Source organism: Oncorhynchus kisutch, unplaced genomic scaffold (assembly GCF_002021735.2).
Source record: "Oncorhynchus kisutch isolate 150728-3 unplaced genomic scaffold, Okis_V2 scaffold3749, whole genome shotgun sequence".
Taxonomy (NCBI): Eukaryota; Metazoa; Chordata; class Actinopteri; order Salmoniformes; family Salmonidae; genus Oncorhynchus; species Oncorhynchus kisutch.
Window position 1 is genome coordinate 504,208 of NW_022265694.1, and position 143,783 is coordinate 647,990.

Sequence of the window (143,783 nt, forward strand, 5' to 3'; positions counted from 1 at the left end):
AATCCCTTTACAGAACTACAGCTTAGAATCCCTTTACAGAACTACAGTTTAGAATCCCTTTACAGAACTACAGCTTAGAATCCCTTTACAGAACTACAATCCCTTTACAGAACTACAGCTTAGAATCCCTTTACAGAACTACAGCTTAGAATCCCTTTACAGAACTACAGCTTAGAATCCCTTTACAGAACTACAATCCCTTTACAGAACTACAGCTTAGAATCCCTTTACAGAACTACAGCTTAGAATCCCTTTACAGAACTACAGTTTAGAATCCCTTTACAGAACTACAGCTTAGAATCCCTTTACAGAACTACAGTTTAGAATCCCTTTACAGAACTACAGTTTAGAATCCCTTTACAGAACTTCATTGAGGAATATAGTTTAAATTCAACTCAGTGAACATGGACTCTCTGTCTGTCTGTCTGTCTGTCTGTCTGTCTGTCTGTCTGTCTGTCTGTCTGTCTGTCTGTCTGTCTGTCTGTCTGTCTGTCTGTCTGTCTGTCTGTCTGTCTGTCTGTCTGTCTGTCTGTCTGTCTGTCTGTCTGTCTGTCTGTCTGTCTGTCTGTCTGTCTGTCTGTCTGTCTGTCTGTCTGTCTGTCCTGTCTGTCTGTCTGTCTGTCTGTTCTGTCTGTCTGTCTGTCTGTCTGTCTGTTCTGTCCTGTCTGTCTGTCTGTCTGTCTTCGTCTGTCTGTCTGTCTGTCTGTCTGTCTTCGTCTGTCTGTCTGTCTGTCTGTCTGTCTGTCTGTCTGTCTGTCTGTCTGTCTGTCTGTCTGTCTGTCTGTCTGTCTGTCTGTCTGTCTGTCTGTCTGTCTGTCTGTCTGTCTGTCTGTCTGTCTGTCTGTCCTGTCTGTCTGTCTGTCTGTCTGTCTGTCTGTCTGTCTGTCTGTCTGTCTGTCTGTCTGTCTGTCTGTCTGTCTGTCTGTCTGTCTGTCTGTCTGTCTGTCTGTCTGTCTGTCTGTCTGTCTGTCTGTCTGTCTGTCTGTCTGTCTGTCTGTCTGTCTGTCTGTCTGTCTGTCTGTCTGTCTGTCTGTCTGTCTGTCTGTCTGTCTGTCTGTCTGTCTGTCTGTCTGTCTGTCTGTCTGTCTGTCTGTCTGTCTGTCTGTCTGTCTGTCTGTCTGTCTGTCTGTCTGTCTGTCTGTCTGTCTGTCTGTCTGTCTGTCTGTCTGTCTGTCTGTCTGTCTGTCTGTCTGTCTGTCTGTCTGTCTGTCTGTCTGTCTGTCTGTCTGTCTGTCTGTCTGTCTGTCTGTCTGTCTGTCTGTCTGTCCCTGTCTGTCTGTCTGTCTGTCCTGTCCTGTCTGTCTGTTCTGTCTGTCTGTCTGTTCTGTCTGTCTGTCTGTTGTCTGTCTGTCTGTCTGTCTGTCTGTCTGTCTGTCTGTCTGGTTGTCTGTCTGTCTGTCTGTCTGTCTGTCTGTCTGTCCTGTCTGTCTGTTCTGTCTGTCTGTCTGTTGTCTGTCTGTCTGTCTGTCTGTCTGTCTGTCTGTCGTCTGTCTGTCTGTCTGTCTGTCTGCTGTCTGTCTGGTCTGTCTGTCTGTCTGTCTGTTCTGTCTGTCTGTCTGTCTGTCTGTCTGTCTGTCTGTCTGTCTGTCTGTCTGTCTGTCTGTCTGTCTGTCTGTCTGTCTGTCTGTCTGTCTGTCTGTCTGTCTGTCTGTCTGTCTGTCTGTCTGTCCTGTCTGTCTGTCTGTCTGTCTGTCTGTCTGTCTGTCTTCTGTCTGTCTGTCTGTCTGTCTGTCTGTCTGTCTGTCTGTCTGTCTGTCTGTCTGTCTGTCTGTCTGTCTGTCTGTCTGTCTGTCCTCTCACAGTAATTTTCTCATTGGGCCATTAGCACAGAGAATGACACTGTGTGTTCCCTGGATATTACAGTCTCCATCCCAGCTGGCTTTTTCACTCTGCCCCTGCGCCTGAGGAATGAAAAGCTGTCCTGTCTAAGACCCTTGACTTTGTCTGAGCCCTCCTCTGCTATTCAAGATGAGATGGAACACTGGTTTCTAACCTTTAACTATTAGTCTGCCATTATGTGTTGTTTTAAACCCTTCGGTAAATCAGCACAGACGAGATCACTTTCTTCTCTCTCTCTTTGCTAGACAGACCATTTCACCTAACGTTTAGCTTGGCCAATGACTGGCCCCTGTATGCAGAAGGTGAAGAGAAACTGAAACCATTTGACATGTAAAGTCCTCATGTAGCCACCAGGGGGAGCTCACTCCCTGTGCTAGATTTGTTGTTCTGACTGGGTCGTGGCCTTGTCGTTCACCATACAGGTACAGCATATGGCAGGCCGTGATAGAGAATCAATCATTTGATTGATTCAATTGATTGATTGATTGATTGACTGATCCTGCAGGTTACAGGTGGCAGAAGGGAGAACAGAAAACTAAATTAACACATTTAAAAACTTCTTCTTTTTTTACTAACATTGGAAACCATTCTGGATCTATGACAGACAGCGTCCCGTGATAAGAAGTTAACTTATAATTATTATTAATTAAATATAATTAGATTATTATATATTTTTAGGCTTCATGCTTTCTGGATATCAATGACCCTGCGATGTTACTGATTCCGTGCATCGGAGGATGACTGAGGAGTAGCTCAGGTCTTGACGTGAACGTCAAACGTGGTCTGAATATTTTGTCATAGTATTCTGACAGACACAGGAAAGATCCACAGTTTCCTCGTCGATGAGAAGAAAACAAAAACCACCAAAGGATTGTGAGATGTATCTTTGTTTGTGATGGACCCCTATGATGAGATCTCCTTGTCGCTTGTTCACACTCTGAAGAGCTCATCTCATAGTCAGAGCAGCGTATATCATAGTAACATTGGACTAAGGCAAGCCCGGGTGTGTAACCTGTAGAGGACAGCAGAGGCCCTCTGTCCACTGAACCTCCTTCCCTCTCAGCCCAGCTCAAACCCAAGAGGCCCTCTGTCCTCTGAACCTCCTTCCCTCTCTCAGCCCAGCTCAAACCCAAGAGGCCCTCTGTCCTCTGAACCTCCTTCCCTCTCAGCCCAGCTCAAACCCAAGAGGCCCTCTGTCCTCTGAACCTCCTTCCCTCTCTCAGCCCAGCTCAAACCCAAGAGGCCCTCTGTCCTCTGAACCTCCTTCCCTCTCTCAGCCCAGCTCAAACCCAAGAGGCCCTCTGTCCTCTGAACCTCCTTCCCTCTCAGCCCAGCTCAAACCCAAGAGGCCCTCTGTCCTCTGAACCTCCTTCCCTCTCTCAGCCCAGCTCAAACCCAAGAGGCCCTCTGTCCTCTGAACCTCCTTCCCTCTCTCAGCCCAGCTCAAACCCAAGAGGCCCTCTGTCCTCTGAACCTCCTTCCCTCTCTCAGCCCAGCTCAAACCCAAGAGGCCCTCTGTCCTCTGAACCTCCTTCCCTCTCTCAGCCCAGCTCAAACCCAAGAGGCCCTCTGTCCTCTGAACCTCCTTCCCTCTCTCAGCCCAGCTCAAACCCAAGAGGCCCTCTGTCCTCTGAACCTCCTTCCCTCTCAGCCCAGCTCAAACCCAAGAGGCCCTCTGTCCTCTGAACCTCCTTCCCTCTCTCAGCCCAGCTCAAACCCAAGAGGCCCTCTGTCCTCTGAACCTCCTTCCCTCTCTCAGCCCAGCTCAAACCCAAGAGGCCCTCTGTCCTCTGAACCTCCTTCCCTCTCTCAGCCCAGCTCAAACCCAAGAGGCCCTCTGTCCTCTGAACCTCCTTCCCTCTCTCAGCCCAGCTCAAACCCAAGAGGCCCTCTGTCCACTGAACCTCCTTCCCTCTCAGCCCAGCTCAAACCCAAGAGGCCCTCTGTCCTCTGAACCTCCTTCCCTCTCTCAGCCCAGCTCAAACCCAAGAGGCCCTCTGTCCACTGAACCTCCTTCCCTCTCTCAGCCCAGCTCAAACCCAAGAGGCCCTCTGTCCTCTGAACCTCCTTCCCTCTCTCAGCCCAGCTCAAACCCAAGAGGCCCTCTGTCCTCTGAACCTCCTTCCCTCTCTCAGCCCAGCTCAAACCCAAGAGGCCCTCTGTCCTCTGAACCTCCTTCCCTCTCTCAGCCCAGCTCAAACCCAAGAGGCCCTCTGTCCTCTGAACCTCCTTCCCTCTCTCAGCCCAGCTCAAACCCAAGAGGCCCTCTGTCCTCTGAACCTCCTTCCCTCTCTCAGCCCAGCTCAAACCCAAGAGGCCCTCTGTCCTCTGAACCTCCTTCCCTCTCTCAGCCCAGCTCAAACCCAAGAGGCCCTCTGTCCTCTGAACCTCCTTCCCTCTCAGCCCAGCTCAAACCCAAGAGTCCCTCTGTCCTCTGAACCTCCTTCCCTCTCTCAGCCCAGCTCAAACCCAAGAGGCCCTCTGTCCTCTGAACCTCCTTCCCTCTCTCAGCCCAGCTCAAACCCAAGAGGCCCTCTGTCCTCTGAACCTCCTTCCCTCTCTCAGCCCAGCTCAAACCCAAGAGGCCCTCTGTCCTCTGAACCTCCTTCCCTCTCTCAGCCCAGCTCAAACCCAAGAGGCCCTCTGTCCTCTGAACCTCCTTCCCTCTCTCAGCCCAGCTCAAACCCAAGAGGCCCTCTGTCCTCTGAACCTCCTTCCCTCTCTCAGCCCAGCTCAAACCCAAGAGGCCCTCTGTCCTCTGAACCTCCTTCCCTCTCAGCCCAGCTCAAACCCAAGAGGCCCTCTGTCCTCTGAACCTCCTTCCCTCTCAGCCCAGCTCAAACCCAAGAGGCCCTCTGTCCTCTGAACCTCCTTCCCTCTCTCAGCCCAGCTCAAACCCAAGAGGCCCTCTGTCCTCTGAACCTCCTTCCCTCTCTCAGCCCAGCTCAAACCCAAGAGGCCCTCTGTCCTCTGAACCTCCTTCCCTCTCTCAGCCCAGCTCAAACCCAAGAGGCCCTCTGTCCTCTGAACCTCCTTCCCTCTCTCAGCCCAGCTCAAACCCAAGAGGCCCTCTGTCCTCTGAACCTCCTTCCCTCTCTCAGCCCAGCTCAAACCCAAGAGGCCCTCTGTCCTCTGAACCTCCTTCCCTCTCTCAGCCCAGCTCAAACCCAAGAGGCCCTCTGTCCTCTGAACCTCCTTCCCTCTCAGCCCAGCTCAAACCCAAGAGGCCCTCTGTCCTCTGAACCTCCTTCCCTCTCTCAGCCCAGCTCAAACCCAAGAGGCCCTCTGTCCTCTGAACCTCCTTCCCTCTCTCAGCCCAGCTCAAACCCAAGAGGCCCTCTGTCCTCTGAACCTCCTTCCCTCTCTCAGCCCAGCTCAAACCCAAGAGGCCCTCTGTCCTCTGAACCTCCTTCCCTCTCTCAGCCCAGCTCAAACCCAAGAGGCCCTCTGTCCTCTGAACCTCCTTCCCTCTCTCAGCCCAGCTCAAACCCAAGAGGCCCTCTGTCCTCTGAACCTCCTTCCCTCTCTCAGCCCAGCTCAAACCCAAGAGGCCCTCTGTCCTCTGAACCTCCTTCCCTCTCAGCCCAGCTCAAACCCAAGACTCCCCTCTTAAAGAGAGTCACTTGCAATCAGAAAGCTTCCATTTAATTACAACACACAGGAAATGAGCTGGTGAATGGACTAGGTGCTGATAAGGGGGGCTGAGCTCGGGGGGGACAGACAGAGTACCCTCTAGAATCCCTATGAGAGAGAGAGAGAGAGAGAGAAATAGATTGAGAGGGAGTGAGAGACAGAGAGAGATCAAGGGAGAGAGGAGAGAGATCAAGGGAGAGAGAGAGAGACAGAGAGAGAGAGAGAAATAGATTGAGAGACAGAGAGACAGAGAGAGATCAAGGCAGAGAGAGAGACAGAGAGAGAGAGAGAGAGAGAGAGAGAACCAGCATTACAATCTGATTGTACTGTCAACTTCGATTCATAATTAATGTATTCATCAAATTAATCACAGGAAAAAAATATCCCTTTTGCCAACAGTGGCTAAAATTCCTACATCCGTTGGCTCCCCTTACGGCTAATAACGTTGCCCTCAGTGTAAAAGCCCCGGAGCGGCCCGCTACTCACAGGTCTCATGACAGACAAATTGCTCCTTTGTGTAGAAATGATATGGGGAATTTAGAGGGGGGGGGGGGGGGACTCTGTCATTGCTTAGGGATAACAACAATTCCCCCCTTGTCTCCACAAACTCTGTCAATGTCCCTAATGGCACCACTGATCTAAAGTAGTGCACTACTACCCTATAGGCCCTGGTCTAAAGTAGTGCACTACTACCCTATAGGCACTGATCTAAAGTAGTGCACTACTACCCTATAGGCCCTGGTCTAAAGTAGTGCACTACTACCCTATAGGCACTGGTCTAAAGTAGTGCACTACTACCCTATAGGCCCTGGTCTAAAGTAGTGCACTACTACCCTATAGGCCCTGGTCTAAAGTAGTGCACTACTACCCTATAGGCACTGGTCTAAAGTAGTGCACTACTACCCTATAGACCCTGGTCTAAAGTAGTGCACTACTACCCTATAGGTCCTGGTCTAAAGTAGTGCACTACTACCCTATGGGCCCTGGTCTAAAGTAGTGCACTACTACCCTATAGATCCTGGTCTAAAGTAGTGCACTACTACCCTATGGGCCCTGGTCTAAAGTAGGGCCTCTTGGTATTGAGCTGGACAAACATGAACAGATCCTGTGTTGGCAGGCTGATCCTGTGTTGTCAGCAGCAGGAGGAGGGGGGACAGGCTGATCCTGTGTTGTCAGCAGCAGCAGGAGGAGGAGGGGGCAGGCTGATCCTGTGTTGTCAGCAGCAGGAGGAGGAGGGGGGGCAGGCTGATCCTGTGTTGTCAGCAGCAGGAGGAGGGGGGCAGGCTGATCCTGTGTTGTCAGCAGCAGGAGGAGGAGGGGGGGCAGGCTGATCCTGTGTTGTCAGCAGCAGGAGGAGGAGGGGGGGCAGGCTGATCCTGTGTTGTCAGCAGGAGGAGGAGGGGGGGTCAGGCTGATCCTGTGTTGTCAGCAGCAGGAGGAGGAGGGGGTCAGGCTGATCCTGTGTTGTCAGCAGCAGGAGGAGGAGGAGGGGTAGGCTGATCCTGTGTTGTCAGCAGCAGGAGGAGGAGGGCGCAGGCTGATCCTGTGTTATCAGGAGCAGCAGGAGGAGGAGGGCGCAGGCTGATCCTGTGTTATCAGGAGCAGCAGGAGGAGGAGGGCGCAGGCTGATCCTGTGTTATCAGGAGCAGCAGCAGGAGGAGGGGAGGGAAGGCTGATCCTGTGTCAAGAGCAGCAGCAGGAGGAGGAGGGGGCAGGCTGATCCTGTGTTGTCAGCAGCAGGAGGAGGGGGGGCAGGCTGATCCTGTGTTGTCAGCAGGAGGAGGGGGGCAGGCTGATCCTGTGTTGTCAGCAGCAGGAGGGGGGCAGGCTGATCCTGTGTTGTCAGCAGCAGGAGGAGGGGGGGGCAGGCTGATCCTGTGTCAAGAGCAGCAGCAGGAGGAGGAGGGGGCAGGCTGATCCTGTGTTGTCAGCAGGAGGAGGGGGGCAGGCTGATCCTGTGTTGTCAGCAGCAGGAGGGGGGGCAGGCTGATCCTGTGTTGTCAGCAGCAGCAGGAGGAGGGGGCAGGCTGATCCTGTGTTGACAGCAGCAGGAGGAGGGGGGCAGGTTGATCCTGTGGTGTCAAGAGCAGCAGGAGGAGGAGGAGGGGGCAGGCTGATACTGTGTTGTCAAGAGCAGCAGGAGGAGCAGGAGGGGGCAGGCTACTTGTTGATCATTCTTTCAGGCGTATCCACAAGTCTGTCATGAATTTTTTTTTTTTAAGATTTCAATAATAATCTGAAATACTCGGCCTCATTGAGGTGTCCTCTTCCTCCTGTCATTCTGAACTATCAGTCTGGCCTCATTGAGGTGTCCTCTTCCTCCTGTCATTCTGAACTATCAGTCTGGCCTCATTGAGGAGTCCTCTTCCTCCTGTCATTCTGAACTATCAGTCTGGCCTCATTGAGGAGTCCTCTTCCTCCTGTCATTCTGAACTATCAGTCTGGCCTCATTGAGGAGTCCTCTTCCTCCTGTCATTCTGAACTATCAGTCTGGCCTCATTGAGGAGTCCTCTTCCTCCTGTCATTCTGAACTGTCAGTCTGGCCTCATTGAGGTGTCCTCTTCCTCCTGTCATTCTGAACTATCAGTCTGGCCTCATTGAGGAGTCCTCTTCCTCCTGTCATTCTGAACTATCAGTCTGGCCTCATTGAGGAGTCCTCTTCCTCTTGTCATTCTGAACTGTCAGTCTGGCCTCATTGAGGTGTCCTCTTCCTCTTGTCATTCTGAACTGTCAGTCTGGCCTCATTGAGGAGTCCTCTTCCTCTTGCCATTCTGAACTGTCAGTCTGGCCTCATTGAGGAGTCCTCTTCCTCTTGTCATTCTGAACTGTCAGTCTGGCCTCATTGAGGAGTCCTCTTCCTCTTGCCATTCTGAACTGTCAGTCTGGCCTCATTGAGGAGTCTTCTTCCTCTTGCCATTCTGAACTGTCAGTCTGGCCTCATTGAGGAGTCCTCTTGCCATTCTGAACTGTCAGTCTGGCCTCATTGAGGAGTCCTCCTCTTGCCATTCTGAACTGTCAGTCTGGCCTCATTGAGGAGTCCTCTTCCTCTTGCCATTCTGAACTGTCAGTCTGGCCTCATTGAGGTGTCCTCTTCCTCTTGCCATTCTGAACTGTCAGTCTGGCCTCATTAAGGTGGCCTCTTCCTCTTGCCATTCTGAACTGTCAGTCTGGCCTCATTGAGGAGTCCTCTTCCTCTTGCCATTCTGAACTGTCAGTCTGGACTCATTGAGGAGTCCTCTTCCTCTTGCCATTCTGAACTGTCAGTCTGGCCTCATTGAGGAGTCCTCTTCCTCTTGCCTTTCTGAACTGTCAGTCTGGCCTCATTGAGGTGTCCTCTTCCTCTTGCCATTCTGAACTGTCAGTCTGGCCTCATTGAGGTGTCCTCTTCCTCTTGTCATTCTGAACTGTCAGTCTGGTCTCATTGAGGAGTCCTCTTGTCATTCTGAACTGTCAGTCTGGCCTCATTGAGGTGTCCTCTTCCTCTTGCCTTTCTGAACTGTCAGTCTGGCCTCATTGAGGTGTCCTCTTCCTCTTGTCATTCTGAACTGTCAGTCTGGCCTCATTGAGGAGTCCTCTTCCTCTTGTCATTCTAAACTGTCAGTCTGGCCTCATTGAGGAGTCCTCTTCCTCTTGCCATTCTGAACTGTCAGTCTGGCCTCATTGAGGTGTCTTCCCTGTCCTGACCAAAGCCCTATTCCCTATATAGTGCACTACTTTATACTACAGCCCTTTTCCCTATATAGTACACTACTTTATACTACAGCCCTATTCCCTATATAGTGCACTACTTTATACTACAGTCCTATTCCCTATATAGTGCACTACTTTATACTACAGCCCTTTTCCCTATATAGTACACTACTTTATACTACAGCCCTATTCCCTATATAGTACACTACTTTATACTACAGCCCTATTCCCTACATAGTGCACTACTCTATACTACAGCCCTATTCCCTATATAGTACACTACTTTATACTACAGCCCTATTCCCTATATAGTGCACTACTGGTATAAACATCAGGGTAGAGACCAGCTGGTGAACAGGCTCCTACTGTAACACCTGTGGTATAAACATCAGGGTAGAGACCAGCTGGTGAACAGGCTCCTACTGTAACACCTGTGGTATAAACATCAGGGTAGAGACCAGCTGGTGAACAGGCTCCTACTGTAACACCTGTGGTATAAACATCAGGGTAGAGACCAGCTGGTGAACAGGCTCCTACTGTAACACCTGTGGTATAAACATCAGGGTAGAGACCAGCTGGTGAACAGGCTCCTACTGTAACCCCTGTGGTATAAACATCAGGGTAGAGACCAGCTGGTGAACAGGCTCCTACTATAACGCCTGTGGTATAAACATCAGGGTAGAGACCAGCTGGTGAACAGGCTCCTACTGTAACGCCTGTGGTATAAACATCAGGGTAGAGACCAGCTGGTGAACAGGCTCCTACTGTAACACCTGTGGTATAAACATCAGGGTAGAGACCAGCAGGTGAACAGGCTCCTACTGTAATGCCTGTGGTATAAACATCAGGGTAGAGACCAGCTGGTGAACAGGCTCCTACTGTAACGCCTGTGGTATAAACATCAGGGTAGAGACCAGCTGGTGAACAGGCTCCTACTGTAACGCCTGTGGTATAAACATCAGGGTAGAGACCAGCTGGTGAACAGGCTCCTACTGTAACACCTGTGGTATAAACATCAGGGTAGAGACCAGCTGGTGAACAGGCTCCTACTGTAACACCTGTGGTATAAACATCAGGGTAGAGACCAGCTGGTGAACAGGCTCCTACTGTAACACCTGTGGTATAAACATCAGGGTAGAGACCAGCTGGTGAACAGGCTCCTACTGTAACACCTGTGGTATAAACATCAGGGTAGAGACCAGCTGGTGAACAGGCTCCTACTGTAACACCTGTGGTATAAACATCAGGGTAGAGACCAGCTGGTGAACAGGCTCCTACTGTAACACCTGTGGTATAAACATCAGGGTAGAGACCAGCTGGTGAACAGGCTCCTACTGTAACACCTGTGGTATAAACATCAGGGTAGAGACCAGCTGGTGAACAGGCTCCTACTGTAACACCTGTGGTATAAACATCAGGGTAGAGACCAGCTGGTGAACAGGCTCCTACTGTAACACCTGTGGTATAAACATCAGGGTAGAGACCAGCTGGTGAACAGGCTCCTACTGTAACACCTGTGGTATAAACATCAGGGTAGAGACCAGCTGGTGAACAGGCTCCTACTGTAACACCTGTGGTATAAACATCAGGGTAGAGACCAGCTGGTGAACAGGCTCCTACTGTAACGCCTGTGGTATAAACATCAGGGTAGAGACCAGCTGGTGAACAGGCTCCTACTGTAACGCCTGTGGTATAAACATCAGGGTAGAGACCAGCTGGTGAACAGGCTCCTACTGTAACACCTGTGGTATAAACATCAGGGTAGAGACCAGCTGGTGAACAGGCTCCTACTGTAACACCTGTGGTATAAACATCAGGGTAGAGACCAGCTGGTGAACAGGCTCCTACTGTAACACCTGTGGTATAAACATCAGGGTAGAGACCAGCTGGGGAACAGGCTCCTACTGTAACACCTGTGGTATAAACATCAGGGTAGAGACCAGCTGGTGAACAGGCTCCTACTGTAACACCTGTGGTATAAACATCAGGGTAGAGACCAGCTGGTGAACAGGCTCCTACTGTAACACCTGTGGTATAAACATCAGGGTAGAGACCAGCTGGTGAACAGGCTCCTACTGTAACACCTGTGGTATAAACATCAGGGTAGAGACCAGCTGGTGAACAGGCTCCTACTGTAACACCTGTGGTATAAACATCAGGGTAGAGACCAGCTGGTGAACAGGCTCCTACTGTAACACCTGTGGTATAAACATCAGGGTAGAGACCAGCTGGTGAACAGGCTCCTACTGTAACACCTGTGGTATAAACATCAGGGTAGAGACCAGCTGGTGAACAGGCTCCTACTGTAACACCTGTGGTATAAACATCAGGGTAGAGACCAGCTGGTGAACAGGCTCCTACTGTAACACCTGTGGTATAAACATCAGGGTAGAGACCAGCTGGGGAACAGGCTCCTACTGTAACACCTGTGGTATAAACATCAGGGTAGAGACCAGCTGGTGAACAGGCTCCTACTGTAACACCTGTGGTATAAACATCAGGGTAGAGACCAGCTGGTGAACAGGCTCCTACTGTAACACCTGTGGTATAAACATCAGGGTAGAGACCAGCTGGTGAACAGGCTCCTACTGTAACACCTGTGGTATAAACATCAGGGTAGAGACCAGCAGGTTTAGGGGGAGTTTGTGACCTCACCTTGACCTGCAGGTTTAGGGGGAGTTTGTGACCCCACCTTGACCTGCTGGTTTAGGGTGAGTTTGTGACCCCACCATGACCTGCTGGTTTATAGGGAGTTTGTGACCCCACCTTGACCTGCTGGTTTAGGGTGAGTTTGTGACCCCACCATGACCTGCTGGTTTATAGGGAGTTTGTGACCCCACCTTGACCTGCAGGTTTATGTGAAGTCAGTTAGTGGGGAGAGAGAGAGGTGGATAACCAGACATCAGCTACAGCCCAGCAGGCTTTCGTGTTGTATTCTAGATGGTATTGTAGTCTAGGTCACATAAAACACTGAGATGTGGCTGGACCTGAGAGCTGGAACACAGTAGCTGGAATCCAGTAGCTGGAACACAGTAGCTGGAACACAGTAGCTAGAACACAGTAGCTAGAACACAGTAGCTAGAACACAGTAGCTGGAACACAGTAGCTAGAACACAGTAGCTAGAACACAGTAGCTAGAACACAGTAGCTGGAATCCAGTAGCTGGAACACAGTAGCTAGAACACAGTAGCTAGAACACAGTAGCTAGAACACAGTAGCTAGAACACAGTAGCTGGAATCCATTGACACAAATAATGGGATTCTAATTGTATGGCTGCAAGCCCATCTCAACCGTTTGAAAGCTCACTAGCCTTCTTCTAATCAGTGGCCAGTGTGTTTCCATGTGTGTGCCAACTACAGGGGTTTTGGTGGCCCAATGTTCTCTTGCCAAAAATAGACAATCGGTCTCTGGAAACGTACGGTTTAATATAGGACAGTAATGAGCATAGTGAAGGGGACTGAGGGATGTTCCCTTTGTGCCTGGGAACGAACCCCACCTGGGTTGTTGAAAGGAGTGAAACAGACCATTATCATTTATCAGCCATCATGCCGGGGTCATCACAAACTGATCCTGGAGCTGTAATTACATGATAAATGTCTGTATAAAACATCTCCTGTCTCCACAGCACCCGGGAGAGAGGGGGAGAGGGAGAGGGAGAGAGAGGGGGAGAGGGGGAGAGAGGGAGGGAGGGAGGGAGGGAGGGAGGGAGGGAGGGAGGGAGGGAGGGAGGGAGGGAGAACCCCCTGAGGTCCCAGTGTCTCTATAATGTCCCTCCATGACAGAACCCCTTGAGGTCCCAGTGTCTCTATAATGTCCCTCCTTGACAGAACCCCCTGAGGTCCCAGTGTCTCTATAATGTCCCTCCATGACAGAACCCCCTGAGGTCCCAGTGTCTCTATAATGTCCCTCCATGACAGAACCCCTTGAGGTCCCAGTGTCTCTATAATGTCCCTCCATGACAGAACCCCCTGAGGTCCCAGTGTCTCTATAATGTCCCTCCATGACAGAACCCCTTGAGGTCCCAGTGTCTCTATAATGTCCCTCCATGACAGAACCCCCTGAGGTCCCAGTGTCTCTATAATGTCCCTCCATGACAGAACCCCCTGAGGTCCCAGCGTGTCTCTATAATGTCCCTCCATGACAGAACCCCCTGAGGTCCCAGTGTCTCTATAATGTCCCTCCATGACAGAACCCCCTGAGGTCCCAGTGTCTCTATAATGTCCCTCCATGACAGAACCCCCTGAGGTCCCAGTGTCTCTATAATGTCCCTCCTTGACAGAACCCCCTGAGGTCCCAGCGTGTCTCTATAATGTCCCCCCATAACAGAACCCCCTAAGGTCCCAGCGTGTCTCTATAATGTCCCTCCATGACAGAACCCCCTGAGGTCCCACACACACACAAGCACACACGCACACACAAACGCACACATACCACACACACACATACCACAGGAGGTTGTTGTCACCTTAATTTGGGAGGAAGGGCTGGTGGTAATGGCTGGAGCAGGAATCAGTGGAATGGTATCAGACACACACACCACAGGAGGTTGGAAGGGCTGGTGGTAATGGCTGGAGCAGGAATCAGTGGAATGGTATCAGACACACAGTTTCCATGTATTTCCATGTGATACCCTTCCATTATCTCCGTTCCAGCCGTTATTATGACTCCATCCTCCCATCAGCAGCCTCCACTGACGCACACACACACACACACACACACACACACACACACACTAAGCCGCCCTGCACCAGACCAGGAACAGCTTAGTGTGAGGGCCCTCTCTCTAATTGCGGACCATAATGCCTGTGTGGCAGGCCGGAACAGGAGAGGTTCAACATTGTTTTCCAACACTGTGAAACGGCATCGAGGCCTCCTCTCACACACCCAATGATAATTGAACAATTCAACTTTAGCATGCTAATGACCACTTCAGCGTTGCATACCAGATAACTAATTACCGTGGCAGGCCTCTCTAATGAAACAGCATCCACGCTAACATACAATCACAAAATGATGAGGCTGTGTACGCTATCGGACAAGCTATCGTACAGTTTTTATAATCTTTTTGTGATTGTACGATAGCATACACAACCTCATTTTGTGATTGTATGTTAGCATACACAACCTCATTTTGTGATTGTATGTTAGCATACACAACCTCATTTTGTGATTGTATGTTAGCATACACAACCTCATTTTGTGATTGTACGATAGCATACACAACCTCATTTTGTGATTGTACACAACCTCATTTTGTGATTGTACGATAGCATACACAACCTCATTTTGTGATTGTACGATAGCATACACAACCTCATTTTGTGATTGTACACAACCTCATTTTGTGATTGTACGATAGCATACACAACCTCATTTTGTGATTGTACGATAGCATACACAACCTCATTTTGTGATTGTACACAACCTCATTTTGTGATTGTACGATAGCATACACAACCTCATTTTGTGATTGTACACAACCTCATTTTGTGATTGTACGATAGCATACACAACCTCATTTTGTGATTGTACGATAGCATACACAACCTCATTTTGTGATTGTACACAACCTCATTTTGTGATTGTACGATAGCATACACAACCTCATTTTGTGATTGTACACAACCTCATTTTGTGATTGTACGATAGCATACACAACCTCATTTTGTGATTGTACGATAGCATACACAACCTCATTTTGTGATTGTACACAACCTCATTTTGTGCCACTTTTCTAAAGCTTGTCTTAGCAAACTCTGCGTACTGTAATCGTGTGTAAATCAGATGCTATTCCATTTAGCCTGGAACAGGAGAGGACAAAGCATTTAGTCTGGAACAGGAGAGGACAAAGCATTTAGCCTGGAACAGGAGAGGGCAAAGCATTTCGTCTGGAACAGGAGAGGACAAAGCATTTAGTCTGGAACAGGAGAGGACAAAGCATTTAGTCTGGAACAGGAGAGGACAAAGCATTTAGCCTGGAACAGGAGAGGACAAAGCATTTAGTCTGGAACCAGAGAGGACAAAGCATTTCGTCTGGAACAGGAGAGGACAAAGCATTTAGTCTGGAACCAGAGAGGACAAAGCATTTAGTCTGGAACAGGAGAGGACAACGCATTTAGTCTGGAACCAGAGAGGACAAAGCATTTAGTCTGGAACCAGAGAGGACAAAGCATTTAGTCTGGAACAGGAGAGGACAACGCATTTAGTCTGGAACCAGAGAGGACAAAGCGTTTAGTCTGGAACAGGAGAGGACAAAGCATTTAGCCTGGAACCGGAGAGGACAAAGCATTTAGTCTGGAACAGGAGAGGACGAAGCATTTAGCCTGGAACAGGAGAGGACGAAGCCTTTAGCCTGGAACAGGAGAGGACAAAGCATTTAGTCTGGAACCGGAGAGTACAAAGCATTTAGCCTGGAACAGGAGAGGACGAAGCCTTTAGCCTGGAACAGGAGAGGAGAAAGCATTTAGTCTGGAACCAGAGAGGACAAAGCATTTCGTCTGGAACAGGAGAGGACAAAGCATTTAGTCTGGAACCAGAGAGGTCAAAGCATTTAGTCTGGAACAGGAGAGGACAACGCATTTAGTCTGGAACCAGAGAGGACAAAGCATTTAGTCTGGAACCAGAGAGGACAAAGCATTTAGTCTGGAACAGGAGAGGACAACGCATTTAGTCTGGAACCAGAGAGGACAAAGCGTTTAGTCTGGAACAGGAGAGGACAAAGCATTTAGCCTGGAACCGGAGAGGACAAAGCATTTAGTCTGGAACAGGAGAGGACGAAGCATTTAGTCTGGAACCGGAGACTACAAAGCATTTAGCCTGGAACAGGAGAGGACGAAGCCTTTAGCCTGGAACAGGAGAGGACAAAGCATTTAGTCTGGAACAGGAGAGGACAAAGCATTTAGTCTGGAACAGGAGAGGATGAAGCATTTAGTTTTTTTTTTTTTTTTTTTTTTTCACCTTTATTTAACCAGGTAGGCTAGTTGAGAACAAGTTCTCATTTGCAACTGCGACCTGGCCAAGATAAAGCATAGCAGTGTGAGCATACAACAAAGAGTTACACATGGAGTAAACAATTAACAAGTCAATAACACAGTAGAAAACGAAGGGGGGGTCTATATACAATGTGTGCAAAAGGCATGAGGTAGGCAAATAATTACAATTTTGCAGATTAACACTGGAGTGATAAAAGATCAGATGGTCATGTACAGGTAGAGATATTGGTGTGCAGAAGAGCAGAAAAGTAAATAAATAGAAACAGTACGGGGATGAGGTAGGTGAAAAGGGTGGGCTATTTACCAATAGACTATGTACAGCTGCAGCGATCGGTTAGCTGCTCAGATAGCTGATGTTTGAAGTTGGTGAGGGAGATAAAAGTCTCCAACTTCAGCGATTTTTGCAATTCGTTCCAGTCACAGGCAGCAGAGTACTGGAACGAAAGGCGGCCAAATGAGGTGTTGTCTTTAGGGATGATCAGTGAGATACACCTGCTGGAGCGCGTGCTACGGATGGGTGTTGCCATCGTGACCAGTGAGCTGAGATAAGGCGGAGCTTTACCTAGCATAGACTTGTAGATGACCTGGAGCCAGTGGGTCTGGCGACGAATATGTAGCGAGGGCCAGCCGACTAGAGCATACAAGTCGCAGTGGTGGGTAGTATAAGGTGCTTTAGTGACAAAACGGATGGCACTGTGATAGACTGCATCCAGTTTGCTGAGTAGAGTGTTGGAAGCCATTTTGTAGATGACATCGCCGAAGTCGAGGATCGGTAGGATAGTCAGTTTTACTAGGGTAAGCTTGGCGGCTTGAGTGAAGGAGGCTTTGTTGCGGAATAGAAAGCCGACTCTTGATTTGATTTTCGATTGGAGATGTTTGATATGAGTCTGGAAGGAGAGTTTGCGGTCTAGCCAGACACCTAGGTACTTATAGACGTCCACATATTCTAGGTCGGAACCATCCAGGGTGGTGATGCTAGTCGGGCATGCAGGTGCAGGCAGCGACCGGTTGAAAAGCATGCATTTGGTCTTACTAGCGTTTAAGAGCAGTTGGAGGCCACGGAAGGAGTGTTGTATGGCATTGAAGCTTGTTTGGAGGTTAGATAGCACAGTGTCCAGAGACGGGCCGAAAGTATATAGAATGGTGTCGTCTGCGTAGAGGTGGATCAGGGAATCGCCCGCAGCAAGAGCAACATCATTGATATACACAGAGAAAAGAGTCGGCCCGAGAATTGAACCCTGTGGCACCCCCATAGAGACTGCCAGAGGACCGGACAGCATGCCCTCCGATTTGACACACTGAACTCTGTCTGCAAAGTAATTGGTGAACCAGGCAAGGCAGTCATCCGAAAAACCGAGGCTACTGAGTCTGCCAATAAGAATATGGTGATTGACAGAGTCGAAAGCCTTGGCGAGGTCGATGAAGACGGCTGCACAGTACTGTCTTTTATCGATGGCGGTTATGATGTCGTTTAGTACCTTGAGTGTGGCTGAGGTGCACCCATGACCGGCTCGGAAACCAGATTGCACAGCGGAGAAGGTACGGTGGGATTCGAGATGGTCAGTGACCTGTTTGTTGACTTGGCTTTCGAAGACCTTAGATAGGCAGGGCAGGATGGATATAGGTCTGTAACAGTTTGGGTCCAGGGTGTCTCCCCCTTTGAAGAGGGGGATGACTGCGGCAGCTTTCCAATCCTTGGGGATCTCAGAGGAGATGAAAGAGAGGTTGAACAGGCTGGTAATAGGGGTTGCGACAATGGTGGCAGATAGTTTCAGAAATAGAGGGTCCAGATTGTCAAGCCCAGCTGATTTGTACGGGTCCAGGTTTTGCAGCTCTTTCAGAACATCTGCTATCTGGATTTGGGTAAAGGAGAACCTGGAGAGGCTTGGGCGAGGAGCTGCGGGGGGGGCGGAGCTGTTGGCCGAGGTTGAAGTAGCCAGGCGGAAGGCATGGCCAGCCGTTGAGAAATGCTTATTGAAGTTTTCGATAATCATGGATTTATCAGTGGTGACCGTGTTACCTAGCCTCAGTGCAGTGGGCAGCTGGGAGGAGGTGCTCTTGTTCTCCATGGACTTCACAGTGTCCCAGAACTTTTTGGAGTTGGAGCTACAGGATGCAAACTTCTGCCTGAAGAAGCTGGCCTTAGCTTTCCTGACTGACTGCGTGTATTGGTTCCGGACTTCCCTGAACAGTTGCATATCACGGGGACTATTCGATGCTATTGCAGTCCGCCACAGGATGTTTTTGTGCTGGTCGAGGGCAGTCAGGTCTGGGGTGAACCAAGGGCTGTATCTGTTCTTAGTTCTGCATTTTTTGAACGGAGCATGCTTATCTAAAATGGTGAGGAAGTTACTTTTAAAGAATGACCAGGCATCCTCAACTGACGGGATGAGGTCAATGGAACAGGAGAGGACGAAGCATTTAGCCTGGAACAGGAGAGGACGAAGCATTTAGTCTGGAACAGGAGAGGACGACGCATTTAGTCTGGAACAGGAGAGGACGAAGCATTTAGTCTGGAACAGGAGAGGACGAAGCATTTAGTCTGGAACAGGAGAGGACGAAGCATTTAGTCTGGAACAGGAGAGGACAAAGCAGTTATTCTGGAACAGGAGAGGACGTAGCATTTAGTCTGGAACAGGAGAGGACGAAGCATTTAGTGTGGAACAGGAGAGGACAAAGCATTTAGTCTGGAACAGGAGAGGACAAAGCATTTAGCCTGGAACAGGAGAGGACGTAGCATTTAGTCTGGAACAGGAGAGGACGAAGCATTTAGTCTGGAACAAGAGAGGGCAAAGCATTTAGTCTGGAACAGGAGAGGACAAAGCATTTAGTCAGGAACAGGAGAGGACAAAGAATTTAGTCTGGAACAGGAGAGGACAATGCATTTAGTCTGGAACAGGATAGGATGAAACATTTAGTCTGGAACAGGAGAGGACAACGCATTTAGTCTGGAACAGGAGAGGACAAAGCATTTAGTCTGGAACAGGAGAGGACAAAGCATTTAGTCGGGAACAGGAGAGGACAAAGCATTTAGTCTGGAACAGGAGAGGACAATGCATTTAGTCTGGAACAGGAGAGGACAAAGCATTTAGTCTGGAACAGGAGAGGACAATGCATTTAGTCTGGAACAGGATAGGACAAAGCATTTAGTCTGGAACAGGAGAGGACAACGCATTTAGTCTGGAACAGGAGAGGACAAAGCATTTAGTCTGGAACAGGAGAGGACAAAGCATTTAGTCTGGAACAGGAGAGGACAATGCATTTAGTCGGGAACAGGAGAGGACAAAGCATTTAGTCTGGAACAGGGGAGGACAATGCATTTAGTCTGGAACAGGATAGGACGAAGCATTTAGTCTGGAACAGGAGAGGACAACGCATTTAGTCTGGAACAGGAGAGGACAAAGCATTTAGTCTGGAACAGGAGAGGACAAAGCATTTAGCCTGGAACAGGAGAGGACAAAGCATTCAGTCTGGAACAGGAGAGGACAAAGCATTTAGTCTGGAACAGGAGAGGACAAAGCATTTAGTCTGGAACAGGAGAGGACAAAGCATTTAGTCTGGAACAGGAGAGGACAAAGCATTTAGTCTGGAACAGGAGAGGACAAAGCATTTAGTCTGGAACAGGAGAGGACAAAGCATTTAGCCACCACTTAATGATGTCATCTGTTGACAGGTGGTGGGATTATCTTAATGATGTCATCCGTTGACAGGAGGTGGGATTATCTTAATGATGTCATCCGTTGACAGGAGGTGGGATTATCTTAATGATGTCATCCGTTGACAGGAGGTGGGATTATCTTAATGATGTCATCCGTTGACAGGAGGTGGGATTACCTTAATGATGTCATCCGTTGACAGGAGGTGGGATTACCTTAATGATGTCATCCGTTGACAGGAGGTGGGATTACCTTAATGATGTCATCCGTTGACAGGAGGTGGGATTACCTTAATGATGTCATCCGTTGACAGGAGGTGGGATTACCTTAATGATGTCATCCGTTGACAGGAAATGGGATTATTTTATTATGGTATTGATCATCTCTAGGTCTAATGGTGTGATTGATTAAGGTTAGGTGTAATGGTATGATTGATTTTATTTATTTATTTTATTTTACCTTTATTTAACCAGGTAGGCAAGTTGAGAACAAGTTCTCATTTACAATTGCGACCTGGCCAAGATAAAGCAAAGCAGTTCGACAGATAAAACGACACAGAGTTACACATGGAGTAAAAACAAACATACAGTCAATAATGCAGTATAAACAAGTCTATATACAATGTGAGCAAATGAGGTGAGAAGGGAGGTAAAGGCAAAAAAAGGCCATGATGGCAAAGTAAATACAATATAGCAAGTAAAATACTGGAATGGTAGTTTTGCAATGGAAGAATGTGCAAAGTAGAAATTAAGGTTAGGTCTAATGGTGTGACTGATTAAGGTTAGGTGTAATGGTGTGATTGATTAAGGTTAGGTCTAATGGTGTGATTGATTAAGGTTAGGTCTAATGGTGTGATTGATTAAGGTTAGGTCTAATGGTGTGATTGATTAAGGTTAGGTCTAATGGTGTGATTGATTAAGGTTAGGTCTAATGATGTGATTGATTAAGGTTAGGTCTAATGGTATTGATCATCTCTAGGTGTAATGGTGTGATTGATTAAGGTTAGGTCTAATGGTGTGATTGATTAAGGTTAGGTCTAATGGTATGATTGATTAAGGTTAGGTCTAATTGTGTGATTGATTAAGGTTAGGTCTAATGGTGTGATTGATTAAGGTTAGGTGTAATGGTATGATTGATTAAGGTTAAGAATAATGGTATGATTGATTAAGGTTAGATGTAATGGTATGATTGATTAAGGTTAGGTGTAATGGTATTGATCATCTCTAGGTGTAATGGTATGATTGATTATGGTTAGGAATCACGGTATGATTGATTAAGGTTTGGTGTAATGGTGTGATTGATTAAGGTTAGGTCTAATGGTATTGATAATCTCTAGGTGTAATGGTATGATTTAGTAAGGTTAGGTATAATGGTATGAATGATTAAGGTTGGGAATAATGGTATGATTGATTAAGGTTAGGAATAATGGTATGATTGATTAAGGTAGGAATAATGGTATGATTGATTAAGGTTAGGCGTAATGGTATGATTGATTAAGGTTAGGTCTAATGGTATTGATAATCTCTAGGTGTAATGGTATGATTGATTAAGGTTAGGCATAATGGTATGATTGATTAAGGTTAGATGTAATGGTATGATTGATTAAGGTTAGGAATAATGGTATGATTGATTAAGGTTAGATATAATGGTATGATTGATTATGGTTAGGAATAATGGTATGATTGATAACGTTAGGTGTAATGGTATGATTGATTAAGGTTAGGTGTAATGGTATGATTGATTAAGGTTAGGAATAATGGTATGATTGATTAAGGTTAGGTCTGATGGTATTGATCATCTCTAGGTTGCCGTAAAGAGAGGTGATGTTTCAGTGGACCAGCCTCTACAACAGCCTCCACCTACAACAGACTCCACCTACAACAGCCTCCACCTACAACAGTCTCCACCTACAACAGCCTCCACCTAAAAACAGGCTCCACCTACAACAGCCTCCACCTAAAAACAGCCTCCACCTAAAAACAGCCTCCACCTAAAAACAGCCTCCACCTACAACAGCCTCCACCTACAACAGCCTCCACCTACAACAGCCTCCACCTACAACAGCCTCCACCTACAACAGCCTCCACCTACAACAGCCTCCACCTAAAAACAGCCTCCACCTACAACAGCCTCCACCTACAACAGCCTCCACCTACAACAGCCTCCACCTACAACAGCCTCCACCTACAACAGCCTCCACCTACACAGCAGCTTCTTCATATCCTCAAGTCATAACTGATTGTAATGAAGCACGAGGAACCACATTGGAAAGGCATGAAAGATGGCCGTGATTCAGAATCCAACTGAAAATGGAAAGCTGAAGCCTATTTTTTATTTTTTTTTGTTAAATGAATGTGGCTCTTCAAAACGCCAAGTCATTTCATTTGCAAGTTGTAATACAAAGGGGACTGATAAGCGTGAGCGAGAGATGACGGATATGATCGGGTACGTATTATGAGGTGATTGGAGACAATATTAAACGACACAAAGAAAGCTTTCTGTTGGAGAATTCCTGTTGCATTTCAGCCCATATCGCCTCTCTGCTTTAATTACATTTTTTATTTATTTGTTACCCTCCCATTGTTGGTCTTTTTTATGTTATTTTATTGAGGTTGTGCCTGGCTACGTTTAGTTATCAGGCCCATCTCTACTCCAAGTGAAGGTCACCAGAGACCAGGACGGGCAGAGTGCCTCAGTTTATTGGCTTTTCATTGAGCCCCTTTATATGAAGCTGATTTGCCTATCTGCCGTTAAGATACTGAGCTCTGTTCGTAGCGTTTGGTGGCGTCGCCATCCGGATATTGTTTATCGCTGTTTTCAGATATTCCAGGGTGTATTTACACTTGTGGTTGAATTAAATATTCCTCATCACTTTTGTAATATCCTCTTTTATATGTGTGGCCTCTCTCTCTCTCTCTGTGTGTGTGTGTGTGTGTGTGTGTGTGTGTGTGTGTGTGTGTGTGTGTGTGTGTGTGTGTGTGTGTGTGTGTGTGTGTGTGCGTGTGTGTGTGTGTGTGCGTGTGTGTGTGTGTGTGTGTGTGTGTGTGTGTGTGTGTGTGTATCAGTGTGTGTGTGTGTTTGTATCAGTGTGTCAGTGTGTGTGTATCAGTGTGTCAGTGTGTGTGTATGTGGTGTGTGTATCAGTGTCTCAGTGTGTGTATCAGTGTGTGTGTGTATATCAGTGTGTGTGTGTGTGTGTGTGTGTGTGTGTGTGTGTGTGTGTGTGTGTGTGTGTGTGTGTGTGTGTGTGTGTGTGTGTGTGTGTGTGTGTGTATCAGTGTGTCAGTGTGTGTGTATGTGGTGTGTGTATCAGTGTCTCAGTGTGTGTGTATCAGTGTGTATATCAGTGTGTGTATCAGTCTCGGTGTGTGTGTATCAGTGTGTCAGTGTGTGTATCAGTGTGTTAGTGTGTGTGTCAGGGGGTGGTTGCGTGTGTCAGTGTGTGTACGTGGTGTGTATCAGTGTGTCAGTGTGTATCAGTGTGTGTATCAGTGTGTGTGTGTCAGTGTGTATCAGTGTGTGTATCAGTGTGTGTATCAGGGTGTATCAGTGTGTGTATCAGTGTGTGTATCAGTGTGTGTATCAGTGTGTGTGTCAGTGTGTATCAGTGTGTGTCAGTGTGTGTCAGTGTGTGTGTCAGTGTGTGTATCAGTGTGTGTGTCAGTGTGTATCAGTGTGTGTGTCAGTGTGTGTGTCAGTGTGTATCAGTGTGTGTGTCAGTGTGTATCAGTGTGTGTGTCAGTGTGTATCAGTGTGTGTATCAGTGTGTGTGTCAGTGTGTATCAGTGTGTGTGTCAGTGTGTGTGTCAGTGTGTATCAGTGTGTGTGTATCAGTGTGTGTCAGTGTGTATCAGTGTGTGTGTCAGTGTGTATCAGTGTGTGTATCAGTGTGTGTGTCAGTGTGTATCAGTGTGTGTGTCAGTGTGTGTGTCAGTGTGTATCAGTGTGTGTGTCAGTGTGTGTCAGTGTGTATCAGTGTGTGTGTCAGTGTGTGTATCAGTGTGTGTGTCAGTGTGTATCAGTGTGTGTGTCAGTGTGTGTGTCAGTGTGTGTATCAGTGTGTGTCAGTGTGTATCAGTGTGTGTGTCAGTGTGTGTATCAGTGTGTGTGTGTCAGTGTGTGTATCAGTGTGTGTGTCAGTGTGTGTCAGTGTGTATCAGTGTGTGTGTCAGTGTGTGTGTCAGTGTGTATCAGTGTGTGTGTCAGTGTGTGTGTCAGTGTGTATCAGTGTGTGTCTCAGTGTGTGTATCAGTGTGTGTGTGTCAGTGTGTGTATCAGTGTGTGTGTCAGTGTGTGTCAGTGTGTATCAGTGTGTGTGTCAGTGTGTGTGTCAGTGTGTATCAGTGTGTGTGTCAGTGTGTGTGTCAGTGTGTATCAGTGTGTGTCTCAGTGTGTGTGTCAGTGTGTGTGTCAGTGTGTGTCAGTGTGTATCAGTGTGTGTGTCAGTGTGTTTGTCAGTGGGTGTGTCAGTGTGTGTATCAGTGTGTGTCAGTGTATATCAGTGTGTGTGTCAGTGTGCAGCTGTAGCTCTTTGTGTATCTTATGTCCCGCCACCAAAAGTATTGCCCCCCCAAAAGCATCCCCCCCCCCAAAAAAACATTGCCCCCTCCAAAAAAGCATTGCCCCCCCAAAAAGCATTGCCCCCCCCCCCAAAAAAAGCTTTGGCCCCCCCCAAAAAAGCATTAACCCCCCCCACCAAAGCATCGCCCCCCCCCAAAAGCATTGCCCCCCCAAAATAAGCATTGCCCCCCCCAAAAAAACATTGCCTCCCCCCAAAAAAGCATTGCCCCCCCCAAAAAAGCATTGCCCCCCCAAAAAAACATTGCCCCCCCCCTAAAAAAGCATTGCCCCCCCCAAAAAAAGCATTGTCCCCCCCAAAAAAGCATTGACCCCCCCTCAAAAACATTGAGTCGTCTTGTATCTGATAGCTTGTGAATCATTTAGTGATCTACGGTACTTTAAAGAACCCTAGAAATACCCATAACATTATGCAATAACACCCTAGTATGAGACATTAAATAACACACAGGGGGGGGGGGGGTTTGTCCACAGGGGGGGGGGGGTATCCACAGGGGGGGGGGTTTATCCACAGGGGGGGTGGGGTTTATCCACTTGAAACTGGGCAGCTCATTAAACCACACAATGCTGAGCCATTTGTACAAAAGGTCCTCTTCCCTCACCTTCTCTCTACTTTAGGTGAAATTACCCTCGGCTATCCTTCCTCCTGCTCTCTGAGGACCACTTCACACATTCTGCCTCGCTGACAAAGGCAGAGGCTGAACATCCTAACGTTTATAGAGAAAACACAGGCTTTCGGATCTTCATTTCACTGTTGTGCTTCTATACGACAGTCTTCTCTTTGACAGTCTTCTCTATGACAGTCTTCTATATGACAGACAGTCTTCTCTATGACAGTCTTCTATATGACAGTCTTCTATATGACAGTCTTCTATATGACAGACAGTCTTCTCTATGACAGTCTTCTGTATGACAGTCTTCCATATGACAGTCTTCCATATGACAGTCTTCTATATGACAGTCTTCTCTATGACAGTCTTCCATATGACAGTCTTCCATATGACAGTCTTCTGTATGACAGTCTTCTATATGACAGTCTTCTGTACGACAGTCTTCTATACGAGAGTCTTCTCTATGGCAGTCTTCCATATGACAGTATTCTCTATGACAGTATTCTATATGACAGTATTCTCTATGACAGTCTTCTCTATGACAGTCTTCTCTATGACAGTCTATGACAGACCCTGCTAGGTAAAGTCCCCCCTTATCTCAGCTCGCTGGTCACCATAGCATCTCCCACCTGTAGCACACGCTCCAGCAGGTATATCTCTCTAGTCACCCCCAAAACCAATTCTTTCTTTGGCCGCCTCTCCTTCCAGTTCTCTGCTGCCAATGACTGGAACGAACTACAAAAATCTCTGAAACTGGAAACACTTATCTCCCTCACTAGCTTTAAGCACCAACTGTCAGAGCAGCTCACAGATTACTGCACCTGTACATAGCCCACCTATAATTTAGCCCAAACAACTACCTCTTTCCCAACTGTATTTAATTTTAATTAATTTATTTATTTTGCTCCTTTGCACCCCATTATTTTTTATTTCTACTTTGCACATTCTTCCATTGCAAAACTACCATTCCAGTATTTTACTTGCTATATTGTATTTACTTTGCCATCATGTCCTTTTTTGCCTTTACCTCCCTTCTCACCTCATTTGCTCACATTGTATATAGACTTGTTTATACTGCATTATTGACTGTATGTTTGTTTTTACTCCATGTGTAACTCTGTGTCGTTTTATCTGTCGAACTGCTTTGCTTTATCTTGGCCAGGTCGCAATTGTAAATGAGAACTTGTTCTCAACTTGCCTACCCGGTTAAATAAAGGTAAAATAAATAAATAAATAAATATGACAGACAGTCTTCTATATGACAGTCTTCTGTATGACAGTCTTCTGTATGACAGTCTTCTCTATGACAGTCTTCTATATGACAGTCTTCCATATGACAGTCTTCTCTATGACAGTCTTCTATATGACAGACAGTCTTCTATATGACAGTCTTCTGTATGACAGTCTTCTGTATGACAGTCTTCTCTATGACAGTCTTCTATATGACAGTCTTCCATATGACAGTCTTCTGTACGACAGTCTTCCATATGACAGTCTTCTGTATGACAGTCTTCTATATGACAGTCTTCTATATGACAGTCTTCCATATGACAGTCTTCTGTACGACAGTCTTCCATATGACAGTCTTCTGTATGACAGTCTTCTGTATGACAGTCTTCTTCTCTATGACAGTATTCCATATGACAGTCTTCTCTATGACAGTCTTCCATATGACAGTCTTCTGTACGACAGTCTTCCATATGACAGTCTTCTGTATGACAGTCTTCTGTATGACAGTCTTCTTCTCTATGACAGTCTTCTCTATGACAGTCTTCTGTATGACAGTCTTCTTCTCTATGACAGTCTTCTCTATGACAGTCTTCTGTACGACAGTATTCCATATGACAGTCTTCTGTACGGCAGTCTTCCATATGACAGTCTTCCGTATGACAGTCTTCTGGGTTTCATTGGGTCTGTCTTTGACTCTGCATTTCAATGTTACCCTGTCCACTACCTTTCAATAACAATACATTTTAAAAGAGCAAGCATTTGAAACAATGCTCAGTTGCACGGTCTTGTCCTGTGCCCCCTGGTTAGAGAGCTGGATCCATAATTAGAGGTATTGTCCTGTGCCCCCTGGTTAGAGAGGTGGCTCCATAATTAGATAGGTCTTGTCCTGTACCCCCTGGTTAGAGAGGTGGCTCCATAATTAGAGAGATCTTGTCCTGTGCCCCCTGGTTAGAGAGCTGGATCCATAATTAGAGGTCTTGTCCTGTGCCCCCTGGTTAGAGAGGTAGCTCTGTAATTAGAGAGGTCTTGTCCTGTGCCCCCTGGTTAGAGAGCTGGATCCATAATTAGAGGTCTTGTCCTGTGCCCCCTGGTTAGAGAGGTAGCTCTGTAATTAGAGAGGTCTTGTCCTGTGCCCCCTGGTTAGAGAGGTGGCTCCATAATTAGAGGTATTGTCCTGTGCCCCCCTGGTTAGAGAGGTGGCTGCATAATTGGAGGTCTTGTCCTGTGCCCCCTGGTTAGAGAGTTGGCTCCATAATTAGAGGTCTTGTCCTGTGCCCCCTGGTTGGAGAGGTGGCTCCATAATTAGAGATCTTGTCCTGTGCCCCCTGGTTAGAGAGGTGGCTCCATAATTAGATAGGTCTTGTCCTGTGCCCCCTGGTTAGAGAGATGGCTCCATAATTAGAGATCTTGTCCTGTGCCCCCTGGTTAGAGAGGTGGCTCCATAATTAGAGGTCTTGTCCTGTGCCCCCTGGTTAGAGAGGTGGCTCCATAATTAGAGAGATCTTGTCCTGTGCCCCCTGGTTAGAGAGGTAGCTCCATAATTAGAGATCTTGTCCTGTGCCCCCTGGTTAGAGAGGTGGCTCCATAATTAGAGATCTTGTCCTGTGCCCCCTGGTTAGAGAGGTGGCTCCATAATTAGAGAGATCTTGTCCTGTGCCCCCTGGTTGGAGAGGTGGCTCCATAATTAGAGAGGTCTTGTCCTGTGCCCCCTGGTTAGAGAGGTGGCTCCATAATTAGATAGGTCTTGTCCTGTGCCCCCTGGTTGGAGAGTTGGCTCCATAATTAGAGGTATTGTCCTGTGCCCCCTGGTTGGAGAGGTGGCTCCATAATTAGAGGTCTTGTCCTGTGCCCCCTGGTTGGAGAGGTGGCTCCATAATTAGAGGTATTGTCCTGTGCCCCCCTGGTTAGAGAGGTGGCTCCATAATTAGAGGTATTGTCCTGTGCCCCCTGGTTAGAGAGGTGGCTCCATAATTAGAGGGAAGGATGTGGAGGGGGAGACAACATGTTTCTCCTGTAATTTACTTAAGCACACACACACACACCATAAGATCATATGACTTGTTTGTGCTCGCCTTATGTCTATGTTCTACTGGTACAGACCGTAGTGCATCTCCCCACAGTCAATGACCACGGCAATGTGAACTGAATCAACTCTGTGAGAGATTGATTTCCATAGCCTACTGCGCTCTCATAACCCGACGCCCCATACTTTTTATTTTATTTATTTTAAATTGAATGACTTGTTAGTTTGTGTTTTCTCCAGTTGAATGAGAAGACGAAAATGGCCAAAATATATGTATTTTTTTGCTCCCAGATAGCGTGTATACTGCGGTGAGGTTTTCCTGGTGGAAACCCGACCTCCACGTGGTTGGTTGTTTACGTCTTCCAGGAACGGGCCGCAGCGGAACAGCGCTGATTGGGAAACTTCATTCCTGGATACAATTTCATTGCAGCAAGTTTGGACGGCTGGAAAATATATCGGCTGCCTCATCCACAAAGAGGTGCTGGAAAAAAGCACTGACTCCTGTTTTCAACCTTCTCTGTATTTATTAATGTAAGTGCTCGACCTATGTCTCCGTCTTTTGTTCTAACGCTAGTATTAGTCTCCGTCTTTTGTTCTAACGCTAGTATTAGTCTCCGTCTTTTGTTCTAACGCTAGTATTAGTCTCCGTCTTTTGTTCTAACGCTAGTATTAGTCTCCGTCTTTTGTTCTAACGCTAGTATTAGTCTCCGTCTTTTGTTCTAACGCTAGTATTAGTCTCCGTCTTTTGTTCTAACGCTAGTATTAGTCTCCGTCTTTTGTTCTAACGCTAGTATTAGTCTCCGTCTTTTGTTCTAACGCTAGTATTAGTCTCCGTCTTTTGTTCTAACGCTAGTATTAGTCTCCGTCTTTTGTTCTAACGCTAGTATTAGTCTCCGTCTTTTGTTCTAACGCTAGTATTAGTCTCCGTCTTTTGTTCTAACGCTAGTATTAGTCTCCGTCTTTTGTTTTCACTTCTAAGCCACGTTCATTTTCGAGTGTTTTTGTCGTGAACAAACACTGACTTTGGCAATCTAGAAGTTGTAGCTAAATACAGCGAGAAAATGTAACGTAAATGATGTGTTGTCCAAATATAGTTTAATTATCTAGGACATGCTGTGCCTGCTCCCCTCCAAGTCGCACAGTCAAAAACGGCTGGGAATAATGTGGAACAGGAATCTATTCAATAACAAGGTTTCCAACATACAACAGAGTTGTTTATCGGCAGAATAAGATACCAGGTAGGGAAGTGGGCTACGTGGTGAGTTGATGCCTATTCGACAGCTAGTTAACTAGGTGAATTGATCATGCTACTTTGTATACGTAGTTTTTTCGGCATACTTGTTATTTACGAAGTTTTTGGAAACAGATTCCGGTTGGAACGTAACACAAATTATACCCAGCCGTCAAAAACACGTTTTCTAAATGTTTTTTTGTTTGTTACTTAGCTATATAGTCTTGTTGTTTTAAGATGTTGCTGTCTAAATGAGCTTTTACTTTCCTGTAGTGTGATGCGGTTTGATGTCAACATATAGCTACACCTCTCCGCTTCTATAGTTACATACACAAACCATTAGCAACACCTTGCTGATATTGAGTCGCTGCATCCCCCCCGTTCTGCCCTCAGAACAGACTCGTCGGGTCATGGACTCGACAAGGTGTCTTAAAGAGTGACACACGGATGCTGGGCCATGTTGACTCCAATGCTTTCCCAACAGTTGTGTCAAGTTGGCTGGATATTCTTTGGGTGGTGGACCGTTCTTGATACACTCGGGGAAACTGTTGAGTGTGGAAAAACCCTGCAGCGTTGCAGTTCTTGACACACACAAACCGGTGCGATTGGCACCTAATTACTACCATACCCCCCCCCCCCCCCCCCCTTCAAAGGCAATTAAATATTTTGTCCTTCCCCATTCACCTTCTGAATGAGACACATACACAATACACGGCTCGAGGCTTATAAATCCTTAATTAACCCGTCTCCTCCCCTTCATTTACACTGATTGAAGTGGATTTAACAGGTGACATCAATTAGGGATCATAGCTTTCACCTGGCCAGTCCCATGTTCCGAATGTTTTATACACTCAGTGTTGTTCCACTTATTTTCAAGTTTGGTTCTGGTTGTTTCAGATCCACAAGAAGAATGTTTCAGCTTGGAAGCCAGCTGGCCCAGTTTCACTTCTCCACAGGACCCAGTACTGCTATTGCAGGTGCCGAAGGAGACAGTAGACAGCCTACCCTAACAGTACAGGACTTTATCCAACATGTCAGGTAGGCCTAAATGATTGATTTAACAGGGCAGGGACTTATACAAGTGTGTTCTGTACGTATGGTGAGGTTGTTAGTTTGATGTTCTTGTTTATCCTCGACAGTGGTAGCTAGACTACGTTGTGGGGACAGGGGGGGGGGGGTCAGGTTGTGTTATGGGGACGGGGGGAGTCAGGTTGTACATAGCTAGCTAGACTACATTATAGAGACCGGGGGGGGCAGGTTGTACGTAGCTAGCTAGACTACATTATAGAGACCGGGGGGTCAGGTTGTACGTAGCTATCTAGACTACATTATGGAGGGGGGGGCAGGCTGTACCTAGCTAGCTAGTCTACATTATGGAGATGGGGGGGGGGGGGGGGGGGGGTCAGGCTGTACCTAGCTAGTCTACATTATGGAGACGGGGGGTCAGGTTGTACGTAGCTAGACTACATTATGGAGACGGGGGGTCAGGTTGTACGTAGCTAGACTACATTATGGAGACGGGGGGTCAGGTTGTACGTAGTTAGTCTACATTATGGGGACGGGGGTCAGGCTGTACGTAGCTAGTCTACATTATGGAGATGGGGGGGGGTCAGGCTGTACGTAGCTAGACTACATGACCAGGGGGGGGGTCAGGTTGTATGTAGCTAGCTAGTCTACATTATGGAGACGGGGGGGGGTCAGGCTGTACGTAGCTAGACTACATGACCAGGGGGGGGGTCAGGTTGTACGTAGCTAGCTAGTCTACATTATGGAGACGGGGGGGGGTCAGGCTGTACGTAGCTAGACTACATGACCGGGGGGGGGGGGCAGGTTGTACGTACCTAGCTAGTCTACATTATGGAGACGGGGGGTCAGGCTGTACGTAGCTAGACTACATGACCAGGGGGGGAGGGGGGTCAGGTTGTACGTAGCTAGCTAGACTACATGACCGGGGGGGGGGGGGGGGGGTCAGGCTGTACGTAGCTAGACTACATGACCGGGGGGGGGGGGTCAGGTTGTACGTAGCTAGCTAGTCTACATTATGGGGGGGGGGGGTCAGGCTGTACCTAGCTAGCTAGTCTACATTATGGAGACGGGGGGGTCAGGCTGTACGTAGCTAGCTAGTCTACATTATGGAGACGGGGGGTCAGGTTGTACGTAGCTAGACTACATGACCGGGGGGGGGTCAGGTTGTACGTAGCTAGCTAGACTACATGACCGGGGGGGGGGGGGTCAGGCTGTACGTAGCTAGACTACATGACCGGGGGGGGGTCAGGCTGTACGTAGCTAGCTAGTCTACATGACCGGGGGGGGGTCAGGCTGTACGTAGCTAGACTACATGACCGGGGGGGGGTCAGGCTGTACGTAGCTAGCTAGTCTACATGACCGGGGGGGGGGTCAGGCTGTACGTAGCTAGACTACATGACCGGGGGGGGGGTCAGGCTGTACGTAGCTAGACTACATGACCGGGGGGGGGTCAGGCTGTACGTAGTAAAAAGCATAAGGACCTTGGATTATATCCCTCTTTATTGTCTTTAGGAAACTTGGCGGACTGAAAAAAGAGAACATTTTCTGCGACCTACGAGTTCCGACCCAGTTTCAAACCACCAAGGCAGACGACATCGACCTCGTCATCCTCACAGGTGCTCAGTCGAGTATTAAACTAACTAGTCCTATGTACTGTCCAGTATTAAACTAACTAGGCCTATGTACTGTCCAGTATTAAACTAACTAGGCCTATGTACTGTGTGGTATTAAACTAACTAGTCCTATGTACTGTGTGGTATTAAACTAACTAGTCCTATGTACTGTCCAGTATTAAACTAACTAGTCCTATGTACTGTGTGGTATTAAACTAACTAGTCCTATGTACTGTCCAATATTAAACTAACTAGTCCTATGTACTGTCCAGTATTAAACTAACTAGTCCTATGTACTGTGTGGTATTAAACTAACTAGTCCTATGTACTGTGTGGTATTACACTAACTAGTCCTATGTACTGTCCAGTATTAAACTAACTAGTCCTATGTACTGTGTGGTATTAAACTAACTAGTCCTATGTACTGTGCGGTATTAAACTAACTAGTCCTATGTACTGTGTGGTATTAAACTAACTAGTCCTATGTACTGTCCGGTATTAAACTAACTAGTCCTATGTACTGTCCAGTATTAAACTAACTAGTCCTATGTACTGTCCAGTATTAAACTAACTAGTCCTATGTACTGTCCAGTATTAAACTAACCAGTCCTATGTACTGTGTGGTATTAAACTAACTAGTCCTATGTACTGTGTGGTTGACTTGACTCCTAACCAATGTTCCTTCTTTCTTTTGAGCACTGAGCAAATGTCACTTCTGCTGAGCGCAAACTTGAAAATTCTGTGCAGCTTCCAGCTCTCGTTTACTGTGAACACTGAGGCTGCACCTGCTTTAAGTTACAGTTTTACTGTGAACACTGAGGCTGTACCCACTAAGTTACAGTTTTACTGTGAACACTGAGGCTGTACCCACTAAGTTACAGTTTTACTGTGAACACTGAGGCTGTACACACTAAGTTACAGTTTTACTGTGAACACTGAGGCTGTACCCACTAAGTTACAGTTTTACTGTGAACACTGAGGCTGTACCCACTAAGTTACAGTTTTACTGTGAACACTGAGGCTGTACCCACTAAGTTACAGTTTTACTGTGAACACTGAGGCTGTACCCACTAAGTTACAGTTTTACTGTGAACACTGAGGCTGTACCCACTAAGTTACAGTTTTACTGTGAACACTGAGGCTGTACCCACTAAGTTACAGTTTTACTGTGAACACTGAGGCTGTACCCACTAAGTTACAGTTTTACTGTGAACACTGAGGCTGTACCCACTAAGTTACAGTTTTACTGTGAACACTGAGGCTGTACCCACTAAGTTACAGTTTTACTGTGAACACTGAGGCTGTACCCACTAAGTTACAGTTTTACTGTGAACACTGAGGCTGTACCCACTAAGTTACAGTTTTACTGTGAACACTGAGGCTGTACCCACTAAGTTACAGTTTTACTGTGAACACTGAGGCTGTACCCACTAAGTTACAGTTTTACTGTGAACACTGAGGCTGTACCCACTAAGTTACAGTTTTACTGTGAACACTGAGGCTGTACCCACTAAGTTACAGTTTTACTGTGAACACTGAGGCTGTACCCACTAAGTTACAGTTTTACTGTGAACACTGAGGCTGTACCCACTAAGTTACAGTTTTACTGTGAACACTGAGGCTGTACCTGCTTTCAGTTAGTTTTAACAGTGACCAAGTAGGCTACTGTGGCTATGTGATCATAATGTAAGCCTACCAGAGTGGCCTGCCATCAACAACAATGGAGAAAAACCTGTAGGTGTTCTCTCCAGGAACAGGGTTGGAGTGCTACTGTCCTCTAGGTGTTCACTCCAACACTAATTAACTGGTAGATGAGCTGAATCAAGTTAGTTACAACTGGGGAGACTCTCCATGAACAGGGTTGGAGTGAACACATAGAAGACAGTAGCTCTCCATGAACAGGGTTGGAGTGAACACATAGAGGACAGTAGCTCTCCATGAACAGGGTTGGAGTGAACACCTAGAGGACAGTAGCTCTCCATGAACAGGGTTGGAGTGAACACCTAGAGGACAGTAGCTCTCCATGAACAGGGTTGGAGTGAACACATAGAAGACAGTAGCTCTCCATGAACAGGGTTGGAGTGAACACATAGAAGACAGTAGCTCTCCATGAACAGGGTTGGAGTGAACACATAGAAGACAGTAGCTCTCCATGAACAGGGTTGGAGTGAACACCTAGAGGACGGTAGCTCTCCAGAAACAGGGTTGGAGTGCCTAGTTCTACTCAACCCTCTTCTCACAACTCAACCCTCTTCTATCTGTCTTCTAAGGTCACGGGGTGTTCTGCATCGACGTGAAGCCCTGGAGAGGAACGGTGTCTTCCCAGCGGCAGCAATGGCACGTCCAGTTCAAAGAACAGCACCACAACTTTACCAACACCTCCATAGAACAGGTGGCTGACCCCCTTGAGGCCGTCATGGTAAATATGTCATAACATATTTTAGTTAATTAAATAAATGCATATCAAATGTAGCCAAGTCTTTCACATGGACTAGTGGTCCAAAAGACTACAGTATGACGTCTAGATCAGGGGGTTATCACTTCATGGGTGGGGCCCCCCCAATAACTTGATTGAGATAATAAATGGCCTATAGTTTTACTATGACTGTGGCAGGGCATGGTCGGACAAGTCTCAGGCCTTGGGAAGGAAACATTTTTAAGGCCTACCTCTTTGGCATAGGAAAGCAAATTTCCTGCAATTCAAAAAAAATATGTTTTTGTCATTGGTCAAAGCAATGTTATTTAATGGGGGGCAAAGCAATGTTATTTAATGGGGGGCAAAGCAATGTTATTTAATGGGGGGGCAAAGCAATGTTATTTAATGGGGGGGCAAAGCAATGTTATTTAATGGGGGGGCAAAGCAATGTTATTTAATGGGGGGGCAAAGCAATGTTATTTAATGGGGGGGCAAAGCAATGTTATTTAATGGGGGGGCAAAGCAATGTTATTTAATGGGGGGGCAAAGCAATGTTATTTAATGGGGGGGCAAAGCAATGTTATTTAATGGGGGGGGGCAAAGCAATGTTATTTAATGGGGGGGGGGGCAAAGCAATGTTATTTAATGGGGGGGGGGGGCAAAGCAATGTTATTTAATGGGGGGGGGGGGGGCAAAGCAATGTTATTTAATGGGGGGGGGGGGGCAAAGCAATGTTATTTAATGGGGGGGGGGGAAAGCAATGTTATTTAATGGGGGGGGGGGGAAAGCAATGTTATTTAATGGGGGGGGGGAAAGCAATGTTATTTAATGGGGGGGGGGAAAGCAATGTTATTTAATGGGGGGGGGGGGGCAAAGCAATGTTATTTAATGGGGGGCAAAGAAATGTTATTTAATGGGGGGGCAAATAAATGTTATTTAATGGGGGGCAAAGCAATGTTATTTAATGGGGGGGGGGCAAAGCAATGTTGTTTAATGGGGGGGGGGGGGGGCAAAGCAATGTTGTTTAATGGGGGGGGGCAAAGCAATGTTTAATGGGGGGGCAAAGCAATGTTGTTTAATGGGGGGGGCAAAGCAATGTTGTTTAATGGGGGGGGGGGCAAAGCAATGTTGTTTAATGGGGGGGGGCAAAGCAATGTTGTTTAATGGGGGGGGGGGCAAAGCAATGTTTAATGGGGGGGGGGGGGGGGCAAAGCAATGTTGTTTAATGGGGGGGGGGGGCAAAGCAATGTTGTTTAATGGGGGGGGGGCAAAGCAATGTTATTTAATGGGGGGGGGCAAAGCAATGTTATTTAATTGGGGGGGGGGGCAAAGCAATGTTGTTTAATGGGGGGGGGGGCAAAGCAATGTTGTTTAATGGGGGGGGGGGCAAAGCAATGTTATTTAATGGGGGGGGGGGAAAGCAATTTCGTTACATCTTTAAAGCTAATATCCTGTAACTCTACACATTTTGCCATGAGACCGAGACCTTTGCAGTTTAAAATCTTAAATTACAGTGCATTTTTATGTAAAAATTTGAAGTCATTATAATTCAAGTATTTGCCCAAGGTTTAAGAACATACATTGTGTATTAATATTATAACATTGTATTACACCCTCAACTTATTCCAGAGATCCTTTGAAATTAGTTAAATCTGTTAAATTAGTTGTTTTTTAATTTAAAAGGGTATATACTTAAAAAAAAAATGTTATGCCTGGCCACGGACCCCACTTTGAGAACCCCCTCGCCTAGATAGCCTAAACTGACAGGAACTGATGCCAAGTGTGGCCTAGTTGTCAGTTTAGGCTAAGTGGTGGCCTAGTTGTCAGTTTAGGCTAAGTGGTGGCCTAGTTGTCAGTTTAGGCTAAGTGGTGGCCTAGTTGTCAGTTTAGGCTAAGTGGTGGCCTAGTTGTCAGTTTAGGCTAAGTGGTGGCCTAGTTGTCAGTTTAGGCTAAGTGGTGGCCTAGTTGTCAGTTTAGGCTAAGTGGTGGCCTAGTTGTCAGTTTAGGCTAAGTGGTGGCCTAGTTGTCAGTTTAGGCTAAGTGGTGGCCTAGTTGTCAGTTTAGGCTAAGTGGTGGCCTAGTTGTCAGTTTAGGCTAAGTGGTGGCCTAGTTGTTGTAAGCCTTTGCAGTCTGGTACTTCCATTCTGCCAGCCAAGCTCCCTCTTATCCAACCTCTGCCCCAACATAGCATCTACAGCAGGGTTGTTCATTTTGCCCCCGCGGCCCGCCCTACGGTCTTCACCGAGGTCCAGAGGGCCGCACTTAAAATTGATTATTATTTACTCTATCCATAGCTTCTGGAATCTGCTATGCTCCCTGACTGTCTCCCTTTTGTTTAGATGACTGTTAGTAAGCTGGACAGTGAAGACTATAAATGTAGGTCCTTTATTTCTACAGAGATTTATTTTGGTAATCTCAATGTTGATTGAGATTGTCCCCCCCCCCCCCCCCCCCCAGGCCAGATCTGGCCCATATGTTTGACATCCCTGAGGCTCTTGCTCTCTACAGTGAATGTAAATGAGTGACTCCTGTCCTGCCCTGGTAGACAGGGTGACAGCTGTGTTGAGGCACCTGTTTTTTCCCCTCTATAAACATAATTACAGCCGTTACAAATCAAGAGGCCCTACTTTGTGGAAGGGAATTTACCGAACCCTGTTCCCGCTGTAGTGTTCATCAACTCATTTACATATAAATGTACTACTCTGACTCAGTCAAGATCCAGGACAAAGCAGACAGTTTGGATTAGAATCCAAAACTACAGAGTGGTTTAGAAAAATATTTTATCATCTAATCCTTCCAATGGGGATTTTCTTGGGGGGTAACACAATTTTTCCTAAACTGTGCTTTTCATTTCCATAGTGTGTCAGAAGAACATTACCCCACCAAAAACATACATTATGAGTTATTATTTGTGGTTGTTAAAATGATGCTTGATGAATAATGATATACTATACTTGACAGACCTGCTAATGATTAGGTCTCTGATTATTAGCTAATTTATACACTTAGATTTTACATTCACTCTTTAGTTATTTGGAGGCAGGGGGGTAGTTGAGTGTCATCCGCATAGCAACAATAGGTGAGACCATGTGAGGATATGACAGAGCTGAGGGACTTGGTCTGTAGAGGAGAGGAGAGGTCCATCCTCATAGCAGTGTTAGGAGAGACCATGTGAGGACACGACGGAGCTGAGGGACTTGGTGTAATGGGAGAAGAGGGCCTAGAACCGAGCCCTGTGGGACACCAGTAGTGAGAGTACGTGGTGCAGATACAGATCATCTCCATGTGACCTGGTAAGAGCGGCCAGCCGGGTAGAATGCAACCAAGAGTGTGCAGAGCCTGAGACGCCCAGCCCTGAGAGGGTGGAGAGGAGGATCTGATAGAGCCTGAGACACCCAGCCCTGAGAGGGTGGAGAGGAGGATCTGATAGAGCCTGAGACGCCCAGCCCTGAGAGGGTGGAGAGGAGGATCTGATAGAGCCTGAGACGCCCAGCCCTGAGAGGGTGGAGAGGAGGATCTGATAGAGCCTGAGACGCCCAGCCCTGAGAGGGTGGAGAGGAGGATCTGATAGAGCCTGAGACGCCCAGCCCTGAGAGGGTGGAGAGGAGGATCTGATAGAGCCTGAGACACCCAGCCCTGAGAGGGTGGAGAGGAGGATCTGATAGAGCCTGAGACACCCAGCCCTGAGAGGGTGGAGAAGAGGATCTGATAGAGCCTGAGAGGGTGGTGAGGGGGATCTGAAGGTTCACGGTGTTGAAAGCAGAGGATAGATCTAGGAGGATGAGAACAGAAGAGTCAGCTTTGGCAGTGTGACGAGCCTCTGACACAGAGAGAGGAGCAGTCTCAGTTGAGTAACCCATCTTGGTTAGGGTCCAGGAAATCATTCCTAGAGAGTTGGTCAGAGATGGCACGCTCAAGTATTTTTGGAAAGAAAACGGGGATACAGGTCTGTAGTTTCTGACGTCAGAGGGTTTCAGGACGAGGGGTGCAACTCTGGACATTTTGAGGTTAAAGGGTCAGCCAAGGGTCAGGGATGAGTTGCTGGGGGAAGTGAAGGTCTCCAGTGATGGTCTGGGGGGAAGGGAATGGGGTCGGACAGGCAGGTTGTCGGGGTGGCCGGACCTCACTAGTTGCTGGATGTCATCTGGGGAGAGAGAGAGGGGAGAAAGAGGTCAAGGCGACAGGTAGTTCTGGGTGAGTGAGACCAGTGGACTCAATAGGCTAGAGTGGATGTTGTCAAACTTCTTGGAGGGGAAGGTGGAAAAGTGTTTCCTAGGTATAGAGGCAGAACCTTGACATTATAGATTGATAAAGTGGACCTATACTAGCATACTGTGTACTCATTGTCGCGTACTATCTAACATATCCCGTTTAGTAGAAATTATGCAGTATGCCTCGGCCGCAATGCAAGAGTGGATCCTGAGTAGGTGGGGTGGGGGTGCATTTTTTTTTTCTCTCCCAAATTCAACAGACAGTGCATCACATTAACCAGCCTGATAATAGCTCATTTCCAATACGATCAATTTGTCTAAACTCTGAATATAAAATGAATCGGGTTATAGGCCTACTCAGGCTTGGTTATAACCAAGCCTATCACATTCAACTTATACTACAGCCCATCTATCCTATTTTAGAAAGGACTGAAGACAGAAACGGATCATTTGGTCCCATTTCAACATGTTTATTAGTGAAGCCAAAGTGTACACACACCTTCTCATGTTCCAATCAAAAGGCTATTTCACAGGACAACGTGGCCGGCCGGGCGCATCGCGAGTTCTGAACCGTTGCATAGCAACATAAACTATATCACTGATCATTGGGAACGAGATCAGAATGACTACGAAGGCTTGATCCATCAATTCAGTTATTAAATAGGTAGGCCAGCCTACAGAACCGGTTAACATGACCTCAATAACAGCCCAGTCCATCAATTCAGTTATTAAATAGGTAGGCCAGCCTACAGAACCGGTTAACATGACCTCAATAACAGCCCAGTCCATCAATTCAGTTATTAAATAGGTAGGCCAGCCTACAGAACCGGTTAACATGACCTCAATAACAGCCCAGTCCATCAATTCAGTTATTAAATAGGTAGGCCAGCCTACAGAACCGGTTAACATGACCTCAATAACAGCCCAGTCCATCAATTCAGTTATTAAATAGGTAGGCCAGCCTTCAGAACCGGTTAACATGACCTCAATAACAGCCCAGTCCCCGGTGCCGACACAGTCAGAAATCAAAAGATGGTTTGGCATTTTAGTTTAAATACTTTGACGAAGGCCACGAGAACAGGAAACGTTTTTCAATGAGAACAGAAATCCTCTTTGGTCCAATTTTTTATTTTACCTTTATTTAACCAGGCAAGTCAGTTAAGAACAAATTCTTATTTTCAATGACGGCCTAGGAACAGTGGGTTAACTGCCTTGTTCAGGGACAGAACGACAGATTTGTACCTTGTCAGCTCGTGGATTTGAACTTGCAACCTACTAGTCAAACGCTCTAACCACTAGGCTACCCTGCCGCCCCATTTAATGTGATCGATTTTCAAAATGTTGCATACTATAAAAAATAAATAAATGTGCTCAAACGGACCACTATTTAGGACGCTGGGTATTTGGTCGTTGGCTTTAACAGCAGATACAGAGGAAGAGGATGATAGGTCCTCCGGAAGTTTGGTTTTCCCTCATTTTCACTCAGCTGCCCACCGCCCTGTTCTGTAAGCTATACCCCCTCTAGACCAAGACGGGTAACCTGCGATATCTATATATCCTCTAGACCAAGACGGGTAACCTGCGATCTATATATCCTCTAGACCAAGACAACTAACCTGTGATCTCTATATATATCCTCCAGACCAAGACAACTAACCTGTGATCTCTATATATATCCTCTAGACCAAGACAACTAACCTGTGATCTCTATATATATCCTCCAGACCAAGACAACTAACCTGTGGCAGTACCTGAGGAGGAGCGGCCTGTCGGTGCGTCAGGAGCTCTTCCTTCCCAGGCTAGTCTTCCTCGCCCCAGACTGCCAGCTGGATGAAGAGTTGAGGAAGAGGAGGGAGCTGGTCTCCCACAGTCAAATAGATGAGTTCCTCCACTCCTTCAGAGAGGGCTATGTAGCCTGGATATCAGACGCCCTGACTCCTGCCTGGCTGTCTGGTGAGTGGAGGAGGCGTTGTGGGTTTTTGGGTCACAAATACTTTTTTTTTTTAAACAAAAATGGATGTGTTGGATAAGAAAATACTTAACTGTCATATTTCCCCAAAATATAGTGAAATAAGGGAGCTTTTCAATATTTCTAAGCTAATCAATATTTACTACTGTTAGCCTAGTCTGCCCTTCATTGCTTGCTGTACTGCTGAAGGTAGACAGAGAGACACATTTGCATGTGTTTTAAGCGCTGTGTAAATCCTGTGGGTTTTGGTTTCCTCCGTGTCCTGCAGGTCACCTGTCATACCGTCAGATAGGGGAGCTGAAACAAGTGGTGAGGAAAATGGGGACCTGGGACCTGGTCAGACTACAGGGAGGAGAGCAGCTCAAGGTGGCTTTTACAACATGATGGATATTAATATCTGACATTTTGCAGATGCTTTTGTCCTAAACCACTAACAGTCGTGTGTGTGTGTGTGTACATTATTAATATGGGTGGCCCCGGGAATCGAACCCACAATCCGCGAGGTACCTCAGGACTCCCATAGCCTAGTATTTCTAAATTGTATTAATAATAATAATAATAATAATAATAATAATAATAATAATAATATTAATAATAATAATAATAATAATAATAATAATAATAATAATAATAATTAATAATAATAATAATAATAATAATAATAATAAATATATAATAATAATAATAATAATAATAATTAATAATAATAATAATAATAATAATAATAATAGTAATTAATAATAATTGTAATTATTATAGTTTTAATACTGTTAATCTGTAATAATAATAATAATTGTAATGAATAATAATTGTAATTATTATAGTTTTAATACTGTTAATCTGTAATAATAATAATAATTGTAATTAATAATAATTGTAATTATTATAGTTTTAATACTGTTAATCTGTAATAATAATAATAATAATAATTGTAATTAATAATAATTGTAATTATTATAGTTTTAATACTGTTAATCTGTAATAATAATAATAATTGTAATGAATAATAATTGTAATTATTATAGTTTTAATACTGTTAATCTGTAATAATAATAATAATTGTAATTAATAATAATTGTAATTATTATAGTTTTAATACTGTTAATCTGTAATAATAATAATAATAATAATAATAATAATAATAATAATAATTGTAATTAATAATAATTGTAATTATTATAGTTTTAATACTGTTAATCTGTAATAATAATAATAATAATAATAATAATAATAATAATAATAATAATAATAATAATAATAATAATAATTGTAATTAATAATAATTGTAATTATTATAGTTTTAATACTGTTAATCTGTAATAATAATAATAATTGTAATTAATAATAATTGTAATTATTATAGTTTTAATACTGTTAATCTGTAATAATAAAGTGTAGGCTACTTTCTAGTGCTGTACTGAAACCAAAAGACACTTGACTGTTTTGTTTTACTGTGAGTTGTGTGTCAGGAATTTTTTTACATTAAAGTTTGTCTGTACTTGGTTTGAAGGGAGACTTCCGGAGCTGTCCTTACATCGCTCTGAACCGCCAGGAGACTGACACCATGGAGTTCTTTAAGATCAAAACCCTGTCTGCTAATTCGCTGTGGGCTCTGCTGGGACACGCCCCTCAGGTTAGTGCACCCCGCCCCGCCACCGTCGTCGTGACAACCAGCGCATCATTATTGAGCTGTGATTGGTTGATGCTGTTGTGATTTTGCTCACTGACTGAAAGACTCAACACAAGGGCTTAGAAAGAGGAGTGGCTTGCCTCTACAACTCCTTGGCCAGAGGAGGATCTGAAATCGGGGGCAGAGAAGACTGAAAAGCATGTGTTAGGAATTGGGGTTTTAGGGTTCCCGAGTGGCTCAGCGGTCTAAGGCACTGCATCTCAGCGCTAGAGGCTTCACCACAGACCCTAGTTCGATCCCGGGTTGTATCACAACCGGCCATGATCAGGAATCCCATAGGGCGGCGCACAATTGGCTCAGCGTCGTCCGTGTATTTTCCGCTGCTCCAGTTGGCCTTTGTCCAAACCTGATAGTCACTCTGACCGAGTGCTTAGGAACCCTTACTGCTGTACTGAGATGGAACAGGAATTCAGCTACATTTCAATTATGGAATTCAGCTACATTTCAATTATGGAACTCAGTTACATTTCAACTATGGAACTCAGTTACATTTCAACTGTGGAACTCAGTTACATTTCAACTGTGGAATTCAGTTACATTTCAACTGTGGAATTCAGTTACATTTCAACTGTGGAATTCAGCTACATTTCAACTGTGGAATTCAGCTACATTTCAACTGTGGAATTCAGCTACATTTCAACTGTGGAATTCAGCTACATTTCAACTGTGGAATTCAGCTACATTTCAACTGTGGAATTCAGCTACATTTCAACTGTGGAATTCAGTTACATTTCAACTGTGGAATTCAGCTACATTTCAACTGTGGAATTCACACATCTTGCAGTGGTTACTTCATTCTTTTATTTTAAATGATATTTGCTCAGTTGGTAATATTATGTTGAATATTTCTGCTTCTTGATTCAGATTTCCGACTTACACAATACAATACAAACCAACTTTTTTGTCCATGTTACAACGAACAACAGAAATGTATTTTATAGCTGATATAGCTGTTTTGGGGGGAAGAGTAGGGTTGTGGCGGTCACCAAATTTCGTCGAACGGTGATTGACCCGTTAATTAACATAAACCCATTTAACATCTCCTGGCTTCCACACACAGCCCACAAGCCACTGATGCAGACCTTTGGAACATCTACATTTTAAAAAGTTTAATAAATCCATGTAATATAGTCTACCTACACCTTCACAATAAATCCATGTAATATAGTCTACCTACACCATCACAATAAATCCATGTAATATAGTCTACCTACACCTTCACAATAAATCCATGTAATATAGTCTACCTACACCATCACAATAAATCCATGTAATATAGTCTGTCTACACCATCACAATAAATCCATGTAATATAGTCTGTCTACACCATCACAATAAATCCATGTAATATAGTCTGTCTACACCATCACAATAAATCCATGTAATATAGTCTGTCTACACCATCACAATAAATCCATGTAATATAGTCTACACCATCACAATAAATCCATGTAATATAGTCTACACCATCACAATAAATCCATGTAATATAGTCTGTCTACACCATCACAATAAATCCATGTAATATAGTCTACACCATCACAATAAATCCATGTAATATAGTCTACACCATCACAATAAATCCATTATTTATTTTAGACAAGTCTAAAGAAAATGTAGTTTATTTCAGAAGAACAGAATAGCATACTCTGAGTTGTCCTTACGTTAGGGTCCTGATCTGGCTATGCCATGCGGCTGTGGGCTTCACCTAGTTCATTTAGCAGACAATATTTGCTTAGAATTCCGTGGCATTATTTTATGTTATAGTGTGAAGAAAACAATTGAACGTAGCTGAATAAAATGGAAAGGATATTTTCTCCAAACCATTTGAGGAAGGCGCACGTAGCAGAAGGCTTACGAGCGTGCATGTTTCATTAGCGGGATAACGCCATTTATCAGAAGGGACCGCAAATGTGATTATGCATCTAATGCTTTGTTATAAAGGTGCATTTTAATGGTGAAAATGACCTTCCCCCAAACTGGAAACTCACGCGCTGCAAATGTATCCCAGTTAGGCTCTACACCCCCTTGTAAAGCGGATTAATGTATGCCAGTTAGGCTCCACACCCCCAGTTAGGCTCTACACCCCCTTGTAAAGCGGATTAATGTATCCCAGTTAGGCTCTACACCCCCTTGTTAGGCTCTACACCCCCAGTTAGGCTCTACACCCCCTTGTAAAGCGGATTCATGTATCCCAGTTAGGCTCTACACCCCCAGTTAGGCTCTACACCCCCAGTTAGGCTCTACACCCCCATGTAAAGTGGATTCATGTATCCCAGTTAGGCTCTACACCCCCTTGTTAGGCTCTACACCCCCAGTTAGGCTCTACACCCCCTTGTAAAGCGGATTAATGTATGCCAGTTAGGCTCTACACCCCCAGTTAGGCTCTACACCCCCAGTTAGGCTCTACACCCCCTTGTAAAGCGGATTATTGTATGGAAGTTAGGCTCTACACCCCCTTGTAAAGCGGATTAATGTATGGAAGTTAGGCTCTACACCCCCTTGTAAAGTGGATTAATATATGGAAGTTAGGCTCTACACCCCCTTGTAAAGCGGATTAATGTATGGAAGTTAGGCTCTACACCCCCTTGTAAAGCGGATTAATGTATGGAAGTTAGGCTCTACACCCCCTTGTAAAGCGGATTAATGTATGGAAGTTAGGCTCTACACCCCCTTGTAAAGTGGATTAATATATGGAAGTTAGGCTCTACACCCCCTTGTAAAGCGGATTAATGTATGGAAGTTAGGCTCTACACCCCCTTGTAAAGCGGATTAATGTATGGAAGTTAGGCTCTACACCCCCTTGTAAAGTGGATTAATGTATGGAAGTTAGGCTCTACACCCCCTTGTAAAGCGGATTAATGTATGGAAGTTAGGCTCTACACCCCCTTGTAAAGTGGATTAATATATGGAAGTTAGGCTCTACACCCCCTTGTAAAGTGGATTAATGTATGGAAGTTAGGCTCTACACCCCCTTGTAAAGTGGATTAATATATGGAAGTTAGGCTCTACACCCCCTTGTAAAGCGGATTAATATATGGAAGTTAGGCTCTACACCCCCTTGTAAAGCGGATTAATGTATGCCAGTTAGGCTCTACACCCCCAGTTAGGCTCTACACCCCCAGTTAGGCTCTACACCCCCTTGTAAAGCGGATTAATGTATGCCAGTTAGGCTCTACACCCCCAGTTAGGCTCTACACCCCCTTGTAAAGCGGATTAATGTATCCCAGTTAGGCTCTACACCCCAGTTAGGCTCTACACCCCCAGTTAGGCTCTACACCCCCTTGTAAAGCGGATTAATGTATGGAAGTTAGGCTCTACACCCCCTTGTAAAGCGGATTAATGTATGGAAGTTAGGCTCTACACCCCCTTGTAAAGCGGATTAATGTATGGAAGTTAGGCTCTACACCCCCTTGTAAAGTGGATTAATATATGGAAGTTAGGCTCTACACCCCCTTGTAAAGTGGATTAATATATGGAAGTTAGGCTCTACACCCCCTTGTAAAGTGGATTAATGTATGGAAGTTAGGCTCTACACCCCCTTGTAAAGTGGATTAATATATGGAAGTTAGGCTCTACACCCCCTTGTAAAGCGGATTAATGTATGCCATGAGGTGTGATACCTCCTCTTTAATAGAGGCCATCACTCTGTTTTCTCACTCAGTTGCATCGCCTATAGAAATGTTGCGCAACATTTGATCACGTCTTTTCATTATGTTTTACACAACATTTTGCACTGATGTCAGAGTGATTAGAGGGACAATAGAGTGCTGAGTACCAGGCAGTTATCAAGTTGGGTAGGCTATTAATGACCAGCAGTAGCATCAGAGCTTGGAGAAGCCTAATTACCGTGACTAAACGGTCACGGGAAATTTGAATGCCTTCATGACTCGTGACCGCCGGTAATACGGTCACCGCAACAGTCCTAGTCAAGGGTACACATTGTTCTGAGGTCCCACCATACTGGGTCCAGTGACACAACATTGATCATAGGTCCCACCCTTCTGGGTCCAGTGACATGACATTGATCCGAGGTTCCACCATACTGGGTCATGACCTTAAGGCTTCCATTACAGATGTAGCCTACACCCATCTCTAGAGCCGCTGACCCGGACTGACCCAGACACACACGCTGTACGAGGCCCTACCAGCCCTTCCACTCGATCCAGTCATCAGTCTCCAGCGGACCCTAGCCCAGGACCCTAGCCCATAGCCCAGGACCCTAGCCCCTAGCCCAGGACCCTAGCCCAGGACCCTAGCCCAGGACCCTAGCCCAGGACCCTAGCCCAGGACCCTAGCCCAGAGCCCAGGACCCAGAGCCCAGGACCCAGAGCCCAGGACCCAGAGCCCTAGCCCTGCCCAGGGGGACTCGCTGTGTTACAACATATTATATTCTTAAATGGAGGCTGAATGGCTCTCCATAAGGCAAACCACCTTACACACACGCCGTTATCTCACTGTGGCCGTTATCTCACTGTGGCCGTTATCTCACTGTGGCCGTTATCTCACTGGCCGTTATCTCACTGTGGCCGTTATCTCACTGAGGCCGTTACCTCAGGTCCTGGAGATTACAGCTGTCCTCACTGTGGCCGTTACCTCACTGTGGCCGTTACCTCACTGTGGCCGTTACCTCACTGTGGCCGTTACCTCACTGTGGCCGTTACCTCACTGTGGCCGTTACCTCACTGTGGCCGTTACTTCAGGTCCTGGAGATTACAGCTGTCCTCACTGTGGCCGTTGGCTCACTGTGGCCGTTGGCTCACTGTGGCCGTTGGCTCAGGTCCTGGAGATTACAGCTGTCCTCGCTGTGGCCGTTACCTCAGGTCCTGGAGATTACAGCTCTCCTAGCTGTGGCCGCTACCTCGCTGTGGCCACTACCTCAGGTCCTGGAGATCACAGCTTTCCTCACTGTGGCCGTTATCTCACTGTGGCCGTTATCTCACTGTGACCGTTACCTCGGGTCCTGGAGATTACAGCTGTCCTCACTGTGGCCGTTACCTCACTCTGGCCGTTACCTCAGGTCCTGGAGATTACAGCTGTCCTCGCTGTGGCCATTACCTTGCTGTGGCCGTTACCTCGCTGTGGCCGCTACCTCAGGTCCTGGAGATTACAGCTGTCCTCACTGTGGCTGTTACCTCAGGTCCTGGAGATTACAGCTGTCCTCACTGTGGCTGTTACCTCAGGTCCTGGAGATTACAGCTGTCCTCACTGTGGCTGTTACCTCAGGTCCTGGAGATTACAGCTGTCCTCACTGTGGCTGTTACCTCAGGTCCTGGAGATTACAGCTGTCCTCACTGTGGCCGTTACCTCACTGTGGCCGTTACCTCACTGTGGCCGTTACCTCACTGTGGCCGTTACCTCACTGTGGCCGTTACCTCACTGTGGCCGTTACCTCACTGTGGCCGTTACCTCACTGTGGCCGTTACCTCACTGTGGCCGTTACCTCACTGTGGCCGTTACCTCACTGTGGCTGTTACCTCAGGTTGTCTTCTGTATTAAGTTTGATAGCAGCCCAATTTTTTGCACTTTCCTCATTTGGAAAAGTTTTCTGAAGAATGTGTTTGGTCCAGTAATAAAACACAAAGCATTTTTTATTTTTTTCAACAGATGAAAATTGTGGTAGAAATTACCATCGTTTTCAGATTTATTTTCTCCATAATTGGAAAAAAGCTCTTCAAAGAAAAGCCAGTGATTGTTGAAATAATTATCTCCAGTGTGTCTAGAAACCCCTTGCCGCAGAGTGTGTAGGAGTCCTCTGAGCTTGGGCAATTACACAAAGACAAGTGCTGCGGAGTCCCAGGTGTCTGTTCTTCGCTATAGCAGTGTAGCACAACGGCACTGTACCCACTCACAGAGCACCAGACCGGTGATGAACGCTACCCTTTTTAATGTAACGGTGGCTAATTAAACTCCGTCGTTCTATTATCTCTGTCGTTCTATTATCTCTGCTGAGCGCCGAGCCACGGTGAAGAGTACGGCGGAGAGATCCCATGTCCGTCTGTATTGAAGATAACTCAATAGGCCTGGTGGATGTTATTCATCTGTCTACTGTGTATTCAGTCCATCCACCCCCTCCTCCTCCTTGTAGGACGATGCCATCATTCTCAAGCCCTCTTTTTGTTCATTGGGTGAAACAGTAACATGTGGAAATCCATGTTTTAGATGTAACACAATGGTTAGAAGATGAAGACGTCTGCAGTTGTAGTCAGAATTGACTATTAATATATTTGAATACGTTTACATCTTTTTTTAACCTTTTTATTTAACTAGGCAAGTCAGTTAAGAACACATTCTTAGTTACAATGACGGCCTACCGGGGAACAGTGGGTTAACTGCCTTGTTCAGGTGCAGAAACCACTAGGCTACCTCCTACCCACTGTCTAGGGGCCACAGGTCTGTATTGTATCATATCCTACCCACTGTCTAGGGGCCACAGGTCTGTATCATATCCTACCCACTGTCCAGGGGCCACAGGTCTGTATCATATCCTACCCACTGTCCAGGGGCCACTGGTCTGTATCATATTCTACCCACTGTCCAGGGGCCACAGGTCTATATCATACTCTACCCACTGTCCAGGGGCCACGGGTCTGTATCATATCCTACCCACTGTCCAGGGGCCACGGGTCTGTATCATATCCTACCCACTGTCCAGGGGCCACGGGTCTGTATCATATCCTACCCACTGTCCAGGGGCCACAGGTCTGTATCATATCCTACCCACTGTCCAGGGGCCACGGGTCTGTATCATATCCTACCCACTGTCCAGGGGCCACGGGTCTGTATCATGTCCTACCCACTGTCCAGGGGCCACAGGTCTGTATCACATCCTACCCACTGTCTAGGTACCACAGGTCTGTATCTACCTGCCCCCCCCTAACCACTAGGCTACCTGCCCCCCCCCCCCCCTAACCACTAGGTCTGTATCATATCCTACCCACTGTCCAGGGGCCACAGGTCTGTATCATATCCTACCCACTGTCCAGGGGCCACAGGTCTGTATCATATCCTACCCACTGTCCAGGGGCCACAGGTCTGTATCATATCCTACCCACTGTCCAGGGGCCACAGGTCTGTATCATATCCTACCCACTGTCTAGGGGCCACAGGTCTGTATCATATCCTACCCACTGTCCAGGGGCCACAGGTCTGTATCATATCCTACCCACTGTCCAGGGGCCACAGGTCTGTATCGTATCCTACCCACTGTCCAGGGGCCCCAGGTCTGTATCGTATCCTAACCACTGTCCAGGGGCCCCGGTAACATGCATACTAAAACACTCGTTGTATTGTAACGTTCTGTTATTGCTCTGAGTTGATGATGTCATCCCCGCAGTTGATTTCTCCATTGTCTGTCTATGCGATCTAGTCATCCTAGGTTACGACTGGCTCCCAAAATGCCACCCTAATACCTAATGGGTCCTGGTCAGAAGTAGTGCACTGAATAGGGTGCGGTGTGGGACACACAGCGTAGATTCTAATTCCGAACCCTGTTCCCATCTGTTATGTTGAATCCCACATAAACCAGTTAACAGACACTTTGGCCCATTTCTTTTTCTGTGTGTGTCTGTTGTCTTGATAATCAGCCGTTAATAATGCTCAGCATCAATATGCTCTTTTTAAACCCCATTTTGCTTTAGTTAATGGAGTCACAGAGAGGCGGTCAGTGAATGCTCTGGGGGTTAATGACATTAAGACATGTTTGTAAAGGGCTAAATTAAATCAGTCGTAGATTGTAGCTCCGTCAAGTCATGCCAGACAACCAGACAACCCCATTGAAGAAAGAGAGCGGGGGAGAGGCAGAGAGGGGGGGAGATTCCTACTCTAACCTCCTCGCAGCAAATGCACTTTATGTTGTAGGGACATAAAGTAAGTGGGTCTGGGATGTGAATGGAGCTAAATGGTTATTGGTGCTAGCTGGGTCTCTACTGGCTTCCGGTTGGTCCTGTTATCCCTGTTGCTTCATCGGTTTACGCTGCTGCTGCTACTCTATCGTATATCCTGATGCCTAGTCACCTTACATATCCATCACTACAGTATCCCTGTACATTGTTAATATGGTACTGACCCTGTATATAGTCTCCTTCCCCCTATACATATCTACCTCCATCACTACAGTATCCCTGTCCCCTTACCCCTATACATATCTACCTCCATCACTACAGTATCCCTGTACATTGTTAATATGGTACTGACCCTGTATATAGTCACCTTCCCCCTATACATATCTACCTCCATCACTACAGTATCCCTGTACATTGTTAATATGGTACTGACCCTGTATATAGTCACCTTCCCCCTATACATATCTACCTCCATCACTACAGTATCCCTGTACATTGTTAATATGGTACTGACCCTGTATATAGTCACCTTCCCCCTATACATATCTACCTCCATCACTACAGTATCCCTGTACATTGTTAATATGGTACTGACCCTGTATATAGTCACCTTCCCCCTATACATATCTACCTCCATCACTACACTATCCCTGTCCCCTTACCCCTATACATATCTACCTCCATCACTACACTATCCCTGTCCCCTTACCCCTATACATATCTACCTCCATCACTCCAGTATCCCTGTACATTGTTGATAGAAACTGGGGTTCAGGCTGGGAGATGGACGGCGCAGATAGACACTGGGGTTCAGGCTGGGAGACGGACGGCGCAGATAGACACTGGGGTTCAGGCTGGGAGACGGACGGTGCAGATAGACACTGGGGTTCAGGACTGACCTCCAGTCTTCATTGAGGAGATTACGGAGTAGTTTGGTTCATCAGGCTGACCTCCAGGCTACATGGAGATTACTGACTAGTTTGGTTCATCAGACTGACCACCAGTCTACATGGATCACCAGACTGACCCCCAGTCTTCATGGAGGAGATTACTGAGTAGTTTGGTTCATCAGGCTGACTTCCAGGCTAAATGGAGATTACTGACTAGTTTGGGTCATCAGGCTGACCTCCAGGCTTCATGGAGGAGATTACTGAGTAGTTTGGGTCATTAGGTTTACCCCCGGTCCTGAAGTTATTGAGGGATGATGTTTTGGCAATGTGGAGATGATAGTTCTAGTGTATGGTACCTCCTGTATCTGATAGAGAATTGACTGTGAGGTGTGTCAGTGGGGAGGGTGAAGGTTATCAGTGTCTTGTTTTATATAGATGGATTTCAGAATTAACCTGGTAGAATCCATTGAAGGGTTTAAGGTAAACTGTCTGGGACCTGGTAGAATCCATTGAAGGGTTTAAGGTAAACTGTCTGGGACCTGGTAGAATCCATTGAAGGGTTTAAGGTAAACTGTCTGGGACCTGGTAGAATCCATTGAAGGGTTTAAGGTAAACTGTCTGGGACCTGGTAGAATCCATTGAAGGGTTTAAGGTAAACTGTCTGGGACCTGGTAGAATCCATTGAAGGGTTTAGGTAAACTGTCTGGGACCTGGTAGAATCCATTGAAGGGTTTAAGGTAAACTGTCTGGGACCTGGTAGAATCCATTGAAGGGTTTAAGGTAAACTGTCTGGGACCTGGTAGAATCCATTGAAGGGTTTAAGGTAAACTGTCTGGGACCTGGTAGAATCCATTGAAGGGTTTAGGGTAAACTGTCTGGGACCTGGTAGAATCCATTGAAGGGTTTAGGTAAACTGTCTGGGACCTGGTAGAATCCATTGAAGGGTTTAGGTAAACTGTCTGGGACCTGGTAGAATCCATTGAAGGGTTTAGGTGAACTGTCTGGGACCTGGTAGAATCCATTGAAGGGTTTAGGTAAACTGTCTGGGACCTGGTAGAATCCATTGAAGGGTTTAAGGTAAACTGTCTGGGACCTGGTAGAATCCATTGAAGGGTTTAAGGTAAACTGTCTGGGACCTGGTAGAATCCATTGAAGGGTTTAAGGTAAACTGTCTGGGACCTGGTAGAATCCATTGAAGGGTTTAGGTAAACTGTCTGGGACCTGGTAGAATCCATTGAAGGGTTTAAGGTAAACTGTCTGGGACCTGGTAGAATCCATTGAAGGGTTTAGGTAAACTGTCTGGGACCTGGTAGAATCCATTGAAGGGTTTAAGGTGAACTGTCTGGGACCTGGTAGAATCCATTGAAGGGTTTAAGGTAAACTGTCTGGGACCTGGTAGAATCCATTGAAGGGTTTAAGGTAAACTGTCTGGGACCTGGTAGAATCCATTGAAGGGTTTAAGGTAAACTGTCTGGGACCTGGTAGAATCCATTGAAGGGTTTAAGGTAAACTGTCTGGGACCTGGTAGAATCCATTGAAGGGTTTAAGGTAAACTGTCTGGGACCTGGTAGAATCCATTGAAGGGTTTAAGGTAAACTGTCTGGGACCTGGTAGAATCCATTGAAGGGTTTAGGTAAACTGTCTGGGACCTGGTAGAATCCATTGAAGGGTGTAGGTAAACTGTCTGGGACCTGGTAGAATCCATTGAAGGGTTTAAGGTAAACTGTCTGGGACCTGGTAGAATCCATTGAAGGGTTTAGGTAAACTGTCTGGGACCTGGTAGAATCCATTGAAGGGTTTAGGTAAACTGTCTGGGACCTGGTAGAATCCATTGAAGGGTTCAGGTAAACTGTCTGGGACCTGGTAGAATCCATTGAAGGGTTTAAGGTAAACTGTCTGGGACCTGGTAGAATCCATTGAAGGGTTTAAGGTAAACTGTCTGGGACCTGGTAGAATCCATTGAAGGGTTTAAGGTAAACTGTCTGGGACCTGGTAGAATCCATTGAAGGGTTCAGGTAAACTGTCTGGGACCTGGTAGAATCCATTGAAGGGTTTAGGTAAACTGTCTGGGACCTGGTAGAATCCATTGAAGGGTTTAAGGTAAACTGTCTGGGACCTGGTAGAATCCATTGAAGGGTTTAAGGTAAACTGTCTGGGACCTGGTAGAATCCATTGAAGGGTTTAAGGTAAACTGTCTGGGACCTGGTAGAATCCATTGAAGGGTTTAAGGTAAACTGTCTGGGACCTGGTAGAATCCATTGAAGGGTTTAAGGTAAACTGTCTGGGACCTGGTAGAATCCATTGAAGGGTTTAAGGTAAACTGTCTGGGACCTGGTAGAATCCATTGAAGGGTTTAAGGTAAACTGTCTGGGACCTGGTAGAATCCATTGAAGGGTTTAAGGTAAACTGTCTGGGACCTGGTAGAATCCATTGAAGGGTTTAAGGTAAACTGTCTGGGACCTGGTAGAATCCATTGAAGGGTTTAAGGTAAACTGTCTGGGACCTGGTAGAATCCATTGAAGGGTTTAAGGTAAACTGTCTGGGACCTGGTAGAATCCATTGAAGGGTTTAAGGTAAACTGTCTGGGACCTGGTAGAATCCATTGAAGGGTTTAAGGTAAACTGTCTGGGACCTGGTAGAATCCATTGAAGGGTTTAAGGTAAACTGTCTGGGACCTGGTAGAATCCATTGAAGGGTTTAAGGTAAACTGTCTGGGACCTGGTAGAATCCATTGAAGGGTTTAAGGTAAACTGTCTGGGACCTGGTAGAATCCATTGAAGGGTTTAAGGTAAACTGTCTGGGACCTGGTAGAATCCATTGAAGGGTTTAAGGTAAACTGTCTGGGACCTGGTAGAATCCATTGAAGGGTTTAAGGTAAACTGTCTGGGACCTGGTAGAATCCATTGAAGGGTTTAAGGTAAACTGTCTGGGACCTGGTAGAATCCATTGAAGGGTTTAAGGTAAACTGTCTGGGACCTGGTAGAATCCATTGAAGGGTTTAAGGTAAACTGTCTGGGACCTGGTAGAATCCATTGAAGGGTTTAGGTAAACTGTCTGGGACCTGGTAGAATCCATTGAAGGGTTTAGGTAAACTGTCTGGGACCTGGTAGAATCCATTGAAGGGTTTAAGGTAAACTGTCTGGGACCTGGTAGAATCCATTGAAGGGTTTAAGGTAAACTGTCTGGGACCTGGTAGAATCCATTGAAGGGTTTAGGTAAACTGTCTGGGACCTGGTAGAATCCATTGAAGGGTTCAGGTAAACTGTCTGGGACCTGGTAGAATCCATTGAAGGGTTTAAGGTAAACTGTCTGGGAGGTATGAGTATTGATGAAAGTACATAATTGGTGCACATTAATGTTGTAAATAAACAAGATATTGAGTTTCTTAAACATATTATATATATTCCAACAGGAGACATGATAAATTACATCGTTTTTTCTCGCTACATGCTTCAACCCTCAGTGGTTCTGTGAGCTTTTGTGACCTACCACTTTGTGACCTACCACTTTGTGACCTACCACTTTGTGACCTACCACTTTGTGGCTGAGCTGTTGCTCCTAGACGTTTCCACTTCACAATAACAGCGTTGACCGGGGAAGCTTTAGCAGGGCAGGAAAAAATGTGTGTATACATGTATAGTTCCCAACTACATATAGGCTGATGGCTACACTGTTCCCCCAACTACATATAGGCTGATGGCTACACTGTTCCCCCAACTACATATAGGCTGATGGCTACACTGTTCCCCCAACTACATATAGGCTGATGGCTACACTGTTCCCCCAACTACATATAGGCTGATGGCTACACTGTTCCCCCAACTACATATAGGCTGATGGCTACGCTGTTCCCCCAACTACATATAGGCTGATGGCTACACTGTTCCCCCAACTACATATAGGCTGATGGCTACACTGTTCCCCCAACTACATATAGGCTGATGGCTACACTGTTCCCCCAACTACATATAGGCTGATGGCTACACTGTTCCCCCAACTACATATAGGCTGATGGCTACACTGTTCCCCCAACTACATATAGGCTGATGGCTATACTGTTCCCCCAACTACATATAGGCTGATGGCTACACTGTTCCCCCAACTACATATAGGCTGATGGCTACACTGTTCCCCCAACTACATATAGGCTGATGGCTACACTGTTCCCCCAACTACATATAGGCTGATGGCTACACTGTTCCCCCAACTACATATAGGCTGATGGCTACACTGTTCCCCCAACTACATATAGGCTGATGGCTACACTGTTCCCCCAACTACATATAGGCTGATGGCTACACTGTTCCCCCAACTACATATAGGCTGATGGCTACACTGTTCCCCCAACTACATATAGGCTGATGGCTACACTGTTCCCCCAACTACATATAGGCTGATGGCTACACTGTTCCCCCAACTACATATAGGCTGATGGCTACACTGTTCCCCCAACTACATATAGGCTGATGGCTACGCTGTTCCCCCAACTACATATAGGCTGATGGCTACGCTGTTCCCCCAACTACATATAGGCTGATGGCTACGCTGTTCCCCCAACTACATATAGGCTGATGGCTACGCTGTTCCCCCAACTACATATAGGCTGATGGCTACGCTGTTCCCCCAACTACATATAGGCTGATGGCTACGCTGTTCCCCCAACTACATATAGGCTGATGGCTACGCTGTTCCCCCAGCTACATATAGGCTGATGGCTACGCTGTTCCCCCAGCTACATATAGGCTGATGGCTACGCTGTTCCCCCAGCTACATATAGGCTGATGGCTACGCTGTTCCCCCAGCTACATATAGGCTGATAGAGAAACGTAGCTTTTCTTCACTGACGAAAGAGGGAGTCCGTCACAATGGCTGCATGGCGTTCTATTATTCAACAGAATTAGGTTGCCTGGTTGGAAACCTGTCTCTTTGGAAGCTGTTCTCTCCCTGGCAGCTCCACCTGATCTACTGGGGTCAGAGGGAACGGACTGCAATACAACAGGGCTTTGATTCAATCTGATAGCGGGATATAGGCCTTGGGTCATTTTCTGATTGAGCTGATATATGCAGCGTTTAGTGCGTGAATGATCTCCTCCACCAAGGCCTTTTGAAGCCATAATGTCAATCTACCATCTGAGTCCCGGACCAGTGATTTTGTTTCATCCTCCTTTTCTCTGCTTCTGCCCCCCCCCCCCAGACAGGAAGCAACAGCTTGTCAATATAGCTAGTGGGCAGAGGTGTATGTAGAGGTATAGACCCGAGGTCACAGTCCCCCACTGACCCCTGAGAGAGGTTACAAACGGTCAGAGACATGTCCAATCCAGACTGACCACCATAACTGTAAAACAAACATCACTTTTTGGGGGGGGGGGGGGAGGAGGGAATGTTTTAGTTTGTGAAATTTGATGGGGAGATTTACACGTGGAGGACCACTGTTTTTGTATGTAAATAAAAAAATACAACAAATAAGATTTCTCTCCTAAACGAACGGTGACTACTTATCTCACATCTCCTCTGTCCTCCCCTGTAGGTGACAGTGAAGATGTATAAACGTGGAGCTCCAGGCTGGCTGGGGAAGCCCCTGACGTCCACCAGCACCATCCCCCACAACACACAGGTCATCTTCCGGATCAACGGAGAGGAAACGGACGCCAGGATCCCCGCTAACACCATCCAAAGCATCACACTCAGCATATGACTCTTTTTACCCATGGTTACGGCCCAAATGTCACCCTATATAGGACACTACTTTTAGTGTCACCCTATATAGTACACTACTTTTAGTGCGCTGGTATATGGACTAGGGTGCCACTTTGGGATCCATCACAGACAGTGGATCTGTATGAGAAACTAGCCTGTTCTCCACGGTCTGCAGGTTTTAGGTGTGTGTGCAGTTTTCTAAACTACCAGGTTAGGTATCTGTTGAATCAGACTCTATTTAAACTAGTTTTTTGGCCCTTAAGACCAGAAGGGCAAAGGGATTGTTGGTAACTGAAGGACCCTGTAGTCCGGCTTCAGGGACCTCCTCCTATACTAGTTATCTCACAACAATAACAATATATACCTGCTGTTTTTAATTATGTATATGAGTACCTTTTTATCACATGGATCACTTAGTTGTGGTCCACAGCCTCCTGCAGGCCACCAAACATCCCTTACCCACAGCCTCCTGCAGGCCACCAAACATCCCTTACCCACAGCCTCCTGCAGGCCACCAAACATCCCTTACCTGCAGGCCACCAAACATCCCTTACCCACAGCCTCCTGCAGGCCACCAAACATCCCTCAACCACAGCTACACAGCCTCCTGCAGGCCACCAAACATCCCTCCACCACAGCCTCCTGCAGGCCACCAAACATCCCTTATCCACAGCATCCTGCAGGCCACCAAACATCCCTCAACCACAGCTCCACTTGTCACCCTGTAGTCAAACCATTGTTATGCTGAAAATCTGTTTCATAATCAGCACTTAGCCTAATGTAAACTTCCCCTGTTCACAGACCGACTCGCCTTGTTCCATCCGCGGTGGCCTGTCATACTCAACGACAATATTATGTTAATGGAGATGGTTCAGAACAATTAGCCTGATTAAACTTACTCTTGTTTTGAATGATAATTCTAGTGTCTGGCCCCTGCCATGAACGTAGACGTTAACTAGCCGTTATGTCAGTTGGTTTAATTGTGTCACCCACTACATGGTTCAGCTGCGGAGTGTGTACCTGACGTGCTAATTGTTACAGTTTAAAAACCGCTGTCCCTTTTAGTGTTAATGAGGGCTGGGGAAGGTACCTGTATTACTGACTGGCCCCTTAGTGTTAATGAGGGCTGGGGAAGGTGCCTGTATTACTGACTGGCCCCTTAGTGTTAATGCGGGCTGGGGAAGGTGCCTGTATTACTGACTGGCCCCTTGGTGTTAATGAGGGCTGGGGAGGGTACCTGTATTACTGACTGGCCCCTTGGTGTTAATGAGGGCTGGGGAGGGTACCTGTATTACTGACTGGCCCCTTAGTGTTAATGAGGGCTGGGGAAGGTACCTGTGTTACTGACTGGCCCCTTAGTGTTAATGAGGGCTGGGGAAGGTACCTGTATTACTGACTGGCCCCTTAGTGTTACCTGTATTACTGACTGGCCCCTTAGTGTTAATGAGGGCTGGGGAAGGTACCTGTATTACTGACTGGCCCCTTAGTGTTACCTGTATTACTGACTGGCCCCTTAGTGTTAATGAGGGCTGGGGAAGGTACCTGTATTACTGACTGGCCCCTTAGTGTTAATGAGGGCTGGGGAAGGTACCTGTGTTACTGACTGGCCCCTCAGTGTTAATGAGGGCTGGGGAAGGTACCTGTATTACTGACTGGCCCCTTAGTGTTAATGAGGGCTGACGTTTTTTTGGGGGGGAGGGGCTAATATGCTCTTCTCTCAAGAGGATCTTCAAGAGCTCACGTGTTCAGACCCAAACCTGTGTTCAAATACTATTTTTTTTAAATAATTTTCAGCACTTTAGCTGTGCTTGATTTGAGCTTGCCTGTTTCAATAGAAAAGTCCCACAAGTACAAACCTGGCACCCCAGGCAGGCTTAAGCAAACGCTTGAAGTATTTGAAAGATTTTCAAATACTATTTGAACCCAGTTCTGGCTCAACCAGGCTTGCCCAGTACCATTTTAATTCCTAGCTTTTAGTGGCACGACCTGTCACTCCACTGCTTTGCTAACAGCTAGCAATTGTATTTACTGTGTCTGGTGTTGGGCCTAAATAATGTTATTTCTACCAGGATATCAGTGCCTTGAGCTAATTCAGGAGGGAAATCTCTGTGGCATCTCGCTGACTAGCATCTCTCTCTACCTGAAACGACACCATACTCCACTCCAGCTCCTCACTTTCCCAAAGGTCTGTTTTTCTACATGTGCCTGGGGGTTAGGATGTTTGTTGGGTGTGGGAGCACTGAGCAGCACTACCCCCATATATATAATACCTACTCTCTATTCTCAGTGAAACCGTGGTTGCCTTGGGGGAGCCATTTTTCCAAGACGTTTTTCATGGTTTGTGTGTTGTTTTATACCTATCGGGTGTGCATTCAGAATGGATGTGTTTTAATATGTAACTATACCTACGTCGTACTTTCTGAATGTGTCGTTGGGCTTTGATATATGTTCTCCTACTCGGCCGACTCAATGGCGCGTTCTCAGGAAAATGTATCTTTTTGAGACCCTATCCTCCAACTAGTTTTACAAAGACAGTAGACCTGCTGTGGGACTCTAAAAGGAGATCTACTGTAGACCTGCTGTGGGACTCTAAAAGGAGATCTACAGTAGACCTGCTGTGGGACTCTAAAAGGAGCTCTACAGTAGACCTGCTGTGGGACTCTAAAAGGAGATCTACTGTAGGTTTGCTGTGGGACTCTAAAAGGAGATCTACAGTAGGTTTGCTGTGGGACTCTAAAAGGAGATCTACAGTAGGTTTGCTGTGGGACTCTAAAAGGAGATCTACAGTAGACCTGCTGTGGGACTCTAAAAGGAGATCTACAGTAGACCTGCTGTGGGACTCTAAAAGGAGATCTACAGTAGACCTGCTGTGGGACTCTAAAAGGAGATCTACAGTAGACCTGCTGTGGGACTCTAAAAGGAGATCTACAGTAGGTTTGCTGTGGGACTCTAAAAGGAGATCTACAGTAGGTTTGCTGTGGGACTCTAAAAGGAGATCTACAGTAGACCTGCTGTGGGACTCTAAAAGGAGATCTACAGTAGACCTGCTGTGGGACTCTAAAAGGAGATCTACAGTAGACCTGCTGTGGGACTCTAAAAGGAGATCTACAGTAGACCTGCTGTGGGACTCTAAAAGGAGATCTACAGTAGACCTGCTGTGGGACTCTAAAAGGAGATCTACAGTAGACCTGCTGTGGGACTCTAAAAGGAGATCTACTGTAGACCTGCTGTGGGACTCTAAAAGGAGATCTACTGTAGACCTGCTGTGGGACTCTAAAAGGAGATCTACAGTAGACCTGCTGTGGGACTCTAAAAGGAGATCTACAGTAGACCTGCTGTGGGACTCTAAAAGGAGATCTACAGTAGACCTGCTGTGGGACTCTAAAAGGAGATCTACAGTAGACCTGCTGTGGGACTCTAAAAGGAGATCTACAGTAGACCTGCTGTGGGACTCTAAAAGGAGATCTACAGTAGACCTGCTGTGGGACTCTAAAAGGAGATCTACAGTAGACCTGCTGTGGGACTCTAAAAGGAGATCTACAGTAGACCTGCTGTGGGACTCTAAAAGGAGATCTACAGTAGACCTGCTGTGGGACTCTAAAAGGAGATCTACAGTAGACCTGCTGTGGGACTCTAAAAGGAGATCTACAGTAGACCTGCTGTGGGACTCTAAAAGGAGATCTACAGTAGACCTGCTGTGGGACTCTAAAAGGAGATCTACAGTAGACCTGCTGTGGGACTCTAAAAGGAGATCTACAGTAGACCTGCTGTGGGACTCTAAAAGGAGATCTACAGTAGACCTGCTGTGGGACTCTAAAAGGAGATCTACAGTAGACCTGCTGTGGGACTCTAAAAGGAGATCTACAGTAGGTTTGCAGATTATACTGAACATTTTTAAAAACAGTCTTGACAATACTACAAGCACCTATACCATTTTGTATTCAAAGGCATAATTAAGCCATACACTGCATGCTTATTTTACCATTTAGATATTATTTTTTATAGAAATCTTTAGTGATTTTATTAAATGATCTATTCAAATGTTTGTACTATGAATTTTTAAAAATAAAATGGTGTGAGAAATGTAATCTTGGTAGTGTATCCTGAAGTCTCTCTCTCAGTACTTGCACATCTCTGCACTCATCACTACACTGAGCAAACATATCAAATGCAACATGTGAAGTGTTGGTTCCGTGTTTCAGCAACATGTGAAGTGTTGGTCCCGTGTTTCAGCAACATGTGAAGTGTTGGTCCCGTGTGTCAGCAACATGTGAAGTGTTGGTCCCGCGGTTCAGCAACATGTGAAGTGTTGGTTCCGCGGTTCAGCAACATGTGAAGTGTTGGTCCCGCGGTTCAGCAACATGTGAAGTGTTGGTCCCGCGGTTCAGCAACATGTGAAGTGTTGGTCCCGCGGTTCAGCAACATGTGAAGTGTTGGTTCCGCGGTTCAGCAACATGTGAAGTGTTGGTTCCGTGTTTCAGCAACATGTGAAGTGTTGGTCCCACGGTTCAGCAACATGTGAAGTGTTGGTTCCATGTTTCAGCAACATGTGAAGTGTTGGTTCCATGTTTCAGCAACATGTGAAGTGTTGGTTCCATGTTTCAGCAACATGTGAAGTGTTGGTTCCATGTTTCAGCAACATGTGAAGTGTTGGTTCCATGTTTCAGCAACATGTGAAGTGTTGGTTCCGCGTTTCAGCAACATGTGAAGTGTTGGTTCCATGTTTCAGCAACATGTGAAGTGTTGGTTCCATGTTTCAGCAACATGTGAAGTGTTGGTTCCATGTTTCAGCAACATGTGAAGTGTTGGTTCCGCGTTTCAGCAACATGTGAAGTGTTGGTTCCATGTTTCAGCAACATGTGAAGTGTTGGTTCCATGTTTCAGCAACATGTGAAGTGTTGGTTCCATGTTTCATGCGCTGAAATAAAAAAGATCGCAGAACTTTGTGGACAGGTGTGGCGTATCAAGAAGCTGATTAAACAGCAGGATCATTACACAGGTGCACCTTGTGCTGGGGACAATAAAAGGCCACTCTAAAATGTGCAGTTATGTCACAACACAATGCCACAGACCCAAGGTGAGGGAGCGTTGCAACTGGCATGCTGACTGCAGGAATGTCCAGAGTTGTTGCCAGAGAATTGAATGTTAATTTCTCTACTACATGCTGCCTCCAATGTCATTTTAGAGAATTTGACCTCACAACCACAGATCATGTCAGCCCGGGACCTCCACCAGCCCGGGACCTCCACCAGCCCGGGGACCTCCACCAGCCCAGGACGTCCACATCCGGCATCTTCACCTGCGAGATCGTCTGAGACCAGCTACCCGGACAACTGGTGAAACTGTGGGTTCGCAGAACCGAAGAATTTCTGCACAAACTGTCAGAAACCATCTCAGAGAAGCTTGTGTGATGCTAGTCTTCCCTCACCAGGGTCTTGAACTGACTGCAGTCTGGCGCCGTAACCAACGTTTTTGTGGGTAAATGCTGGAGAAGTGTGCTCTTCATGGATGAATCCCGTTTTCAGCTGTGCCGGGCAGATGGCAGTCGTGTGGGCGAGCGGTTTGCTGATGTCAACGTTGTGAACACAGTGCCCCATGGTGGCAGTGGGGTTATGATGTGGGCAGGCATAAACTACAGACAACGAACACAATTGCATTTTATTGATGGCAATTTGAATGCACAGGGATACTGTGGCGAGATCCTGAGGCCCATCACTACTTTCTATGACTTCGTCGATCGCTACTTTCTATGACATCGTCGATCGCTACTTTCTATGACATCGTCGATCGCTACTTTCTATGACATCGTCGATCGCTACTTTCTATGACATCGTCGATCGCTACTTTGCCACACGGTTTCATCAAAGTATTTTGGGGGAGATAGTGGATATTTATCCATCAGCAGCAGTCCTTTATTCCCTAGCCTTCAACAGTCTGATGTCTGAACCATGGTGGATCCTAGCCTTCAACAGCCTGATGTCTGAACCATGGTGGATCCTAGCCTTCAACAGCCTGATGTCAGAACCATGGTGGATCCTAGCCTTCAACAACCTGTATGATGTCTGAACCATGGTGGATCCTAGCCTTCAACAACCTGTATGATGTCTGAACCATGGTGGATCCTAGCCTTCAACAACCTGTATGATGTCTGAACCATGGTGGATCCTAGCCTTCAACAGCCTGATGTCTGAACCATGGTGGATCCTAGCCTTCAACAACCTGTATGATGTCTGAACCATGGTGGATCCTAGCCTTCAACAACCTGTATGATGTCTGAACCATGGTGGATCCTAGCCTTCAACAACCTGTATGATGTCTGAACCATGGTGGATCCTAGCCTTCAACAGCCTGAGTGATGTCTGAACCATGGTGGATCCTAGACTTCAACAGCCTGATTTCTGAACCATGGTGGATCCTAGCCTTCAACAGCCTGAGTGATGTCTGAACCATGGTGGATCCTAGCCTTCAACAGCCTGATGTCTGAACCATGGTGGATCCTAGCCTTCAACAGCCTGCGTGATGTCTGAACCATGGCGGATGGGCAGGGATTAGGATCGGATGAATGGAAGGCTGGCCACAGGTAGACAATGGGGGCTCTGTCGGGCACTAGTAGTGTGGTAGCCCGTTGGGAGGAGACGTTCCACACACACAGTTGGGAGGGGAAAGGGGATGTGGTGCAGAACTCTAGGTGGAGACCAGAACACAGAACACGGTGCAACCTACAAGGTAACAAGGTAACCTGATCCAGGCTGGAATTCCATAGGAACGACAGCAGATCAATGAGGGTTCTGTTTAAAGGGGAAATCACACAGGATATTGAGCTGAGTGCAGTGAACCCATCAAATTATACATGCGTCCTGTTGTGACTGTCTCTTTGTAATGGATGTTTAAATGAGCTGAAGATTTAACCGGATTTACAACTATACCTATCCCTGTTTCATTGTATTTATTTAACCAGGATAGTAGACTCAGTAACTATGTATTTAACCAGGATAGTCGACTCAGTAAACTATATGTATTTAACCAGGATAGTCGACTCAGTAACTATGTATGTATTTAACCGGGATAGTCGACTCAGTAACTATGTATGTATTTAACCGGGATAGTCGACTCAGTAACTATGTATGTATTTAACCGGGATAGTCGACTCAGTAACTATGTATGTATTTAACCAGGATAGTCGACTCAGTAACTATGTATGTATTTAACCGGGATAGTCGACTCAGTAACTATATATGTATTTAACCAGGATAGTCGACTCAGTAAACTATATGTATTTAACCGGGATAGTCGACTCAGTAACTATGTATGTATTTAACCAGGATAGTCGACTCAGTAAACTATGTATGTATTTAACGAGTAATCGGCCACTCAACCAGCTGTGTAAGGCCACTCAACCAGCTGTGTAAGGCCACTCAACCAGCTGTGTAAGGCCACTCAACCAGCTGTGTAAGGCCACTCAACCAGCTGTGTAAGGCCACTCAACCAGCTGTGTAAGGCCACTCAACCAGCTGTGTAAGGCCACTCAACCAGCTGTGTAAGGCCACTCAACCAGCTGTGTAAGGCCACTCAACCAGCTGTGTAAGGCCACTCAACCAGCTGTATGAGGCCATAAGCAAACAGGAAAATGCTCAGCCAGAAGTGGCGTTAATGCAGGCAACCTTAAATCCATTTGACCTAATTTCTACCAGCTGGTCACATGTGCAACCAGAGCAAGAAAACTCTAGACCACCTTTACTCCACACACAGAGATGCGTACCAAGCTGACCATAATTCTATCCTCCTGATTCCTGCTTACAAGCAAAAAATATAGCAGGAGGTACCAGTGACTCGCTCAATACGGAAGTAGTCAGATGATGCGGATTCAGGACTGTTTTGATAGCACAGACTGGGATATGTTCCGGGATTCATCCAATGGCATTGAGGAGTCATCGGCTTTATCAATAAATGCATCGACGACGTCGTCCCCACAGTGACCATACGTACATATCCCAACCAGAAGCCATGGATTACAGGCAACATCCGCATCAAGCTAAAGGCTGGAGCTGCCGCTTTCAAGGAGCGGGACACTAATCTGGACGCTTATAAGAAATCCTGCTATGCCATCAGACAAACCATCAAACAAGCAAAGCGTCAATACAGGATTAAGATTGAATCCTACTACACCGGCTCTGACGCTCGTCGGATGTGGCAGGGCTTGAAAACTATGTCGGACTACAAAGGGAAACCCAGACGGATTACCAGAGCTACCGAGTGACGCGAGCCTACCAGATGAACTAAATGCCTTTTATGCTTGCTTCAAGGCAAGCAACACTGAAGCATGCACGAGAGCACCAGCTGTTCTGGACGACTGTGTGATAACGCTCTCGGTAGCCGATGTGAATGCGAACACAGAAACATTGCCTTTAAAAGGTGCATAGCCGAAAAGAGGCAATGAGATTGAATCTAGCCCTTAGTTTGGACAAGATGATTCGGTAATGCTGAGTTTTACTGCTGTCTGAATTCAATTGTTACAAAAGTAATCTAGACAGGAAGAGTGGTTTGACCTTTGACCCCATCCAGCTCAGCCAGCTCCTGTAGATGTACCGCTGTAGTTATGACAGGATAACACCAGAGAGAGGTCAACACACTCTTTTAACTAGAATATTTTCTGAGCAGCAGGCCTGTTTGGCCCGGTAAGGGCCCTAGACAGTGAATTGTATTGTTTCTGAGAGTCTAACCTCACAGTGAACCTTCTGTTTACTCTAACTGGTGAAGCAGTCAGAGCTTCAGGAAGAGCCTCGGAAGGACTTCTACTGTGATTACTGAGCATGTGTACACACACACACACCATTACGGGGCACTGAAGTTTCTGGTATTTCTGGTATTTGACACTACTGTGAAATAGCTGTGACTCATTGGGACTGTAGTGAAATAGCTGTGACTCACTGGGACTGTAGTGAAATAGCTGTGACTCATTAGGACTGTAGTGAAATAGCTGTGACTCATTAGGACTGTAGTGAAATAGCTGTGACTCATTAGGACTGTAGTGAAATAGCTGTGACTCATTAGGACTGTAGTGAAATAGCTGTGACTCATTAGGACTGTAGTGAAATAGCTGTGACTCATTAGGACTGTAGGGTTTGTCGGATGCCAGGGGAACACTACTTGCCCCAATGCAATATTTTACAATCCAGATGTACACAGCTCTTAGACACTTACCTAGAAAGACACAGCTGTAATTGCTGCCAAAGGTGATTCTAACATGTATTGAGTCAGGGGTGTGAATACTAATATAAATTAGATATTTCTGTATTTCATTTTCAATAAATGCTCTAAAAACATGTTTTTACTTTTCCATTATGAGGTATAGTGTGTAGATGGGTGAGAGGGAAAAACATATTTAATCCATTTTGAATTCAGGCTGTAACACAACATGTTGTCAAAGGGGTAGGAATACTTTCTGAAGGCACGGATTGATTGTTTGAAATGATTAGATAATTAAAAGTAGTAAACTGCATCATCTGGGGAAAACATGACTTTAAAAAATTATCCAGGATAAAAACACAAGGCCTGAAGGCTCCGTGTTCCGTGTTAGAACATGGAACTCTCCACTACAATGAGCTGAAGGCTCTGTGTTCCGTGTTAGAACATGGAACTCTCCACTACAATGAGCTGAAGGCTCTGTGTTCCGTGTTAGAACATAGAACTCTCCACTACAATGACACTCGCTTTTCTTACCTGCACTATTCTGTTCATCCAAAATGTGGGTTTTCAAGAGGTTGAGAGTACTTATGGGCAAAGCAGTAATGCATTACTGTAATGCTTTTCTTTGTCAAAGCCAAGCATCTTTTGATATATTTTTCAATGGTGGTGATAAAGGAGTCATTATAGTTGGAAAAATGTAATAATGTGCAGTCCCATTTCACAGGCTTTTACACGATGCCTGCCTTCCTTAGATGATAAAAGGCCACGTACGGTCCAATTTCACAGGCTTTTACACGATGCCTGCCCCTTCCCTTTTCTCAGACACCCAGAGCTCTCTCTGGTCCATGACTGTGGCATTATAAGGCAACAAAGCATTTCAAGGTTGTTGTTTTGATCCAAAAGCCACTATATATTTTTCTCTCTTCTTTTGTTGTGTATATATGTTGTTTATCGAGTCATTGAATGTGTGGAATAGATTGGATAGTGGACTACTCTGAGACCTTATCTAGAAGATATTTAATGGGTACTTTGTATAGAGACTAGTGTGTAGATGACAAAAAGACAGTCTCTTTCTGAAATGGCACCCTATTCCCTACATGGTGCACTACTTTTGACCAGAGAAAAACATATCCATAATGTTGCATTAAGGGGTTAACAAGGACAAGAGCTGGGAGGACTGACTCAGTGACTCAGACAATGACCAGTACCCCAACCTCTAGTAAAATCATCAGGGACAAGAGCTGGGAGGACTGACTCAGTGACTCAGACAATGACCAGTACCCCAACCTCTAGTAAAATCATCAGGGACAAGTGACAGTTATTAATGTATGTGGGTATAACTGACAGTGACAGTTATTAATGTATGTGGGTATAACTGACAGTTATTAATGTATGTGGGTATAACTGACAGTTATTAATGTATGTGGGTATAACTGACAGTTATTAATGTATGTGGGTATAACTGACAGTTATTAATGTATGTGGGTATAACTGACAGTTATTAATGTATGTGGGTATAACTGACAGTTATTAATGTATGTGGGTATAACTGACAGTTATTAATGTATGTGGGTATAACTGACAGTTATTAATGTATGTGGGTATAACTGACAGTTATTAATGTATGTGGGTATAACTGACAGTTATTAATGTATGTGGGTATAACTGACAGTTATTAATGTATGTGGGTATAACTGACAGTTATTAATGTATGTGGGTATAACTGACAGTTATTAATGTATGTGGGTATAACTGACAGTTATTAATGTATGTGGGTATAACTGACAGTTATTAATGTATGTGGGTATAACTGACAGTAAAGAGACAGTTATTAATGTATGTGGGTATAACTGACAGTAAAGTGACAGTTATTAATGTATGTGGGTATAACTGACAGTAAAGAGACAGTTATTAATGTATGTGGGTATAACTGACAGTTATTAATGTATGTGGGTATAACTGACAGTAAAGTGACAGTTATAAATGTATGTGGGTATAACTGACAGTTATTAATGTATGTGGGTATAACTGACAGTTATTAATGTATGTGGGTATAACTGACAGTAAAGTGACAGTTATTAATGTATGTGGGTATAACTGACAGTTATTAATGTATGTGGGTATAACTGACAGTAAAGAGACAGTTATTAATGTATGTGGGTATAACTGACAGTTATTAATGTATGTGGGTATAACTGACAGTTATTAATGTATGTGGGTATAACTGACAGTTATTAATGTATGTGGGTATAACTGACAGTAAAGTGACAGTTATTAATGTCTGTGGGTATAACTGACAGTAAAGTGACAGTTATTAATGTCTGTGGGTATAACTGACAGTTATTAATGTATGTGGGTATAACTGACAGTTATTAATGTATGTGGGTATAACTGACAGTAAAGTGACAGTTATTAATGTATGTGGGTATAACTGACAGTAAAGTGACAGTTATTAATGTATGTGGGTATAACTGACAGTTATTAATGTATGTGGGTATAACTGACAGTAAAGTGACAGTTATTAATGTATGTGGGTATAACTGACAGTAAAGAGACAGTTATTAATGTATGTGGGTATAACTGACGGTGGCTACCGATAGTGGCTAATATTTAACACGATATAAATTATACTAAAATACAGTGAAAAGTCCGGACATATAATGAGAACATTCTAGAAATCTCAAATCAACTCGGTAGGTTTGGTGCTGTACTGTCATTTGGGCATGGCTACAGAAGCCTACAGCTTGGCTCTCCACATTTCATCCTTACAGGTTACACTGAGTGTACAGAATATTAAGAACACCTTCCTAATATTGAGTTACTCCCCCCCCTTTTGCACTCAGAACAGCCTCAATTCGTCAGGGCATTGACTCTAAAATGTGTCAAAAGCGTTCCACAGGGGATGCTGACCCATGTTGACTCCAATGCTTCCCACACTTGTGTCATGTTGGCTGGATGTCCTGGTTGTTGATTGTTGATACACACGGGGAAACTGTTGAGAGTGGAAAAACCCATCAGCTTTGCAGTTCTTGACACAAACCGGTGAGCCTGGACCCTACTACCATACCTCGTTCAAAGGCACTTAAATCTTTTGTCTTGTCCATTCACCCTCTGAATAGCACACGTACACAATCCATTTCTCAATTGTTTTAAGGCTTAAAAATCCTTATTTAACCTGTCTCCTACATCTACACTGATTGAAATGGATTTAACAAGTGACATCAATAAGGGTTCATAGCTTTCACCTGGATTCATCTGGTCAGTCTATGTCATTGAAAGAGCAGGTGTTCTTAATGTTTTGTCCACTCGGTATAGAATTGATGGAACTAGAACGCTGCTGGCGTGGTTCTAGAATGTCAAACCAACCTTCCATCCATTCCACTATGCTACTGTGGTCTGGTCTGTCATCACACATCAGCTAATAAATGGACTGGCTAGACTGGCCCAAGGCCAGGCTCCATCAATAACACACTAATAACATAACGTGTGGATAATGACGAATTAGGTCCTGGCTAAGGCTTTTAAATGGACCAGAATGCATTGCTGCTCTAAAACACCAAGCCACTGTGACTAGGATAAACACACTACCACTGTAGTTCACATTAGTTTAATATATCTGCATCTAGATCGATGGGACAACCTTTTAATGAACGGATCACTACTGCTATATGTCTGTCTGTGTGAACTCTAAATAGGCTGTTACTACTATATGTCTGTCTGGGTTCCTGTGTGACCTCTAAACAGGCTGTTACTACTATATGTCTGTTTCCTGTGTGACCTCTAAACAGGCTGTTACTACTATATGTCTGTTTCCTGTGTGACCTCTAAACAGGCTGTTACTACTATATGTCTGTCTGGGTTCCTGTGTGTCTAAACAGGCTGTTACTACTATATGTCTGTTTCCTGTGTGACCTCTAAACAGGCTGTTACTACTATATGTCTGTCTGGGTTCCTGTGTGACCTCTAAACAGGCTGTTACTACTATACGTCTGTTTCCTGTGTGACCTCTAAACAGGCTGTTACTACTATATGTCTGTTTCCTGTGTGACCTCTAAACAGGCTGTTACTACTATATGTCTGTCTGGGTTCCTGTGTGACCTCTAAACAGGCTGTTACTACTATACGTCTGTTTCCTGTGTGACCTCTAAACAGGCTGTTACTACTATATGTCTGTTTCCTGTGTGACCTCTAAACAGGCTGTTACTACTATATGTCTGTTTCCTGTGTGACCTCTAAACAGGCTGTTACTACTATATGTCTGTCTGGGTTCCTGTGTGACCTCTAAACAGGCTGTTACTACTATATGTCTGTTTCCTGTGCGACCTCTAAACAGGCTGTTACTACTATATGTCTGTCTGTTTCCTGTGTGACCTCTAAACAGGCTGTTACTACTATATGTCTGTTTCCTGTGTGACCTCTAAACAGGCTGTTACTACTATATGTCTGTTTCCTGTGTGACCTCTAAACAGGCTGTTACTACTATATGTCTGTCTGGGTTCCTGTGTGTCTAAACAGGCTGTTACTACTATATGTCTGTTTCCTGTGTGACCTCTAAACAGGCTGTTACTACTATATGTCTGTTTCCTGTGTGACCTCTAAACAGGCTGTTACTACTATATGTCTGTTTCCTGTGTGACCTCTAAACAGGCTGTTACTACTATATGTCTGTTTCCTGTGTGACCTCTAAACAGGCTGTTACTACTATATGTCTGTCTGGGTTCCTGTGTGACCTCTAAACAGGCTGTTACTACTATATGTCTGTCTGGGTTCCTGTGTGACCTCTAAACAGGCTGTTACTACTATATGTCTGTCTGTATCCTGTGTGTCCTCTAAACAGGCTGTCCCTGCTATATGTCTGTCTGGGTTCCTGTGTGACCTCTAAACAGGCTGTTACTACTATATGTCTGTTTCCTGTGTGACCTCTAAACAGGCTGTTACTACTATATGTCTGTTTCCTGTGTGACCTCTAAACAGGCTGTTACTACTATATGTCTGTCTGTTTCCTGTGTGACCTCTAAACAGGCTGTCCCTGCTATATGTCTGTTTCCTGTGTGACCTCTAAACAGGCTGTTACTACTATATGTCTGTTTCCTGTGTGACCTCTAAACAGGCTGTTACTACTATATGTCTGTTTCCTGTGTGACCTCTAAACAGGCTGTTACTACTATATGTCTGTCTGGGTTCCTGTGACCTCTAAACAGGCTGTTACTACTATATGTCTGTCTGTTTCCTGTGTGACCTCTAAACAGGCTGTTACTACTATATGTCTGTTTCCTGTGTGACCTCTAAACAGGCTGTTACTACTATATGTCTGTTTCCTGTGTGACCTCTAAACAGGCTGTTACTACTATATGTCTGTTTCCTGTGCGACCTCTAAACAGGCTGTTACTGACAGAGGAAAGAGGTAGAGGACATCTGTTCCTCCTCGTTGTCTTGGTACGGTAATGTTAATCATGCCCAATAATCCAACGTACTGTTTATGCAGTTCCTCTTGAATCGGTCATGGGTTTGTATCTCTAAACCCAGCCATAGTAATACACTCAACAGTTTGAGTAATTATTCAGGACATAATGCACTTTGTCAACAACCCAAAAAAACTACCCTGGATTTCATGAGACAGTAATTCATATTTCCAGACCTATATAGTTGCTCAACAGCTCGTGTTGATTAAAGGTAGTTGTCGAGTAAAAAAAAAAAAAACAGTATGGAAGAAACATCAAACGCCTTCAACCTTAGATCTCCCGGCTCGGGCCGGCTGTGACACAGCCCCGGGGGATCGAACCCAGGTCTGTAGTGCGACGCAGTGCCTTAGACCGGTGCGTCACTCGGGAGGCTGCTTTCTGAAAGGATGTCATACTGCCTTGACCCAAACGCCACAAGAGTGCGCTGGAGACGAGATTCACAGAAATAAAAACTACAAAAATGAAAAAAAAACTCTCTGAGAAAAACCAGAACACATTTTCCATTACTTTAACTTCTTTATGTAACAGCATTGAGGGGAATGAAAAGCACACTGACATTGCCTGAAAGACGGACGGAAATGCCCGTCGTATTCACATTGATCTGTGGTTTTAGTAGTAATGTAATGGTGGGCAGTGCCACAGGGCTATGTTGTAGGGCCTGATGCCATTCGTTGACTGTTCATTCTCATGCGCCAATATTTGAGTGGCCTCAAACTCAACTCTGGACGTCGAAGACAGTTCCACTGCTTTTCCCCCCATTGTTCCCCTCTGATCAGGGCCTGATTTAGACCTGGGACACCAGGTGGGGTGATATTAATGATCAGGGCCTGATTTAGACCTGGGACACCAGGTGGGGTGATATTAATGAACAGGGCCTGATTTAGACCTGGGACACCAGGTGGGGTGATATTAATGACCAGGGCCTGATTTAGACCTGGGACACCAGGTGGGGTGATATTAATGACCAGGGCCTGATTTAGACCTGGGACACCAGGTGGGGTGATATTAATGATCAGGGCCTGATTTAGACCTGGGACACCAGGCGGGGTGATATTAATGATCAGGGCCTGATTTAGACCTGGGACACCAGGTGGGTGATTCCCCTCTCTAATCAGGGCCGGATTTAGACCTGGGACACCAGGTGGGTGATTCCCCTCTCTAATCAGGGCCTGATTTAGACCTGGGACACCAGGCGGGGTGATATTAATGATCAGGGCCTGATTTAGACCTGGGACACCAGGTGGGGTGATATTAATGACCAGGGTCTGATTTAGACCTGGGACACCAGGTGGGGTGATATTAATGATCAGGGCCTGATTTAGACCTGGGACACCAGGTGGGGTGATATTAATGATCAGGGCCTGATTTAGACCTGGGACACCAGGTGGGGTGATATTAATGATCAGGGCCTGATTTAGACCTGGGACACCAGGTGGGTGATTCCCCTCTCTAATCAGGGCCTGATTTAGACCTGGGACACCAGGTGGGGTGATATTAATGATCAGGGTCTGATTTAGACCTGGGACACCAGGTGGGGGGATATTAACAACCAGGGCCTGGTTTAGACCTGGGACACCAGGTGGGGTGATATTAATGATCAGGGCCTGATTTAGACCTGGGACACCAGGTGGGGTGTTATTAATGACAAGGGCCTGATTTAGACCTGGGACACCAGGTGGGTGATTCCCCTCTCTAATCAGGGCCTGATTTAGACCTGGGACACCAGGTGGGGTGATATTAATGATCAGGGCCTGATTTAGACCTGGGACACCAGGTGGGGGGATATTAACAACCAGGGCCTGATTTAGACCTGGGACACCAGGTGGGGTGTTATTAATGATCAGGGCCTGATTTAGACCTGGGACACCAGGTGGGGTGATATTAATGATCAGGGCCTGATTTAGACCTGGGACACCAGGTGGGTGATAAGAACACGCACCATTGTAAATACAACCCACCATTTGTACATTGTTAAAACACTGCATATATATATAATATGACATTTGTAATGTCTTTATTGTTTTGAAACTTCTGTATGTGTGATGTTTACTGTTCATTTTTATTGTTTATTTCACTTTATATATTATCTACCTCACTTGCTTTGGCAATGTTAACACATGTTTCCCATGCCAATAAAGCCCTTGAATTGAATTGAATTGAATTGAAAATTTAATTGATATTAATGATCAGGGCCTGATTTAGACCTGGGACACCAGGTGGGTGATATTAATGATCAGGGCCTGATTTAGACCTGGGACACCAGGTGGGGTGATATTAAGGATCATGTAAAACATAGGAAACCAGAAGTAGCCCAGACCGTGTAGGGTCAGAGTTCAATACCTCTTTTTGTAGCACTTCCATCATCCCTCTCTTGTCATGTGGATATATTTAGTATTACCTCAAGTACCAGACTCAGGTTAGGCCGTGTCCCATGTCATGGGGACATATTTAGTATTACCTCAAGTACCAGCCTCAGGTTAGGCCGTTCCCCATGTCATGTGGATATATTTAGAGTTACCTCAAGTAGGCCATTTTTTCTCTCCTTCTTACAACAGCCACGATGTGACTCCGACTGACACGTCACAGAGTTTATACCAGTGAACGGATTACTGTTGAATGGTATATTCTGAAGGGGATTTGGCCAAAAAGCTGTTTCTAAAGTCAAGCTGTAACGGATAGGTTCAGGTGTCATCTGGCCTGCAGCTTCAGTCACTCAGAGAGGTGCTGTGGAGGTGGAATCTGGCCTGCAGCTTCAGTCACTCAGAGAGGTGCTGTGGAGGTGGAATCTGGCCTGCAGCTGCAGTCACTCAGAGAGGTGCTGTGGAGGTGGAATCTGGCCTGCAGCTTCAGTCACTCAGAGAGGTGCTGTGGAGGTGGAATCTGGCCTGCAGCTGCAGTCACTAAGAGAGGTGCTGTGGAGGTGGAATCTGGCCTGCAGCTGCAGTCACTCAGAGAGGTGCTGTGGAGGTGGAATCTGAGCCTCCAAGTTGTGGTCCATTAGTTCAGCTAAGCTTACTGTGAACGCTAATAGCAGAGAGGACAAGCAGTAGCCCTGTGGTCATGAACCCATTAAATAAACACTGAACTGGAGTTTCGTAGTGTCATCGCCATAGAACACAATGCAAAGGGGGTTTTTGCCCTGAAAGACTCCGACCTGGAATCTGATTTGGATTTAAAAATGTGGATAACAAGTAGCTGATTTACACAGAAAGTCCCTGTGGGGCCTCGCGGGTGGCGCTGTGCCACCAGAGACTCTGGGTTCACGCCCAGGCTCTGTCGTAACCGGCCGCGACCGGGAGGTCCGTGGGGCGACGCACAATTGGCCTAGCGTCTCCCGGGTTAGGGAGGGGTTGGCCGGTAGGGATGTCCTTGTCTCATCGCGCACTAGCTCCTCCTGTGGCGGGCCAGGTGCAGTGCGCACTAACCAAGGTTGCCAGGTGCACGGTGTTTCCTCCGACACATTGGTGCGGCTGGCTTCCGGGTTGGATGCGCGCTGTGTTAAGAAGCAGTGCGGCTTGGTTGGGTTGTGTATCGGAGGACGCATGACTTTCAACCTTCGTCTCTCCCGAGCCCGTACGGGAGTTGTAGCGATGAGACAAGCTAGTAGCTACTAAAAACAATTGGAGACCACGGAATTGGGGAGAAAAAGGGGTAAAAAAAATATAATCATAATTAAAATAAGAAAGTTAAACACATTAAACACCCCCCCTTCACCGTAGTCAACTCTACAGCCTGACTCTGCAGCTCCAGCCTTTCACCGTAGTCACCTCTACGGCCCTTCACCGTAGTCACCTCTACGGCCCTTCACCGTAGTCACCTCTACGGCCCTTCACCGTAGTCACCTCTACGGCCCTTCACCGTAGTCACCTCTACGGCACTTCACCGTAGTCACCTCTACAGCCTGTCACCTCTACGGCCCTTCACCGTAGTCACCTCTACAGCCCTTCACCGTAGTCAACTCTACAGCCTGTCACCTCTACAGCCCTTCACCGTAGTCAACTCTACACCCTGACCCTGCAGCTCCAGCCCTTCACCGTAGTCAACTCTACAGCCCTTCACTGTAGTCAACTCTACAGCCCTTCACCGTAGTCAACTCTACACCACGACCCTGCAGCTCCAGCCCTTCACCGTAGTCAACTCTACACCGACCCTACAGCTCCAGCCTTTCACCGTAGTCAACTCTACAGCCCTTCACTGTAGTCAACTCTATAGCCCTTCACTGTAGTCACCTCTACGGCCCTTCACCGTAGTCACCTCTACGGCCCTTCACCGTAGTCACCTCTACAGCCCTTCACCGTAGTCAACTCTATAGCCCTTCACCGTAGTCACCTCTACGGCCCTTCACCGTAGTCACCTCTACGGCCCTTCACCGTAGTCACCTCTACGGCCCTTCACCGTAGTCACCTCTACGGCCCTTCACCGTAGTCACCTCTACGGCCCTTCACCGTAGTCACCTCTACGGCCCTTCACCGTAGTCACCTCTACGGCCCTTCACCGTAGTCACCTCTACAGCCCTTCACCGTAGTCACCTCTACAGCCTGTCACCTCTACAGCCCTTCACCGTAGTCAACTCTACAGCCCTTCACTGTAGTCACCTCTACAGCCCTTCACCGTAGTCACCTCTACAGCCCTTCACCGTAGTCACCTCTACAGCCCTTCACCGTAGTCACCTCTACAGCCCTTCACCGTAGTCACCTCTACAGCCCTTCACCGTAGTCACCTCTACAGCCTGTCACCTCTACAGCCCTTCACCGTAGTCATCTCTACACCCCTTCACCGTAGTCACCTCTACAGCCCTTCACCGTAGTCACCTCTACACCCTGACCCTGCAGCTCCAGTCTTCTGAATGGGTGATTATTCCTATCCCTGAAATGGAATGCCATTTCATATTAAACTGAAGTCTGGAACAAAAGACTGACTCATTATAAGCAATCATAGGAATTAGTAACATCATTTAACCAAGCCAACAAAATCATTTCCAGGATATTGAAGCAGCAGCCGGGGGAAATTAGAAAAATTGTAGCTCTTAAATAGAATAATTGCCATCTTTATCTTCCGTCTCTCTCTGCTCCTCCTCGTTCTGAAGGGTTTCACAAATCACATTAACTTTCTATAGAAAATCTGCACCGAACAGAGTAATCAAGAACTGAACGAGGGGAGGGGGGGGGGGGGTCCATCAAGCCCTCAGTACTCAGACAGGAAAATAAATGGGATTTATTTCATTCCAATGCAGATTATGTGCAGGAACAAGGTGTTCAGTGATTCTCAGGCTTGTCTCCATCACAAAGCTAACAGAAAACACTCCATAACATGGGATTATATTAGGATTACTGTAGTAAAATAACATTTAAAACCAGTCTATAATCTCATAAAGATTCCTCTGGCAATGTGTCTCATTAGAGTGGCGGGTAACCTGGTGGTTAGAGGGGGGAGGCAGGTAGCCTAGTTAGAGGGGGGGGGGGGGACAGGTAGCCTAGTTAGAGGGGGGGGGGACGGGGGACAGGTAGCCTAGTTAGAGGGGGGGGGGGGGGGGGACAGGTAGCCTAGTGGGTAGAGGGGGGAGGCAGGTAGGCTAGTGGTTAGAGGGGGGGGGGGCAGGTAGCCTAGTGGTTAGAGGGGGGGGGGGGCAGGTAGCCTAGTGGTTAGAGGGGGGAGGCAGGTAGCCTAGTGGTTAGAGATGGGAGGCAGGTAGCCTAGTGGTTAGAGGAGGGAGGCAGGTAGCCTAGTGGTTAGAGGGGGGGGGGGCAGGTAGCCTAGTGGTTAGAGGGGGGGGGGGGCAGGTAGCCTAGTGGTTAGAGGGGGGAGGCAGGTAGCCTAGTGGTTAGAGATGGGAGGCAGGTAGCCTAGTGGTTAGAGGAGGGAGGCAGGTAGCCTAGTGGTTAGAGGGGAGAGGCAGGTAGCCTAGTGGTTAGAGGGGGGGGGGGGCAGGTAGCCTAGTGGTTAGAGGGGAGAGGCAGGTAGCCTAGTGGTTAGAGGGGGGGGGGGGCAGGTAGCCTAGTGGTTAGAGGGGAGAGGCAGGTAGCCTAGTGGTTAGAGGGGGGAGGCAGGTAGCCTAGTGGTTAGAGGGGGGGGGGGGGCAGGTAGCCTAGTGGTTAGAGGGGGGAGGCAGGTAGCCTAGTGGTTAGAGGGGAGAGGCAGGTAGCCTAGTGGTTAGAGGGGGGGGGGGGGGGCAGGTAGCCTAGTGGTTAGAGGGGGGGGGGGGGGGGCAGGTAGCCTAGTGGTTAGAGGGGAGAGGCAGGTAGCCTAGTGGTTAGAGGGGGGAGGCAGGTAGCCTAGTGGTTAGAGGGGGGGGGGGGGCAGGTAGCCTAGTGGTTAGAGGTGGGAGGCAGGTAGCCTAGTGGTTAGAGGTGGGGAGGCAGGTAGCCTAGTGGTTAGAGGGGAGAGGCAGGTAGCCTAGTGGTTAGAGGGGGGGGGGGGGCAGCCTAGTGGTTAGAGGGGGGGGGGGGGCAGGTAGCCTAGTGGTTAGAGGTGGGAGGCAGGTAGCCTAGTGGTTAGAGGTGGGGAGGCAGGTAGCCTAGTGGTTAGAGGGGAGAGGCAGGTAGCCTAGTGGTTAGAGGGGGGAGGCAGGTAGCCTAGTGGTTAGAGGGGGGGGGAGGCAGGTAGCCTAGTGGTTAGAGGTGGGGAGGCAGGTAGCCTAGTGGTTAGAGGGGAGAGGCAGGTAGCCTAGTGGTTAGAGGTGGGAGGCAGGTAGCCTAGTGGTTAGAGATGGGAGGCAGGTAGCCTAGTGGTTAGAGGGGAGAGGGCAGGTAGCCTAGTGGTTAGAGGGGAGAGGCAGGTAGCCTAGTGGTTAGAGGGGGGGGGGGGGCAGGTAGCCTAGTGGTTAGAGGGGGGGGGGGCAGGTAGCCTAGTGGTTAGAGGAGGGAGGCAGGTAGCCTAGTGGTTAGAGATGGGAGGCAGGTAGCCTAGTGGTTAGAGGAGGGAGGCAGGTAGCCTAGTGGTTAGAGGGGAGAGGCAGGTAGCCTAGTGGTTAGAGGGGGGGGGGGGGCAGGTAGCCTAGTGGTTAGAGGGGAGAGGCAGGTAGCCTAGTGGTTAGAGGGGGGGGGGGGGGCAGGTAGCCTAGTGGTTAGAGGGGAGAGGCAGGTAGCCTAGTGGTTAGAGGGGGGAGGCAGGTAGCCTAGTGGTTAGAGGGGGGGGGGGGGGGGCAGGTAGCCTAGTGGTTAGAGGGGGGAGGCAGGTAGCCTAGTGGTTAGAGGGGAGAGGCAGGTAGCCTAGTGGTTAGAGGGGGGGGGGGGGGGGCAGGTAGCCTAGTGGTTAGAGGGGGGGGGGGGGGGGGCAGGTAGCCTAGTGGTTAGAGGGGAGAGGCAGGTAGCCTAGTGGTTAGAGGGGGGAGGCAGGTAGCCTAGTGGTTAGAGGGGGGGGGGGGCAGGTAGCCTAGTGGTTAGAGGTGGGAGGCAGGTAGCCTAGTGGTTAGAGGTGGGGAGGCAGGTAGCCTAGTGGTTAGAGGGGAGAGGCAGGTAGCCTAGTGGTTAGAGGGGGGGGGGGGGGCAGCCTAGTGGTTAGAGGGGGGGGGGGGGCAGGTAGCCTAGTGGTTAGAGGTGGGAGGCAGGTAGCCTAGTGGTTAGAGGTGGGGAGGCAGGTAGCCTAGTGGTTAGAGGGGAGAGGCAGGTAGCCTAGTGGTTAGAGGGGGGAGGCAGGTAGCCTAGTGGTTAGAGGGGGGGGGAGGCAGGTAGCCTAGTGGTTAGAGGTGGGGAGGCAGGTAGCCTAGTGGTTAGAGGGGAGAGGCAGGTAGCCTAGTGGTTAGAGGTGGGAGGCAGGTAGCCTAGTGGTTAGAGATGGGAGGCAGGTAGCCTAGTGGTTAGAGGGGAGAGGCAGGTAGCCTAGTGGTTAGAGGGGGGGGGGGGGGGCAGGTAGCCTAGTGGTTAGAGGGGGGGGGGGGGCAGGTAGCCTAGTGGTTAGAGGAGGGAGGCAGGTAGCCTAGTGGTTAGAGGGGAGAGGCAGGTAGCCTAGTGGTTAGAGGGGGGGGGGGGGGGGCAGGTAGCCTAGTGGTTAGAGGAGGAGGCAGGTAGCCTAGTGGTTAGAGGGGGGAGGCAGGTAGCCTAGTGGTTAGAGGGGGGGGGGGGGGGGCAGGTAGCCTAGTGGTTAGAGGGGGGGGGGGGCAGGTAGTCTAGTGGTTAGAGGGGGGGGGGGGCAGGTAGCCTAGTGGTTAGAGGGGGGGGGGGCAGGTAGCCTAGTGGTTAGAGGGGGGGGGGGCAGGTAGCCTAGTGGTTAGAGGTGGGGGGGGGCAGGTAGCCTAGTGGTTAGAGGGGGGGGGGGGGCAGGTAGCCTAGTGGTTAGAGGGGGGGGGGGGCAGGTAGCCTAGTGGTTAGAGGGGGGGGGCAGGTAGCCTAGTGGTTAGAGGTGGGGGGGCAGGTAGCCTAGTGGTTAGAGGGGGGGGGGGGGCAGGTAGCCTAGTGGTTAGAGGGGGGGGGGGGGGGGGCAGGTAGCCTAGTGGTTAGAGGAGGGAGGCAGGTAGCCTAGTGGTTAGAGGGGGGGGGGGGCAGGTAGCCTAGTGGTTAGAGGGGGGGGGGGGGGCAGGTAGCCTAGTGGTTAGAGGGGGGGGGGGGGCAGGTAGCCTAGTGGTTAGAGGGGGGGGGGGGGCAGGTAGCCTAGTGGTAGAGGGGGGGGGGGGGGCAGGTAGCCTAGTGGTTAGAGGGGGGGGGGGGGGCAGGTAGCCTAGTGGTTAGAGGGGGGGGGGGGCAGGTAGCCTAGTGGTTAGAGGGGGGGGGGGGGCAGGTAGCCTAGTGGTTAGAGGGGGGGGGGGGCAGGTAGCCTAGTGGTTAGAGGGGGGGGGGGGCAGGTAGCCTAGTGGTTAGAGGCCATCATTGTAAATAAGAATGTTCTTAAACTGACTTTCCTAGTAAAATAAAGGTTAAAAAAAAATTAAAGAATGAAAAAGGTTGAGAACAGATTGTGAAATGAAAGTTATTTATTTACAACTGCAAAGCACCTTAATTTCTACAGTAAAATAACATTTGTCAATTAGCAGACACTTTTCCTGAGTCATATACAACTGCATCTCAGTTCTAGTAAATAAATGGTACATTTGCTTGAAAGCAGGTCCTTGGGTACAGTGGCTCTTCTTGGGACACTACTATAGGACGGGCGCTCGACTCCATGACAGCTCCTGAGGTCTCTGACCTGTGAGGATAGACGAGGGGCCAAGTGGGGCCCAGGGCTCCAATACCTAGTGGATCATCCTTTTTGTTTTCTCCCTCAACACCACGGTTACCAGTCTGTGGAAAACGGAGGAAAACCCATCTCACTTACCTTTAAACACACCTTACCTCAGTCTAAGAACTCCCCCCCCCCCCCCCCCTCAGAGGGAGAACAACATTTTCTATTTTAATTATTTTATTTCAAAACAGTTTTTTGCTTCAATGCAACGACAGCTGAATTCCACAGAATGATAAAAACCACTAATGTTTCCCATCTACATCTGGTAAATGTTTAATTACTTTATGGGGAAAAAAGAGAAACCTCAAACAGTTGGCTTGAATAAAACACAAGAAGAAGAATTACCTACAAAAAGGAGACAGAATAACAACACGTTGTAAAAGAATGAAGACAAATCGATTTAAAAGGAAATCTGGAGAAAACAGACAGTAAAACCAGGACAGCATGTAAAATGAGGGATCCATTGATGGGATATACTGTCCAGAATATCATCTTCAGAAGTTAAGACTTCAGAGAGACGTGGAGACTTTAGGGGGGGGGGGGGGACAGAAGTTAAACAGACTTCAGAGAGACCTGGAGACTTTAGGGGGGGGGGGGGGGCAGAAGTTAAACAGACTTCAGAGACGTGGAGACTTTAGGGTGGGGGGGACAGAAGTTAAACAGACTTCAGAGAGACGTGGAGACTTTAGAGGGGGGGGGGGGGGGGGCAGACCCAGAATAATATCTTCCAACATTAATTCCCCCACTTGTGGGGGGGGTTAATAGTCAACTTGGCTAGAGAAGAAGCCATTCAAAAGGACTGCGGTGGAGAGAGAAACCAACTCCGCCATCACACTCCACTTGGGAAAGTCCCTTCCTTTCTGTTCCCTGTCCTAATGCAGTCAAATTAAAGACCTGGGTATAAACACACAGCCCCGTCTTAGAATCAAATCAATTCAAGACCTGGGTATAAACACACAGCCCCGTCTTAGAATCAAATCAATTAAAGACCTGGGTATAAACACACAGCCCCGTCTTAGAATCAAATCAATTAAAGACCTGGGTATAAACACACAGCCCAGTCTTAGAATCAAATCAATTAAAGAGCTGGGTATAAACACAAAGCCCCGTCTTAGAATCAAATCAATTAAAGACCTGGGTATAAACACACAGCCCAGTCTTAGAATCAAATCAATTAAAGAGCTGGGTATAAACACAAAGCCCCGTCTTAGAATCAAATCAATTAAAGACCTGGGTATAAACACACAGCCCCGTCTTAGAATCAAATCAATTAAAGACCTGGGTATAAACACACAGCCCAGTCTTAGAATCAAATCAATTAAAGACCTGGGTATAAACACACAGCCCCGTCTTAGAATCAAATCAATTAAAGACCTGGGTATAAACACACAGCCCCGTCTTAGAATCAAATCAATTAAGCAGACTGGAACAGAATATCAAAATGGCGGTTACTTAGTACTGAAGTCCCTTAAGAGATTTCCCTCAACTGCCTCCTTCACTATGGATAGAAACCAGACAACTGAAGAAGGGAAAAACAGCAGCTTCTGGCTCAATTCAGCTTTGTAATCTATGAATGAATGGTCGACCCCATCTGTTATGATACGGAGAGGGACAGGGATGAAACCTTGTTAAGGACTTCTGTAATTCACTTTAAGAGAGAGACAGAGAGCGAGAGAGAAACAGAGAGAGCGAGAGAGAAACAGAGAGAGAGAAACAGAGAGGGAGAGAGGCAGAGAGAGAGAGAAACAGAGAGAGAGAGAGCGAGAGAGAGGCAGAGAGAGAGAGAAACAGAGCGAGAGAGAGCGAGAGAGAAACAGAGAGGGAGAGAGGCAGAGAGAGAGAGAGAGAAACAGAGAGAGAGAGAGAGAAACAGAGAGAGAGAGAGAAACAGAGAGAGAGAGAGAAACAGAGAGAGAGAGAGAGAAACAGAGAGAGAGAGAGAAACAGAGAGAGAGAGAGAAACAGAGAGAGAGAGAGAGAAACAGAGAGAGAGAGAGAGAAACAGAGAGAGAGAGAGAGAAACAGAGAGAGAGAGAGAGAAACAGAGAGAGAGAGAGAGAGAAACAGAGAGAGAGAACAGAGAGAGAGAGAAACAGAGAGAGAGAGAAACAGAGAGAGACAGAGAAACAGAGAAACAGACAGAGAAACAGAAACAGAGAGAGAGAAACAGGGTCCTGAGAGTTTCCTGTCTTTATGCTCTGCCAACTGCTGGTGAGCGACCCATGTGAAGTAGTGGGTCCCATAGTACTGCATCTCATCACAGGGACGTGGAAACCGTAATTCTCCGCTCTGACATCAATTCACCTGCTGGAGCAGGATCTCTGGAGTCATTAACATGTCTTTATTGATTATTGGAAAATGCATTACCGCAACAAATTGGATTTTTGTCTTTAGTCTTTATCCGACTCTTTAGACAAATCAGTAGTCATGTCATTACAGAAAAAGCCCTTACTCCTTTTCAATTGGTCTGAGAAGAGTGATGCAATTAGAGGGGCGGGGCTAGATACAACAACCCAATTTCACCAGTTTATTAGAGGGCGGGGCTAGATACAACAACCCAATTTCACCAGTTTATTAGAGGGGAGGGGCTAGACACAGCAACCTAATTTCACCAGTTTATTAGAGGGGAGGGGCTAGATACAACCTAATTTCACCAGTTTATTAGAGGGGCGGGGCTAGATACAACCTAATTTCACCTGTTTATTAGAGGGGTGGGGCTAGATACAACCTAATTTCACCAGTTTATTAGCGGGGGGGGCTAGACAACAACCTAATTTCACCAGTTTATGAGAGGGGTGGGGCTAGATACAACCTAATTTCACCAGTTTATGAGGGGCGGGGCTAGACACAACCTAATTTCACCAGTTTATGAGAGGGGTGGGGCTAGATACAACCTAATTTCACCAGTTTAGAGGGGCGGGGGCTAGACAAAACCTAATTTCACCTGTTTATTAGAGGGGAGGGGCTAGACAACCTAATTTCACCTGTTTATTAGAGGGGTGGGGCTAGACACAACAACCTAATTTCACCAGTTTAGAGGGGCGGGGGCTAGACAAAACCTAATTTCACCAGTTTAGAGGGGTGGGGCTAGATACAACCTAATTTCACCAGTTTAGAGGGGCGGGGGCTAGATACAACCTAATTTCACCAGTTTAGAGGGGTGGGGGCTACATACAACTGAAAGCACATGGGTGTAGTCCTTCTACATTTGTTAATAAAACACACGTTTCATTTTTAAAGTACAAATAAATGGGAACAGTAAAAAAATTAAAAATAAACTTTAAATCCAACAAATATAGGCAGATGAAAAGGTCAGCGAAGGTTGTTTTGTATAGATGGATCCATTCAGCTGTCTTCAGGACTCTCCTGGAGCCACACATCCAGATACAGATCAGGAGGCAGCCATTTTGTCAAATCCTCATCGGTCCGTCAACTACGGGGATATTGAAAAAGGTGGAGAGAGCTAGAGAACAGATCAGGAGGCAGCCATTTTGTCAAATCCTCATCGGTCTGTCAACTACGGGGATATTGAAAAAGGTGGAGAGAGCTAGAGAACAGATCAGGAGGCAGCCATTTTGTCAAGTCCTCATCGGTCCGTCAACTACGGGGATATTGAAAAAGGTGGAGAGAGCTAGAGAGAGCGAGCTAGATGGCCAGATAAATACCAGCTGCCTGCTCCTGGTCAATGCTGCCATTCATATGTACCAAAAAAGTGTGAGGGGCCGTGTGGCGTTGAAGTCCAGACAAGACCACCGGGATGTGGACCGGATGCTCTGCTTCACACTATAGGGCCGAGCCGCGCTGTACTGGGCTGGACCACCCATGCAGTAAATCCTGTGTCGTGGTTGCTGTAGCTAACAGTGCTGAAAGGAAGCTACCCGAGGCAGCACAGTTTCAGAATCAGACCGGGCCCCATCGTGTGAATCAGAGAGGAGGACTGTCCCGACTCACTTGGGCTTCGTCTCTGCGTCTGTGACCTGACGGATGAAGACGGTGTCCTCCGGGTGGCTGATGTCTCCCTGCTCCTGCATGTAAGAGGAGGCGATGGCCAGCGTGGAGCCGTCGTTACTGAAGGCCAGGGAGGCGATAGACGTAGGGTAGCGGTGAAACTGACACAAGCGTTTCTTGTTGAAAGGGTCCCAGATGTTCACAAAGCCGTCTGAGCCACCTGGTCGAAGGACGAGAGAGAGAGAGGGGTTTTCAAGGTCAACCGGAGGAACGAAAATTGACATTTATCTACAGAGTAGTTACGAGTTTTATAAGATTATAATCTGGAGGCTAATCATTCATCAAGTGTTCCCTTGAGTGTAACCATGGCGATATGAATCCAAAAAGGTCACATGACAATAGACCAGAAAACAGCAGGAAATGAAACCAAGCTTCATGGATCCTTGTTGTAAATGTTTATTTATTCTGGATTAAATAATGTTCTTTAAAAAAAATATTCTGGATTAAATAATGTTCTTTAAAAAAATTATTCTGGAATAAATAATGTTCTTTAAAAAAAAAATCTGGATTAAATAATGTTCTTTAAAAAAATTATTCTGGATTAAATAATGTTCTTGTTTTTTTTATTTTTATGTTATTGTAGTTGAACATTTCAAAAGCAGTCTTAATGACTGCTGAGTTTTATTAGTGCCAATAGAAAGTATCCCACCTGTGGCGAAGGTGTTGTGGACACCGTGGAAGGAGATGGCGTTGACGGGATAGACCTGTTCTATGCCGTTCTCCTTCAGCCGGTGGCACTTGAAGGCGTACTTCTTCTTCTGCATTTCCTGGCTGGGGTCCAGGTACTCCACAGCAACACGTCCTTCTATGGAGCTCAGGACATAGCCCTTCAAAAACAGACAATAGACACCTGGTCTCACCAGACAGACAAGACAACGATGTGTGGTCCTGTCGGGCTCAGCTGGTTAGAGTGTGGCACTTAGCAATGCCAAGGTCATGGGGGGGGTCCCAATGAGAGGTTAGAGAAGCACTGAGCTAGTCTAGAGGTTTACCTGTTTGTTAGGGAAGGCCCTGATGGCCCGTGTCTGGTACTGAGCTAGTCTAGAGGTTTACCTGTTTGTTAGGGAAGGCCCTGATGGCTCGTGTCTGGTATTTCAGACTGGACTCTCTCCTCTGCTGGACGTAGCCCATATTCCTCAGGTCCCAGACCAACACCCTCCTCCCTGCTGTCCCCACTATCAGCCGGTCACCAGCCACAGAGAGGGTGTACACCTTCGTTAAAAGAGACAAAAGACAACAATCTTAAAATGTGTGTATCACAATCAATCTCTCTCTCAATGTCCGTATGCCTGTAAGTATGTCCCATTCTCAACAAAAACAGACTATACATTTTTTTTAAACTTTAAAATCGAAAATGAGGTCAATGTCTGCTTTGGTCTTTATGAACAGACATGAAGTCCCAGGAATGTTTCATACAGAGTTTTGATAGCTCCACCTTTTCAGGTTGTGTGAAGGTGCCAGCGTTGCAGGGGGTCCTGGGGTCCCACAGCCTGACTGACCTATCCCAGCTACCTGTTACCATGACGTTGACCTCTGGACAGTATTCCACACAGCGAATGGGGGCGTCGTGTGTCCCAACTATTGTATCTACACACAAGGGAGAGAAATATGGACTGTAAAAAAAAAAAAAAAACACGGTTCATTTAATAACAGGAAGCACACAATTCAGTGGTGATATATTGACAGGCACACCTTGATCTGTATTCAAGTCGTGGGTTTTCAACTGCGTGTCCAAGCCTCCGCTCCAGGCATGTGTTGGGTCCTACAAGAGAAGAGATATCCGACTCAAACGTATTCCTTGACCGGGGGGGGGGGGGGGGTAGCATTTTGACTACAATTTAACTTTGTTTGTAGAAATGTACTTTTACCAATATTGTCATGTTTCTTCTTCTTAGTGTGTGTAACAGTATAACTTTAGTTTGTCCCTTCGCCCCGCCCCGGGCTCGAACCAGGGACCCTCTGCACACATCAACAACAGTCACCCACGAAGCACCGTTACCCATCGCTCCACAAAAGCCACGGCCCTTGCAGAGCAAATGGAACCACTACTTCAAGGTCTCAGAGCGAGTGACGTCACCGATTGAAATGCTAGTAGCCCGCACCACCGCTAACTAAGCTAGCCATTTCACATCCGTTATACATGCATAACTAGCTAGTTGATCCGCAGAAGCTAGCCAACTTGGTCTCAACTACTTGCACATTGGCTAACGTTAGCTAATCAGCTGTTTTCTATCGGGTAACATTGGCCATTTCACATCCGTTATACATGTGTCTGTGTGTGTGGCAAAGTAGCCAACTCTGCATTTAAAATGGAGTAACTGATTACTATGGAAACGCTTATGACAAATTAAAAACTTGTTTACATAGAAAGCACAATCCAGCACAGGTGCCAGGTGAGAATACTTAATCCTCATGGAGTTGCCTGCCACATCGTAGAGCCGGACAGTACAGTCCCAAGAGGACACTAGAAGGAACTGGCCTGTACTGGGGCTGAACTTCACAGCAGAGATACTGTCCTCTGGTCCCTGGTTCAGTTTGTACTCGTTCGAACCAGTCATCTGCAGGAAGAGAACAGATACCAAAGTTATTAGGCCATACTGGGATTCTGTAGGAGGGTAGGGAGCTTTCCTGTAGAATAGTAGTTCGACCCCTGAAGTAGATGGAGAATGCCGGGATGTATCTCTTGAAAACCATAACATGATCAGGTAATATAATGCTTATCTTGCTAGCTAAGCTGTCATACTTGTGTTGGTGAAATAAACAAACCAAACCAACACGTAACGCAACATGACCTGTAAAGTTTTATACACGAGAACGTTACTATCCTGGAAATTCAAATACATGAATTGGGTGTGCTTAAAATCTAGCAAGTTAACAAGCTAGTTGGGTGGGTAGGTAGGCTAGCTAATGTAATTAACTAGCTAGTATACATAACTGGCTAGCTAGTTGATCCGCAGAAGCTAGTCAACTTGGTCTCAACTACTTGCACATTGGCTAACGTTAGCTAATCAGCTGTTTTCTATCGGGTAACATTGGCTAACGTTAGCTAATCAGCTGTTTTTTATCGGGTAACATTGGCTAACGTTAGCTGCTAATATTAGCTAACTAGCAAGCGTGGATGGTGTAGGCAGGCCAACTCTCTCCGGTTGGCTAGCCGTTTGCAAGCTAGCTATAGATTGATCATGCGTTAGCTAGACTGTTTTGTCAATGAATTCGATTTTTTTTTTTTTTTAACTCACCGTTCTTGGTTTACGCTGAAGTATCTCCTTCGGTATAAAATTTGAAGAAAAAAATAACTCGTTTATCTTTATAGACTAATATGTTCGCTTCCTCGTCCCTCTCCGCTGTAGACACTCCGCAGCGGCGTTGCTACACGAGTGAATTGATTGGTCAGAACGAATAACCAACTTTCCCGCCTGGCTCGTGATTCTTTGAAAGTTCTCTTCCGTTGTCGAGTACATGGGTCATGTGATATGGGACACTTAAAATGACAGTATCTAAAAACCCCGTTTGACAACTCCGTTGTCGAGTACGTGGGTCATGTGATATGGGACATACTTCAAATGACCGTATCTAAAAACTAGTTTGACAACTCTGTTGTCGTTTTTAGAAGAATTGTTAAATAAATGTTAACTATTTGGTTGTAATATCATCACCACTTGAAGAACATATTCAGACCTACAAAATGTCAAATTATTCCATTGCGCAAATGTTGTTCTAATCTTTAAAGTTATACAGCAAGTACCTGCTTGCTTTTCACGACCAGTAAACATTAATAATCATGTAATTTCAGATATGTAGGATAGCCTCACGATATATCTCAATATTGGCCGCCATTAATTTGATATTTGAGAGATATAAAATGAAACTGAACAAATATGACAAGTGTGAGTGGTTTTGGTTAATTTCCCATGTTTTGTGGGCTCTGTCTGTAGCAGCAGAATGGCGCATTTGCCATGGTACTTCATGCCCCGTGTACACTAGCACAAGCCGCGGCGCGGTGAAACAACGCTTCCCATTTCAATGGAAGGGGGCGGGGACCTTCGGGCGGTGCGAACATAGCGTGGGAGGCGGTGAAAAATATAAACTTTACCCAAATGTGTGCAAATCACCAGCGCGACCGCTGGGCAATGACCAATCATATCGAGTGGCTCCCATGACAAATTTGAAGCTATGCCCAAGGCTGGAGACTTTCTTCAGCAAAGATGGCTGACAAAAATACTAGGATGGAAGTAAGTGTGATTATAATGTCATAAAGAATCATGCAAAAAATGTCCAGTTGAGAGGAATATGTTAGTTAATTCAATTTACAAAAATCGTGATTTAGCAAGCTAGCTGACTAGCTAACATCAGCTAGCTAGCTTTATGGGTGTTGTGACAAGAGTATGAAATTATAATTCTGGTTGTTTCATGTTTTAGGGACACCTGAAAAAACCAGCAAACCAGGCTGTCATCTTGTGAAACAGTGGATGTAAAGAATCTAGCTAACTGGTGAATTTACTGCAAAATGAGTGTACAATTTTGTAAGCTTGCCTTGCTTATTTTTGCCGTGCAATGCAGAGAGATGAAATAACGTAGCTAGCTAACTATTTTCTTGCTTATTGTGGATAACAACACCTGGATGTGTAGGCGATCTGTGTATGTGTAACAGTATAGCTTCCGTCCTTCTTCTCAACCTGGGCTCGAACCAGGGACCCTCTGCACACATCAACCACAGTCACTCACAAAGCATCGTTACCCATCGCGCCACAAAATCTCAGAGCGAGTGATGTCACCAACTGAAACACTATTAGCACGCACCACCGCTAACTAGCTAGCCATTTTACATCGGCCACATATGGACCTTAAAACGTTTGGTATCCATATTAGTTCAGAACCTAGCTATGAACCTTAGCTATCATAGCCAGTTGTATCATCTTCAAAACAGTCTGAATGACATTAATGAAGCCTATAGATTGAGTAGAATATAATAACTTTGTGCCAAGGATGCAAGTCTAAAATACATGTCGTTATTACCGTGCATGAGATCCCCACATTGTAGCCTGTACATTTAATATATTCACTGATCATGTACTGTAGTTATTACCGTGCATGAGATCCCCACATTGTAGCCTGTACATTTAATATATTCACTGATCATGTACTCTACCTTGGCAAATAAAGGTGCAGTTAAGGTATGAATGTCTTTGAGATTATTTTTCAGTCATATCCAATACCAGGAGTATCAAACTCCAGTCTTTGAATGACGCTGTGTCTGCATGTATGTATTACATTTATACACTTTAACAGTGTTTACCACTCCTGCTCCTGGGACGTCAATGGTTACACATTGTAACTAATAGACTAGAAACAGGATTTAACTAGTTAAAGGCTGATTTGTAATTCATATATACAGAAATATATATTTTTAAAACAGTACACTACACTTCTTATGCGTCATGTAAATACTCTAAAACCAGTTAATCTCCTTATCTAATTCCCTTCATCTGCATTGATCTGATAAACACAGGACAGGTGGAGTATTTAATCAAACAAGACTTAATTTCAACCAGTAGAGAATGTGAAACGCTTTATTGAAAGAATATCATTATCCAGGTGTTATAAATACATGGATTATAAATATTATAATTGGAATATTATATTCTAAATATAAGTTCAATCTTTACTTCAATGCACATCTGTTGTGCATTATAAAAACAGAGGAAGAAAGAGGTGGAGAGAGAGGTGTAAAAGACAGAAAGGGAAAGAGGTGGAGAGAGAGGCGTAAAAGACAGAAAGGGAAAGAGGTGGAGAGAGGTGTAGAAGACAGAAAGGGAAAGAGGTGGAGAGAGAGGTGTAGAAGACAGAAAGGGAAAGAGGTGGAGAGAGAGGCGTAAAAGACAGAAAGGGAAAGAGGTGGAGAGAGGTGTAGAAGACAGAAAGGGAAAGAGGTGGAGAGAGAGGTGTAGAAGACAGAAAGGGAAAGAGGTGGAGAGAGAGGTGTAAAAGACAGAAAGGGAAAGAGGTGGAGAGAGAGGTGTAGAAGACAGAAAGGGAAAGAGGTGGAGAGAGAGGTGTAGAAGACAGAAAGGGAGAGGTGGAGAGAGAGGTGTAAAAGACAGAAAGGGAAAGAGGTGTCGAGAGAGGTGTAAAAGACAGAAAGGGAAAGAGGTGTCGAGAGAGGTGTAAAAGACAGAAAGGGAAAGAGGTGTCGAGAGAGGTGTAAAAGACAGAAAGGGAAAGAGGTAAGAACATAGGAGCAGGGAAGGCAGCATATGATTAATGAATCACAGTGCCACCCTAATATTCTCTCAGTTCATCACAATGACATAATAGTGTCTGTCGTCGGCCCGGAGGTTATCTTAAGGGCGGGTGAGGTGGTGATGATGGGACTGGGGGTTGGCATCCTCTCTCACATCATACCTGCAGATGAGAGACAGATGGAGTTAGAATGTTTCTGCCTTTTCTATTTATATATATGCTTTATTCTAACGCGGTCAGTCATCATCAGGAGGTGATATAAACTGACCTGGGATCATTAACTCTGGGACTATTACATCTCTTTAAATACTTCCTGTATAATATAAACTGACCTGGGATCATTAACTCTGGGACTACTACATCTCTTTAAATACTTCCTGTATAATATAAACTGACCTGGGATCATTAACTCTGGGACTATTACATCTCTTTAATAATACTGTATAATATAAACTGACCTGGGATCATTAACTCTGGGACTACTACATCTCTTTAATAATCCTGTATAATATAAACTGACCTGGGATCATTAACTCTGGGACTATTACATCTCTATCTGTATTTCAATGTAAACCATCTCTTTAAATACTTCCTGTATAATATAAACTGACCTGGGATCATTAACTCTGGGACTACTACATCTCTTTAAATACTTCCTGTATAATATAAACTGACCTGGGATCATTAACTCTGGGACTACTACATCTCTTTAAATACTTCCTGTATAATATAAACTGACCTGGGATCATTAACTCTGGGACTACTACATCTCTTTAAATACTTCCTGTATAATATAAACTGACCTGGGATCATTAACTCTGGGACTATTACATCTCTTTAAATACTTCCTGTATAATATAAACTGACCTGGGATCATTAACTCTGGGACTATTACATCTCTTTAAATACTTCCTGTATAATATAAACTGACCTGGGATCATTAACTCTGGGACTACTACATCTCTTTAAATACTTCCTGTATAATATAAACTGACCTGGGATCATTAACTCTGGGACTACTGCATCTCTTTAATAATCCTGTATAATATAAACTGACCTGGGATCATTAACTCTGGGACTACTACATCTCTTTAATAATACTTCCTGTATAATATAAACTGACCTGGGATCATTAACTCTGGGACTACTATATCTCTTTAATAATCCTGTATAATATAAACTGACCTGGGATCATTAACTCTGGGACTATTACATCTCTTTAAATACTTCCTGTATAATATAAACTGACCTGGGATCATTAACTCTGGGACTACTGCATCTCTTTAATAATACTGTATAATATAAACTGACCTGGGATCATTAACTCTGGGACTACTGCATCTCTATCTGTACTTCAATGTAAACCATCTCTTTAAATACTTCCTGTATAATATAAACTGACCTGGGATCATTAACTCTGGGACTACTGCATCTCTATCTGTACTTCAATGTAAACCATCTCTTTAAATACTTCCTGTATAATATAAACTGACCTGGGATCATTAACTCTGGGACTACTACATCTCTTTAATAATACTTCCTGTATAATATAAACTGACCTGGGATCATTAACTCTGGGACTACTACATCTCTTTAATAATACTTCCTGTATAATATAAACTGACCTTGGATCATTAACTCTGGGACTACTACATCTCTATCTGTACTTCAATGTAAAACATCTCTTTGGTAATACTTCCTGTTGACCTGACCAAGTGACCTCTCACCTCTGATCATACTGTGCCCTCTCTGTCAGCCAGTTCAGATGCGCGAGGGGTTCACCGACACAGCTGATATAACCTAGATGATTTAAGGAAAAGAAGGATGAAGTGAAGGAGAGAGACTGTTATTGAGAAAATAAGGTAGTTAATGCGACAGGGTTCAACAGGAATCTGTGTATGTGGCCTCACCTGGTGTCCACACCACACTAAGTGGCTGCAGAGGACTTTATGCTGAAAAACATGCACAGACACACGAGGACAAACAATACATCGTAGTTATAGAGATAATGAAGTGTCTTCCTATTCTCAATGGTTGGCCCCCTTGTATGTTCTTTGAAGGTGGAAGGAGCCACAGATGGAAGGAGCCACAGTTATACACCTGAGCCTGCTCACTGCTCAACACAATCTATCAATCAGATTGATACATGAGTGTGTGGGTTATAGGGAGTCTAATGGTTCTACATAGTTTCAATATGGGTGACTTAAAATAGCCTGTTCTGTTTTACAGACATCACAACCTTACCTGAGAAGTAGAAATCAAAGGGAGAGAAACTGGGAATTGAATAACTGCATTTGACATAGTTAAGTAAATGGAAGAATACTCTTATTGCATAGTGGATGGCTCTTTGAAGAGCCTTTGGTTGTGTATAGTGTAGTCTATGGTGTTGCCAGGGAACAGCACCCTCTTAAAGGAGCCTTTGGTTGTGCGTAGTGTAGTCTATGGTGTTGCCAGGGAACAGCACCCTCTTTGAAGAAGTAGGAGGTGAAGATCTCCTGCACACGGATTGCCTCTCTTGCTGCGTTGTTGGACCCCATCCTTGAAACATCCTGTAGAGCAGCAGACTTCTCCTCTGGCACGCGGCAGTGAGCTGCAGATCCCCTCCTGCAGAACAGCATACTTCTCCTCTGGCACGTGGCAGTGAGCTGCAGATCCCCTCCTGGTCCTCGTGTCCATCCTCATGAAGTTACGCAGGACACAGGTAGCCTTCACACACCTGAATTCCCCCAGGAGGCAGTCCCAGATGGCCCTGGTCTCCCAACCTTGCAGTGCCCCACACGGTAACTATAGGAAATCGTTTTCAAGGACTCTCTAGTTACAAGGTATCTGTAGGAATTTGGAAGACAATGTAATTATTAGACTTTAACATCACCAGGTCATTTCGGATTACTAAAGTATAATATCGCTGATAACAAATCATGACAACATTGGATAGATGCATGTACACACACATGTGCTTGTGACAATAGCAGGATCATATCAAGGATAGCATCACAAATGAATACATAAATAACACCTGAAGCTTGATGATGAGTTGATGATTTGAATTAGATGGCAAAAACAACAATGTGCCCCTCTTTGAGTCCCCAGGACCAGGACTGAGAGCCACTGCTCTTCACTGAGACCTCTTCATCTGCAGACAGGCTTTCACAGCTCTCTGTATCTGAGGACAGAAAACCTCACAAGATAAAGACATCAATTATACTCAAATTAGACCGCACTTAATATTATGTTACTATTATCTCCGTCCTCACTTCCAAGGGACAGGAACTAGACAAAAGTACCTGTCCTATCCAGAATAGCCTACTCTCTCACTTTGACATGTGGGGCTGCTATCCTGTCGTCCTCCTCTATAGCTGTTAGCTAGCCACCTACAAATGCATTAAGATAGCTAGCGAATATGAAGTTAGGTAGCTGGTGATATTTAATTAACTTAGCTAGCTATCTATACAGTATGTAAAGTTGGCTAGATAGTTAGCTAGCCATGTTAGCAGCTCGTTTGAGTAAGCCTGCACTGTAGCTAGTTAGCTAGCCATGTTAGCAGCTCGTTTGAGTAAGCCTGCACTGTAGCTAGTTAGCTAGCCATGTTAGCAGCTCGTTTGAGTAAGCCTGCACTGTAGCTAGTTAGCTAGCCATGTTAGCAGCTCGTTTGAGTAAGCCTGCACTGTAGCTAGTTAGCTAGCCATGTTAGCAGCTCGTTTGAGTAAGCCTGCACTGTAGCTAGTTAGCTAGCCATGTTAGCAGCTCGTTTGAGTAAGCCTGCACTGTAGCTAGTTAGCTAATAATACATTGTTTTGTTTAGAATATTCAAAAGTAATTTTTTCTCTACAACCAATGTAGGCCAACCTAGCGAAGTCAGCTAACAGGATCCCCAATGTAGGCCAACCTAGCGAAGTCAGCTAACAGGATCCCCAATGTAGGCCAACCTAGCGAAGTCAGCTAACAGGACCCCCAATGTAGGCCAACCTAGCGAAGTCAGCTAACAGGATCCCCAATGTAGGCCAACCTAGCGAAGTCAGTTAACAGGACCCCCAATGTAGGCCAACCTTGCGAAGTCAGCTAACAGGATCCCCAATGTAGGCCAACCTAGCGAAGTCAGCTAACAGGACCCCCAATGTAGGCCAACCTAGCGAAGTCAGCTAACAGGATCCCCAATGTAGGCCTACCTAGCGAAGTCAGCTAACATGATCCCCAATGTAGGCCAACCTAGCGAAGTCAGCTAACAGGATCCCCAATGTAGGTCAACCTAGCGAAGTCAGCTAACAGGATCCCCAATGTAGGCCTACCTAGCGAAGTCAGCTAACAGGATCCCCAATGTAGGCCAACCTAGCGAAGTCAGCTAACAGGATCCCCAATGTAGGCCAACCTAGCGAAGTCAGCTAACAGGATCCCCAATGTAGGTCAACCTAGCGAAGTCAGCTAACAGGATCCCCAATGTAGGCCAACCTAGCGAAGTCAGCTAACAGGATCCCCAATGTAGGCCAACCTAGTGAAGTCAGCTAACAGGATCCCCAATGTAGGCCAACCTAGCGAAGTCAGCTAACAGGATCCCCAATGTAGGTCAACCTAGCGAAGTCAGCTAACAGGATCCCCAATGTAGGCCAACCTAGCGAAGTCAGCTAACAGGATCCCCAATGTAGGCCAACCTAGCGAAGTCAGCTAACAGGATCCCCAATGTAGGTCAACCTAGCGAAGTCAGCTAACAGGATCCCCAATGTAGGCCAACCTAGCGAAGTCAGCTAACAGGATCCCCAATGTAGGCCAACCTAGCGAAGTCAGCTAACAGGATCCCCAATGTAGGTCTACCTAGCGAAGTCAGCTAACAGGATCCCCAATGTAGGTCTACCTAGCGAAGTCAGCTAACAGGATCCCCAATGTAGGCCAACCTAGCGAAGTCAGCTAACAGGATCCCCAATGTAGGCCAACCTAGCGAAGTCAGCTAACAGGATCCCCAATTTAGGCCAACCTAGCAAAGTCAGCTAACAGGATCCCCAATGTAGGTCAACCTAGCGAAGTCAGCTAACAGGATCCCCAATGTAGGCCAACCTAGCGAAGTCAGCTAACAGGATCCCCAATGTAGGCCAACCTAGCGAAGTCAGCTAACAGGATCCCCAATGTAGGCCAACCTAGCGAAGTCAGCTAACAGGATCCCCAATGTAGGCCAACCTAGCGAAGTCAGCTAACAGGACCCCCAATGTAGGTCAACCTAGCGAAGTCAGCTAACAGGATCCCCAATGTAGGCCAACCTAGCGAAGTCAGCTAACAGGATCCCCAATGTAGGTCAACCTAGCGAAGTCAGCTAACAGGATCCCCAATGTAGGCCAACCTAGCGAAGTCAGCTAACAGGATCCCCAATGTAGGTCAACCTAGCGAAGTCAGCTAACAGGATCCCCAATGTAGGCCAACCTAGCGAAGTCAGCTAACAGGATCCCCAATGTAGGCCAACCTAGCGAAGTCAGCTAACAGGATCCCCAATGTAGGCCAACCTAGCGAAGTCAGCTAACAGGATCCCCAATGTAGGCCAACCTAGCGAAGTCAGCTAACAGGATCCCCAATGTAGGCCAACCTAGCGAAGTCAGCTATCATGATCCCCAATGTAGGCCAACCTAGCGAAGTCAGCTAACAGGATCCCCAATGTAGGCCAACCTAGCGAAGTCAGCTAACAGGATCCCCAATGTAGGCCAACCTAGCGAAGTCAGCTAACAGGATCCCCAATGTAGGCCAACCTAGCGAAGTCAGCTAACAGGATCCCCAATGTAGGTCAACCTAGCGAAGTCAGCTAACAGGATCCCCAATGTAGGCCAACCTAGCGAAGTCAGCTAACATGACCCCCAATGTAGGCCTACCTAGCGAAGTCAGCTAACAGGATCCCCAATGTAAGCCTACCTAGCGAAGTCAGCTATCATGATCCCCAATGTAGGCCAACCTAGCGAAGTCAGCTAACAGGACCCCCAATGTAGGCCAACCTAGCGAAGTCAGCTAACATGATCCCCAATGTAGGCCAACCTAGCGAATTCAGCTAACAGGATCCCCAATTCAATATTGTTTAGTGTTTCATTAGGATTTCTGCTGACAGACAGGCTACATTGATTGATTGATGGATCACGTCAAATTGGCTAGCTAGCTAATAATAATAATAATATCTTTATTTAACTAGGAAAGTCAGTTAAGAACAAATTATTATTTACAATGAAGACCTACCATAAGACAGAAGGCCTCCTGCAGGACCGGGCTGGGATTAAAAATACATTCAATAAAAATATAGGACAAAACACACATCATGACAAGAGACACAACACTACATAAAGAGAGACAACACTACACTACATAAAGAGAGACAACACAACACTACATAAAGAGAGACAACACAACACTACATAAAGAGAGACAACACAACACTACATAAAGAGAGACAACACTACATAAAGAGAGACAACACAACACTACATAAAGAGAGACAACTCAACACTACATAAAGAGAGACAACACAACACTACATAAAGAGAGACAACACAACACTACATAAAGAGAGACAACACAACACTACATAAAGAGAGACAACGCAACACTACATAAAGAGAGACAACACAACACTACATAAAGAGAGACAACACTACATAAAGAGAGACAACACAACACTACATAAAGAGAGACAACACAACACTACATAAAGAGAGACAACACTACATAAAGAGAGACAACACAACACTACATAAAGAGAGACCTAGGACAACACAACACTACATAAAGAGAGACAACACAACACTACATAAAGAGAGACAACGCAACACTACATAAAGAGAGACAACACTACATAAAGAGAGACAACACAACACTACATAAAGAGAGACAACGCAACATAAAGAGAGACAACACAACACTACATAAAGAGAGACCTAGGACAACACAACACTACATAAAGAGAGACAACACAACACTACATAAAGAGAGACAACACAACACTACATAAAGAGAGACAACACAACACTACATAAAGAGAGACAACACAACACTACATAAAGAGAGACAACACAACACTACATAAAGAGAGACAACACTACATAAAGAGAGACAACACTACATAAAGAGAGACAACACAACACTACATAAAGAGAGACAACACAACACTACATAAAGAGAGACAACACAACACTACATAAAGAGAGACAACACAACACTACATAAAGAGAGACAACACAACACTACATAAGAGACAACACAACACTACATAAAGAGAGACAACACTACATAAAGAGAGACAACGCAACACTACATAAAGAGAGACAACACAACACTACATAAAGAGAGACAACACAACACTACATAAAGAGAGACAACACAACACTACATAAAGAGAGACAACACAACACTACATAAAGAGAGACAACACAACACTACATAAAGAGAGACAACACAACACTACATAAAGAGAGACAACACAACACTACATAAAGAGAGACAACACAACACTACATAAAGAGAGACAACACAACACTACATAAAGAGAGACAACACAACACTACATAAAGAGAGACAACACTACATAAAGAGAGACAACGCAACACTACATAAAGAGAGACCTAGGACAACACAACACTACATAAAGAGAGACAACACAACACTACATAAAGAGAGACAACACAACACTACATAAAGAGAGACCTAGGTCAACACAACACTACATAAAGAGAGACCTAGGACAACACAACACTACATAAAGAGAGACAACACAACACTACATAAAGAGAGACAACACAACACTACATAAAGAGAGACAACACAACACTACATAAAGAGAGACAACACAACACTACATAAAGAGAGACAACACAACACTACATAAAGAGAGACAACACAACACTACATAAAGAGAGACAACACTACATAAAGAGAGACAACACAACACTACATAAAGAGAGACAACACTACATAAAGAGAGACAACACAACACTACATAAAGAGAGACAACACAACACTACATAAAGAGAGACAACGCAACACTACATAAAGAGAGACAACACAACACTACATAAAGAGAGACAACACAACACTACATAAAGAGAGACAACACTACATAAAGAGAGACAACACAACACTACATAAAGAGAGACAACACAACACTACATAAAGAGAGACAACACTACATAAAGAGAGACAACGCAACACTACATAAAGAGAGACCTAGGACAACACAACACTACATAAAGAGAGACCTAGGACAACACAACACTACATAAAGAGAGACCTAGGACAACACAACACTACATAAAGAGAGACCTAGGACAACACAACACTACATAAAGAGAGACCTAAGACAACACAACACTACATAAAGAGAGACCTAAGACAACACAACACTACATAAAGAGAGACCTAAGACAACACAACACTACATAGAGAGACCTAGGACAACACAACACTACATAAAGAGAGACAACACAACACTACATAAAGAGAGACAACACTACATAAAGAGAGACAACACAACACTACATAAAGAGAGACCTAGGACAACACAACACTACATAAAGAGAGACCTAAGACAACACAACACTACATAAAGAGAGACCTAGGACAACACAACACTACATAAAGAGAGACCTAAGACAACACAACACTACTTAAAGAGAGACCTAGGACAACACAACACTACATTAAGAGAGACCTAAGACAACACAACACTACATAAAGAGAGACCTAAGACAACACAACACTACTTAAAGAGAGACCTAGGACAACACAACACTACATTAAGAGAGACCTAAGACAACAATATAGCATGGCAGCAACACATGACAATATAGCATGGCAGCAACACATAACAGCATGGTAGCAACACATGACACCACATCATGGCAGCAACACATGACAACAGCATGGCAGCAACACATGACAACAGCATGGCAGCAACACATGACAACAGCATGGTAGCAACACATGACACCACAGCATGGTAGCAACACATGACACCACAGCATGGTAGCAACACAACATGGTAGAGGCACAAAACAGGGTACAAACATTATTGGGCACAGACAACAGCACAAAGGGCAAGAAGGTAGAGACAACAATACATCCCACAAAGCAGCCACAACTGTCAGTAAGAGTGTCCATGATTGAGTCTTTGAAAGAAGAGATGGAGATAAAACTGTCCAGTTTGAGTCTTTGTTGCAGCTCGTTCCAGTCGCGAGCTGCAGCGAACTGAAAAGAGGAGCGACCCAGGGATGTGTGTGCTTTGGTGACCTTTAACAGAATGACTGGCAGAACGGGTGTTAACAAGCTACCTTTCAGGGGATAAACTAGATGGCTATATCCTAATATTGTTTGATTTGCTTTCCATCTATATTGGTAATGACAGGAGTCCGACAACTTTACCAGGACGACGACCTGCCGATGTTAAGGCCTAATCTCTGATGAAGAAAGTTAAATGATGTTGTTTGCTCGCTACATATCAAATGGATAGGTGCCTTCACCTATCTTAAATGACACGATCATTGATGTTTACTGATCACGAAAAGCATGACGTTACTTGTTGTATGATAGCGCTAAATGTTTTTGTATGGAATAATCGGGAGGTGTGCAGTTCTGACTATCCTCAATAGGTGATGATATTAAAACCAAATAGTTATAACATGTATTTCACAATCCCTTGAAAATGGCACGTAGTTGTCAATGATTTTACCGGAGCTGGGGGGGCCCCTTGCCCGCCAACAGCCAAATCGAACGTATTGTGACGTTTTATTTAAAACGAAATATATGCGCATTTTCTCACCAGAGATGTGTTTCCATCAAACTGACATTTTGCCTGAGGATATGTAATGTAAAGGAGCATCAAGCTAATCACCTTGCACATTCACCATCCTGTGAAGTTCATCATCATTTATTTAATCTGCAGCCTCATAAACTGCATGCTTTCCTGAGTCAAAATGGGAGGACCACACTGCATATTGCGTGACTCCCAAGTTCACATCGATATAATGTTTATTATATCAATATTTGCGCATAAAGGCTTTTCCACCGCTATTTCTCATCATAATTAATTTTACCGACACAAAAAGATCCCACCATGTCGAATGAACACGTTTTTCTGTCTGCATTTATACAAATGTACCGGCATTTAATGTTTGCATCAGCCAGTTCGTGACATTTTTCGTGCGTCAGGTAAATCATTCAGCATGAAATGGTCCACACACACATTTTCAATGTCAATTTGTAACTCATAAAAACTGTATTGTTTCCTGATAGGACGGGACTGAATCACGTGACCTACCGGTACAGCCTTATTTTAGGAAGATAGGTTCTGGATAGAACCATAAAGGGATATATGCTTGCTTCATATATGGCACCGCTTAAGGTTCTATATATAACCGAAATTGGTTACAGAACCCTGTATGGAATCCCATAAAGAACACTATATGGAACCCAAGGGTTCTCTATATAGAACCAATGTTGGTTAAGTGAAGAAGAACCCCTGCGGGGGTGCCATACAGTATGTGATGCAAACAATATAACCCTTTTTTGTTTCGATCCAGAACGTTTTTTTTTCTAAGAATCTAGAGAGGAAAATACACTGGGAGGCAGTGGACGGATATGTAGATATTGTTTTGTAAGGTTATTTATGATTCGGTGTGTTGTAATAAAATAGGCCTATGGCACAGCCTAATAATGGCGATATAAATAGTTTGTCATTTAATAAATTAGACTACAAAAGGCAATCTGGCAATCATTCTATTCAATTTTATTATAAAAATTGTACAAAGGTAAAGCTTGCATGTTGCTCCCGGGATAACATAGAGGTGTAGGGAAAGTCATTGATCCAGGGACAGGAATCCGTAGCCGGAAATTCTCTTTGAAGAAGAACGGCATCCCAACCAGAGTTTGTGCGGATGATGCGTGAGCCATGTTCACCGCTTCTATCTCCGCAGAAAGCAGACGTTTCCACTTGTTCCTCCGATTCTGGAACCAAGTTTTCACCTGTATCTCTGTCAACTGGAGACTTGATGCGAGACTAGCTCGTTCTGTACTGCTAAGGTAACGTTTCATGTCAAACGTCGATTCTAGTTGGTAAACCTGACTCCGCGAGAATACGGTCCGAGACTTCTTTCTGGACGAGTTGGATGTTTCGTCGTCGTCAATATGACCCTTTTCTTCTGAAATAGCAGGTGATGTTTGGTTGTAGTATCTCTGGTCACCTTCTTTATAATCATGAAAAAGTTGATGTCTCTTCACCATCTCTTGCCCCAGAATTAGTCTGTTTTTGTCACCTAAAATAGTGCAAGCACGGTAATCAATCCAAATGTTTATTTTTAAAAAAACGTGTCTATCTTGTTATTGTGTTAAAAACACAGCATCATTTAAAATCAATCAAGTCACTTTTTTATTCTTCCATCAAGCAGTTTAGAATAATACTTTTTATCAGTAGCCGAAAAATCTCGAATTAGACTTCTAATAAACAAAGACATAAAACAATAGCTGTAGTCTGTCATTCTTTATCATCATATCTTACATCGTTCAATAGTAATAATAATAGTTATAGGTTTAATATAATGTGTAATTGTTATCAGAATAACAATCAAGTAGGCTACCCAAAAAACAAAACACAATTTATAAAGCATTTTCACTTACTTAGATAAGAATGTGTGAGATCGTTGAGGTCATTGCGTGGTTTCTTTCCTCCGGGTAAAGGGTAGAAGTCTGTAGAATCCTCCCCACCGCTGAATCCTTCTGAAGACACGGAGCGCATGCGTTGTCTCTGCAGCAGCCCCGCGTCGGAACTAGAATTACAACTGTCCTTGTGCGCGTCCTCGGACACAGTTCCAAGAATTGACTGAATAGTAAAATTGGAAACTGAGGTAAATGATACTTTACTGCCACTGTCTTCAGATTTCTTCATTCTGATAAACATTTAGAAGCTTTAACTTCAGGCAATAAATGTGGAACCCGTTGGATATTTTTTCAGACGCGGGTTTGTTCTCCTTCTGCAGAGTTATGTCTGAATTCCCCGAGTACCATCACTCCCATACAACGTTCAGTTACTTTGTTGGCGCGTAGGTAGGATTCTCATGGACCAATCACAAGCTGGGAAGAGACCCGGTCATTTTAAACCGTGCTGGAGAGAGACACACGCACCAAAGCGCTCCCCAACCCAACTCAGTCTGCAACAAATGAATGCTATGCACACCTGACGTTTACCCAAAGTTCCAGTCAATATTTGAATATTACAAATGAAAATGCCCTTCATGATCAAATGTTGTAGACATATAGCTCTATTTTGAATTTCCACTATTCCGTGCTGTATTATAGCCACTAATTGGAGATTAATTATTGTTTGTTACAAATTAGTGAGCTGATTTCGTTGTACTTATTCCTTACAGAGATGTGAAACCAAGCCTTAATCCTCTCAGACGGATTCGGAAAAGCCAATGTGCGCCTAGTTTCTGTCGGAAAATTGGCCTTTGGCGATTTCACCATTCTGTTCTTGAAAATACCAGAATAAATGAAATGGAATTTATTTTGTGAAGACATCTCTTAATCTTTAGTCCCATCTATATATAGCCTATGGGCCAAATTCAAGAAATTATTGAAATATGTGTTTTGATATCAGGAATGTTGACATCATTTATTGTTTTGTCCAGAGTCATATCCCACTGAGCACACTGGCTGAATCAACGTTGTTTCCACGCCATTTCAACGAAATTAAGTTGAACCAACGAAGAATGTGTGTGCCCAGTAGGATATCTCTGGGATGAGTTATCCACTGACAATAGAGAAATATAATTAGCTAAAAATGTATTATATTATTTCATTAATTAAATGCGTGCTATGCTTTTGTTGTCTATAAGTTAAAGCATTGTCTTGATGAATTCCAAATCCCTTAAAAGAAATGACACATAGCGCTCCTTTGGGGAAACAGTTTATGTTTAACTCTAAAATGGAATCTAATGCAAGGACATACTGTATTTGATACGAAACATACATCCAACGTATAAGTCCCACGTTTTATTAGAGGTATATATGAAAACATGTATGTATGTTTCTAAATACACTCGGTGTAGTCGGGAACGTATTTCACGATTTATTCAGCAATGTAACAAATAAAAAATCTCCATGTTTTGGCCATTTGGTGAAACTCTTATGACGGATTTTTTTTTAATTACAAGTCTGCGATAACATTGTGAGACCTATAGCCTATGTTTCCATACTTAAGAACGTATGATTTGTCCTCACTGTCTTGCGCTATAAAACGATATAGGTCAAAGTAGTAGTTATTTTTCAGCTGTGAGCCATTATACCGTGTACGTGAAGCGAACAGTAGAACTACAGAACTATTACACATAAACGGCTATACATGATGAAATATTAACTTTACTTAGGATTTGTTTTAATCGCACACAAAACATCGATGTAATTCATTGTCAAATGTCGTAGGCTACATGGAGACACAGACCTATACGTTTCCACCCTGTTTAAAAACATATATATTAAACCGATCAGTTAAATCAAAGCAATATCAATACCAAATGTTCAGATTACTTTGGACGCACAACAATTTAATATGAAATTATTTGATTAGGAGGAAATATTTCAGTTTTGGACACGGGAATACAAATAATAATAATAATAATTATAATAAATACAACATTTGTCATAATAGACCTGTACAATATACAAAGCCTTTTAACCAACACCAACTATTATCATAGATTAAAAATAAATAAAAATAGGCCTAATAATGTTTGTAATACATAAATTACAATACAGAAATATCAACACAATAAATGAGTCTCTCAAACTGGTCTCAGCAGCGGCACGGATGTGACTAGTGGATGTGAATAGTACATTTGATGAGGGAATGTTAGTAGGGACTGACTGACTGACACGTTCCCAGCGCTGCCAGTTTCTGAGCCGGTGTTCTCGTGGTACAATATGGGAACGCGGACTATCCTCTGGGCCGCGGCGTGGCTCAGATTGGCCGCTTCGAGTTCCGCGGCCAACTGTCGTTTCCACTTGTTCCTTCTGTTCTGGAACCAGATTTTCACCTGGGTCTCTGTGAGGTGTAGGGATGCCGCCAGGCCTGCCCGTTCCGAGCTACTGAGGTACCGTTTCATGTCGAACGTTGACTCCAACCGAAATACCTGACTCCTTGAAAAGACTGTCCGCGTTTTCTTTTTCCGACACGTTTTTTTATCCGTGTTCTCGTCTTTAATTTTCCTCCAGTCATCCACCAACTCTACTTCCTTCTTTGGTTCATCCCCATCACTCTCCTCCAGAACGACATCATCAGTACTTTTGTTTTTGTCGTCATCTTGGTCGGGTGATTTTCGCAGCAGCTCCGGTGTGTCTCGGTCCCCGCCTGTTGATGGTGTGTCTCTCACGACGGCCTTCTCAAACCCTAAACGAAATAAACGACAATGTTTACCATTTATTCAAAACATTAATGCAACCATAAAATAAACATAAATTACTTTTTTTAAAACCACTATAGTTAACAATTTGATTATACTCATCCAAGTACATTTTCTTAAAAGGACCCGAATCGCCCGGTGAGTCAAATTGAGGCAGTAGGCCTAATTGTTGTGGGACATTTTGCAATATTGGACTGAAGATTCATGACAATAAGAAGGTTACTTTAGACATAGTTCACCTATACATCCATGTGTAACTCTGTGTTGTTGTATCTGTCGAACTGCTTTGCTTTATCTTGGCCAGGTCGCAGTTGCAAATGAGAACTTGTTCTCAACTAGCCTACCTGGTTAAATAAAGATCAAATATATATATATATATTTTAAACATTTACTAATCATTAGTCTGACTATTATTCCAACTGAGGAGTATTGCGAATAGCAAGTATTATAGCAGCATAATTGATTTAAAAATATGTTGTAGTCTTATTTAATCCGTTATAACCAAAACAGTATTTGAGGTATTCTAATGAGCTAAATGTATAATCAGAACATATTGAATGTATGGTAGTAATCTACCTCCGGTCCTGTAGAGATGGTGTCCCGATGTGCCAAGCGCGTAGGGATACCACCACGCCGACGGTCGTTCCAAATAGTGCGCCGATAATCCAAATCTCTGGGCTGGGATGTCAAAACTAGGAAAAGTTAAATCACCGATCCGGGAGAGAGAGAAACCTCCTTCCAATAGTCCTTTGGTGGTGGCAAGCAGCGTCTTCGGCTTGGAAGGTTTACTGTCGAAGTTGAGCAGGTTCTTGATAGAGAAAGGTGAGTCTTTAGCGGGCGGACGGGTCTCCTGTGCCGTCTCTGCCTTCGCTTGTGAATGTTTATTGTCCATTTGAATGACTCACAGCAAACAAACGTCAAGAGAAACAGTTGAATATATTGTTGCTTTATTCCGGTTACCCAAACGTGGTGTTTCAGTAAAACATAGGCCTATTTTTGTTAATGCTTTGAGAATAAAGAAAAATATATATTTTTTAAAAAGTGCGAAAATGTATGTACTCACTTCTGTAAATCACTCTGGATAAGAGCATCTGCTAAATGACTCGAATTTAAATGTAAAATGTAGCATAAATCTTGAGGCAGGTCTGTCCTGGAATGATCGCAGCAATGATAAATGGCACAATGATCAATGCGTCAGACTTGCACCGCATTCTACTAACGATTACATAAAACTGTTAAATGCGCGCAGTCCTGGGCGATTGGGCATGTAGGCTACAATGGCAAATTGGATTTGAGATGAAACTGGAGAGGAGTGGAAGGGAGGGGACAGGAGGACAAGAATAGGTAGGGTAGGCCTACGGGGGAGAAGAGAAGTGCAGAGGAAGGGAGGGAGGGGACAGGAGCAGGGTAGTAGGTAGGGTCGGCCTGCTAGGCGGGATCCTTGGGACATCCCCCATTGATATTTAAAACGGTTAGGGTTGGGTTTAAGTATAGGGTTTAGGATTGGGTTTAAGTATAGGGTTGAGGGTAGGAACGTCCCAAGGATCTATTTTTGCACTGACCGACAAGTCCACCCAGACTGTGTGATCCCCCCCGTTCCAAGCTGAATGGGATGGGCGTGTTTTCGGCCATGAAGTCCAATTAGAAAGCACAATGGAAGTAGTTGGGTAATGCACTCAATGTTACTAACAATTACTTACTGTCAAACAGGCATTTAATAAGTAAACACATGTCCTAATTGGTTGTAATGACATGTCTACTCATTAGCAGTGCATGTACAACATGAATAGGGTGAAACTGTTAAGTCATTGTTGATGGGTGAATGGGGGGCTGTTTTACTAGATGCTGACAGTTAATTAAACACTAAATGGGGGGCTGTTTTACTAGATGCTGACAGTTAATTAAACACTAAATGGGGGGGCTGTTTTACTAGATGCTGACAGTTAATTAAACACTAAATGGGGTGCTTTTACCTGCATTATCACCTGTTGGTGCCACATGCTGTCTGAATGATGACAATGAGGTGCACATTTTTATATTCCAGCCCAAAAATAAACGTGTTTAATTTATCTTTCAAGTCAAATATAAATGATTTATATCAGATATGGAAATACATTTATGAACCAGTGATTTGTTTAGTGAGTTTTATCCCACTTTAATGAAGCCAAACGTCTGGTATGAACAAACATACTAAAATACATGTGGTTGCTACGTCATCCAACAACAGAAGTTTCACTCAGAATATAATCTGATTTGCAGAGAGGAAGTCCTGTAGGCAATCATTAGCCCAATCATTAGCCCATCATTAGCCCATCATTAGCCCAATCATTAGCCCCATCATTAGCCCCATCATTAGCCCAATCATTAGCCCATCATTAGCCCATCATTAGCCCAATCATTAGCCCATCATTAGCCCATCATTAGCCCAATCATTAGCCCATCATTAGCCCAATCATTAGCCCAATCATTAGCCCATCATTAGCCCAATCATTAGCCCATCATTAGCCCAATCATTAGCCCATCATTAGCCCAATCATTAGCCCAATCATTAGCCCATCATTAGCCCAATCATTAGCCCATCATTAGCCCATCATTAGGCAACACTCTGCCCTGTGAACCATGTGTCAGGGGGAGGACAACACTCTTCCCTGTCAGGGGGAGGACAACACTCTTCCCTGTCAGGGGGAGGACAACACTCTTCCCTGTCAGGGGGAGGACAACACTCTTCCCTGTCAGGAGGAGGACAACACTCTGCCCTGTCAGGAGGAGGACAACACTCTGCCCTGTCAGGGGGGGGACAACACTCTGCCCTGTCAGGGGGGGGACAACACTCTGCCCTGTCAGGGGGGGGACAACACTCTGCCCTGTCAGGGGGAGGACAACACTCTGCCCTGTCAGGGGGAGGACAACACTCTGCCCTGTCAGGGGGAGGACAACACTCTGCCCTGTCAGGGGGAGGACAACACTCTGCCCTGTCAGGGGGAGGACAACACTCTGCCCTGTCAGGGGGAGGACACTACTCTGCCCTGTCAGGGGGACAACACTCTGCCCTGTCAGGGGGAGGACAACACTCTGCCCTGTCAGGGGGACAACACTCTGCCCTGTCAGGGGGAGGACAACACTCTGCCCTGTCAGGGGGAGGACAACACTCTGCCCTGTCAGGGGGGGGGACAACACTCTGCCCTGTCAGGGGGAGGACAACACTCTGCCCTGTCAGGGGGACAACACTCTGCCCTGTCAGGGGGAGGACAACACTCTGCCCTGTCAGGGGGAGGACAACACTCTGCCCTGTCAGGGGGACAACACTCTGCCCTGTCAGGGGGGGGGACAACACTCTGCCCTGTCAGGGGGGGGACAACACTCTGCCCTGTCAGGGGGAGGACAACACTCTGCCCTGTCAGGGGGAGGACAACACTCTGCCCTGTCAGGGGGGGGGGACAACACTCTGCCCTGTCAGGGGGAGGACAACACTCTGCCCTGTCAGGGGGAGGACAACACTCTGCCCTGTCAGGGGGAGGACAACACTCTGCCCTGTCAGGGGGGGGACAACACTCTGCCCTGTCAGGGGGGGGGACAACACTCTGCCCTGTGAACCATCTTTTTCAAACATTGAAATCTAATTGAATTCAAATCCTCATATTACATAATAGTTTATTGGTCGTGTGAGAGGACCGACATGTTAGTCACAATCATATAGCAGGAAGGAGAGGGAAGCAAGGAGAAATGGGTTTCCATGGGACACTGGTTTACAAGTGCTGATACAAGCAGGGAGATGGATAGGGGGTTGCAAGGTGAGGTACAGGAAAGGCAAGGGTTAAAGGGGGTGGAGTCAATGATGCTGTTGGAACACAGTGGGGAGGATTTGAAATTACATCTATTATAGGATTGGTGAATCATAAGCAACTTTAACTGATATAATAAGCCAAACTGTTACCATCGGGCCAATCACTGCTCCAGTGTGTTACCATCGGGCCAATCAGCCAATCACTGCTCCAGTGTGTTACCATCGGGCCACTCACTGCTCCAATGTGTTACCATCGGGCCACTCACCGCTCCAGTGTGTTACCATCGGGCCAATCAGCCAATCACTGCTCCAGTGTGTTACCATCGGGCCAATCACAGCTCCATGTGTTACCATCGGGCCAATCACTGCTCCAGTGTGTTACCATCGGGCCAATCACAGCTCCATGTGTTACCATCGGGCCAATCACTGCTCCAGTGTGTTACTATCGGGCCACTCTCTGCTCCAGTGTGTTACTATCGGGCCACTCACTGCTCCAGTGTGTTACTATCGGGCCACTCACTGCTCCAGTGTGTTACTATCGGGCCACTCTCTGCTCCAGTGTGTTACTATCGGGCCACTCACTGCTCCAGTGTGTTACCATCGGGCCACTCTCTGCTCCAGTGTGTTACCATCAGGCCAATCACTGCTCCAGTGTGTTACCATCAGGCCAATCACTGGACGCTACACTCCAGGCTCCAGTGTCTGTTTTAACCAGTGACAACACATCTGGAAGAGACCGTCACGTGCTAATCTGTGAGGTCAAAAGGTCAGCCATACATCCCCTCCACCTGCACAGATGGAGGGGATGTATGGCTGACCTTTTGACCTCACAGATTAGCACGTGACGGACAACAAATTCTTCTCAGTAACTTAACATGTCCTGGGACCTGCTGATACCTGAAGGTGTGTTTAGTAGATAAATATATATTTGTTATGTTCCCAAACAAATAGTTTGGTGAGATGTTTTTAATGTGACAATATTAAGAGGATCTGAACGAGTTTAAACAGCAAAAGGATTTGAACTTTGAACTTGTCCACGTAGGGGTGATAAAAAAAAAAAACATATACAGACATGCATGTAGACCTAAAATCAACAGAAGTGGATTTTATTGTACAACCTACACAGGATACATAATCTGTCCGTTGACCTTGAGAGGTTGGCTCCGAGTCTCAAGGACGACACTTGTTGTGAACAGCTACGTGTCTCCCCCCCCCCCCACGCGTAATGACAGATCTCATAGTCCTGTTAGAGAGGGAGGGGGGAGGGAGAAGAGGATGGGAAGAGCTGTTTGTTCATGGAAAATGTGATCCAGATAATAGTACTTTCATCAAAAGGCAGCAATTACATTCAGCAGGCAACAGTAACTAGGAAACCAATGGTGCTGAGAATGAAAAGAACAATATGCTAATTTCTTTTCATTAAAATAATAATATGGTAATTTCTCTCTCATTCTAATCCCCTGCCTTGTTAAGATGGGATCTCAAGGCAAATATAGGACAGACAGAACTAAAATGATACATCCCACATCCCACAGTCCTTCCTCACCACCTCTCCATAGTAAAGAGGGTTGTGAAGACAGACGGTTACTATAGCAACATTTATCCAGGAAGTGGAATGACCCCCCCCCCCCTCTTCTCTGAAGAGCCTTTATACAGTACCTTCTGGTGATACAGGAGATGCTCCCATCTCAAATTGTAGGGTTTAAAGTTGTGAAGACAGACGGTTACTATAGCAACATTTATCCAGGAAGTAAGCTGCATCTTAAAATGACATTTGTTTACACCCTTTGAAATAAATGGTAATAATGATGATTTGTAGACGTTGCTAAAATAATACAAAACAGCTTCTACTAATCAGTTTGTAGACTCAAGCTTTATAATTCAGCATCTTCACATCTCAAATAGACGAAGTGGATAATGTTTCTGACGTTCGGAGGAAGTCATTAAGAGAATATCCTCAGAGAGACTGTATATATACACACAGTAGGTTTATATATATATATATATATATATACACAGTAGGTTTATATATACAGTGCCTTGCGAAAGTATTCGGCCCCCTTGAACTTTGCGACCTTTTGCCACATTTCAGGCTTCAAACATAAAGATATAAAACTGTATTTTTTGTGAAGAATCAACAACAAGTGGGACACAATCATGAAGTGGAACGACATTTATTGTCGGGGGCCCGAATACTTTCGCAAGCATAGGAACTGAGAAGTGGTCTGTAGTCACCACCTGCAGAACCACTCCTTTATTGGGGGTGTCTTGCTAATTGCCTATACTTTCCACCTGTTGTCGATTTCATTTGCACAACAGCATGTGAAATGTATTGTCAATCAGTGTTGCTTCCTAAGTGGACAGTTTTGATTTCACAGAAGTGTGATTGACTTGGAGTTACATTGTGTTGTTTAAGTGTTCCCTTTATTTTTTTGAGCAGTGTATATACAGTAGGTTTATATATACACAGTAGGTTTTCATCTCCATCCTCTCTGATATGACGCTGCATGGGAAGATTTGTGTCGCTCTGAGGTGGAGATTTATAATGAATTCATTAATACATTACACATACATATTTATCTTAGTTTATGGCCATTACATTAAATCGAAAACAACTATATTATCTCCCTCAACCGTTACCCGATCCCAAGTCATGTAGCTAGACAGGAGGAGACACCAAGTCATGTAGCTAGACTGGAGACACCAAGTCATGTAGCTAGACAGGAGGAGACACCAAGTCATGTAGCTAGACTGGAGACGCCAAGTCATGTAGCTAGACTGGAGACACCAAGTCATGTAGCTAGACTGGAGACGCCGCCAAGTCATGTAGCTAGACTGGAGGAGATGCCAAGTCATGTAGCTAGACAGGAGACACCAAGTCATGTAGCTAGACTGGAGACACCAAGTCATGTAGCTAGACTGGAGACACCAAGTCATGTAGCTAGACTGGAGACGCCGCCAAGTCATGTAGCTAGACTGGAGACACCAAGTCATGTAGCTAGACTGGAGAAGCCGCCAAGTCATGTAGCTAGACAGGAGGAGACACCAAGTCATGTAGCTAGACTGGAGACGCCGCTAAGTCATGTAGCTAGACAGGAGACACCCAGTCATGTAGCTGGACAGGAGGAGACACCAAGTCATGTAGCTAGACAGGAGGAGACACCAAGTCATGTAGCTAGACTGGAGACACCAAGTCATGTAGCTAGACTGGAGACACCAAGTCATGTAGCTAGACTGGAGACACCAAGTCATGTAGCTAGACTGGAGACGCCGCCAAGTCATGTAGCTAGACTGGAGACACCAAGTCATGTAGCTAGACTGGAGAAGCCGCCAAGTGATGTAGCTAGACAGGAGGAGACACCAAGTCATGTAGCTAGACTGGAGACGCCGCTAAGTCATGTAGCTAGACAGGAGACACCCAGTCATGTAGCTGGACAGGAGGAGACACCAAGTCATGTAGCTAGACAGGAGGAGACACCAAGTCATGTAGCTAGACTGGAGACGCCGCCAAGTCATGTAGCTAGACTGGAGACGCCGCCACGTCATGTAGCTAGACTGGAGACACCAAGTCATGTAGCTAGACAGGAGACACCAAGTCATGTAGCTAGACTGGAGACGCCGCCAAGTCATGTAGCTAGACAGGAGACGCCGCCAAGTCATGTAGCTAGACTGGAGACACCAAGTCATGTAGCTAGACAGGAGGAGACACCAAGTCATGTATCTAGACAGGAGACATTGCCAAGTCATGTAGCTAGACTGGAGACAAAGTCAAGTAGCTAGACAGGAGACACCAAGTCATGTAGCTAGACTGGAGACGCCGCCAAGTCATGTAGCTAGACAGGAGAGGCTGCCAAGTCATGTAGCTAGACTGGAGACACCAAGTCATGTAGCTAGACAGGAGACACCACCAAGTCATGTAGCTAGACAGGAGACACCAAGTCATGTAGCTAGACAGGAGACACCACCAAGTCATGTAGTTAGACTGGAGACACAAAGTCAAGTAGCTAGACAGGAGACACCAAGTCATGTAGCTAGACAGGAGACACCAAGTCATGTAGCTAGACAGGAGACACCAAGTCAAGTAGCTCGACAGGAGACACCAAGTCAAGTAGCTCGACAGGAGACACCAAGTCATGTAGCTAGACATGAGACACCAAGTAATGTAGCTAGACAGGAGACACCAAGTCAAGTAGCTAGACAGGAGACACCAAGTCATGTAGCTAGACAGGAGACACCGAGTCATGTAGCTCGACAGGAGACACCGAGTCATGTAGCTAGACATGAGACACCAAGTCAAGTAGCTCGACAGGAGACACCAAGTCAAGTAGCTCGACAGGAGACACCAAGTCAAGTAGCTAGACAGGAGACACCAAGTCATGTAGCTAGACAGGAGACACCAAGTCAAGTAGATCGACAGGAGACACCAAGTCATGTAGATAGACAGGAGACACCAAGTCAAGTAGCTCGACAGGAGACACCAAGTCAAGTAGCTCGACAGGAGACAAAGTAGCTCGACTGAATCTTACAGAATCAACTTCGTCAGTGATGAATGTTCATTTGCTCTGTCGAACAGATATAATTACTGTCAGACAGCTGATATAGGTCCACCATGTTGTGTGTGTACTAACTACGCTGTCTGGGGAGAGAACAATATCCCTTGTATTGTATGGACAAGACCGGGTCTCGTACGGAAATCTAATCAATCTTATCTATCTGACAAACTGCTCCTGAGAGAGTGAATTATTTAATGAGTTCTCTTCCGTCTGAAACCTGAGCGTAATTCAATTGCAATAAAATAACATTAGGGCTGACAAGGCTATTAGAAGTTGTTTTAATTGACTGCTCTTTGGAGGTTACGGTCTGTGGCTTTTACTGTGACAAACCTCACCTCTCAGACTCAGAAAAACAAGGAAATGTCTGCCATCTAGTGGCTGAAAAACAGACTTGCTAGGAGTTGGGCTTTGGTACTTTAGCTATAGCTAAACGAGATTTAGAAGGCTAGCATCGCAAGAATACCTTAGCTGAAATAAGAGGAGACAAGATCATTAAAAACACTTATTCAATATTTATTAGTATGGTCAAAGAAGTTGATGAATAGTAAAAACGTAGACAATCTCTTGAAACGAATTCCCCAGATATATCTTTAAAACAAAGTAAGAGTGCTGAAAGACAGGATGGATCGACTCCACCGTAGTAAACATGGTTACCGTGACAACAGTAGAGCCGAAACCACCCAACAGACGACAGCTAACGGAGGTATTATATTATATCTTATGGTGTTTCAAAATAAACAACAAACTATGCTGGGATGAAAGGCACTGATTTGTTACGAGACTATTTAAAATCAGATGAGTAAATAATCATACCAATACTGTTGAATTAACATGATGTATTCTTATTCGTTTGTAAAAAAGCACAAGGTACTGTGGTAGGGGAAAACTGTTGAACACACTTAACAATACCAACACACCAGAGCTACGTTACACTATCTATCAACAGGTCTGGAAACAGTTGTACCAACACACCAGAGCTATGTTACACTATCTATCAACAGGTCAGGAAACAGTTGTACCAACACACCAGAGCTACTTTACACCATCTATCTCCACGTCTGGAAACAGTTGAAAACACCAGAGCTACTTTACACCATCTATCTCCAGGTCTGGAAACAGTTGAAACCACCAGAGCTACTTTACACCATCTATCTCCAGGTCTGGAAACAGTTGAAAACACCAGAGCTACTTTACACCATCTATCTCCAGGTCTGGAAACAGTTGAAACCAACAGAGCTACTTTACACTATCTATCTCCAGGTCTGGAACCAGTTGAAAACACCAGAGCTACTTTACACCATCTATCTCCAGGTCTGGATACAGTTGTACCAACACACCAGAGCTATGTTACACTATCTATCAACAGGTCTGGAAACAGTTGTACCAACACACCAGAGCTACTTTACACCATCTATCTCCAGGTCTGGAAACAGTTGAAACCACCAGAGCTACTTTACACCATCTATCTCCAGGTCTGGAAACAGTTGAAACCACCAGAGCTACTTTACACCATCTATCTCCAGGTCTGGAACCAGTTGTTCCAAAACACCATGGTGTTTCCAACTGTTTACACCATCTATCTCCAGGTCTGGAACCAGTTGTTCCAACACACCATGGTGTTTCCAACTGTTTACACCATCTATCTCCAGGTCTGGAACCAGTTGAAACCACCAGAGCTACTTTACACTATCTATCTCCAGGTCTGGAACCAGTTGTTCCAAAACACCATGGTGTTTCCAACTGTTTACACCATCTATCTCCAGGTCTGGAAACAGTTGTTCCAAAACACCATGGTGTTTCCAACTGTTTACACCATCTATCTCCAGGTCTGGAACCAGTAACCATCAATCCATCCATAGTGGAAAGCATCAGATGCGAAGTGAACATGATTATGGAGCTTCCTCTAGTACTATACAGTCAGCAGTGGTTCACCATTGACCTCTACAGTAATGTCTGACACTAAGGGCTCTATTCAGTCTGGGTGGCTGAAGTGGTACAGGTTGTTTACGGTCTCCACTAACCCGGGAACATGGCCTTTAAAATGTTCATATCATGCTGTAAAACGCTGAACTTCCAACCATTCAGATTGAATAGAGCCCTAAATCCCACAACAGTTCAACAACGAGTGATCAAATCCAGTTGGTCACAGAGGAGTGTATGACGGTCAGGATATCAGGTCAGGAGGTCAGGTCAGTCTACATGCTGAGGATACGGTCAGGAGACCAGGTCAGGAGGTCAGGCTCCATGCTGAGGATACGGTCAGGAGATCAGGTCAGGAGGTCAGGTCAGGCTCCATGCTGAGGATACGGTCAGGAGATCAGGTCAGGAGGTCAGGTCAGGCTCCATGCTGAGGATACGGTCAAGAGACTAGGTCAGGAGATCAGGTCAAGAGACCAGGTCAGGAGGTCGGTCAGGTCAGGCTCCATGCTGAGGATACGGTCAGGAGACCAGGTCAGGAGGTCAGGTCAGGAGGTCAGGCTCCATGCTGAGGATACGGTCAGGAGACCAGGACAGGAGGTCAGGTCAGGAGGTCAGGCTCCATGCTGAGGATACGGTCAGGAGATCAGGTCAGGAGGTCAGGTCAGGCTCCATGCTGAGGATACGGTCAGGAGATCAGGTCAGGAGGTCAGGTCAGGCTCCATGCTGAGGATACGGTCAAGAGACTAGGTCAGGAGATCAGGTCAAGAGACCAGGTCAGGAGGTCGGTCAGGTCAGGCTCCATGCTGAGGATACGGTCAGGAGACCAGGTCAGGAGGTCAGGCTCCATGCTGAGGATACGGTCAGGAGATCAGGTCAGGAGGTCAGGTCAGGAGGTCAGGCTCCATGCTGAGGATACGGTCAGGAGACCAGGTCAGGAGGTCAGGTCAGGAGGTCAGGCTCCATGCTGAGGATACGGTCAGGAGACCAGGTCAGGAGGTCAGGTCAGGAGGTCAGGCTCCATGCTGAGGATACGGTCAGGAGACCAGGTCAGGAGATCAGGTCAGGAGGTCAGGCTCCATGCTGAGGATACGGTCAGGAGACCAGGTCAGGAGGTCAGGTCAGGCTCCATGCTGAGGATACGGTCAGGAGACCAGGTCAGGAGGTCAGGTCAGGAGGTCAGGCTCCATGCTGAGGATACGGTCAGGAGATCAGGTCAGGAGATCAGTCTACACGATGAGGAAACAGCCAGACCAGGGCAGGAGGTCAGGTCAGGAGATCAGTCTACACGATGAGGAAACAGCCAGACCAGGGCAGGAGGTCCTGGTCAGGAGATCAGTCTACACGATGAGGAAACAGCCAGACCAGGTCAGGAGGTCAGTGATCATACTCCTTGTCTATAAACTTGGCCATGGTGGACAGCTGGATGTTGGTTGTGCCCTCATAAATGGTACCTGTGTAGATACAGAGACAGAGAAACAGCTTTAATGACCATTACACCAACACTGGAATGGAACATTACAGACAACATGTTATCACACGTTAATGTCCATAACTTCCACCAATAATTAAAATAGAGAGTTCTCCTTAATCAGTACTGGACCAAAGAGAAACAGTTCACTCAGTCTGTCGAACTGCGCCTGGATCTGCCAAAATCTCTGCCATCAACAGTCAAAGTAGAACCAACCGATGAAAGCAAAGTGTCATTGTGTCATAAGAGGACGCCACAGGGCCCCGTCCTCTTACCTAGGACGCCACAGGGCCCCGTCCTCTTACCTAGGACGCCACAGGGCCCCGTCCTCTTACCTAGGACGCCACAGGGCCCCGTCCTCTTACCTAGGACGCCACAGGGCCCCGTCCTCTTACCTAGGACGCCACAGGGCCCCGTCCTCTTACCTAGGACGCCACAGGGCCCCGTCCTCTTACCTAGGACGCCACAGGGCCCCGTCCTCTTACCTAGGACGCCACACAGGGCCCCGTCCTCTTATTTTGGACACACCCCCTCTCTCCTAGCACCCACCCCCTCTCTCCTAGCCCACACACCCCCTCTCTCCTAGCCCACACACCCCCTCTCTCCTAGCCCACCCACCCCCTCTCTCCTAGCCCACCCACTCCCTCTCTCCTAGCCCACACACCCCCTCTCTCCTAGCCCACCCACCCCCTCTCTCCTAGCCCACCCACCCCCTCTCTCCTAGCCCACCCACTCCCTCTCTCCTAGCCCACCCACCCCCTCTCTCCTAGCCCACCCACTCCCTCTCTCCTAGCCCACCCACCCCCTCTCTCCTAGCACACCAAGGTCAGACCAGACAGAGGAATTCCTCGAGGATCAGATTACCTTCTGTGTAGCCCAGCACCACCACCCCCCCCCCCCCCTCCCCACTCCACCTTGCTGTGGCACAATAACTAGCTAGCTAACTGTAGTTATGACGTTCCTCAACACCACCCCACAGAGTCATGTTACCCACCGGGTTGCATAGCAACAGTACAGGATAGCTTTGGAACTAGCATTAGAAACGTACCTATTTTACAATCTCTGTAGTACTTCTCAACAGGGTAGTCTTTGGTGAAGCCTACCCCTCCCATCCACTCGATGCATTTTGAAGTGGTCAACGTTGCCACCTAATTTATGCAGAAAAGAACAAGGAACAATCAACACAAATACTGTGATGCTGTTGAATGAAGTAGTTTGGATTTGCACTGTTCATTCCCTCTTTTAGAAGAGCAGGGCGGGACCCTATCGGAGCAGGGCGGGACCCCTCTCGGAGCAGGGCGGTACCCTCTCCGAGCAGGGCGGTACCCCTCCCAGAGCAGGGCGGGACCCCTCCCCGAGCAGGGCGGGACCCCTCCCGGAGCAGGGCGGGACCCCTCCCGGAGCAGGGCGGGACCCCTCCCGGAGCAGGGCGGTTACCCTCCCGGAGCAGGGCGGTACCCCTCCCAGAGCAGGGCGGGACCCCTCCCCGAGCAGGGCGGTACCCCTCCCGGAGCAGGGCGGTACCCCTCCCGGAGCAGGGCGGTTACCCTCCCGGAGCAGGGCGGTTACCCTCCCGGAGCAGGGCGGGACCCCTCCCCGGCAGGGTGGTATCCCTCCCAGAGCAGGGCGGGACCCCTCCCCGAGCAGGGCGGTACCCCTCCCGGAGCAGGGCGGTTACCCTCCCGGAGCAGGGCGGTTACCCTCCCGGAGCAGGGCGGTTACCCTCCCGGAGCAGGGCGGTTACCCTCCCGGAGCAGGGCGGTTACCCTCCCGGAGCAGGGCGGTTACCCTCCCGGAGCAGGGCGGGACCCCTCTCGGAGCAGGGCGGGACCCCTCTCCGAGCAGGGCGGGACCCTATCGGAGCAGGGCGGTACCCCTCCCGGAGCAGGGCGGTACCCCTCCCGGAGCAGGGCGGTACCCCTCCCGGAGCAGGGCGGTACCCCTCCCGGAGCAGGGCGGTACCCCTCTCGGAGCAGGGCGGGACCCTATCGGAGCAGGGCGGGACCCTATCGGAGCAGGGCGGGACCCTATCGGAGCAGGGCGGGACCTTATCGGAGCAGGGCGGGACCCTATCGGAGCAGGGCGGGACCCTATCGGAGCAGGGCGGGACCCTCTCGGAGCAGGGCGGTTACCCTCTCGGAGCAGGGCGGGACCCTATCGGAGCAGGGCGGTTACCCTCTCGGAGCAGGGCGGGGACCCTCTCGGAGCAGGGCGGGACCCCTCTCCGAGCAGGGCGGGACCCCTCTCCGAGCAGGGTTCTGATACAGGACCAGTCCAGTGATTATATGATCGTAGCACTCTGAGACGCTGTATGAATGTGGGCCTTGGTCTCTACATTCAGCTCACCTCTGAGGTGAAGTACTTGGCCATGCAGGCCTCCTTGATGAAAGGTCGTCCTGCCTCCTTCAGCCGGGCAGCGTTGTAGGTAAGCAGCCTGGCAGCCTCTATCTGGGTGGCTACATGGGCGATCTGGTGCTGCATGGCCTGAAACACATTACAGAACACCCTTTAGATGTGGTGCTGTAACACATTACAGAACACCCTTTAGATGTGGTGCTGCATGGCCTGTAACACATTACAGAACACCCTTTAGATGTGGTGCTGCAACACATTACAGAACACCCTTTAGATGTGGTGCTGTAACACATTACAGAACACCCTTTAGATGTGGTGCTGCAACACATTACAGAACACCCTTTAGATGTGGTGCTGCATGGCCTGTAACACATTATATAAGCATCATGATCACTAGCGTGCTGGAGTTCCCTTCCAATACAACACTGGTTCTGTGTGGCTCAGGTGGTAGAGCATGGCGCTTGCAATGCCAGGGCTGTGGGTTCGATTCCCGCTGGGGCCAGCCAGGCTAAAACGTATGCAGACATGACTGAGTCGCTTTGGATTTTTTTATTTTTAAGTGTCTGCTAAATGACCTTGATTATTGTTAAAGATGGAGAATAATGGAGGTTTTTAAAATAAATCACAAAGATCAGTTTGATAGAAGACAGCAAGCCACACACTGGTCATAGCAGCAACACCTACAAGTGGAGAAACATTAATCCCATGACCAGGAAATCTTTTAAAATGTGTTAAATGAATAGGTTTTTAACCTGGAAGTCGAAGATGCGTTTGCCAAACTGAACCCTCTGTCTGGTGTAGGGAACGGCCTGGTCGAAGCAACCCTGAGCCAGTCCCAGCATCTGAGCAGCGATCCCAATCCTGCCTTCGTTCAGCATGCCGATGGCGTACTTGTATCCGTGGCCGATCTGACCCAAGACGTTCTTCTCAGGAACCTTCAACAAAACCAGAATCACTTTTATTCGCAAAGTACATTTCAACGTAGCCAGAATGTGACTTGGTGAAATGTTGGTGCCAACAACAGACAAAATATTAGGCTCCGTCCTCCGACAAAAACAACTCTTGGGTCGACCAAGAGTCCCTCAGTTCTTTCGACCAATCCATTGGTTGAAAAAACAAAAAAACAAAAAGAAAATGTATTTTTCATTCATATATAGACACACCCTATGTGTTTTAATCAAATCAACTATATTCACTGAGCTTGTCTGATGCTTTAAGCGCACTGTTTGATTAAATAATTAAAGACACAAAACGATTCAAGAGGGTGTTTGACGGCACTTGCAGCGCTGTGTAACAAATCATTTTTTTAAAAAGGCAGCGACTGCTCGTGTGACTGGGGCACGTTGTTGTCCCGCTCTCCTCCCTGCTGCAGCTAGCAGGCACCACAATACAGCTATAGTGTTTATTGTGCTGTCCATGCTGCAACATAATTACAGACGTTTCTACTTGTTTCTCTGACCGAAAAGTTCTGTTAGCGTAAATTTGTCCGTCTAAATCCGTCTAGTCCTCGCATTCTTTAAGTGACATGTATGTGACCAATAGGACCTGACCTATATCCTATCATAAATCACTATAAAATTGGTTATAAACTCCGAAGACATTGACAGCAAAATGGATACGGAGGATGTGAATAAGAAACTCTGAAAAACAGCGGGAATGTTTACCGGTTGCTCAGGAGGAAACGGGAAAATCAGATATGTGGAAGACATTTTTTGATTTAGTTGTGGAAACTTCTAGAGATACAAGAAAAACACCACAGCAGCTGTTAGATTACAACACAAATTCTAACCATTTGGAAACAGTGTTATTAAGTAACAATAAACAGTTAACAGTGTACAATTTTAAGTGTACCAGAGTGTCTGTTCATAACCGATTGTAAAATAATCCCTGACACATTGCGGTTTATTTATTGTTTAGGCTAATTATTCAAGGCTACCTTTCTTTCCTTTTAAAACTAAAATGTTTTGATGACATTTCTAAAGCATGAATGACCCTTTATGCTGTGTGATGACATGAGCAAATGAATGATTGATACAGTAGTCTATATTTAAAAAATAAATGCCAGAGGGGGTGTGGCCAATATAAAACGGCTAAGGGCTGTTCTTAGGCACGACGCAACGCGGAGGTAACCAATATGCTGGTTACCTTTGCTATTATGCACATAGCAACGGTAACCAATATGCTGGTTACCTTTGCTATTATGCACATAGCAACGGTAACCAATATGCTGGTTACCTTTGCTATTATGCACATAGCAACGGTAACCAATATGCTGGTTACCTTTGCTATTATGCACATAGCAACGGTAACCAATATGCTGGTTACCTTTGCTATTATGCACATAGCAACGGTAACCAATATGCTGGTTACCTTTGCTATTATGCACATAGCAACGGTAACCAATATGCTGGTTAACTCTGATATTATGCACATAGCAACGGAAACCAATATGCTGGTTAACTCTGATATTATGCACATAGCAACGGTAACCAATATGCTGGTTAACTCTGATATTATGCACATAGCAACGGTAACCAATATGCTGGTTAACTCTGATATTATGCACATAGCAACGTGGTGTAAGGAAAGAGGGCCTATTCAACGGTTCAGAACCGCAGACAGCGACATCTATCCAACGTGGGAGCAGTCGTTATAAAATAATATTTATTTATTGATTAGTGTTGCACCGTTGTTCTAACATAATATAACCCATATATATAACTTCAGTAGCACGTCTAACAGTGATGGACTACGACATCCCCCACGGCCTCCGCAACGGATTGGTCCACTCGGACAGACGCAAATCACACCGGTGTCTTGTATGCCAATGAAAATAATGTAATAATCTGCTCGACTAAAGAAATCTCTGGTCGACCAACAGCCTATGGACCAATCAAAGGACCGGTCGACTAAATGGGGCCAGCCCGACAAAATATATAGACAGAATCTAAAGTACGGATACTCTAAAACTGGCCACTTCTAGAGAGTACAGACACATTTCATATACGCAGCTAGAAGGTAGAGTCATTATTATACACATTACATTACCATTCAATCAACATGCTTCTGATCCACACATTACATTACCCTTCAATCAACATGCTTCTGATCCACACATTACATTACCCTTCAATCAACATGCTTCTGATCCACACATTACATTACCATTCAATCAACATGCTTCTGATCCACACATTACATTACCCTTCAATCAACATGCTTCTGATCCACACATTACATTACCCTTCAATCAACATGCTTCTGATCCACACATTACATTACCATTCAGTCAACATGCTTCTGATCCACACATTACATTACCATTCAATCAACATGCTTCTGATCCACACATTACATTACCATTCAGTCAACATGCTTCTGATCCACACATTACATTACCATTCAATCAACATGCTTCTGATCCACACATTACATTAACCTTCAATCAACATGCTTCTGATCCACACATTACATTAACCTTCAATCAACATGCTTCTGATCCACACATTACATTACCATTCAATCAACATGCTTCTGATCCACACATTACATTAACCTTCAATCAACATGCTTCTGATCCACACATTACATTAACCTTCAATCAACATGCTTCTGATCCACACATTACATTACCATTCAATCAACATGCTTCTGATCCACACATTACATTACCATTCAATCAACATGCTTCTGATCCACACATTACATTACCATTCAATCAACATGCTTCTGATCCACACATTACATTACCCTTCAACATGCTTCTGATCCACACATTACATTACCCTTCAATCAACATGCTTCTGATCCACACATTACATTACCATTCAATCAACATGCTTCTGATCTGATGGACAGGTTGATACATATCAGATTCACCTTTTCATTGTTGGTTGTTGTTACGGTCTATATTTGTTCGTATATAGAATGTGTGTCTTGATGTTGTCCAGGTTGAAGAGCCTACCTACCTTGATGTTATCCAGGTTGAAGAGTCTACCTACCTTGATGTTATCCAGGTTGAAGAACCTACCTACCTTGATGTTGTCCAGGTTGAGAGAACTGGTTGAAGAACCTACCTACCTTGATGTTGTCCAGGTTGAAGAGGACTGGTTGAAGAGCCTACCCACCTTGATGTTATCCAGGTTGAAGAGCCTACCTACCTTGATGTTATCCAGGTTGAAGAGCCTACCTACCTTGATGTTGTCCAAGTTGAAGAGCCTATCTACCTTGATGTTATCCTGGTTGAGAGGACAGGTTGAAGAGCCTACCTATCTTGATGTTGTCCAGGTTAAGGACAGGTTGAAGAGCCTACCTACCTTGATGTTGTCCAGGTTAAGAGGACAGGTTGAAGAGCCTACCTACCTTGATGTTGTCCAAGTTGAAGAGCCTATCTACCTTGATGTTGTCCTGGTTGAGAGGACAGGTTGAAGAGCCTACCTATCTTGATGTTGTCCAGGTTGAGAGGACAGGTTGAAGAGCCTACCTACCTTGATGTTATCCAGGTTGAAGAGCCTACCTACCTTGATGTTGTCCAGGTTGAAGAGCCTACCTACCTTGATGTTGTCCAGGTTGAGAGGACAGGTTGAAGAGCCTACCTACCTTGATGTTATCCAGGTTGAAGAGCCTACCTACCTTGATGTTATCCAGGTTGAAGAGCCTACCTACCTTGATGTTGTCCAGGTTGAGAGGACAGGTTGAAGAGCCTACCTACCTTGATGTTGTCCAGGTTGAAGAGCCTACCTACCTTGATGTTGTCCAGGTTGAGAGGACAGGTTGAAGAGCCTACCTACCTTGATGTTATCCAGGTTAAGAGGACAGGTTGAAGAGCCTACCTACCTTGATGTTATCCAGGTTGAGAGGACAGGTTGAAGAGCCTACCTACCTTGATGTTATCCAGGTTAAGAGGACAGGTTGAAGAGCCTACCTACCTTGATGTTGTCCAGGTTGAGAGGACAGGTTGAAGAGCCTACCTACCTTGATGTTATCCAGGTTGAGAGGACAGGTTGAAGAGCCTACCTACCTTGATGTTATCCAGGTTGAAGAGCCTACCTACCTTGATGTTATCCAGGTTGAGAGGACAGGTTGAAGAGCCTACCTACCTTGATGTTATCCAGGTTGAGAGGACAGGTTGAAGAAGCTCTCAGACCCAGTTTGTTCTCCTTCTTGCCGATCTGAAGCCCCTCGGTGTCTCTGTCCACGACGAAGCAGCTGATACCTCGGTGACCCTGGCAACAAAAGAGGAAGATACTGTCATTTACTACTTGATACAAAATCTAACTTTATTGGTCACATACACAGGTTCCAACAGCGTGTCAACCAGGAAGTAGCTGTTTCCTAGGAGCTACCACTCAACAGGACATATCAAACACTAAGGAGAAGACAAACACTAAGGAGAAACTCCTCTACAGTCTGAAGACAAACACTAAGGAGAAACTCCTCCACAGTCTGAAGACAAACACTAAGGAGAAACTCCTCCACAGCCTGAAGACAAGACAAACACTAAGGAGAAACTCCTCCACAGTCTGAAGACAAGACAAACACTAAGGAGAAACTCCTCCACAGTCTGAAGACAAACACTAAGGAGAAACTCCTCTACAGTCTGAAGACAAACACTAAGGAGAAACTCCTCCACAGTCTGAAGACAAGACAAACACTAAGGAGAAACTCCTCTACAGTCTGAAGACAAGACAAACACTAAGGAGAAACTCCTCTACAGTCTGAAGACAAGACAAACACTAAGGAGAAACTCCTCCACAGTCTGAAGACAAACACTAAGGAGAAACTCCTCCACAGTCTGAAGACAAGACAAACACTAAGGAGAAACTCCTCTACAGTCTGAAGACAAGACAAACACTAAGGAGAAACTCCTCTACAGTCTGAAGACAAGACAAACACTAAGGAGAAACTCCTCTACAGTCTGAAGACAAACACTAAGGAGAAACTCCTCCACAGCCTGAAGACAAACACTAAGGAGAAACTCCTCCACAGTCTGAAGACAAACACTAAGGAGAAACTCCTCTACAGTCTGAAGACAAGACAAACACTAAGGAGAAACTCCTCTACAGTCTGAAGACAAGACAAACACTAAGGAGAAACTCCTCCACAGTCTGAAGACAAGACAAACACTAAGGAGAAACTCCTCTACAGTCTGAAGACAAGACAAACACTAAGGAGAAACTCCTCCACAGCCTGAAGACAAACACTAAGGAGAAACTCCTCCACAGTCTGAAGACAAGACAAACACTAAGGAGAAACTCCTCTACAGTCTGAAGACAAGACAAACACTAAGGAGAAACTCCTCTACAGTCTGAAGACAAGACAAACACTAAGGAGAAACTCCTCTACAGTCTGAAGACAAACACTAAGGAGAAACTCCTCCACAGCCTGAAGACAAACACTAAGGAGAAACTCCTCCACAGTCTGAAGACAAACACTAAGGAGAAACTCCTCTACAGTCTGAAGACAAGACAAACACTAAGGAGAAACTCCTCTACAGTCTGAAGACAAGACAAACACTAAGGAGAAACTCCTCTACAGTCTGAAGACAAGACAAACACTAAGGAGAAAATCCTCTACAGTCTGAAGACAAACACTAAGGAGAAACTCCTCCACAGTCTGAAGACAAACACTCAGGAGAAACTCCTCCACAGTCTGAAGACAAGACAAACACTAAGGAGAAACTCCTCCACAGTCTGAAGACAAGACAAACACTAAGGAGAAACTCCTCCACAGTCTGAAGACAAGACAAACACTAAGGAGAAACTCCTCTACAGTCTGAAGACAAGACAAACACTAAGGAGAAACTCCTCCACAGCCTGAAGACAAACACTAAGGAGAAACTCCTCCACAGTCTGAAGACAAGACAAACACTAAGGAGAAACTCCTCTACAGTCTGAAGACAAGACAAACACTAAGGAGAAACTCCTCCACAGTCTGAAGACAAGACAAACACTAAGGAGAAACTCCTCCACAGCGTGGGTTTGGTTGGTGACTGCGTGGGTTTGGTTGTTGACTGCGTGGGTTTGGTTGGTGACTGCGTGGGTTGGTGACTGCGTGGGTTTGTTTGGTGACTGCGTGGGTTGGTGACTGCGTGGGTTTGTTTGGTGACTGCGTGGGTTTGTTTGGTGACTGCGTGGGTTTGGTTGGTGACTGCGTGGGTTTGGTTGGTGACTGCGTGGGTTTGGTTGGTGACTGCGTGGGTTTGGTTGGTGACTGCGTGGGTTTGGTTGGTGACTGCGTGGGTTTGGTTGGTGACTGCGTGGGTTTGGTTGGTGACTGCGTGGGTTTGGTTGGTGACTGCGTGGGTTTGGTTGGTGACTGCGTGGGTTTGGTTGGTGACTGCGTGGGTTTGATTGGTGACTGAGTGGGTTTGTTCGGTGACTGCGTGGGTTTGGTTGGTGACTGCGTGGGTTGGGTTGGTGACTGCGTGGGATGGGTTGGTGACTGCGTGGGTTGGGTTGGTGACTGCGTGGGTTGGGTTGGTGACTGCGTGGGTTGGGTTGGTGACTGCGTGGGTTGGGTTGGTGACTGCGTGGGTTGGGTTGGTGACTGCGTGGGTTTGTTTGGTGACTGCGTGGGTTGGGTTGGTGACTGCGTGGGTTGGTGACTGCGTGGGTTGGTGACTGCGTGGGTTTGTTTTGTGACTGCGTGGGTTTGGTTGGTGACTGCGTGGGTTCGGTTGGTGACTGCGTGGGTTGGGTTGGTGACTGCGTGGGTTGGGTTGGTGACTGCGTGTGTGGGTTGGGTTGGGTTGGTGACTGCGTGTGTGGGTTGGGTTGGTGACTGCGTGTGTGGGTTGGGTTGGTGACTGCGTGCGTGGGTTGTGTTGGTGACTGCGTGCGTGCGTGGGTTGGGTTGGTGACTGCGTGCGTGCGTGGGTTGGGTTGGTGACTGCGCGCGTGGGTTGGGTTGGTGACTGCGTGCGTGGGTTGGGTCGGTGACTGCGTGCGTGGGTTGGGTTGGTGACTGCGTGCGTGGGTTGGGTTGGTGACTGCGTGCGTGGGTTGGGTTGGTGACTGCGTGCGTGGGTTGGGTTGGTGACTGCGTGCGTGGGTTGGGTTGGTGACTGCGTGCGTGGGTTGGGTTGGTGACTGCGTGCGTGGGTTGGGTTGGTGACTGCGTGGGTTGGGTTGGTGACTGCATGGGTTGGGTTGGTGACTGCATGGGTTGGGTTGGGTTGGTGACTGCATGGGTTGGGTTGGGTTGGTGACTGCATGGGTTGGGTTGGGTTGGTGACTGCGTGGGTTGGTGACTGCATGGGTTTGTTTGGTGACTGCGTGGGTCGGTGACTGCGTGGGTCGGTGACTGCGTGGGTCGGTGACTGCGTGGGTTGGTGACTGCGTGGGTTTGTTTTGTGACTGCGTGGGTTTGGTTGGTGCGTGGGTTTGGTTGGTGACTGCGTGGGTTGGGTTGGTGACTGCGTGGGTTGGGTTGGTGACTGCGTGTGTGGGTTGGGTTGGGTTGGTGACTGCGTGTGTGGGTTGGGTTGGTGACTGCGTGTGTGGGTTGGGTTGGTGACTGCGTGCGTGGGTTGGGTTGGTGACCGTGCGTGGGTTGTGTTGGTGACTGCGTGCGTGCGTGGGTTGGGTTGGTGACTGCGTGCGTGCGTGGGTTGGGTTGGTGACTGCGCGCGTGGGTTGGGTTGGTGACTGCGTGCGTGGGTTGGGTTGGTGACTGCGTGCGTGGGTTGGGTTGGTGACTGCGTGCGTGGGTTGGGTTGGTGACTGCGTGCGTGGGTTGGGTTGGTGACTGCGTGCGTGGGTTGGGTTGGTGACTGCGTGCGTGGGTTGGGTTGGTGACTGCGTGCGTGGGTTGGGTTGGTGACTGCGTGCGTGGGTTGGGTTGGTGACTGCGTGGGTTGGGTTGGTGACTGCGTGGGTTGGGTTGGTGACTGCGTGGGTTGGGTTGGTGACTGCATGGGTTGGGTTGGGTTGGTGACTGCGTGGGTTGGGTTGGTGACTGCGTGGGTTGGTGACTGCATGGGTTTGTTTGGTGACTGCGTGGGTCGGTGACTGCGTGGGTCGGTGACTGCGTGGGTCGGTGACTGCGTGGGTTGGTGACTGCGTGGGGTTGAACTCACAGCAGACGGGTCCACGTTGGCCATCACCAGAAACACCCCGGCTTGCTCTGCATTGCTGATCCACATCTTGGAACCGTTGATGATGTAATAGTCTCCATGTTTGTCAGCGCGCGTCTTCAGAGAGAAGGCATCGCTCCCCGACTCTGCTTCTGACAGGCAGAAACTACCAACCTACAGGACAGGACAACAAGGTATCAGCATCATTACATGGACAGGTCTGGAACTACAGGACAACAAGGTATCAGCATCATTACATGGACAGGTCTGGAACTACAGGACAACAAGGTATCAGCATCATTACATGGACAGGTCTGGAACTACAGGACAACAAGGTATCAGCATCATTACATGGACAGGTCTGGAACTACAGGACAACAAGGTATCAGCATCATTACATGGACAGGTCTGGAACTACAGGACAACAAGGTATCAGCATCATTACATGGACAGGTCTGGAACTACAGGACAACAAGGTATCAGAATCATTACATGGACAGGTCTGGAACTACAGGACAACAAGGTATCAGCATCATTACATGGACAGGTCTGGAACTACAGGACAACAAGGTATCAGCATCATTACATGGACAGGTCTGGGACTACCAACCTACAGTACAGGACAACAAGGTATCAGCATCATTACATGGACAGGTCTGGAACTACAGGACAACAAGGTATCAGCATCATTACATGGACAGGTCTGGAACTACAGTACAGGACAACAAGGTGTCAGCATCATTACATGGACAGGTCTGGGACTACCAACCTACAGTACAGGACAACAAGGTATCATTACATGGACAGGTCTGGAACCTCCAACCTACAGGACAACAAGGCGTTAGCATCATTACATGGACAGGTCTGGGACTACAGTACAGGACAACAAGGTATCAGCATCATTACATGGACAGGTCTGGAACTACAGGACAACAAGGTATCAGCATCATTACATGGACAAGTCTGGAACTACAGTACAGGACAACAAGGTATCAGCATCATTACATGGACAGGTCTGGAACTACAGGACAACAAGGTATCAGCATCATTACATGGACAGGTCTGGATCTACAGTACAGGACACACAGATGCACTACCTCTCACTACCCTTAAATCAAAACACATAGGCCACATATTTCCTCTCGGCTAGAAACCCGTTGAATAAAATCAATAGGACAGGCGACCTGTTAAATCCCTCACCATGTCTGTTGACAGCCGGCTGAGATACCGCTCTTTCTGGGCTGCGGTCCCCAGCTTGGTGAACAGCGTGTTGATGAGGGTGTTCTGGATGTCACACAGCACGGCCACGGAGGCGTCCACTTTGGCCAGCTCCTCAATGACCAGGATGGAGGAGAAGAACGTGGAGCCGGTTCCTCCGTACTCTGGGTCGATCTCTATGCCCATCAGCTGGGAAGTGACAATGAATCATCTGACAAATTAATGGGGAATACTCAGGTACATACAACAGGGTGGTGTTCAAGACATACTTTAACGTGTCAGCATCAGGGTAGTGTCCATTTTGACAACAGGGCAGTGTCCATTTTGACAACAGGGCAGTGTCCATTTTGACAACAGGGCAGTGTCCTTTTTGACAACAGGGCAGTGTCCTTTTTGACAACAGGGCAGTGTCCTTTTTGACAACAAGGCAGTGTCCTTTTTGACAACAAGGCAGTGTCCTTTTGGACAACAGGGCAGTGTCCTTTTTTGACAACAGGGCAGTGTCCTTTTTTACAACAGGGCAGTGTCCTTTTTTGACAACAGGGCAGTGTCCATTTTGACAACAGGGCAGTGTCCATTTTGACAACAGGGCAGTGTCCATTTTGGACACCAGGGCAGTGTCTAATGAACATGGCGGAGGTAGGTTAGGTCTATTCCACGGTAACGGAATTATGCTGGTTTAACAAACCAACTCCATGCACAAGGACTAATTGTAACAATTTCCCTTTGAACATTTGACAAAAATACATTCCCTAGAAGAACTGCGCCAAAGTTTGGTAACAGAATTTCGGTAAAATCTCCCCCAGTTTCTTATGTGAGAACGCTTTACAAGAACTCTAAATATACACTGAGTGTACAAAACATTAGGAACACCTTCCTAATATTGAGTTGCACCCCCTTTTGCCCCTCAGAACAGCATCAATTCGTTGGTGGACCGTTCTTGATACACTCGGGGAAACTGTTGAGTGTGGAAAACCCAGCAGCGTTGCAGTTCTTGACACCAACCGGTGCGTCCTGGACCCTACTACCATACCCTGTTCAAAGGCACTTCAATCTTTAGTCTTCCCCATTCACCCTCTGAATGGTCACACATACACAATCAATGTCTCAAGGCTTAAAAGTCCTTCTTTAACCACCTGTCTCCTCCCCTTCATCTACACTGATTGAAGTGGATTTAACAAGTGACATCAATAAGGGATCATAGCTTTCACCTGGATTCACCTGGTCAGGCTGTCATGGAACATGTTGTACACTCAGTGTCTTGAGAATTAAGATTCCAAGATGTCTGTTGACATCCTATTCTTTCTGCAGACATGACACCTCGACTCCAAAAATATATATTTTGGTTATTGAACTACACTGTTGATTTCCATCCGGTAACAGAATTACGGTAACGGAACTACATCATGGGTCCCTGATCAGTATTCTACAGAAATGCATAATTATGGATATGAATATAATTCTCTTCATGGTGATGTATCCTGGGTAATATCCTGCTTTACATATTTGGGTATTATTCGACACACTAGCTAGTATTCTAATGAGCTCCGCCCCCAAACTAGACCAAATTTGGTTGGTCCGGACCAGACCAAATCTGAACCAATCATAGACATCTATGTTTCACATCACAGTACAGCACAGTGTAGTTCAGTACAGTAGATATGTTCAGTGCAGTACATTATACTGTGCTCTACTCTACTGTGATCGGAACCAATTAGAGACGTCTGTCTGGGCCAAATCAAAGCCGCTCTGGACCCAAAAAAATCTACATCTGTGGACGTTTAAAATCAAGGACAGGGCGGACTGACAACATTTCAGTGGGTGAGGATGCTTGTAACAGTAAATGGAAAGAGAGTAGGTGTCAGTACGAGCTGGGAGAGGTGACACACTTGGGGGGGGGGCTGTCCAAATTGGCCTATGAGCTGAACATAACAGTATGTCAGTGGAAGGGAGGACAGTAGCAGGTGACTCAACCGTGGTTGGTGACTACTATGATTTGCCATTGTAGCCAATTCAATTGCAGTAATTCCGTTACTTATTTTTTTATAATTCCATTACCGATTTGGTAACAGAATTACACGTTTTAAATCAATTAATCATTCATGAACAAAATGTATATTCGTATAAACACCAACTACCTTTACTTGTTATTTCTGTAAACATTCATTATCCTCATGAAGAGAGAATTGAAAATATCTTAAAACACACAGTAGGGTCCGAAATGATTGACACCCTTGATAAAGAGGAGCTTAAATGACTGTATAAAATAAATCATTCAAACACTGAGCTTTATGCTAAAAAATAAATAAGCGTCAATTATATTATTTTCTACTAATTGAAAATGCAATTTTGTTTTTAACTAGCAATAGTTTATGATTTGTATATATTTTTTTAAGTTAGGGGTCAAAATGACCTTAAGAGGATAACTGCATTTAGCTTTAAATTTGACCCCCACTTCAAGTTGGTTCTAATGGGTCCTTTTACATGGAAATGCCCCTATGAGCTTCAAGTTGGTTCTAATGGGTCCTTTTACATGGAAATGCCCCTATGAGCTTCACGTTGGTTCTAAATGGGTCCTTATGAGCTTCACATTGGTTCTAATGGGTCCTTTTACATGGAAATGCCCCTATGAGCTTCACGTTGGTTCTAAATGGGTCCTTATGAGCTTCACATTGGTTCTAAAATGGGTCCTTTTACATGGAAATGCCCTGAGCCTAATGACCATAGGATGTAAAGAAGAGAAACACATACCCCCTGTTCAAAGAGTGACTTTATCACTTCCGGGTCCATGAGAGAGTTTTCGTCCATCTTCGACACAAACGGGGCAAGACGCTCCTGTGCAAACTTGTTCACTGTTCAAATGTGGGACATTAAAATGAAATGCAATGTGACTTAATTAATTGAACTTTTTAGACCAATCCATAGCATGATCCAGTCTGTTAATGAAATCTTATTGGTTTTTATTATTTTCTACAGTGTAGAATAATAGTGAAGACAACAACACTATGGAATAACACAATATATTTAATATTCTTCAAAGTAGCCACCCTTTGCCTTGATGACACTCTTGGCATTCTCTCAACCAGCTTGATGAGGTAGTCACCTGGAATGCATTTCAATTAACAGGTGTGTCTTGTTAAAAGTTTATTTGTGGAATTTCTTTCCTTCTTAATAAGTTTGGGCCAATCAGTTGTGTTGTGACAAGGTAGGGGTGGTATACAGAATATAGCCCTATATGGTAAAAGACCAAGTCCATATTATGGCAACAACAACTCAAATAAGCAAAGATAAATGACAGTCCATCATTACTTTAAGACATGAAGGCCAGTCAATCTGGAAAATTTCAAGAACTTTGAAAGTTTCTTCAAGTGCAGTCGCAAGTGCTATGATGAAACTGGCTCTCATGAGGACCGCCACAGGAAAGGAAGACCCAGAGTTACCTCTGCTGCAGAGGACAAGTTCATTAGAGTTACCAGCATCAGATTGCAGCCCAAATAAATGCTTCAGAATTCAAGTAACAGACACATCTCAACATCAACTGTTCAGAGGAGACTCAGGCCTTCATGGTCAAATTGCTGCAAAAAATCCACTAAAGGACACCAGTAAGAAGAGACTTGCTTGGGCCAAGAAAAACGAGCAATGAACATTAGACTGGTGGAAATCTGTCCTTTTTGTCTGGTGAGTGCAAACTGGAGATTTTTGGTTCCAACCGCTGTCTTTTTGAAAAGCAGAGTAGGATTATCTCAGCACGTGTGGTTCCCAAAATGAAGCATGGAGGAGGTGTTATGGTGTGGGGTGCTTTGCTGGTGACACGGTCTGTGATTTGTTTAGAATTCTTGGCAGTCTTAGCCAGCATGGCTACCACAGCATTCTGCATTGATATGCTATCCCATCTGGTCTGGGCTTAGTGGGACTATCATTTGTTTTTCAACAGGACAATGACCCAACACACCTCCAGGCTGTGTAAGGGCTATTTGACCATCAGATGACCTTGCCTCCACAATCACCCAACCTCAACTCAACTCAATTGAGATGGTTTGGGATGAGTTGGACCACAGAGTGAAGGAAAAGTAGCCAACAAGAAGTCAGCATTGGACTGTTGGAAAAGCATTCCTTGTGAAGCTGGTTGAGAGAATGCCATGAGTGTGTAAAGCTGTCAAGGCAAAGGGTGGTTACTTTATCATGTAAAATATAACATCATCTGATTTGTTTAACACTTGTTTTGCTTACTACATGATTCCATGTGTTATTTCATAGTTTTGATGTCTTCACTATTATTCTGCAATGTAGAAAATAGTCTAATTTAAAATTTAAAAAACTTGAATGAGTAGGTGTCAACTTTTGACTGGTATTGTATGTGACATATATATATATACTTTGTTGCTCTGCCTACTGTATATCCGGCATGCTCCAACTCACCAGCATCCCTCATCATCCCCTCCTCCTCAGAATATGTCTGTAGTGGAGGGTAGGAGACCCCCAGAGCAGCAGCCTGCTCTGCAGACATGTCTGGTTGGGTGGATCTGTTCCGCAGCCCATGTTGGCACACACTCCATGGTCGGGACACCTGCCTACCAACCTGAAATAACACCAGTTACATTTTCGCTGATGGATGACATGATACAACTTGAGTGTCTAGGCAAAAAGTTGCCACTCTACTCAATCCCCCCCAAAAAGATTTGCCTGGCTACCCAAACTCCTTGTTAGGGCAACCATCCATTTGATTAAATCCATTTGAATTCAATCCCTTTTTGACAGCACCCCTTTTGATTTGTACCAAACCTTTCACACATATTTGCCTGTCGTAGAAGTGCTCGGAAAGTGACTTTTTGGACATGAATGCTAAAACATTCAAGAGAAATGTGACCTATTTAGCATACCCCACCATACCATGAGACATCCATGTCTTCATCACCAGAAAAAATAAACAGTTGAGTTTGATTTCATAAAAGCTTAAAAACAGGGTTGTCAATAAAAAATAAAATAAAAATGGACAATTTTTGAATTTATTTTAATTTTTTTATTTACCTTAAATATAAATTATCTACAAAAGCATTAATTCATTTTTAAGTAGCATTTCCAATTTTATTCCCATTTTAGTAAATTTATCCGCCAAAACATTATACCCACCCTGTATTCAAGATCATGTTGTCTCAACCAATGGTGGGCACAAGTAGGGCTACAACATATACAAATATAGTTGGAGGTCCAGACATCAGAGAACGTTGACAAACCCTGTTTGTAAGCTTTTATGATATCAAACTCAACCGTTTATTTGTTTCCAGTAGTGTCTCATGGTAAAGTGGGGTATGCAGAATAGGTCAACTTTGAGCACCTTTAGCTCTTGAATGTTTTGGCACTCAGGTTAAAAAAAAATCTCTTTCTGAGCACTTCTAAAATGTTAAATAGTGAACTTAGCTAGCGACAATAGAGCACTGGAACAATTCAGTTTGAGTCGTCAGGCAACAAACATCCATACTCCAGCATGAGTGAATATGAGAGAGTGGCTATATAGGACAAGATAAAAAGCAGTGACACAGGCAGGACATTTCTTCATGAGTAACTTGTGGTGTAACTGACGCAGGCGGTAACTAACTAGCTAACGTTATGTCATTTTTATTATCATGCAGCTAACTAGCCAACGCGTTGTGTGATAGCAGGTTACGAAATGGGGTAATTTAAAGTTACAAAAAAACACTCACTATCTAAGTTCGTATTTCTAATTAAGTATGACTACACAAAGACAACATATCCTAAAAACAACAATGTGAACGAAGAAACCGCTTTTGCATTACTTATTCGTCTCACCTTTGAGAAGCACCTGATCAAGGGCGAAGCCATGTTTTTCTCTTGTTTACATCTGAGTGTGTTCACTTTCCTAATGACCGGGTGAAACAGCGACCGTGGAACGGTTTTCGCATCTTTCACTTTGGTAGAACGTGATCAGCTTTTACTCATGTCTTCAATTTTATATACGCAGGGTATCTTTAATCAAATAAAGATGTTTCTCTAGGCAAACCCTTTCTCTTTCTGCTGTTGTATTTCCAACTAGGAGCTTTTCACTGACAGTCAGCTCTGTGCTTCTGAAATGGGAGTCATTTTACTGTTGCATAGCTACTATAACACATAGAGCTCCCTGCTCTCTCATTCTCTCTTTGTTTTAGCACAACCAGATAACATTAACTTGTCATCACATATATTTTGATTGTCTAGATCGTGTTTGAAATGTCCATCTTGACATCGGTCTTAGAATTAACATAAGAACGGATGGGGACGCGTAAGTTATCGTGTATATATCTTTTTTAACGGTGCTGTGATTGACGACCAGCTGGTAAGTAAAATGTCTAGCTCACATTACTAACGTGATATTAACTAACGTTAACGAGCAACGCCGGTAGTAGTGGAGTTATGGGCGGTGTATCAACATGCTGCGTGTCATGTTGCCACTGTTATGAGATGTTTTGGGGTGACAACATACTTATGATCGTGACTGACTGCCCACATAATGGTTTATGGTTATGGCTCGTCTTTGATCATGACTCTCAGTTCCATTACATTGAAAGAGTCATTGGAGGAAGGCGTTTTCAGTAAAGGGGGGAGTTTTATTAATAAGAGCCGCGACGGCCGGTTTGAACATTAACCGCATAGCTGTACGGTTTTTGGAATCATAATAACCGTATCTTTCATATCAGGCGAAAAAATAAACAAGTTGTTAAACTGACACGCCTTTATTGGGTTAGATTCCCACACGGCCATATTTACACGTTTGCATCTAACCTGTGTCTAAACGGAAGACCGATGCCACAAACTGTTTTCACTGAAAAATACTATCGGCTAAAACACTGTACACTACATACAATGTTTATTTTGCATTTGTGAAATTATTTTGTTGTGCTATCAAAATTCGGGCGATATATATTTCAAGAACCGTACCGCAATCGATTCACGTTTAGACGGGAGTATTTGGCTGTTTTGGCATACAGAGCCATTTCGCCCTTATTTTATCTTTATTTAGGCAAGTCAGTTAAGAACAAATTCTTATATTTAATGACGGCCTAGGTTAACTGCCTGTTCAGGGGCAGAACGACAGTCAGCTCGGGGATTTGAACTTGCAACCTTCCGGTTATTAGCCCAACGTTCTAACCACTAGGCTACCCTGGCGCCTCTTAAACAGAACGTTCTTTGGACTAAGCAGTAACGTTAGGCTCATTTAGTCCAATATCGGGCTATAGGTCATGGCATACATGTAACAATGTGATTATCATGTGGTTCATTATGTTAAATCGTCAAGCAGGTAGCCTAGTGGTTAGAGTGTTGGACTAGTAACCGAAAGGTTGCAAGATCAAATCCCTGAGCTGTCAAGGTACAAGTCTGTCGTTCTACCCCTGAACAAGGCAGTTAACCCACTGTTCCCAGCTAGGCTGTCATTGTAAATAAGAATTTGTTCTTTAACTGCCATGCTTAGTTAAATAAAGTTTAAAAAATATATATATTATTGCCTTATCTTACAGGTTTCGGGGGGAGTGATCAGAAGTCATCATATAACACCCCATCTTGCCAAATGGATGATGATCTAAAACCTCTGGATTTCATAAAGGACTTTCAAGAGTACCTGACACAGCAAACACACCATGTCAACATGATCTCGGGCTCTGTCGGTGGGGAGATAGAGCCCGACCACCTCCAAGCTGGTGAGACTGTTATGAACACTATCAGAGTAATTTACTTTTAACTTATGATGTATATATATATATATATATATATATATTTTTTTTTTTTAAATTGCTGACTGTAAAGTATCTATTTAATTCTGTGTGTTGTCGTCTCCTCTCCCGGTAGTAGCAGCTCTCCCAGACAGCGATCATCACAATGGGTCGGTGGAAGTCTCTCTGGACGACAGCTCTGGGCTGCTGGTGGACGGCTTTCAGAGGACTTTCGACGGCAAGCTCAAGTGTAGCTACTGCAGCTACGCCAGTAAAGGCACCGCTCGCTTGATAGAGCACATCAGAATTCACACAGGTAAAAATGGACCAGCCCATCTGGCATTTGCCCAACATGCCAGATGGTCAGTCCGCCCCCTTTGCACCAACCCATATAGTTAGGATCTAAACATTTTTTAAACTTGTATTTATATTGTGTGACGTTACATTTGAATGGATGTTGGAGTTGTGCCGAGATGTTCAAATAAACCTAAACATTCCCTCTTTGTTGATTTAACAGGAGAGAAGCCTCACCGCTGCCAGCTGTGCCCCTTCGCCTCTGCCTACGAGCGCCACCTTGAGGCCCACATGCGCTCCCACACGGGAGAGAAGCCCTACAAGTGTGACCTCTGCTCCTTCCGTTGCAGCGACCGCAGCAACCTGTCCCACCACCGCCGGCGCCGCCACAAGCTTTTACCCATGAAGGGGGCGGGGCTGCCCGCCTTCCTGTCCAACAAGAAGATGCTGAACGTCCTACAGAAGAAGAGTGGCAGCTCCCTGGGCCTGGGAGGCTACAGCAGACACCTCCTCATCAACTTCAGCCCTCCCTCCATGGTGGTGGGGAAACCAGACTACCTGAACCACGAGGTGTACGAGAGCGATGTGAAGGACCATGGGACTGGAGGAGGGGGAGGAGCCAGCAGGGATGTCAACAGTGACATGATGGTGGACAATAATCCACTGAACCAGCTGTCTACGCTGGCAGGCCAGTTGTCCAACCTCCCCCCAGTGGACCAGACCCCCGTGTCTCCTGACAGACTGTCCTGTAACGACGTCAAGCCGTTCCTCATCCAGCAGGCCTCTGGTGCACCGATTGCAGTGTCAGTATCTTTGTCCACCAGTCAAAGTGGTGCCCACCACCACCACTACCACCACCACCACCACCAAACCTCCTCCCCAACCAGCCCCGAGGACCTCCAACCCCCTGCAGGCCATAGCAGGAACTACAGCCCCAGCCCTGTGGACCCAGAACCCAGCAGTGAGCACAGTGCACACACACGCACCAGCTCAGCTAGCATTAGTAACAGCCAGCCCAGTACCCCTGCCCTGCTCGGTAGCACACAGCACCCAGACCCACAGATGCTGCACAGCTGCCAGCACTGCGACACCTACTTCTCAGACAACATCATGTATACCATTCACATGGGTTGCCACGGCTACGAGAACCCCTTCCAGTGTAATGTCTGCGGCTGTAAGTGCAGGAACAAGTATGACTTCGCCTGCCACTTCGCTCGCGGGCAGCACACGCAGTGACTGACTTCCACAGTAACCAGAGAGATGAATTCGAACGATGTTTGGTCGTCTCACAGAGAACATGCACTTATTCCCGTGTTTATGATAATCAGGGATCAGAGCGATTCTGATCTCGATTTTATTGTGTAGTTTTTTATTTGATTATATAACTTAAGAGAGTGAGTGTTACTTTGAAATGAGGAATTGATGTTTCTATAAATGGGAACGCAATCTGGAGGTTGGAGACATTTATCACGTGTCCTCCTCGGTGCCGTCTGAGAATTTAAAGAAAGCAATCTGGAGGTTGGAGACATTTATCACGTGTCCTCCTCGGTGCCGTCTGAGAATTTAAAGAAAGCAATCTGGAGGTTGGAGACATTTATCACGTGTCCTCCTCGGTGCCGTCTGAGAATTTAAAGAAAGCAATCTGGAGGTTGGAGACATTTATCACGTGTCCTCCTCGGTGCCGTCTGAGAATTTAAAGAAAGCAATCTGGAGGTTGGAGACATTTATCACGCGTCCTCCTCGGTGCCGTCTGAGAATTTAAAGAAAGCAATCTGGAGGTTGGAGACATTTATCACGTGTCCTCCTCGGTGCCGTCTGAGAATTTAAAGAAAGCAATCTGGAGGTTGGAGACATTTATCACGTGTCCTCCTCGGTGCCGTCTGAGAATTTAAAGAAAGCAATCTGGAGGTTGGAGACATTTATCACGTGTCCTCCTCGGTGCCGTCTGAGAATTTAAAGAAAGTCACTTCTTATTTTTTTAAAGTAACCTTTTATTTAACGAGGCAAGTTGGTTAAGAACAAATTCTTATTTACAATGACAGCCTACCCCGGGGCCAAACCTTGACGACGCTGGGCCAAATGTGTACTGCCCTATGGGACTCCCAATCACGGCCGGATGTTATACAGCCTGGATTTGAACCAGGGACTGTTGTGACATCTCTTAGCACCTTGATGCAGTGCCTTAGACCGCTGCGCCACACGAGAGCCCAACTCTGAATTAGTTACATAAATATTGGTGATGTTACATGCGAGTGACTAAACTTATAGTTTAAATAGCGATTAGCAAGGTATCTGGTTGCTGTGACTAGAGTTTAAACAGTTTTGGCCTTATCTTTTATTTTTAAAAAATGTTTATTTCACCTTTATTTAACCAGGTAGGCAAGTTGAGAACAAGTTCTCATTTACAACTGTGACCTGTCCAAGATAAAGCAAAGCAGTTCGACACAAACAACAACACAGAGTTACACATGGAATAAACAACAACACAGAGTTACACATGGAATAAACAACAACACAGAGTTACACATGGAATAAACAACAACACAGAGTTACACATGGAGTAAACAACAACACAGAGTTACACATGGAGTAAACAACAACACAGAGTTACACATGGAATAAACAACAACACAGAGTTACACATGGAGTAAACAACAACACAGAGTTACACATGGAGTAAACAACAACACAGAGTTACACATGGAGTAAACAACAACACAGAGTTACACATGGAGTAAACAACAACACAGAGTTACACATGGAGTAAACAACAACACAGAGTTACACATGAAGTAAACAACAACACAGAGTTACACATGGAGTAAACAACAACACAGAGTTACACATGGAATAAACAACAACACAGAGTTACACATGGAATAAACAACAACACAGAGTTACACATGGAATAAACAACAACACAGAGTTACACATGGAATAAACAACAACACAGAGTTACACATGGAATAAACAACAACACAGAGTTACACATGGAATAAACAACAACACAGAGTTACACATGGAGTAAACAACAACACAGAGTTACACATGGAGTAAACAACAACACAGAGTTACACATGGAATAAACAACAACAGAGTTACACATGGAGTAAACAACAACACAGAGTTACACATGGAATAAACAACAACACAGAGTTACACATGGAGTAAACAACAACACAGAGTTACACATGGAGTAAACAACAACACCGAGTTACACATGGAGTAAACAACAACACAGAGTTACACATGGAATAAACAACAACACAGAGTTACACATGGAATAAACAACAACACAGAGTTACACATGGAGTAAACAACAACACAGAGTTACACATGGAATAAACAACAACACAGAGTTACACATGGAGTAAACAACAACACAGAGTTACACATGGAATAAATAACAACACAGAGTTACACATGGAATAAACAACAACACAGAGTTACACATGGAATAAACAACAACACAGAGTTACACATGGAGTAAACAACAACACAGAGTTACACATGGAGTAAACAACAACACAGAGTTACACATGGAATAAACAACAACACAGAGTTACACATGGAGTAAACAACAACACAGAGTTACACATGGAATAAACAACAACACAGAGTTACACATGGAATAAACAACAACACAGAGTTACACATGGAATAAACAAATGTACAGTCGAAAACACAATAGAAAAAGTCTATATACAGTGTTGTGTAAATGGCGTGAGGAGTTAAGGCATGAAGCATGAACAAGCCCATTGGTCCAAACAGGTGCTCATCAACATTGACAAACAGACAGGCTTTGTTATACATTGTGTATAGGGGTGTCTCACTTTATTGTGAGTGTAAAAACGTAATATTATATCAACGGCTTGAAGTGAATGACATCTGTGCATATTGATGCTTTCAGCTTAGACATGATTTCACTCTGTAATTTACTCTGCTCTGTTCCACATTCAGATTGATTCCACGTGTTCTCTGTTCCACATTCCGGTTGATTCCATGTGTTCTCTGTTCCACATTCAGATTGATTCCATGTGTTCTCTGGTCCACATTCCGGTTGATTCCATGTGTTCTTTGTTCCACATTCCGGTTGATTCCATGTGTTCTCTGGTCCACGTTCCGGTTGATTCCATGTGTTCTCTGTTCCACATTCCGGTTGATTCCATGTGTTCTCTGTTCCACATTCCGGTTGATTCCATGTGTTCTCTGTTCCACATTCCGGTTGATTCCATGTGTTCTCTGTTCCACATTCCGGTTGATTCCATGTGTTCTCTGTTCCACATTCAGATTGATTCCATGTGTTCTCTCTCTGCTACACATTCAGATTGATTCCATGTGTTCTCTGTTCCACATTCCGGTTGATTCCATGTGTTCTCTGTTCCACATTCAGACATCCTCTGTTTCTGCCAATCACATAATTTCTTACCTTCAGCCTTACTGATTTATATTAACTGATGCTCTTTAGCTAATACCTCCTAAATCAACAATGATCTGTAGCATAAATACCATTTGCGTTGGAGACTAATCATTCGGACTTGGATAAATCGTACTGCATCAAAAGGCCAAAGTATTCTTCTGAACCTGTTTTAAAAAGTATTTAAAAGTATTTCACGTAACAGTTGTAGCAGTGTTGGAAATGATTGTGGTCCTTACAGACAATAACGTAACACCACCCCTTTCCTGAGTATTGGAAATGATTGTGGTCCTTACAGACAGTAACGTAACACCACCCCTTTCCTGAGTATTGGAAATGATTGTGGTCCTTACAGACAGTAACGTAACACCACCCCTTTCCTGAGTATTGGAAATGATTGTGGTCCTTACAGACAGTAACGTAACACCACCCCTTTCCTGAGTATTGGAAATGATTGTGGTCCTTACAGACAGTAACGTAACACCACCCCTTTCCTGAGTATTGGAAATGATTGTGGTCCTTACAGACAATAACGTAACACCACCCCTTTCCTGAGTATTGAAATGATTTGCACAGATCAGAGCCTGGAGTTTGTTTTTCATATTTCACATCCTGTTTGTTTTCTGGAAACATAGATTGATGTAGCAGAGTGTCTAATGGTCCCTGTATTGGACTGGTGTTTTCTATGCAGTGATCTAGGATGTGTAGGATTGGCTCCCAATCAATTCTCTATATTGGACTATGGAGAAAGTAATGTTATGATATGAAACACCACAGGGTAGAAATATGTAGATTCTGATTTACACGGAAGAAAATTACACATTTAAAAATGCAAAAATGTAAAAGATTCAAAAGAGTCACAGTTCATATGAGGAAATCAGTCTAATAAATAAATTCATTAGGCCCAAATCTATGGATTTCACATGACTGGGAATACAGACAAACAAACCTTAACAAACAGAACAGGGGAGTGGATCAGAAAACCAGTCAGTATCTGGTGTGACAAACCATTTGCCTCATGCAGCGTGACACATCTCCTTCACATAGAGTTGATCAGGCTGTTGATTGTGGCCTGTGGAATGTTGTTGTCCCACTCCTCTTCAAATGGCTGTATGAAGTTTCTGGATATTGGCGGGACCTGGAACCACGCTGTCGTACACGGCGATCGAGAGCATCCCAAACATGCTCTTTGAGTGACATGTCTGGTGAGAGTGCAGGCCATGGAAGAACTGGGACATTTTCAGCTTCCAGGAATTCTGTACAGATCCTTGCGACATGGGGCTGTGTATTATCATGCTGAAACATGAGGTGATGGTGGTGGATGAGTGGCACGACAATGAGCCTCAGGATCTCGTCACGGTATCTCTGTGTATTCAAATTGCCATCGATAAAATGTAATTGTGTTCGTTGTCCGTAGCTTATGCCTGCCCATACTACAACCCCAGCACCACCATGGGGCACTCTGTTCACAAAGTTGACATCAGTAAACCGCTTGCCCACACGATGCCAAACACACGATCTGCCCGGTACAGTTGAAAGCAGGGATTCATCCGTGAAGAGAACACTTCTCCAGCGAGGCCAGTGGCCATCGAAGGTGAGCATTTGCCCACTGGAGTCGATTACGACGGCAAACTGCAGTCAGGTCAAGACCCTGGTGAGGACAACGAGCAGATGAGCTTCCCTGAGACGGTTTCTAACAGC

General features: G+C 45.7%; 6 protein-coding genes and 1 long non-coding RNA gene across 15 annotated transcripts; 2 read left to right on the top strand and 5 right to left on the bottom strand.

The window, feature by feature from the left end:
- Window positions 1–28,576: 28,576 nt before the first annotated feature.
- Window positions 28,577–60,928, top strand: LOC109886045 (uncharacterized). 4 transcript variants are annotated; one of them, XM_031820935.1, is made up of 9 exons: window positions 28,577–28,784; window positions 30,382–30,522; window positions 32,023–32,126; window positions 34,394–34,542; window positions 40,475–40,703; window positions 40,988–41,085; window positions 42,230–42,352; window positions 56,671–59,774; window positions 59,847–60,928. In XM_031820935.1, the coding sequence occupies exons 2-8, from the start codon at window positions 30,395–30,397 to the stop codon at window positions 56,836–56,838; spliced, it is 999 nt and encodes a 332-aa protein (XP_031676795.1). In that variant the 5' UTR covers window positions 28,577–28,784; window positions 30,382–30,394; the 3' UTR covers window positions 56,839–59,774; window positions 59,847–60,928. The 4 variants fall into 4 exon arrangements, with proteins under 4 accessions (XP_031676795.1, XP_031676796.1, XP_031676794.1 ...); XM_031820936.1 differs by lacking the exon at window positions 28,577–28,784 and adding an exon at window positions 28,809–29,491; XM_031820934.1 differs by lacking the exons at window positions 28,577–28,784; window positions 30,382–30,522; window positions 32,023–32,126; ... (2 more) ...; window positions 40,988–41,085; window positions 42,230–42,352 and having other exon boundaries at window positions 56,851–58,427; window positions 58,477–59,774.
- Window positions 60,929–80,375: 19,447 nt separating this feature from the next.
- LOC109887396 (mitotic checkpoint protein BUB3) lies at window positions 80,376–88,106 on the bottom strand. Of its 3 annotated transcripts, none has more exons than XM_031820931.1 (8): window positions 87,889–88,097; window positions 87,013–87,207; window positions 86,342–86,411; window positions 86,085–86,236; window positions 85,703–85,861; window positions 85,299–85,476; window positions 84,593–84,809; window positions 80,376–80,700 (listed from the first exon to the last, which is right to left on the bottom strand). In XM_031820931.1, exons 2-8 carry the CDS (start codon window positions 87,205–87,207, stop codon window positions 80,652–80,654), a joined length of 1,020 nt encoding a protein of 339 aa, XP_031676791.1. In that variant the 5' UTR covers window positions 87,889–88,097; the 3' UTR covers window positions 80,376–80,651. The 3 variants fall into 3 exon arrangements, 2 of the variants coding, with proteins under 2 accessions (XP_031676791.1, XP_031676792.1); XR_004209043.1 differs by lacking the exon at window positions 80,376–80,700 and adding an exon at window positions 80,806–83,779 and having other exon boundaries at window positions 83,820–84,809; window positions 87,889–88,095; XM_031820932.1 differs by lacking the exon at window positions 80,376–80,700 and having other exon boundaries at window positions 80,806–84,809; window positions 87,889–88,106.
- LOC116371846 (uncharacterized) lies at window positions 80,801–81,684 on the bottom strand. Its single transcript, XR_004209044.1, has 2 exons — window positions 81,584–81,684; window positions 80,801–81,535 (listed from the first exon to the last, which is right to left on the bottom strand). It is a non-coding gene; the product is annotated as an uncharacterized LOC116371846 (long non-coding RNA).
- A 13,500-nt stretch (window positions 88,107–101,606) lies between the features above and the next one.
- LOC109886266 (homeobox protein HMX2) lies at window positions 101,607–102,909 on the bottom strand. The gene is made up of 2 exons (XM_020477986.2): window positions 102,515–102,909; window positions 101,607–102,153 (listed from the first exon to the last, which is right to left on the bottom strand). The coding sequence occupies exons 1-2, from the start codon at window positions 102,792–102,794 to the stop codon at window positions 101,618–101,620; spliced, it is 816 nt and encodes a 271-aa protein (XP_020333575.2). The 5' UTR covers window positions 102,795–102,909; the 3' UTR covers window positions 101,607–101,617.
- A 1,617-nt stretch (window positions 102,910–104,526) lies between these two features.
- LOC109886271 (homeobox protein HMX3) lies at window positions 104,527–106,759 on the bottom strand. The gene is made up of 2 exons (XM_020477990.2): window positions 105,871–106,759; window positions 104,527–105,281 (listed from the first exon to the last, which is right to left on the bottom strand). The coding sequence occupies exons 1-2, from the start codon at window positions 106,184–106,186 to the stop codon at window positions 104,677–104,679; spliced, it is 921 nt and encodes a 306-aa protein (XP_020333579.2). The 5' UTR covers window positions 106,187–106,759; the 3' UTR covers window positions 104,527–104,676.
- Window positions 106,760–114,123: 7,364 nt separating this feature from the next.
- On the bottom strand, window positions 114,124–135,606 carry LOC116371844 (short/branched chain specific acyl-CoA dehydrogenase, mitochondrial-like). Of its 3 annotated transcripts, none has more exons than XR_004209042.1 (11): window positions 135,477–135,606; window positions 134,088–134,247; window positions 132,420–132,520; window positions 129,651–129,857; window positions 128,454–128,624; window positions 124,474–124,599; window positions 120,127–120,309; window positions 119,366–119,503; window positions 118,068–118,167; window positions 116,858–117,002; window positions 114,124–116,802 (listed from the first exon to the last, which is right to left on the bottom strand). XR_004209042.1 is itself a non-coding variant. In XM_031820928.1 (11 exons), coding segments are annotated over exons 1-11 (1,296 nt in total). In that variant the 5' UTR covers window positions 135,510–135,606; the 3' UTR covers window positions 114,124–116,869. The 3 variants fall into 3 exon arrangements, 2 of the variants coding, with proteins under 2 accessions (XP_031676788.1, XP_031676787.1); XM_031820928.1 differs by having other exon boundaries at window positions 114,124–116,871; window positions 116,928–117,002; XM_031820927.1 differs by having other exon boundaries at window positions 114,124–117,002.
- A 2-nt stretch (window positions 135,607–135,608) lies between these two features.
- LOC109886023 (zinc finger protein Pegasus) lies at window positions 135,609–140,089 on the top strand. Of its 2 annotated transcripts, none has more exons than XM_031820925.1 (4): window positions 135,609–135,999; window positions 137,180–137,359; window positions 137,508–137,687; window positions 137,889–140,089. In XM_031820925.1, exons 2-4 carry the CDS (start codon window positions 137,230–137,232, stop codon window positions 138,899–138,901), a joined length of 1,323 nt encoding a protein of 440 aa, XP_031676785.1. In that variant the 5' UTR covers window positions 135,609–135,999; window positions 137,180–137,229; the 3' UTR covers window positions 138,902–140,089. The 2 variants fall into 2 exon arrangements, with proteins under 2 accessions (XP_031676785.1, XP_031676786.1); XM_031820926.1 differs by having other exon boundaries at window positions 135,610–135,999; window positions 137,511–137,687.
- Window positions 140,090–143,783: the final 3,694 nt, after the last annotated feature.

Coding starts and splice junctions, on each gene's coding strand:
- LOC109886045 (XM_031820933.1), top strand. CDS start 59,264: ATGTGTCGTTGGGCTTTGATATATGTTCTCCTACTCGGCCGACTCAAT. Junction 59,775..59,846: donor TAAAAGGAGATCTACAGTAG/GTTTGCTGTGGG, acceptor GATCTACAGTAG/ACCTGCTGTGGGACTCTAAA.
- LOC109887396 (XM_031820931.1), bottom strand. CDS start 87,207: ATGACTGGTTCGAACGAGTACAAACTGAACCAGGGACCAGAGGACAGT. Junction 85,862..86,084: donor CCTTCACACAACCTGAAAAG/GTGGAGCTATCA, acceptor CTTTTAACGAAG/GTGTACACCCTCTCTGTGGC. Junction 80,701..84,592: donor GACGCAGAGACGAAGCCCAA/GTGAGTCGGGAC, acceptor CGTTTTCCACAG/ACTGGTAACCGTGGTGTTGA.
- LOC109886266 (XM_020477986.2), bottom strand. CDS start 102,794: ATGTTTATCAGAATGAAGAAATCTGAAGACAGTGGCAGTAAAGTATCA. Junction 102,154..102,514: donor TCTCACACATTCTTATCTAA/GTAAGTGAAAAT, acceptor GCACTATTTTAG/GTGACAAAAACAGACTAATT.
- LOC109886271 (XM_020477990.2), bottom strand. CDS start 106,186: ATGGACAATAAACATTCACAAGCGAAGGCAGAGACGGCACAGGAGACC. Junction 105,282..105,870: donor CCATCTCTACAGGACCGGAG/GTAGATTACTAC, acceptor TATTTCGTTTAG/GGTTTGAGAAGGCCGTCGTG.
- LOC116371844 (XM_031820928.1), bottom strand. CDS start 135,509: ATGGCTTCGCCCTTGATCAGGTGCTTCTCAAAG. Junction 132,521..134,087: donor GGGGATGATGAGGGATGCTG/GTGAGTTGGAGC, acceptor ACATTTGAACAG/TGAACAAGTTTGCACAGGAG. Junction 128,625..129,650: donor GCCGGCTGTCAACAGACATG/GTGAGGGATTTA, acceptor CCTGTCCTGTAG/GTTGGTAGTTTCTGCCTGTC.
- LOC109886023 (XM_031820925.1), top strand. CDS start 137,230: ATGGATGATGATCTAAAACCTCTGGATTTCATAAAGGACTTTCAAGAG. Junction 137,360..137,507: donor GCCCGACCACCTCCAAGCTG/GTGAGACTGTTA, acceptor CTCTCCCGGTAG/TAGCAGCTCTCCCAGACAGC. Junction 137,688..137,888: donor GCACATCAGAATTCACACAG/GTAAAAATGGAC, acceptor TTGATTTAACAG/GAGAGAAGCCTCACCGCTGC.